Genomic DNA, 132,722 nt, shown 5'->3' with positions numbered 1-132,722 from the left:
CAGGCATGCCAGAGGAGCCTGCCTCAGGGCCCTTGAACTTGCTGTTCCCACTTTTAGGTACCATGTCTCATATGGTAGACAGAATAATGGGCCACCCACAGACGTCCATATCCTAATCCCTGGAACCTGTGACTAGTTACCTTCATGGCAAAGGGACTTTGTAGATGTGATTAAGGATCTTGAGATGGGATCTGGATGGTTGAGGTGGGCCCTGTGTCATCACAAACGTCCTTATAAGGAGAAGAAGGAGGCAGGAAAAACAAAGAGAAGGCTATGTGATGACAGAAGGAGAAGGTAGAAGAATGTGGGATCACTAACAAGGGAGGTGGGGGCTCTAGAAGCCCGAAAAGGCAAGAGGATGGATTCTCCCTGGAGCCTCCAGAAGGAACACAGCTCTGCTAACACCTTGATTTCAGCCCCGTGAGACCCATTTTGGACTCCTGACCTCAGGAATTGTAAAGTATGACATTTGTGTTGTGTAAGCCACGAGGTTTGTTAGAGCGGCAGTAGGAAATGGATACTCCTCACTTCCTTCAGGTCGGCACGGAGGGAAGCCTTCTCCAGCCAGCCAGTTTCAAATTCTCCCACTTATTTTTTTCTCCTTAGCTTATACCAACAGTGAACATACTAGGTATTTTACTTCCTTTGTCTGTTGTCTTACACCCCAATTGGAATGTGAGCACCAAGAAGAAAGGAACTTTATTGTTATTCCTGCTCCTAGTTGAATCCCCAGGGCCTAGAAGAGTGCTGGGCACATAGTAGGTGCTCAATAAATATTTATGGTATGGCTGATAGTAGGGGAAGGTGGCCTGCCCTAACAATACAGCTTAATGAATAGACATGACACCTGCCCAGATACTTTACATGAATGATGTCATTCTGTCCTCAGAGCAACCCCACAAGGTTGGTAACATTATCGTTCCCATTTTCTAGATGAGGGAATGGAGGTGCCTGGAATCGAACTCAGGCAGCCTGACTCCAGTGCCCGCCCTCTCAGCCATGTTGCTGTTTCCTCCCTTTCCACCCTGGAATTCTCATGGGGGATTCTCTGGGGGAGAAAAGATTGGGCCCAGGTGCTGGAGGCTTCACTATCCAAAGGACTAAATCACTAATGTTAAAATTATGCTCATCAATGTGGAAGACACTCCAGGGTGGAGTTGTTGCTATTTTAATCTTACTGAGGCAAGATTCACATAACATAAAATTAGCCATTTTAAAGTGTACAACTCAGTGGCATTGGTTAAATTTATGATGGGGGCGCCTGGGTGGCTCAGTCGGATGAGCATCGACTCTTGGTATGATTTCAGGGTCATGAGATTGAGCCCAGTGTCGGGCTCCAGGCTCAGTGTGGAGTCTGCTTGTCCCTCTCCCTCTCCCTCTGCCCCTCCCCCGGCTCGAGCTTATGCGTGCTCTCAAATAAATAAAATCTTTAAAAATGTTTTAATTGAAAAAATAAATTTATAATGTGCAACTACCACCTCCATCTAGTTCCAAACCATTTTTGTCACCCCAGAAGACAACCCCATTCACCCCTCCCCCAGCCCCTGGCAACCACCAGTCTGCTATCTGTCGGTAGGTACAGGTTTACCCATTCTGGATATTTCATACACATTGAACCACACAGTATGTGACCTTTTATGTCTGGCTTCCTTCACTTAGCATGAGTTTCTGAGGCTCATCCGTGTGGTAGCAAAGTGTAGCATTCATTGCTCTTTATGGCTAAATTCTATCCCGTTGTGTGCGTGTGTGTGGAGATGTAGCTGTGTGGTGTTATCAAAGGAATTTACGTCTCTGATTTTCAGAGTCCACCAAGTGGAGATGATCCTATAACCTTATAGGGCAATTATAAAAATTAGACATGCTGGGCGCCTGCGTGGCTCAGTTGGTTAAGCGTCTGCCTTCAGCTCAGGTCATGATCTCAGGGTCCTAGGATGGAGCCCCTGCATCATTGGGCTCCCTGCTCAGTGGGGAGTCTGCTTCTCCCTCTGCCCTTCCCCCCACTCGCGCACGCACATGCTCTGTCTCTCTCTCTCTCTTTCTCAAGTAAATAAATAACTTAAAAAAATTAGACATGCTGGTGGTACCTGGCTGGCTCAGTCAGTGGAGCCTACGACTCTTGATCTTGGGGTTGTGAGTTCAAACTCCACACTGGGTGTAGAGATTACTTAAAAATAAAAACCTTAAAAAAAACTTAGATGTGCTTTGTGTATATGGGGTGCCTGGAGCATAGTGGGTGGTTTTTATATGGTAGCAGTGAGACGATCACTCAACCAGATTTAACCAGAATTAACATTCTGACCTTGGAGCGCCTGGCTGGCTCAGCTGGTAGAGCACACGACTCTTGATCTCAGGGTTGTGAGTTGGAGTCCCACATTGGGCATGGAGCCTACTTTCAATAAATAAACAAAAAAGATACCACCCCCTCTTCCCCGGCAAGCATTCTGATCTCAGGTCAGCCACGATCTTAGCTTCTTCGGAAGACAAGCATGTCCTTAGCTGCTCAGTCCTGGGAAATGAAAGTTAAGGGAGGGGTTCTGAGGCTGAGTTCATGCTTGCTTTTGTACTTGCAGAGCTCTTAATAGTTCTAGTAGATTATGCTATCAGTGTTGCCCTTGCACATTTATTCAAAAGTTTTTCAAATAATGGAGGTTGAAAGCCACAGGGCAGTGAAGAGGGGAGGAGCTACCTTCAAAAAATTCTAAATAAGCACATGGTAGGAGTTCATTAGTCATCAAGCAAATGCAAATTAAGACCACAGTGTGATGCCTGAATGACTAAAACGGAAAAGACTGACCACATGAAATGTTGGGGAGGACGGGGAGGGACTGGAACTCTCATACTTCACTGATGGACATGTCAAATAGTACAACCCCGTTAGAAGACTGTTGGAGAGTGTCTTTAAAAAGTTCAACATACGTCTACTCTATGACCCAGCACTCCACTCCTAGGTGTTTACCCAAGAGAAAAGAAAATATTTGTCCGTGAAAGTCTTGCACTAAATTCTAGCTAGAGTATTCATAGCCCCCTTATTCCTAAAAGGCAAAGACTGGAAATAGCCCACATGCTCATCTTCAGTAGAATGGGTAAGCCGTAGCCTATCACACAGCAAGATACTACACACCATAAATAAATGAAACATCCAATAATAAGAATGACTCTCAAAATTATTATGTTGAATGAAAGAAGCCAAGTATACCCACAAACACACAAATACAATAAACACTGTCTGGCTCTATTCATATGGAATTCTAAAATAAACTAAAGTGTGGTGACAGAAATCAGATCAGTGGTTGTTCCCAGGAGAAGGATTGACTAGGAAGGGGCACGAGAAAAGTTTTCTGGGGTGATGGAAATGTTCTGTATTTTGATATGCAGTTGCCAAAACCGAATGCTTAAGATCAGAGCATTTCATTACATATCAATTACACCTTAATCAAACATCTTCCTGTGGGCCGGGTGCTAAGCTATGTGCTTTGTAAACATTATGTCGTTTAACTTGTCAGCAAATCCCATGAAGTAGATATTATTGTCTCTGCTTTACAAATGAGAAAACCAAGGCTCAGAAAGGTTAAGCAACTTGCCTTGGGACACACAGCTCGAAAAATTAGATTGGAACTCAAGCAGTATGATTCCAAAGCCCATGCCTCAGAGGTTCCCTATTCTGCCTCAACCCATTTTCTTCTCTAAGGTTTTCCAGATGGGGGAATTGTGTCTCAAATAGCACCAGAGACATGCTCAATGCCACCTATGCTCTTTGGAATCAGAATTGAACTAGAACCCAGATCTCTGGAGCTTTCTTACTGTATCACACATCTTCACTTGGGCAAAGAGGTCAAGCTCTTTCCTACTTCTACCCAGCTCAGGGTTGGGAGCTAAAAGTACAATTTTTAAAGAGTCGAGTATAACATTCATACCATAGGAGACCCAAACCTAGAGCATAGATAATGAGACTTCAAAATGAGAGACTGAACTTTCTGGTTTTGTACTACCAGAGTAGTTCCAGAGGTTTTCTGTGAGTCGTGGAGGTGCACCATTCATTCTCCCCGCAATTAAGCCATGCTACCCCAAAGCAGCCCCTCGACTCTCCCCCCCCCCGAAGCCACACACATACCAGACTCACCTGTTACTTCCCTCCATGTTTTCCTGGGGGCAAGATGTCCAAAGCCTCCAGCACATTCAGCAAGCTTCCCTCTAATAAGAGGAACATGCATGAGTTTCTCACCCTCTCCTTGACAAATCGGAGTTCTAGAGGGATTTACCTCAAGAACAACAAAAACAGCCCATCTAATTTGGTTTTAACTCACATCCAATCAGTTAACATTAGGAGTGGTGGTTGTCAGGTTGAGCCCATCAAGTTGTTCTTTTTTTTTTTTTTTTTAAAGATTTTATTTATTTGTCAGAGAGAGAGAGAAAGAGAGAAAAGGGGCAGGCAGAGGGAGAAGCAGGCTCTCGCTGAGCAGGAAGCCTGATGCGGGACTCAATCCCAGGACCCTGGGATCATGACCTGAGCTGAAGGCAGGTGCTAAACCAACTGAGCCACCCAGGCGTCCTACGGCAAGTTGTTCTAAAAGCAATGCAATCTTTGGTGTTCTGAGAGGGCACTACCTTGTGTTTTGGGGGAATTTGGCTTAAACCATGACAGCTGCTTTCTCCCAGAGCTTGGCTCTCTGAGAGGAAAACCATCTAATAGAAATATATACATATTTATAATACATAACTATGTAAAATATATATGTTCCCCCAGCCTGTGTCCATTAAAGAGGAACTTTGGAGAGTTCTTTGTCTCCTCTTGAAAAGTTGCAGAATGTATTTATGGTCTGCCTTTTCTCTGGAACTGTCAAATGGTGCTGTGAATGAATCACCCTGTTTCTTGGGAATGTTTTGCTCCAAGAGCTCAGGGGGGGTACAACAAGATGATAAACAGCCTCTTGAATGATCTCTCCTCCCCTCACTGCAGGGCCTGAGGCCTGTGAGCTCACAGGACTGAAGGAGGCCGAGCTTCTGGAGTCGAGGAACTCCGGCTTTCGCATTTATGGAAGGGGAGCCGCGGCGCAGGGCCCTGGCCGTCTGAGTATGATTCATCCCCACTGCTCCCGGGCCCGTGGCCTTCTTTGCTTTGAGCTTCAGCTTCCTCCTCTGGAAAATGAGGGCAGGAAGCTGATAGCCCTTTTAGTTTTCTGTCATCCGGGCCCTCCGCAGCTACATGGCTGCTTGGCGGCAGCGCTGAACCTGAAACATGGCGCCTGCCTCCTAAGCCAGAGAAGGATCAAGGCCTGTGGCCCCTCACAAGGCGCCAAGCGGTTCAGTTCAGCGGAGGATGGTTCAACAAACACACCCAAGCCCCAGCTCTCTCCAGACCCTGAGCTGGGCACCGCAGACACCAAAGTGGATCGGCCGTGGCCCCTGCCTTCGATTCGTGGGGCCAGGTGGACACACAATTACAATAGACTGTGGCAGGCCTGCTGATATCATTCCTGAGGGGCTTTGGGAATGCAGGGGGAAGGCCCTGACTCAGCCTGGAAGAGAGTGCTGGAAAGTTTGCAGGGGGAGGTAACAGAGGATTAGCATGGGGTGGCACTGATGAAAGGAGGGGATGGAATGAGACCTTGGGCAAGCCCCTTCCCCACTTGGGGCCTAAGCCTCTCTAGAATACACTCAGGGGGGATGGCTGACTCAGCGGATGGCCGCGATCTCTCCACTCTGGACTGCTCAGGTGGGGAAAGTGTCGAGGTTCGTTGTTGAGCTTGGAGGGTGCCTCGTCCAGCAGCTAGGAGACGCTTGCCTTGTCCCGGCATTCAAGGCCTGGCCCTCCTCCGCTCCTAGGCCCACAGTCCTCAGAGAGCACAGGGGCGCCTACCACCCTTTCAGCTCTGACCAAGTAAGTCCCAGTTCGTGTGGGAATAGCCAGAGCTGAGAGAGGTGGGAGTGAGTCACCCTTCCCTCCCCTGACCCCGCGCCCTGTCCTCAGGCCGCTGGAGAATTGCCTAGGGCAGGCGGGGGAGAGCTCTCAAGGCTTAGGCGCTCGGCAGGCTGGATGATATCAAACGGGAAATTATTATTCAGAAGTGTCCGTCCCTCTGGCAAATTGCTGGAGTCCCTGACCCCAGGTGGGCAGGGCATCATCCTGGGGTCCTCAGTCCCATTAGCTGCAATGTCTCACTCCTGCCAGGCTGAGCCCCTGGAAAGTGTGAGGCACACTTGCTCTCCACCCTTCCTCCCTTTCCCTCTGGTCCCCCCACTCCCCTGCCCCTGCACGCCTGCGGGCAGCTAGAGCGGCTCTGTGACTCAGTCCCCTGGGCACCCTGTGTTCCTTTCTTCACTCAATTGGCTTTCTGGCAACTTCTGACCCAGACGCCCCTTTCGGGAAGCCCAGAGCCCCTTCAGAGGCCTCTTGCTGCAACCTTTGGTTCCATGACAGCTCCTTTGGGACACTGCCGGCTTTCTTCTCATCCTGTACACAACGTCCTACCCCGAGCCTCAGTTTCCTTGTCAGCGAAACGGGCGTAACAAAAGCACCTTTTCCAAGGGGATGGTGAAGGGATCAAATGAGTTAACACGAATAAGGAGTCAGTGCCTGGTGCAGCTCAGTCGGTGTTGGCTGAAGTAGCAGTGAGTTTTCAACATCTCCATGGATACCTAAAGGGTTTCTCCAACATAATTTGGCCAAAACTGAACTCTTGACTTTTTCCCCTCAGCGGGCTCCTACCCAGGCTTCCCCATCTCAGTAAATGGCAACTCCATCCTCTCAAACTAGAAGCCTGGGGATCAGTCTCGATTTGGCCTCTCTGTGCGCCCACACTCCCAATCCAAGCGAGGACTGCGGGTGCTTCCCCCATGCGCTCGAGTCAGGCGCTTCTGGCTACCTCCCTGCCAGGGCTGAGCCCCCCCCCAGAGGCCTGCCCACCTCTCTCTGCCCCCCTCAGTCCCCCTCCATGCAGCTGCCAGCGGGATCTTCCAGAAACATATGCTGATATGTCTCCCCTCCTTGCCCTTCCCCACAGCCCAGGAGGCTGGGCTCCACCTTCCTCTCCCATTGCCCTCCTTCCCCCCACTGCTCCACCCAGACCAATTCGCATCAGTTCTCACCCCAGGGCCTTTGCCTGAACGCTCTCCCCCCAAATCTTTATATGGCCCTTCTTTTCATCCTTCCAGCTTTCTCCTCTGAGAAGCCCTCCCTGGCCTCCTGGCCTCATGCTCCCCACCCCCTCCCCACCCTGTCCACCACTGACTCCCTCTCTAGCATGTAGCACAGTTGGATTTCTGCATCAGTAGGTTTATTTTCTGGCTTATTGACCACCTCTCACTTCTCTCAAGATCTCACCCAGTGATCTTGAAGGCAGGGGCTGTGTGTATTTTATCGCCCACGGTGCAACCACCAGACAGGAAATGTTTCATCAACTCTTAAGGCCTCAGCCAGGTCTCCAGACCTGGGCTCTGTGACCTTGGGGAAGTTACTCACCCTCTCTGGGCCTTGAGTTTCGAATGCTTGGCAGGTAGAGGGGCTTGGCTGGTGATGGCGCAAGGTGCAGCAGGGAGGGCACGGCGGAGGGCATGGCGCGCAGGCTGGCCCTTTCACCTGCTGTGTATTTCCTGGGGCACGTTTCCTCCTGTTGACACAGAGAGAGCTCTGTGTTTGCGGAGTTGAATCAATATAATAGCCCTGCCCCAAGGCCCTGGAAACACCTATACCAGCATCTCTAGGAATGGGAAGGCTTCAGGGGAGCTAGTTCAAGGCCCAGGGAGCTAATTTAACTATTGGATGATTAAATATATTTAATGATTGGGAGGGAGCCGTGGTGGGAAGTTGAGCACAGACCACAAGCGGCAAGAGGCCTGGTTCAAATTTGTGTTGTGGCAAGAAGCCTCCCTGCCAACTCTGGGCCTCCCCCATCCAACCATCTGGATGGGAGAGGTCTCAGCCAGGGACTGTGGCCCCAGGGAGCTGAGGCCTGGGCCAACACGGGGGCTGGGATCCTTCCTGGCTCCTCATGAGATCCCCACCCCACTGAGCTGGCATGGGTATGGGGAGAAGGTGAGGCCACACTCAGGGTGTGACTTGGGGCAGGGTGGCTGGCTCAGTTCCTGGTCTGGAAGCCTGAGTGAATGTGCTAGCCTCAGGCAGGGGCTGAAATAGGCCTGGCACTACTCCAGCGGACCTGGACAATCCAAGCGTTAGGTTTCTGTCCCAACAAGCATGGGGCCTATTCAGGGTCAAGCCCTGGTCTGGGCATAACCCGGTCCCAACCTCTAACCCCTGGAGCTCTTGGTCTGTGGGTGGGGGTGGGGGTGGGGGTTGGGAAGTAGAAGGGTTAAAATGAGGCTTCCTTGTGAGAAGTGCGGATGGGATCTGTGAAGATTTGGCCTAGGCTGGAGGGTCAGAAGAGGGACCAAAGAATGAACAGAATTAACCAGGGAGGAGAGGCAGGGAGAAAGGATATCCCAAGTGAAGGGAAAGCAAGAGCAAAAGCCCAGAGGTGAGACAGTGGCATGGATAGGGGGCTGACCAAGATGAAGATGGCACTGGAGAGGCTGGCAGGGCCCCGTGGGGCCTCCTAAGTACGGGCTCTGGCTGGAGGCCACAGGGAGTCAGCGAAGACCAGAGCTATGGTTTGAAAAGAGGACCACGAGGGCTGTTATAGAATGAATCGGGGACAGGAGATCAGATGACAGGATGGTGGTGTCTGGATGAGCCAGGCTCCACCTGGACATAGGGGAGAGGACCTGAGAGGGGCGGTTAGGGTGGTAGAGGCAGTAGGTTTTGGGTGTGGGGGTGGGGGTGGGAGGCTGGAATGCCTGGTTTCTGGCCGAAGGGCCTGAGAGGATGAAGCAGCTATTCCTAAGTGGGGGACCCAGGAGGGGACCGGTTTCAGGGGACGGGGGATGTGTTCTGCTTAGGAAAAGAGGGATATGCTAGAGCCCAGGGTGGGCACTGGGGGACTGTCCTGGGGAAGGATCTGGGGGATGATGGGTGGATATGTGCAGAGCCCTGTGGGGAGGCGGGCAGGTGGAGATGCTAGGGCTGGGGAGGGGGACAGGGTAAAGCTGGGTGGTAGTCCCTTCCTTCTCAGATCTTCTCCCTCTGGCTCCTTGGAGGCAGGGAGCAGGCTTGGTTAGGAAGTGTGAGTGGAAACATTTCTGGGAAGCATGTGGAAACCTATCGGAGGTCTCAGAGGACTGGGGCTCCTGTTGCCTTTAGCAGTGACCTGGATAACACTTCTTCTATTGGCTTCCCTCCTTCCCCGGCTCTGCAGCTTCTCAGATCCGTCCCAAGTGAGCACTTGTCCCAGGGTCGGCTTCGGGAGGGCCTAAGAGAAAGTCTGGTTGAAGCCATGGAACTGTGGGCTCCTCTTGGGCTAGCAGGGGCTGTGTCCTTGTCCTTAAACCCAGGCCCAGGGCCCAAGAGCCCCCCTGCTGATTTCTGCCTCTGTAGAGGGTTTGTGGAAATAAACAGGGTGAGCCAAGGCTGAGGGGAAGGGGAAGAGCAGGGTCCTGGGATGTCAGGGAGAGAACTGTGCACTTCCCCTGGGAGTTTCTGTCTTCCTCATCAGATGGGGCCAGGAGCAAAATGAGCACCGGGACCCCAGGCAGATGCACCTCCAGGGGCCAGCCGAGATCGGGTAGAGAGAGAGGTCAAGTACGTGACCGGCTCACCCTTGAGGACTTTGGCTCTCAGGAGCGCTGAGCTGTGGAGCTCTGGGACCAGGCCTTGAACTGGGTGTTCAGATCAGTCGGGAAGCAAAGACTGTCATCAGGGTCACAAATAACCTATATTACTTCTTATTGCCCCAGTAACATGAGCTTACATAGAAAACTGCAAAAGAAAAGACAAGCGCAAAGGAAAAAAAATAATTCAGCTCATCTATGCTCCCCCGCCCCTGGGACAATCACTAGAAGCATGCTAGTGTTGATTTTGTCCTATGCCCACTTGTTTTTTTTAAACAGAGATGGGATCATATTATTTCTTATTATTTTTTAAAGGTTTTATTTATTTAGAGAGAGCACAAACAGGGAAGGGGAGAGGGAGAGAGAGAATCTCAGGCAGACTCCCCACTGAGCATGGAGCCTGACATGGGGCTCGATCTCATGACCCTGAGATCACGACCTGAGCCGAAATCAAGAGTTGGATGCTTAACCGACTGCGACATCCAGGCGCCCTGGGATTATATTATTAATACTGCAACATTTTAATTTACTAATATAGCATGAACTCTCTCCATGGCAAAATATATAGATCTACATTGTTAATTTTAAGGCTGCCGTTGTTATCTACTTTATTCGTGGAATCTTAGGCTGGCTGCACCAGAGATAATAGTAACAACAACAGTATATCCATTGACGGAACATCTAGAATGTGTGTGTCCTGCTAATCACTGAAGAGCCATGTGAGGTATGTGCTGTTATCTCCAGTTCACAAATGAGAGAAGTGAGGGCAAGAGGGGTCAAGTGACTGGTCAAAGGCCACAGGGCTATCGAGGCAGGATTCAAAGTGAGGTTTCTGTAGCTGCTCTTTTTTTGTTGTTTTTTAAAGATTTATTTTTATTTATTTTAGAGAGAGAAAGTGGGGGGGAGGGGAAGAGAGAGAGAACCTTTAAGCAGACTCCCCGCTGAGTGAGGAGCCCTACACGGGGCTCTGTCCCATGACCCATGAGATCACGACCTGAGCCAAAACCAAGAGTCACCCAGGCGGCCCTCCATAGCTGCTGTTAACAACGGTGTTCAGCCGCCTGGTGGGTACCCCTCCTAGGGACCCCTTATTTGTTTCTACCCAGAAGTTTGGATGAATTGGAGCCCTGTTGTATGCATTTCACCCATGTTCCATGTTCCATGTTCCACTTGGAAGGAAGCTTTATATGGGGGTTGGCAGGGTGGGGTCAGGCAGTCCTCACCATCCCTCCTGCCCGTTCTCTTAAGGCTCCCTGGGCGTGTCACTGAACCGCTTCCCTCAGCGGCTATGGAGACAAGGCTGACCAGAGAGCGGAAGGCACTCGCCTGAGGCCTCACTGTGCAGAGACTGCACTGGACTGGGGTCCTGGTTTTTGGTTCTCTCCCCTGAGGCTGGACAAAGCACATGGGATGCACAGGGACATAGGGCTTAGAGGCCCAAGCTCCAGAGGACCATCCCTGCGGCGTCGGTCCCCAACCCTGGCGCAAGACCCGCCATATAGGAGACCTGTGAATGGTTAACGAGGCCAGGACTGGGAGGGGTGTCAGTGGAAGGCTTCCAGGAGGGGCCCAGGGGCGAGGAGGGTTTGGACAAGCAGAGAGAGAGGAGACGGTGGACCGCACCACATGGACAGATGTGTGGAGGCAGAAATGGGACAAGGAGAAGACTGACCAGACAAAGGGTCTGGGAGTCTTCGAGGGACCAGAGAAGACCCAGAGGCCCCCAGGCCAGCCTTTGGGGCAATCCCCTAACCACCGCAGAGCCTGCCCGGGTAATTCCTGAACGGGAACAGAAGGAGGAAGTTGTATAAGCGACACTCAGCCGGTGAGTGGGAGGCACGGCTTGGTTTCATTTCCAGACTGAGGCCTGGAGTCGTGTGGCTCTGGTGCCCACCCCCCACCCTGGCCCATCCCCGGCTGCCTCTACCCTTGGCTCAGGCAGTGGTGAACCCCATAGCCCAGGGAGGCCAGGGAGGAGGCATCAAGGCCAGCAAACAGGGAAGTCCTGTCACATGGAAATGCCCCGAGAGAGTGGCCTGATGCCTCTTTCTCTGCCAGACCAGACAGTGAACTCTGGAGGCCTGGGCTGCTGCCTCCACTTCCTCCCTGCCTGACGAACCCTTTCTGGTCCTTCAAGACCCAACCTAAATGTCCCTCATCTGTGCGGCTCCTGGAGAAACCGCCACCCAGGCAAACTGAGAAGTGGCCACCTCTTCCGGCGCCTCCAGCCCTCAGACGGCCCTTAAAAGTCGCTGGAAAGAACCACCGTTCAGGGAGTGTGTGCAGCGCACAAGGCACCATGCTAGCTGCCTCTTGGCCTTGACACCGTATTGGGTCCTCCCTCAGCGTCACTGGTAGTTGGTACAGTCACCAGGTGCTTGACGTCGCTGGCAGCAGAGTGAGGCTTGGCGCGGTCACACGGGCCGCACACGTGGGGCTGGATCTTTTGGACGGGGAAGTTCGCGGCTCCTGGCCCTCCAGCTGGGGCTGCGTCAGCATCTGTTTCCCCTTCTGACTTGAGAGCCCCCAACGGGCAGGGTCTGTGTCCTTGGACACCTGACCCAAAGGAGATGCTGAGCCATAGACACATCTTTGAGCTTCTTTAAATCTGTCTTCACCATGATGAGGACATAGGCTGGTGCCTTGTATACGACAGGGGTTTAATACATTCTTGTGACATCAAGAAGCTTCGATCCTAGTCCAGACCGTCCTCAACTTGTGGTATGACCTTGGGCAAGTCACTTCCATTCTTCTGTCCTCAGTTTCCCCAGCGTTAGAAGGAAATGTTTAGAGACATCTCTCTTGGCTTCCTGCCTGTCCTAAAATCCTTTCCTTTGCTCTGGAACCTAACGTGGCATATACCCCACACCAGTTTCCCTTATTAGTAACATCTTACGTTCGTATAGTACATTTGTGACAGCTAATGAGACAGTACTGGTGTATGATTATTACTAATGTCCGCGCTTTACTCAGAGTTCCTTAGTTTTCCCTCTAATGTCCCTTTTCTGTTGCAGGATGCCGTCCAGGATGCCGCATTACGTTTCATCATCGTGTCTCCTTAGGCTCCTCTTGGCTGTGACAATTTCTCAGACTTTCCTTGTTTTTGATGACCTTGACAGGTTGTTTTTTTTGTTTTTGTTTTTTGGGTTTTTTTTTTTTTGGCAGAGAGGGTGAGCACGAGAGGTGGGGAGGGGCAGAGGGAGAGGGAGAAGCAGGCTCCCCGCTGAGCAGGGAGCCTGCCGTGGGGCTCCATCCCAGGCCCCTGGGATCATGACCGGAGCCGAAGGCAGACGCTTCACCGATGGAGCCACCCAGGCGCCCCGACCTTGACAGTTTTAAGAACTGGTCAGCTAATATTTGTAGTATGTCTCTCTCCTGGAATTTGTCTGATGTTTTTCTCACGATTACATTGGGATTACGGGTTCTGGGGAGGAAGACCACAGAGGCGAAGTGCTGCTCTCATCACTTCACATCAAGGGTACATGTTGTTACCATGACTTACCCTGTTGGTGTCCACCTTGACCACCTGGCCGAGCTGGCGTTTGCCATGTTTCTCGACTGCAAAATTGCCTCCCTGCCCCTGTTTCCACGCTGTTCTCCTTGGAAGGAAAGAAGTCACTAAGGAATGGGGAGTTCTGGTCCCTTCCTCGAGGGCAGAGTAGAGTACTAGCATTTTTTCTTCTTGAGTATCTACTTTTCAAAGCACTCCCACAAAACATTGCTACAGTCCGTCTTTCCCACAAGCCTGGGAACCGGTGGAGATGGAGACATTCCGGGAGGGGAAGCGGAGGCTCAGGGAGGGGCGTGGGGTGGGGCTCAGCGGTTGGGTCAGGTTCTGTGGGTCCCGCCTCTCCCTCCTGGACGTGAAATAGGTGAAGGCCCTGAAGGCCGAGGCTCAGAGAAGGTCTGGGCAGGATGGAACCGCCAGAGTATCATTCTCAGAGGGACTTGAATTCCGCCTGGTTTGAACTCGAGGTTCTACATTCCCTCACTGTGGCATGTGGCCTCCCTGAGCCTCAGTTTCCTCATCTGTACCATGGGGATAACAATAGCTCCTACCTCATAGTGCTGTGAAGAGCACACGAGATACTGCACACAGTGCCCCAGAACGGGGCTCTGCCCAGGAAGCAGTGCGCACGTGACGGTGAGCTGGTGCTATGATGATTATTTTTACAAGTATTCTTTGAAGCCCTCCTGTGGCAGGCTGTCTCCTGTCTGCTCAGCAGGTTTCTAACCCCCTCTGATCTGGGGGGTCACCGCTCTGGCTGCAGACTTCCGCCCTGCCCTCTGCCCTCCCGCCAGGCCAGGCGGATCAAGGGCCCTGGCTCCTTTCATCTCTTCTCACAAACATTCTGAGACATGGTGGAAGGAGGCCTCGGCTGGAGGGGGGCTGGCTCTGCCCGCCAGAGGAACCCCCCTGGCTCCCTGTGACCTTGGGAGAGTGTCTGTCCTCCTCTGGGCCTCTGCTGTGGCCTGGGGAGAATGGTGGGATGATGAATGGCTGAATTTCTTGGCTCTTGGCCTTCACAGGAGCCTTCACGGGGGTGCTGGGTATCTCCCTTCTCTTCACATGGGCAGGTCTTTTCTGCCCGTGACGTCCCCTATTTTGTCACCGGACCCTGGGCTGGACAGAGAAGCATTTGCACCTCAGGCTTCCCATCTGTGAATTGGTCATACATACCCAGAAGGGGAGGGGGGCTGTGAGGATTTTGATGGTTAACGTCGTGATTTCCTTGGGCTCCGGCTCTTCAAGGTGCCCACGGTCACCATCCCTTCCCTGGAAGTTGGGTGGATACTGGAGGAAACTGCTGGAGGCTGCCGTCCTGGTGGCTGGCCTCTGAGGGAGGACATGCTCACCTGCTCCTAGCTCCTTCTGACTCTCATGGGGCTCGGAATGCTTCTCTAGTGTCCTTGGGCTGGTTTGGCCTTTCTCCCTGGAGCTCCCATGTGCATACACAGCAGGGAAGCTGGGGGCTTGGCTTCAGCTGGCCCTCAGCTGTGGCTGCCATCAGCACAGAGGCCTCCAGACTGCTCCTCCCTGCCCCTCAGTCTGTCTCCCACTCAGTGATAGCACATCTCCCCAGGGCCTCCTCTGCCCTCCGTGGCTCCCCAAGGCCTCTGGGACAGAAGCTAAGCCTGGCATTCAGGGGTCCTTAGGCCTCACCCCAGCCACCCGTCCCCCTCATCTCCCCAACTCCAGCCTGCCCATCCTATTGTGCTCCATCGGCACTGCCTTGATCACAGTTCCAAACACAGTGCTGGTCTGGGCCTCCGTGTCTTTGCTCACGCTATTCCCTTTGCCTGGAACATCATGTGTGTGCTATTTTCACCTGCAGTGCTCTCCTCAGGCTTCTACACTCTCCATAGAGGACCTTCTTTTTTCACCAGCCTCCTGCTCCATCACACACGCTGGGGAGCTATTGGGGGGGCTCCTCTGGGCCCCTCCAGCCCCCAGTGCTTGCCCCAACGCCGTGCCTGGTGCACTGGTTGAACTTCTCTCTCCTCGAGGCTATGAGCACCTCCAAGGCAGAGACCAGACTTGGTTTCTTCACTGCCACATCCCTAGCCCCTAGCACAGACCCAGCACCTAGTAGATGCTCAGTAAATACTGACCGAACAGAGGAGGGAAGAGTAAGGCTTAGCCTTGCAGACAGAGGGACCAGCAGGTGCAAGGCCTCCAGGTGGAATGACCTGCTAGGATGGAGTGACTGCAGGGAGGCAGGCTTGACAAGGAGGGAAGGCGACCAGGGCCCACGTGGGAGGCCCGAGTGGTTGGTAAGGGCCAGATCAAGCCCACGCACTGAAGAACGGGGCATCTCTGTGTCAACTGTAAAGTGCAGTGCCACCGAAGGGGCCACACCCATCCACAGCCTCAAGCTAGCCCCCTCTTCCACCCTGTCCTTTCACCTTGAGCCCCGTGGCTTCGAACAGACAACTTGCAGTGAACCTTCTGGGGAATGACAGGGCTGGTCTGGAATTTCCCGCTGAGAATCTGTGATGGGTCAGCTTCCTAGCGGCTGCGTCAAGGGTGAGCTGGCCTCTGGATGGGCGTGGTCACTAGGCCACCCTTGAACCCGAGCCACCAGTGCCTTGGGTGAAGTACAGGTGGTACTTGGGACTGCTGCCAGTTGTGTGGGGCCAGGCCTCCCTGACACCTTCCACCCTGTCCTCTGTGCAGCTTTGACCCAGGTTGGGTGTCAGAGGGAAGAGGAGGTTTCCAGAGATATAACGTGTTGACATCAATAATATCTGTCATTCGCTGGGTGCTTTGGGTTGGGAGATTGTCCTTGTGGTATTCCAGGCCTGGCCCAGGGCTTTGTATACCGTTAGCAGTCCCTAAATGTTTGCTGTTCATTAACGACGATGAATACTTTGCAGGTATTAAGCAATGAGTTGCTGTTTTGCTAACGATGTTTTAAACAGAATAACGCATAGAGAGTTACTTTTCCACCAGACCCGCGACTCTTGTATCTTTTTTTTTTTTTTTCGACTCTTGTATCTTTATCATCACGGAAGCTGGTACAGTTGTTGCCCCCCCCCCACTTTACTGATGAGTAAATCGAGGCTCAGAGAGGGCAGGATCATAGCGTCAATGAATGGAAGAGTTGGAATTTGAACTTTTGTATGTGGACGTCCCTAGTCTGTGTGATCTCTCCAGCTGCCTGAGCTGTATCTGCTCTGTGCCGGGCATGGGTCAGACTGTAGTCCCTGCCCTCAGGGTGGGGACAGATTTGGAGTGGCCTCATCAGGGGTCTGTCAGGAAGCATGCCCTGGAAGAGGTGGCATTTATTCAGTACCTCGATAGGCAAGGGAGGTTGGGAAGCTAGAAATATGGGGCAAACATTACTGGCTGGCTTACAGCCTGAGCAAAGGCACGGGGGTGAGGGGTGGTTTGAAAATAATAAACACTTCCACCACTCAATAATGAAACCATCATATTGGCCACATCCTCCTGAAGGGCCGGCCTCCTGAGAACCTCAGCCTCTGAGCCAAGCCTCAAAACCAGCGGTGGTTCCAGGTGGAAGGCCAAGGCCAAGACTTGTCCCAGTCGCCCCCGCCTCCTTCAAGAGAGCATGTAGGGATATGAATCCTGAGGGCTCACACATACTAAGTGTAGATCACCTGTTTCATCTTCATGAGAGCCTTCTGAGAGAAGCACGATCTTCAGTCCATATTGCAGACTGGCACACTGAGGCTTAGGGAAAGAGCATGCTAACTGTCACATATACAAGAAGTGGCAGAGTTGGGACTTGAACCCAGGTCCGTGGATCCAAAGTCTGTGCTTTTAAAGCCCTCTGTCCTCCCAGGTCCAGAAGAAGCCCAGAACTTTCAGTTGAACTCCTAGGGATGAATGTACTGAGTTTGTAAATATTTAGCTCACTGGAAGGAGAAAAAGTCTTTTTTTTCTTATTTCCAAGGTGTAACTATTCCCACCAACTGTGGCCAATATCAAGCTACCATTGTGACATCATTGACCTTGGAGTTGGAAAGAGATGAGCGCAAGTAGCTCCTATAAGTGGTAAGAGTCAGTTCTAGCACCCACGGGGTGACTGTCGTATCCCGGCCCAGCGTGGCCAGTGAAGGTTCAGGAGTGAATAAGAGAAACTGAGAAACTTGTTCCTCCAGCCAGGGGCTCGGCCCAGAATCCCAGGAAGCGGGAGCTGCGATTAATCTTGAAGTCAGCCTTGCAAACAAGCACAGCTATTCTAGCAGCCCAGGCTGGCTTCCGGCGTTGACTCTGCAGCCGACCTGCTGTGGGACTTCAAGCGGCTGCTTCTCCCCTCTGGCCTCAGTTTACCGACCATAAGAGCTACCGTTAGTGGATACCATTAGCTGAGCCCAAACTAATGTGCTCACCCTAGTCTATTCTGACCTTCTTAGGAGTCCTATGCGGCCATGTTCACTTCTGTTTTACAGGCAAGGGGACGGGGCTGGGGAAGTTGGTGGGCTTATACACCGTGCACCAGGTGGGCAACTCGTCTAGATTTGAACGCAGATTGGTCTGGCTCTAGGCCTTCCTCATTCCTGGTCTCTTGGAGGCTCTATTGTCCTCTGAGGCCTTTGCTTCCTATATTCTAGGGTTCACCACCTAGCTCCTCTCAGGAGGAGAAGCCTAGGCCTGGTGCTGTTGGACCTGGCTGGGCCTTAGTTTCCCATCTGTGAGATGGGAGAACTTTCAGAGAAGGAGTGAGGAAGCAGGTTGGTGGTATTTAAAGCTGGATTCAGACCCACCCTTCCCTATGCCATGATTTCCAGAGGACGAGTGAAGAGCCAAAGGTGGGGTGCAGTTCCGGAGCACGGGCCAGGAGGTGGTGGGGGTAAGATTGTTGGCATAGTGTTTGGGGGAGACTTTGTGGCATAAAGCAGCATTTCCTTATTGTCCCCTTTCTCTGCTAAACTCCTTGCCCCCTGCATCCAGATGTAATTTGCCTCTTTATTTACTTGGAAGTGTGATTGCCACTAAATACTGGCTTCAGCCCCCTCATAAGCAGGAATATCCAGAACTCAGTGACTTCTGATGAGCTGCCTTAGTTACTGTTTTGTTTTTTAAATGCACATTAAAATGAACATATATCGGGGCGCCTGGTTGGCTCAGTTGGCTAAGCGGCTGCCTTCAGCCCAGGTCATGACCTCAGGGTCCTGGGGTTGAGCCCTGCATCTGGCTCCCCACTCAGTGGTGAGTCTGCTTGGCCCTCTCCCTCTGCCCCTCCCCCTCCCCTTCCTCATGCTCTCACTCTCTCAAATAAAATCTAAAAAATAAATAAATAAAATAAAATGAGCACATATCTATTAAAATAAATGTTGTTCCTCCCCAAACTCTTCCTCCTGCCTCTGTCCTTACTTTGGGAAACTCAGGTCAAGGCCAGGGTCCAAGGCCTGGTTCTTGTCAGGTGACTTCCTTCGCTGTGCCTCAGTTTCTTCATCCATAAAATGGGGATAATCATCAGTCTGCCCAGCCTAGGTGTTGTTAGGAATAGAACCTAAAGTCCACCTGAGCCATTCGCGTGGTGCCTGGCAAAGAGCGAAGGCTCCATTAGTGCTGACATTATTATTATTATTAATTATTATAATTATTATCATCCTCATCGGTAATTGCGGAAGAGATGGATTTGGGGCAAATAGGGTGGGTGGGTTGGGGGCGGTTAGGGAGGGCATTTTGGCTTGAGGGTATTTGGGGGTCCGACAGGGTGGGGCGCTATCACGGGGCGGGGTGGGGGCAGGGTTTCTGTGCCTCCACCCCCTTTCCTGCCCCTCCCGGACCCCCGGCTCCAATGGGGTGGGGGACGCGCGTGTGGGTCTCTCCTAGGTCACCGGCGGGGAATCCGTCCCCGCACGCTTCCTCGTTCCTCCTCCTCCCGGAGGCCTGCCGGGCCCCTCCTCCCTGCTCGCGCGCTCCCTCCCTCCTCTTCCCCTCCCCGGGCCGCCTCCTCCTCCTCCTCCTCCTCCCTTTCTCTCTCGATCTGTCTCTCCCGGCCCGGAATCCATTCCGGCCTGGGAGCCGGAGCGGCCAGGCCGCCGTCTGCTCGACCCCCTGGCCGTCCGGCGGTCCGCCCTCCCGTGCGTCTGTCTGCCGGTGCGCCCGCCTGCCGACCGGCCCAGGTGAGCGCCTCCCGCCCCTCCGCGGGCCCCCAGTCCCGGCCGGCATGGGGGAGCCCCCACCCGGGACCACCGTGGCGTCGGATCGCCGGGCCGCGGGGAGCTCCTGTCCACCCCTCCAACCTCCACCCCCGGGTCCGAGCCGCGATCCCGGAGCGCCGGGCGGGCGCGCGGGGACCTGCCCGGCGCGGCCTTTTGTTGTGATGCCGCGGGGGGAGGGGGTTGGGCGGGGGGCTCGGGGGTCCTGTCGGCGCGGGGACCACCCCCGGCTCCCCCTTCGCCTACGAGCCCCCCGAGAGCAGGAGCCGGGCCGAACCCCCGGGCCAGGTCTAGGCCAAATCTGAAATCTGAGCCTTTCGGCGCCGCCTCTGGCCGCGGCTGCCGGGCCTGGCGCCCCCGGCCGGGGATGGGAGGTGGAGAGGGGGCGGGCAGGGTGGGCCTGGGGGCGCCGAGCCAGGGGCGCCTGGCCGGGGCACCAGGACCTCCCTATGCTCCTGCGGCTTCCGGTAGGGCCTGGTGCCGCCGGTCTGGAAGGGACTGGGCCACACTGTTGGCCCCCGCTGCCCCCAGCCCCCAGCCTCGCCCCTGGCAGGCCCAGCCGCCTGCCTGCTCAGAAGTTGGCAAAAGTTTTGGGTTTTCTCCACCAGGCCGGGTCCATCTCCCTGCCTGGGCTTCGGCGGGGGGTGAGTTTGAGTGCCAACAGGGCTAACCACTTGCCCTGCTCTGTGTGGTCAGACGACTGCCTACCCTCTCTGATGTGGGGTCTGGCTGGGACTCCTGGGCTGGAGGAAGCATGGGGGTGAACAGAAGAGGCTAGCCTGTGGGGAATCCGTTTGGCCTCTGGGGACTTCAGGCTCAACGGACAGTGGGTGGAACAAGTGAGGCTTGTCCAGGTGGGGTCCCTGAGCTTCAGACCTCTGCAGTGCGGTCAGTGGTCCCTGTGTTACCTGAGGGGGGTCCAGGCCCAGCCACAGTGCCGCTGACATCAGATTTGGTTTCAGAAGAGGCCAGGCTGGCCCTGTTACTGACCCTCTTCTCAACCTCCTGCCTGGGCAGACAAGACACCGAGACTGCTTGTTTCCCCGGGTGACCTGGGCCAAGGGACGGCCCCTCCGAGCCCCCACATGTGGAACGGGGGAATCTCCGTGTAGGAGCTTGGAGTGTAGTAGTTGCTCAATAAATGAGCGCTTCACTGGATGAATTGCCTAAAATGGGTGGGGGCTGAGGGTGCTGGTCCTAGTGGGGCTGTGTCCAGAAGAGGATGGATTGGTGTCCGAAAAGCCACCTCATCACCCTTGAGAAAGAAACAGCTCCGACACAGTCCTGCCATCCAGCAGCTGGGCGGCCTTAAGCACCTCACTGCTTCCTCGGGCCTCAGTCTTGTTCAGTATAAAATAGACCGAATGGAGAAACTGAGGCTCAGAGAGGGGAAGTGAGTGGACTAAGTGCACACAGTTTGAAGCTGGAATTACAACCTACATTTCAGAGACCCCAGTCTGGCTGCCCTTGCACCCCTCTCCAGTGCTGCGGGAGCAGGGGTTTCCCAGTCTGAGAGCAGGATAACAACAGTGTCGGGAAAGACTGTACTGATTGATGAGTGATGGCATGGAAGCCACGAGGCCCTTTTGGTGGTGTGGTGGTGTGGTGTGCCTTGGTGATGTGGTCTTTCCACCCAGGGAAGTGATTTACAATGTGTCACCTCTCTCAGCTGACTGCCTGCCTGGGCCCTCCTGAGCAGCCCCTGGCCTTTTATCCTGAAGGTGTCCCTGCCAGCACTGCCCCCTCCTCTGTGAGCTGCTGATTTGTTCTTGCTCTTGAAAGCTTAGCTTCAGGCCCCCCTCTTCCAGGAAGGCTCCCCTGCTCTGCCTCCTCTCCCCAGCCTCTTCCTGGAGCCCGGACGGTCTCCAGCTCAGAGCACCATGCCTGCTCTGGCTTCTTCCCTGATTGTGACCTGGTGGGTGGCTGGGTGGGGGATGTCTGGCTCTCCTAAGCCCCAGGAGCCAGGGAGGAGATGGTTCAGTGACCTGCTGACAAACTACCCCTCCCCCCACTGCAACCCCCTGGTCCTCAGTTGACCCCATTTTGCCAAACCTGCCTAGATGCAAACATCCGTGGCCCTTTATGAGCATCTGCTCTGTACTAGGAGTTTCAAACTTGGGCTGAGCAGTGTGGTGCTAGGGTTAGCAGTGGGAGTGGTAGGAGGCATCAGTCAGGAGGCTTCCAGGAGGTGGTGCGGAAGGAGAGCAAGAAGCTTGCTCAACAAAGAGGGAGAGAGGGTCCTCTTTTCTTCTATTCAGACACTTCCCAGAGTCCCTGGGGTTGTGGAGTGTGGTCAGCTGGGGTAGGTTCTTGCTGCGGAATTGTGAACAGGTCCCTGGCCTCCCAGATATTTGAGTCTAGAGAGTGAGCCAAGTAGCAAACAAGTTGCCAAATAAATTAATATATAATCACAGATGCGATAAGGGCTCAGAGAGAGAGGCGTGGGGTGCAGAGGAATCTTGAAGGAAGTATGTAGGAGTTGGCCAGGCACGGAGCTAGGGGAAGGGCTTGCCAGGCAGAGGGAACTGCATGTGCAAAGGCCCTGAGGTGGGGGAGTGTGTGTTGTTATGGAGAAACAGTGGGAAAGCCTCTGAGTCTAGAGTGTGGAGGATTAAGGAAAGTGGGTGAGAGGTGAAATGGGGGGTGTCGTGGGGGGCGTTATCAGCAGGTTGGACCATGTGGGGCTGTGCGGGCCTCGGGGAGGAGTTTGACCTTCATCTTCGCACGAGGGGCTAATCGGTGTCCCCTGTGTGAACAGCCCCAGAGCTGTTCCGGGCACCTGGTAGAAATCGATCTGTGGGCTGGGCTCCCGAGGATTCTGTGGGGGCCTAGACCAGGAGTCAAGAGGAGGAGGTATTTGAGGCTGGGCTTTGAAAGTGGAGTAGGAGTTCACTGGCAGGAAGGCAGGAGAGGGTGGAGCCCGCGGTTGGGGACGTGCACGCGGGGCGCCTGGAGGCTGGGAGTGAGGTGGGGAGCCGGCAGGGGTCAGCTGGAGACCAGAGGTATGATAAGGCCTCAGGAGCCAGACAGGTCTGTGTTTGAGTCTGACCGTCTCCACTTGTTGTGTGTCATTGGGTCGTTCACTGTATCTTTCTGAGTCTCACTTTCTTTGTCTTGAAAATGGGGACAGTAAATATCTCCCCATCAGGTGACAGTTAAAGGAGGACTACGTGAGCGCAGTGCCTGGTGCCAGCAGGTGCTTAGGGACGGGGACCTGCCTTGAGTGGTGTTCCACTGGGTGGCTCAGTGGGTCCAGTGGGTCTGCCCTCATCAGCTGTGTCTCGAAGGCTTTAAATGGATGAGCTCACGGAGTCTGAAGGTGCTGGTTTAGGCAGGAATGGCCTGGGAAAGGGTGTCGGCAGCCAAGGCCTCCCCTGTGCTGGGTGATTTGAGTCCTGCTCTGCCCTTGCTGTGCGAGGAGGCTCAAGTGGGGAGAGCATGGCTGGTCTAGCTCAGCCCAGCTTCTCGAAAGCCTGCTTTAGGTGAGATCGATCCATTTTCCAGATGTAAATATTAAGACCCAGGGAGGAGAAGCCACTTCCTGCCTGGGTCGTGTGGCTTCCATACCTCTATCTCCCCTTGGGTCCCTCCAGCCCTTTACTTCCCCCCCACTGCTCTTACCCCCTTATCTCCACAGTAAACCACTCTGGTTTCCACTCAAGCCACTTTGCGGGGTTGGCGGGGGGAGGGTCCTTCCTCTGGGGCACCTCAGTTTCCTCATCTGTGAAGTGGGATAATATGAGTCATGGCTCCTAGGATGCCCCAAGAGGACTGAGTAAAGCATTTAGCGCACACTAACTAGATGCATGGGGGTGGGGAAGACCCAGACCCAACTCAAGTCCTTCCCCCTCTGGCAGCAGACACCCCCTTCCTGTGAGTCAGTTTCCGAAGCTGTGAAAAGGGCCCGGGTCTTCCCCTTAGTAAGGCCAAAGGGAGAGTGGGCTGAGACTGTACCCGCCGTTGCCTGGTGGCTGGCTGTGCATCGCAGTTCCGGGAGGGGTCGGCCCAGTACCTGCTTCCCCTGCGTTCACGCCCCGTTCCCACCGCGTGTCCAACGGAACCTCGGCCTCTGCCCACCTCCCTGTGAAGATGGAACCCGCTGCTTTCTCCCAGTGCCTTGAATCTACGGGATGCTCAGTAAATGTGACACCTTTCTCCCGCCCCGTCCCTCGGGGGGGCTCGGATAGGATGGCCCAGGCCTGCACCGCCGAGTGGAGAAGCCTTCTGAGGCCAGTCTCGGCTTCCTGGGGGTGCGTGCTGTGAGGGATTAGTAATGTCTGCCATTGGCAGAGGGTTAGAGCACGCCGTACACGCGCCGTGGGTTTGTCATTCCTGCTCTGTTCTGACCTTCTCCTTTCACAGATGGGGGAATCGAGGCCAGAAAGACCCAGGACATATTATCCAAGCTCGGAGAAAAATGCACATCTCTTGTCTTTTGGTCCAGGGCTCTCGGACTCAGCCAGCCTGCCCCTTCCCACAGGACAGCCTGGGTGGGGCCGAGCCAAGGGGTAGGTGAACGGGGAGGATCCCAGAGCCCACAGACGGAAGCAAAACCCCTGCTCCCCTGCTCCTGCTATAGGACCTTAAGCAAGTGACTCCCTTCTAACCCGGGCCTCAGTCCCTCTCCTCCCAGCAGAGCTACCCAGAGGAGTTCCGGAATAAAATGAGAAACGTCTCCTGCCCTGGTCCTCAGTTTCCTCCTCTGTGCGGTGGGGATTTTTTCCTCACTGAGGGTCTGTGGCGGGGATCTTAGCCGGGGGGGGGGGGGGTCCTCCAGGGCAGGCCTGACCGAGTCCTCTTTGAGCCCATGTGGAGCTGTTAGAGACTGTGGGAACGAGTCCTCTGGGTCCCCAGACCTGCTGGGCGGCGAGGCCGGCACAGGCCGACTCCTGGTGCCGGGGGCGAAGTTGGGGTTGGGGTGGTCTCAGGACACTCAGCCCCCCTGTCCAGGCCTGATCATCTTCTCTGCGCCCGCCCAAATTTGCCTCCCTGACTTTTACTGCATTTGATATGGATGTCTTCCTGCCGTGCCCTCTCCATCTAGGTCATAAGCAAGGTGGCCCATTCCATCCTTGGCCCCAGCGTGGGGTGGGCAGAACTTTTGTTCCCATGACACAGGAGAAGAAACTGAGGCTCAGAGGGGACAGGGGATGGGGCCCGGTCTCCCAGCACAGTGAGGTGTGAGGCCAGACCTCTGGCTTCTGGGTGATTTGTACCATCTGATTCCCTCTGAGTGTGCAGCCAGCTTGCCTGAAATCTTTCCCAAGGAACAGGGTTGGTGTGTTGCTGGGGGCAGGTGGTCCTGACTTTCTGGGCGTCTGGTGCTGGCTGATGGGTCTCCATTCAGCTCCGGAGTATTGGATCTTGCAGGAAGCCCCCAGCTCCACGGATTGGCATCTCCTAGGTGCTCAGGGGATACTCATGACCTAAGGGGGTAGACGTAACCAGGCTTTTGGAGCCAACTGGTTCTGGCTTCAAATCTTGACTCTGCCATTTGCTGTGTAGGATTGTGGGGAAACAGTTGCTTGGGGCCCTAGTTGCCGTGTCTTTGACCTGGGGACGACAGTGGCAGGGCCAGCTTTGACAAGGTGGTGTCAGATGGGCTAATGTGCGGCTGCTTTGGGGTCCGCACACAGTAAGTGCTTCATGGTTGTGAGTGCCTGCGATTTTTGCAGGCAGTTCCCTGACCAGGCGGGAATTCTGGACGGGCACTGCAGGCCAGTTGATCCGGAATCCCTGGGACTGAGACTGGATGCTCGTGCCTGTGGCAGGCTTGTCCTATGGGACGGGGCCGAGGGAAAGGTTAACTAGAAACAGACTGTTTTTGCAACTGGGTGGATTGGAAACCACCAGCGCCATCCAGCCTCCCTGAGCCCGGCTCCCGCCTCGGCCCACCTGTCACTTGCCCACCTGCGACTTGTCAGGGCCTCCCGGTGCCCTACTTGCCCGGCATCCGAGGCCTCCTCGCTGAATGGTGCATCTCTCCGAGGGTGACCACTGACGGCACCGTGGGTGCTTTGCGTCTTCGCCTGCTTGGCCTGCGAGGCCGGAGCTCATCCTGTTCGGGTGCTTTCGGTGGGGGGGGTAGTGGAGGCGCAGAGGGGGCCAAGGTGGGCCCGGGCTCCGCAGCAAGGGCTCCAGGAGGTGAGCGCTTCCTCTGCCCCGCCCCGGCCACACCCCCATTTCCCTTGTACTCAGGAGGCGCTTCAGCCTTCCAGAACCCTTGGCTGTCTCCCCGTGTGCCTTGCCCCCCCCTCCCCCCCCCCCCCGTGGGCCCACAGGCCAGCGGCCCTCCCTCTCCGTGCCTGTCAGGTGGCTAAGACGCCCCTGCCTCCGCCTGCGGGAAGCTCTTAGCGAGCGCCCCCTGTGCCCCAGCCCGCTGCGCCCCTTCTCTGCCTTCCCTCAGGGCGCTGACACGTCCTGGCCTGGATGGCAAGTCGTAGGCGGTAACCGTCGCTCCGGGTGTCGCGCTTCACAGTTTATAAAGCGCTTTCCGCAGCCCCCTCAGAGCAGAGCCCGTAATCATCTGCATTCATTTGGCAGATGAGGAAACTGAGGCCCCAAGTCAGGGTCACCCCGGCTGCCCTCTCTGCTTGCGCGGATGGGACCGAACCCCACCCACAGCCCCATGAAGGCCCCGTCTCCCGAGGCAGGAACCCCTCTCTCAGAGCCCCATGAAAGGATTTGGAGGTTCGGAGAGGTGAAGTGACTTGTCTGAGGTCACGCGGCCTGCAAGGCTGGCAGAGCTGGGAGGGTTCCTTCCAGGATCAGCGGCGCGCCCGCGTTCCCGGACCTTCTGAGTGGAGAACCAGCTGCAGCCGTGATCCTGAGGGACGGTAACCAGCCCCTGGGGTTCCTTCAGAAGTCACTGGCTCCCTCAGCACATAGTTGGGCCCCAGGTTGGTGCGGGGCAAGTGGTTGTGTCTGGTCCTCTCAGCGTTCTGCAAGGCAGCGGTCCTGGCCCCATTTCAGCTGACAAGCGACCGAGGCTCAGACAAGCAGAGAGACTGGCCCAAGGTCCCGCAGTTCTTAAATTTGGACCCAGGGCCCCGTGAACTCTACAGGCCTGTCCTGCCTCATCCAGGCTGAGCCCTCCTTTGCCTCCTGTCTGACCCCTGACCCTCCTCCAGCCCCTCCCCCGCATTCCTCTCAGGGCGGTGAGGCCAGGAGACTTCTCTGGGAAGCCACCGGCCCCCAACCCCAGGGCTTCTCCTCCACCTCCAACTGCTGTCACCCAAAAGCTGTGTGACTTTGGCGAGTGTCAGCTTCCCTATCTGAAATAATGGGCCTAAGGACAGTATCCAGGTCATGGGCTTGTTCTAGGATCAAGCGAGGTGCAGGATGCTCTCGGCAGAGCCAGCACATAGTATGTGCTGAGTAAGTGTCAGCTGCTATGTTGTGTAATTTGTATCGACTTGAAGAAGAAAGGAGTGACAATCCCATTCTCCAGATAGGAAAACTGAGACTGAGAGAAAGGAAATAGCATCTACCAGGCCACAGAGGGATGTCGCAGGTTCCTGGGGGCACATCCCACTTTCCAGATGGGGAAACTGTCCCCTCCCAGGACTCAGTTTTCTCATCTGCGCAGTGGGTTTGTGCATATTGTGGGGAGATAGTTCTGTCACATCAAACCAATGTGGTTCCTCAGTCAGCAGCCACCCTAGGGTGGGGGTTGGGGGAGGTAGGGGCTCCTGTCTACACCGGTGGGGGCTGTGCCCTGTGCCCTTGGTCCCTGAATTATGCCAAGTTCTCAAAGCTGGGCTTGCCTAGGAGGCTGAACCAGGCCTGGCCAGGCCCTCTGGGTGCCCTGTGGCTACTGGCGCCCAGGTCCCACCACATCAGCTGGTCTACCTGCCGCCTCTGCTGTGTGCCCTGGACACGCGGCTTCTCTTAATCAGCCTCAATTTCTCATCTATGAGATGGGGGCAGGCGTCTTTCTTCACTGGGCTGTTGGGAGGACTGGATAAGCTCATCTCCCCCCAGACGCCTGTCCACACCAGGCTTAGAGAAAGGCCCCAGCTGGTGGTTATGGTTATGAGGATAGGCAGGATTCTGACTGGCAAGATAAGGGGAACAGCATTCCAGGCAGAGGACCCACGTGAGCAGAGGCTCAGAGGTAGGACAGTTTAGCGAGCACCCTGTAGTTAGGTGAGGGTGAGTGGGAGTGGACCGCCACCTTCCAGGATTTGGACCGACCGTGGGGGGGGGGGGGGGCGCGCGCGCAGGTATCAGCAGTGACTGCGGTGATGTTGACCTTCCTGCCCTCCAAACTTCCGAGCCTTGGGAGCAGCCACCTGTGCTCCCCACCCCCCTCCCTGCCAGGTGTTCCCGAAGGCCCTGGAACCAGATGAGCCACAGTTCTATTTGGGGACAATTCTGCTGTTCCCGTTTCTCTCCTGTGCCCTAGTTTTAGAAACGACGTGGGTTTGGTTACCAGTTGGCCATTTGCAGAAAGCACCCCCCACCACCACTCCGCCCATACCTTAGATCTGTGGGCAGCATGGGCAAAATAGGACTCATTATTGCCTCTGGGAGTTGTTCCTGGCCTCTGTCCCTGGATTCTCTGGGTAGGGAGTTGGCAGCTGGACTCTTGATTACCTGCTGCTGGTGCCTGGGCCTTGTGCTGGGTGCTGGAGACCCCAAGGATGCCCCCTGGGACCAGCCCGCACCCTGTTGGAGGCCAACAAAGCCTGATCATTGACTTACCGCAGGGCAGGCCCCGTGGGAACTATGGCAGCCCGCTGCAAGGCCAGAAGGGCTTCCTAGAGGAGGTGATACCTGGCTCGAGTCTTAAAGGTTGAGCAGGAGCTCACGAGGAAAAAAGAATGGTGAGGGCATGCCAGGAAGAAAGGAGAGCCTGGGTGAAGATCTGGAGGTGGGAACTCACCTGGTGTATGCAGGCACAGCCTGGGGAAGTGGGGAGTGTCAGCTCACGTACAAGGTAGTTGGAAGGTGACTAGGTTGACCAGGCAAAGCCTTAATCCCTTGCCAGGCTTTGCTGAGGCCTCCTGCTGAAGGTGTGAAGGGAAGACATAGAGAAGGGTCAGACCCGGCTCTCCAGCGCTCAATTACTGTCGCCAAGTGAAGGTAGCCCAGGGAGGCTGGGGTTCTGGATAGGGATCAAGAACCCCTGTCTAGGGCCTCGGAGGGAACAGACCAGGGAGGACTTCCTGGAGGTAGCGGTACGTGACATCCCTGAAAGGATGAGATAGTTCTCTGTGAGGAGGTGGAGCTTGAACCAGGGCTTGAAGGTGTGATATGAGTAGTTCCTCTTGTTGGAGCCCCAAGGAGTGGTAGAGTTTTGACTTGAGAGGGGCTGGTGCCCATCTGTGGAGAGCTCTGAGGGCCTGCTCAGGGAGTCCACATGCTGTCCTTGGGCCTGAGGAGAGACTGCTGGGCAGGACTGATTCATTTGGCATTGTGGCTTTGGTGAAGTGGCCCTGGAGAGGAGGTGGGTGCTGGCCAGACAAATGGCAGGTCTGGGATTGATGGGGGAGCGGCAGGGTGAGGGGTGGGAGCCTCAGCCCCACTGTGCCTGCCTGTACATCCGTTCCCTGCGGGAGCCCACCTAGCAGGAAGTGGTGGAGACATGTTGGGGCCTGGCTGGCCGATTTGGAAGGGGCCTGGGACATGGACTGTGCATGGGGCAAGGGCTCTGGGTTCAGGGCCTGGCCTCCCTGCCTTGTTGGGTGAACCTTGCCAGGGCCAAGGTCTTCCCGCTTGGGTGCAGGGCTAGGCATGGCTCCAGAAGGTCCCCTCCACCCTCTTGAACCCAGAGGGTCTGTACTCTAGACAAAGTGGGTTGAGAACCATGGCTGAAGACTCTGGTGCCAGAAGGGCATGGGTTTGAAACCCAGCTTTGTTGTCTGTCGGCCTGGAGACTTTGGCCAAGTATCTTTGCTGTTCTGAGCCTCAGTTTTCCCATCTGTAAAATGGGGGTCACCCTAGAGTCTCCTAGGGTTTAATGAGATTTCAGAGGGCTGTGCCCAACACCATGCCAGCCCCTGGGGTCTGGCTTTGGAGCTGTTGGCCCAGCTGACCAGGGGTGGTGGGACCTGCTGGGCGGCTGAGGGGTGGTTTCTGGTCTGCCCCGGGCTCAGCACAGGCACCGAGGACAAAGCCCCTTTGTGGCAGGACAGATGGAGCCTGGGAGCCCCCCTCTTCAGGGACCAGAGGGCCGCCCGCCCCTCCTCCTCACCCAGTTCCCCTGGGGGAAGGAGCTTCCTCAGACAGAGAAGATGGGAAATGAAAGTCGGGTTGTGCAGGAAGAGAGGCTGGGCTGGCTGCAGCTGTGGAGGCCAGAGCCTGGCTGGTGAGCTTGGGCGGATCCGCCCCTTCTCTGGGCCACTTTCTCAGGGCCCTGGGCGTCCCTGGCAAGTCCCAAGCGCACTGTGCGTGCCCTGTTGACTTATCCATCCATCTATCCATCCATCTGTCCATCCATCTGTCTGTCCGTCCGTCCATCCATCCATCCATCCATCCATCCATCCATCCATCCATCCAGTAATTACCAGGCATCCACTCCATGCTAGTCCCTATGCTTTCGGCCAGTGTCCACTCTGGCCAGCTGGTAGCCAAGCATCCCTGCTGTTCACTGTTTCGAATGGTACACCCGCTGCAGGGCATTCAGCTGTGAGTGAGACCGGAGTGGCCCCTGTGCTCCTCAGGCGTGTGTTCTCACAGTGAGCTGTGTCATCAGAGCTGTGGGCCGTGCTAGGAAGGAGAAGTTGAAGGTCCTCGCTTGGGCTGGAGGAGGTCAAGAGAGGCCTTCTGCGAGGACGTGGCTTTTGAAATGAGACTCAAAGAGAGGGCAGAGCCGGCTGGGTGTGTTGCCATTTAAACAGGTGGCCAGGAAAGGCCCTCTGAGCCCGTGACGTCTGAGTAAAGCACTTGAAGGAAGTGAAGGAGGAGGGTATGGACGTGTCTGGGGACGTGTATGTGCTCTGGGCCGCGGGAGCAGCAGGGGCAAAGGCCTGAGTGAGTGTGTGCACTGGGTTCTCAGGGAAAGGGGAAACAGTAGACAGTGTGAGCAGATCAGAAGTGGAGGGGGTGGGGCTGTAGGGCTTGGGAGGCCCCTGTCAGGACTTTGTCCTTTGTGTTGTAGGGGCTGTGTGAAGCAGGAGCGATGGTCAAGGCTGACATTCCAGAAAGGCTCTCTGCCCCCAGTTGGCCAGCTTGGAGGAGGAGGCTAGGCCTGGACTAGGGGGGTGGCCATGATGAGAGGAAGTGGCTTCAGGATGTGCTTGGAGGTGGGACTGACGGGACTTGGCACTGGGTTCCATGGGGGCAGGAGGAATCATGTTTCCTCTCTTGGGCAGCTGGTGATGAGGAGCCGCGTCCCAGCCACAGACCACTGTGGCTTCTGGTTTATGTTCGTTCCCTCTCCCTGGTTCATCTGAAGGCACAAACTCCCAGCGCCTTCTTCACCTTGTCCTGAGGGCTGGACTGAGCCTTCCAGTTCCTGTGGCTCTAAACAGCCGGACACATCAGGTGAAACTGGCAGGATCCTACCCATTTCACAGATGAGAAAACCGAGGCTAAGAGGGGTACACCCATGGCCTGGATTACACAGTGGGACAGGGTTGAGGCTTGGCCTCTCAGGACTCAGGGGATCTATGGATTTGGGGAATATGGACCCTGCCTCCCCAGTTCCATCTAAAGATTTCTGGGTGTACCTGAGATTTCTTTCCTGCTCTGAACTGTCTTGGGGAGATGGAGATTGCTCAGTGTGACCTCAGGGGTGGGGTCAGGAGCCTGGACTCTCACTTGCCATGTGACCTGGACCTCAGTTTCCTTTGCCGGGGGTCCCTAGCTCACAGCAGTGTTGGGAGGGCCAGAGAAAGTGGTGCATGGGCATACAATAAACATGAAGTAATCAGCAGGCGCTTTTATTATTGTTGTTTCTGTGGAGAGTAAGGACAGGTGTGTAAGTCTGGCCTCTAACTATGTCCACCTACAGCGCTGGGCTTTGGGGCAGGGCTGCAGTTGGCAAGTGGTCCCTTCTAGATAACTCCGCACCGGGGGATTGAAGGTCTCTGGAATCCATGCCCAATACCACTTTCCACGTGGGGAACTGGCCACGGAGCAGCTAGCGGACAGAGCAGGGTTTTACAGCAGGTGGCCAGCTGCCTGGCCCGGCTCCTGCGCCGCTCACTTCCGGGCCTTACCTTTCCCCTTCCCTCTAGGGCTTCTAGGCTGTGGACAGGTGGAGGAGACAGGTCCTAGCGGGAAGGGATCCTGCACTCTACAGGGCCTGGAGTCTGGAAAGGAGTCCCCTTCCTGCCCGAGAAGAAACCCATGAGTGGCAGGGGCTGGAATGGTTCTATTTCTGCGGGGCTGGGATTAGTGGGAGCTCCAGGGTCCACTTAGCCTTTGCCTTCTCTGGGCTGCGGGTCCTGTCCCCAGCAGCACCCCTCCATTTCTCGGCTGGCGCCAGCCTGAGCCTGCAGGGCCCCACCCCGCCCCGGCCTCACTGGCAGAGCCGGTTTGAGGCCTGCCAGCCCCGAGCGTGTTTGCTCCACAAACACGGGACCAGACATGTTGCAGCGGCCCCGGCCCATGGATGGCCCCTGGCTCACTCTTCCCTCGCTCCTTGCTCACTCAGCAAACATCCCCTGGTCCCTGTTCTGTGCCCGGGCCTGTGCCGGGTGGGGCCTGGGGCCTGGAGTTGTCTCCGACTTGCACACTGCCCTGTGTAGGTCAGGGAGGTCAGAAACTCTGCCCCAGGGACGCGTCCCGCAGTGGCAGGAGAGGGGGGTGGTTGGGGTGTAGGCTGTGGGGCGGGACAGACCCAGGGCCGAGGCCTGTACCTCTTCATTGTCTGGGGCCCTGGGCAGGACACATTCATCCTTCCCTCCCGCCCCCCATCTCTTCCTCCCTCCGTCCCGCCATCCCTCCTTGCACTGGAGTTTGTGAAGGGTCCAGGGAGGCAGGTGGGGAAGCTTTTTTTTGGGGGGGGACAGCATGTGCCAGGTCTCGAGGCTAGAGGGTGATTACCAGTTGAAGGAAGGGCCGAGGGGTAGGGAGGAAGGAGAAAGCAGCGGGCCATCGTCCCGTGAGCAGCAGGTAGGAGCTCTAAGGCCATCTTGCCGACCACTGTCCCCAACCTGGCCCAGAGGCTCCCTCCCTCAGGTCCGGCAGAGGCATCGTTTCATGGGCGAGGTAAAGGGACGACTGGACTTCCTGAGGTCACACATCGGGGGGCCACCTGTGTTTGGGTTCGAGGTTGGGGGAGGGGTGGAGCTCAGGGCTGACTGTGCGGAGGGGCCAGGCCACCAGGTGCTCCTGCCCACCAGTGTCCCTACACGGAGTTCCTGCCTGGGTGTGGGCGGGGCGGTGGGGCACTCTGTGTTCCCGGAGCAGAGGCAGAGCTGCTGGCAGGGAGTAGCGAACGCTGTGAGCCCCTGAATGCAGTGGGCAGAAGCCGCTGGCTGGCAGTTGTCCCCCCAGGGCCCATCAGCCACCAGCCAGCAGGGGTGGGGCAGCCTGGAGCCCGGGAGAGATGACCTTGGAGAGGTCCGGAGAGAGCAAGACTTGTCACCTCAGTGGCACGGGGGTGGGGGGTGGGGGTGCGGTCGGGAGTGGTATGTGCTAAGGAACCCTTGGCATGCCAGGGCCTCTCTCCGGGTCCAGACACCGAGCCCGGGGTGGGGCGTGACTTGCCTGAGATCACACAGCGATTCTGATGGAGGCTGGTGGTACCTGGCTGGGTCCCTGAAACCTGCCCGAACTGGGCCTAGTGCTTTAAGGAGCTTCTCTTCAGTCCCCTTGCCCACACCCTCGTTCAGGGGCCAGACTCGCCTCGCCATGTGACCCGGGCCCGGGTGCCCCCTCCCCACCCCGAGCCTCAGCTCTTAGTCTCTGCAAAGGGGGGTGTCTCACGAAGGCTCTCTGACACTGGGGCCGTGACCTCCTGGCCTGCGAGCCGCCCTGCCCACCCACTGGCCGGGCTGCCTGGCCTAGGCTCTGGGGTAGAGGGCGGACTAGGGTGGGTGAAACCTCCCGAGCCCACCGACCTCACTGGCCCCAAGATGCTCCCATGGGCAGGAGGACCCGGCAGCTCCCTTCCAGGGACTGACCTCTTGGGCCTTGGTCGGGGGGATGGTGGGAAGTGGATGTGGGAAAGCTGGAGCCACCACTGTGTACCGACCGGTCTTTTTCCCCATTTTGCTGCTGGGAGACTGAGGCTGCATGACTTAACACTGACCGGCTCCCTTCCTTTCTCTGCATAACCCTGCCTTTACTTGCTGAAGCAGTCGCTTCTGCCTGGATCATACTTCCCCTCCCTCTTTTCACATACGGCTCAGCCTTTGGACCTCAGCCAAGATATCCCCGCCTCTGGGAAGTCCACCATGGTTTAGGCCCCTTCTTGCTCCTCCAGCCTGCTAGGGCTGGAGTTTACTCTGCTCTGACAGGATCGCTGTGGGCTGAAGGCTCAGTAACCTTACGCTGCCCCACCCCACACCCTCAGGGGCCTGAGAAAACCTTCATGGCCTCCCCTCTCAGTTCTTCAGGACTTTCTGATCTAAATTACTAGATGGATCCCTCTCTGGGCCTCCTTCAGACCTCTTCAGGCCTGGGCCAAACACCAGCAATGGCCCAGTCCAGACCTTTCACTCGATAACCCACTGCACATCTGACCTTCCTGCGTCAGGGCCTTTGCACATGCTGTGCTAACTTCCTAGACTGCCCTTCCCATGCATCCTTTAGGTCCAGTGGAGACAGGATGGGCTATGGGATCCCTGGGATCTGTGTTGGCATCTGGGTTTCCACTTCCTGGCTGGGTGACTTCCTGGAGACTTTAGGTCCTCACATGTGACACAAGTATGGCCATGGCTCATTTCAGGGCATTTGGAGCATTTGAAGGGGTAGTTTGAACCCTAGGTGGGAGGATGTGAGGGGGGGAAGTGTGGCCATCAGCATGCCCCAGTCCATCCCACCAGCCTGCATTGGAGCAGCCAATAGCACTGAGTTCCAGAGGGGGAGCTGAGGTGGCCCTAGACCCTACCCAGAAGAGCCCCGCCAAGGCTCCTTCCTCGGGCCCTTCCCTGTAGGGGGAAGCTCCGAGAGGGAGGGACTTGCCAGTTAGCTGCTAAGAAGTGAGATTTTAGTCCCATTATTTAATCGGTGTGTGTCAGTTTCCTCATCTGTAAATGGGGTAAAGAGAGCGGCATATAGTAGGTACTAAGTAAATACTAGCTATGTCTATTGTCATTGTTCAGATTCCCCCACTCTGGAGCCAGAGAACCTTCCATATTCCGAAACCGCTTGTAGGAGAACACCCCAGTTTGACAGGGAATTCTTCTGAGAGTGTGAAAGGAATGAAGGACTCAGGTGAAGACCCCTGCCCGTGGGGAGCTTCCTTCGAGTGTGGGAGGCTGTAGAGGAGGCAGGAAAGGGATTCAGGCCCCCTCTGTGAAAGGGGACTGCGTTGGACTGACACCCTCACCACGTTCCTCTGGCCTCCTCCGTGGACAGGGCAGTGCTGGTGGTACCTGCCCCAAGGGGCTGTTGTGAGGAGAGAGGGGGCGTCAGGTGGGGACCCAGCCTTGGAGGTTCAGAAGGGTCCCATGTTCACTCCATACATGGCCTTAGGTCAGCCACTCCCCCTGTCCTGGCCTCCATTTTCCCGTATAGACAATGGGCTGGCCGCGGAGCCCTGCTTAGCTGTGCGGATACCTGCCAGAGGCCAGCTGGGACCAGTGGCCTTGGACAGAAGGGCTGATGGCGGCCTAGGGCCCGGACAGCCGGATCCCCAGCGGACCGCTTCTGTCTTGGGTGGTGGCCAGGGCACCTGACTTGGCTTCTCTGAGCCTCCCTCTGTCCCCTCCTCTGCAAGATGGGGCTGACCGTCCCTGCGTAGCTGGGTCCTGGTGAGAACCAGGGAGCTAAGTAATAATGGGAACAATCATGTTCACAATAGTAAGGGTCCCATTTATGAGGCGTGGCCTCTGCGCTCAGGGCTCTGCATCGGTTAGCTCATTGCCTTTGCAGCTGCCTGGGGATGACCATGGCATCTCTGTGGTACCGAGGGAGGCTTTGGTCAGTTTACCCAGAGTCCTCCCATGGGCCGTGGCGGGATCCCCCAACCACGAGGCTATAGCCTACCTGGCTCAGGCAGGTGCCTGATGGGGCCTTTCCAGTCCTCTCCAGACGCAGACTGATGGCTGCCGATGGGCTGTTTCCCTCCCCGCTACCTCCTCCCTCCTCCACCCCAACACATTCCTGGTACGACCTCCACCGCCCATTCTTCCCCACCCCTGGCTGGGTCACTGTTATCAGGAGACATTCCTAGACTGGCTGAAGAGCTCCCACCTTGAGCCCTTCTGAGAGGGGTTGTGACTGCTGATACAGCAGGCCCTGTTGGTGGCTCCCCTGGGGGTGGAGCCCTGGGACATGAGGCCGCAGAGCCCAGACAGTTCAAGTCTGCTTGTGGATGCTGCCTCTTACGAGCTCTGTGACCTTAGGCAAGCACCGTGACCTCTGTATGCCTCAGTTTTCTCATCTGCAAAATGGGGCTGGCCACATTGGGCTGCAGTGGGTTCACTGGGATTCATGCATGGAGTGCATCCACCCATCAACCAGCTGTTGTTATCATCTGAGAACCAATTGTCCCTCCTTTTTGTGGGGCCCCCAGTTGAGATAGTATGTGTCCACCTTCTGAGGGGTGCACATCAGCAGGGCCCCTGTGGGCTGCTTCTTCTCTAGGCCTGTGGGACGAGGGAGAGGGTGGAGCTCTTTTCAGAAGTTGAGAACCTGCTGTGTGACCTTCGGCCTCCCCTGTCCCTCTCTGAGGCTCCTTTTCCAGGTCTGCTCTCTGAGCAGTTGGCTGTGAGGTTCTCCCCAGTCCCTGCTTATCCCCATCACTGTACTGTCTGTAATTCCTCCGTTGGCTGGTTTAGCCACTTGGCCTTTGCCTGCCATTCCCCGCACAGTGCCTGGAGTATAGCAGGTGCTCAGCTAAGCTTAGTGGGAGGAGCCAGCGAATGCACAATTGAGGGAATACCCAGGGCTTTCCTATTTCCAGGTCTTTGGGTGCGTGGCTCCCTTTGCCGGGAGCACTGCCCCCGGTCATCTCTGCTTGTGGAACTCCTCATCCTTGAAGTCCTCAAATGCTGCCTCTCCCAGCAAGCCTTGCCCAGCTTCTCCGGGTCCGAGAGGATTACTGGTGCTCCATACATTTGGTCTGAGGCTCTCTGCTGGCACCTGTTACAGTCCAACTCCATGTTCAGGGTAACCTGTTAATAAGCAACAAGGACCATGCCCTGAATGGGCACCAGCACAGCGGGGAGCCCTGGGCACAGGCTGTCCTATTTACTCCTTCACAAGAACCTTGAAGGTAGATGTTATTATTATCCCTCTCTTTGCAGAACACAGACACTCAGAGACGTGAAGTGACTTTCCCAGCTATGAGGGAGCGAGCACCAGGATTTGAGACCAGGTAAGCCTGCATTTTTTCTTGAAAGGAAAAGAAAAAATGTTAACACACACATAGTAAAAAAAAAAAAAATTCAAAGTACAAAGTACAAAGGAAGACAGGGAAAAGCCTCTCTTGGACCCAGGTCTCGTTGCCAGAGGCAACCATTGGGAAGGGTTCTGGTGTGTCCTTCCAGGGAGATGGAGGCATCTATAAGCATGTAACACACACACACGGTCACATGTGGTATACCCTCTTCTACACCTGACTGCCTTTTCTTGACAGCGTACTTTGGGGATCAGTCGGTGTCACTGCTGTCTTTTTCATGGTTGCATAATATTCATGGTGTGGCCGGAGACCGTGCTTTACTGAATTAGCGAAGAATACTTCGGCTGTTTGCAGTCTTTTGCTTCTTACAGACGGTTCTGATGGAGATCTGCAGTCGAACACAGTATTCATGTGGGAGGACTCCTCTAGGATTAATCCCAGGCTGCAGGGTCAGAGGGCATGTGCCCTTGTAATTTTGACGCACTGCGGGTTGCTCTAGGATTTCGGGGTCTTTGCCAATCTAATAGTGGAACAGCGGCCCTCTGCGGTAGTGTTTTGTCTTGTTTTTTAAATATCACAGCTTTACTGAGATATAATTCACATGCCAAACAACTCAGCCATTTAAAATGTACTATTTAATGGTTTTTGGTATAGTTGGGTAACTGTCACCACAATCAATTTTAGAACATTTGTCTCACCCCAGAGAGAGCTGTGTGCCCGTTAGTCACTCCCCGCACCCCTCCTGTGTCCCTCCGCTAGCTCCAGGCAACGACCAGTCTTTCTGTTTCTGCAGGTTTGCCTATTCCGGGCCTGTTATATAAATGGAATCCACCAGAATGTGGTCTTTTGTGTCTGGCTCCTTTCACTCAGCATCACGTTTTCAGGGTTCATCCGTGTCACGGCATGTTATCGGTCCACCATTCCTTTTTCTTGCCAAGGAATATTCCATCGTCTGGATGGAGTAACCATGTTTGATTTGTCCATTCATCGGCTGCTGGACATATGGTGGTGTCCATTTTTTGGCTATTGTGAATAAGGCCGTTATGACTATTCACATACCCAATTTTTATGGGAATGTTTTCTTTTCTCTTGGGTACATACCTGGAGCAGACCTTCTGGATTGTACGGTAACTCTGTGTTTAATCTTTTGAGGAAATGCCAGGCTGTTGTGCAAAGCAGCAACACCACTGACCATTCCCACCAGCAAGGTGTGAGGTTTCCAACAACCTGCTGTTATCTGACTGTTCAATTGTAGCCTTCCTAGTGGGGGGAAGGGGTAGCTCGCTGTGGTTTTGATTTGCGTCTCCTCAGTGACTCATGAGGTTGAGCCTCTTATGCAGTTATTGGCCATTTGTAGTTCTTCTTTGGAGAAATGTCTGTTCAAATCCTTGGCCCCGTTTTTAATTGGGTTGTTTGTCTTTTTGTTGTTGAGTTGTAAGGGTTTTTTATATATCCTACGCGCAGATCCCTTATCGTATATACGATTTGCAAATATTTTCTCCCATTCTGTGAATTCTTTTTACCTCCTTGATGGTGTCCCTTGGACACAAAGGTTTTTAATTTTGATGGCATCCAGTTTATCCATTATATTGAAGAAACCGAGGTTGTGAATTTATTCTGTATTTTCTTACAAGAATTTTTTTCAGCTTTACTTTGCATGTTTAGGTTCACGATCCATGTTGAGTTAATTTTTGGTATAGGGTTTGAGGAAGGTATCCGGCTTCCTTCTTTTGCATGTGTATATCCAGTGTTTCCTGCACCGTTTGTTGAAAAGACTGTATTTTCTCCATTGTGTGGTGTTGGCCCTCTTGTCAAAACCCAACTGACTGAAATGTGAGGGTTTATTTCTGTTCCTTAATTCTGTCCCATTGATTTATATGTCTGTCTTCATGTACCATGCTGTCATTCATTCGTTCATTCATTCATTCATTCATTCATTTAAAGTAATCTCTACCCCCAACGTGGGGCTCTAACTCACCATCCCGAGATCAAGAGTTGTGTGCTCTACCGTCTGAGCCAGCCAGGTGTCCCCATGGCGTCTTGATTACTGGAACTTTCCCCTAAGTTTTGAAATTGAGAGGAGTGAGCCCTCAAGCTTTGCTTCTCTTTTTCAAGATTGTTTTGGCTATTTTGGGTCCGTTGACCTTCCATATGAATTTTAGGATCGGTTTGTCAATTTTTGCAAAGAAGATAGCTGGCATTTTGATAGAGATTATATTGAGTCTGTAGATGAATTTGGGGAATATTGCCATCTTAACAATGTTCAGTCTTCCAATCCATGATCATGGGGTGTCTTTTCATTATTTAGATTTTCTTTAATTTCTTTCAACAATTTTTGAAGTTTCTTAGAGTGTAAATTTTACGCTTCTTTGGTTACTCTTATTCCTAAGTATTTCTTTGATACTATAAATTGGTTTCTTAATTTTATTTTCATTGCTAATGTTTAGAAATATAATTTAGTTTTTATATGTTGATCTTATACCTTGCAACCTTGCTGAACTTGTTTATTAGTTCTGATAATTTTTTAGTGGAATCCTTAGGAATTTCTGTATATAAGATCATGTCATCTGCAAACAGAGATAGCTTTACTTCTTCCTTTCTAATCTGGTTGCCTTTTATTTCATCTTCTTCTCTATTGTCCTGCCTGGAACCTCCAGTACAGTGTTAAATAGAAGTTGTAAGAGTGGACATCCCTGTGTTATTCCTGATCTTAGGGGGAAGGCATTCAGTTATTCACCTTTAAGTATGATGTTAGGTAAAAATAAAGATGCCCTTTATCAGATTGAGGAAGTTCACTTCCGGGGAATTTGTTGAGTGTTTTTATCATGCTGGATTTTGTTAAATACCTTTTTCTGCATCTGTTGAGATTTTTGTGTGTTTTTTGTCCTTTATTCTATTTGTTACGGTGTATTACATTAATCAGTTTTCAGGAAGTTAAACCAACCTTGTACTCACCTGGTCGTGATGTATAATTCTTTTTATATGTTGTTGAATCCAGTTTGCTAGTATTTTGTTGAAGATTTTTATGTCTTTTTTTTTTTTAAGATTTTATTTATTTATTTGACAGAGATAGAGACAGCCAGCGAGAGAGGGAACACAAGCAGGGGGAGTGGGAGAGGAAGAAGCAGGCTCATAGCAGAGGAGCCTGATGTGGGGCTCGATCCCATAACGCCGGGATCACACCCTGAGATGAAGGCAGACGCTTAACCGCTGTGCCACCCAGGCGCCTCGAAGATTTTTATGTCTTATATTCATAAGACATAGCAGTCTTTAGTTTTCTCCTTTTTTTTTTTTTTTAAATGATGTCTTTGTCTGGGTTTGGTATCAGGGTAATGCTGGCTTCTTAGAACAAGTTGGGTGGTGTTCCCAGTGAAGACTTGGTATTAATTCTTCTTTAAACGTTTGGTAGAATTCACCAGTAAAGCCATCTGGGCCTGGGTCTTTATTTGTAAGATGTTTTTAAAATTACTCATTCAATCTCTTTATTTGTTTTAGTTATATTCAGATTTCCTATTTCTTCTTATTTTGGTAGTTTGTGTTTTTTTAGGAGTTGGTCCATTTCATCTGACTTTTCTTTTTGTTGGAGTAGGATTGTTTATAGCGTTCCCTTACAACTTTCTTTATTTCCGTAAGGTTTGTAGTATCGTTCTCTCTTACATTCTGATTTTAGTAATTTGAGTCTTCTCTCTGATTTTCTTGTTCAGTGAAGCTAAAGGTTTGTCAATTTTGTTGATCTTTTTAAAGAACCTACTTTTGGTTTTGTTGATTTTTCTCTGTTGTTTTTTTTTAATTTTCTGGGCCATTAATTTCTGCCCTAATCTTTATTTCCCTCCTTTCACTTGCTTTAGGGCTAATTTGCTTCTTTTTTTGCTATTGTGTTAAGGTGGAAGGTTAGGTTATTGGTTTGCAATCTTTCCTCTTTTTTATTTATTTATTTTTCTTTCTTCTTTTTTAATAGAGGCATTTACAACTATAAATTAACCTTTCAGTTCTACTTTTACCGCACCCCATACATTTTGATATGTTGTGTCTTCATCTTCATTCACCTCAAAGTATTTTCTATTGTCTTGATGATTTCTTTGACTCATTGGTTATTGAAGAGTATATTAATTTTTACATATTTATAATCTCTGTTATTGATTTCTTAGTTCATTATATTGTGGTTGGAAACATACTTTTTATGATTTCATTCCTTAAATTGATTGAGGCTTGTTTTATGGCTTAGAATATGGTCTATCCCAGACAATGTTCCATGTGCCATGTGCCCTTGAGAAGAATGTGTGTTCTGTTATGGTTCGGGAAATTGTGTACTTTTAATTTGCATAATCTTATAACTGAGGTGAGCATTGTGTTGTGTGTTGAAGAGCCATTTGGTTTGCTGTAAACTATCTGTGATTATTTTTCTTATTTTGTGGGAGTTTATTATATATAAGGGGAAAACCCTTTTCTCTCATAGGAGTTACAAATATTTTTCTTAGTTTGTTGTTTTCCTTTTGAATTTGTTTATGATATTTATTTTGCCATGCAGACATTTTAGATTTTTATGTAGATAGATTTATCATTTTAAGAATGATATTTAGGTTTTGCCCTGTGTTAAGAAATGTTTTTCCCATTTTGAGATTAGAAATTTTATTCTCTGCTCCCCTTTTTAAACTTTCTGGTTTTATTTTTGTGTGTTTTAAATCTGATCGATCTGGAATTTATAGGCATATGGAGTAGGTTTGAAACCCAACTTTGCTTCCTGATGGTGGGTCATTGATCTCAGCTCTATCTTAAAAATAATCTACCTTTTTTGCCACTTTTGTTATGTGTTAAATCCCTGTATGTTTGGGGCAATTTTTGGACCCTCTCTTCTTTTACATTGATTTGCCTGTTTTTGTGCTGATATGACACAGTTTTAATTATAGTAATTTTCACTACATGGTCAGGCTATTTCCGCATCATTACTCTTCTTTTTAGGATTTTCCTGGCTACTTGTATACATTTACTTTTACTTGTAACTTTAAAATTGATATACCTAGATTGAAAAAAATCTTGTTGGGGTTTTTATTGGGATCACATTCAGTTTTTAGATTAATTTAGGAAGAATTGATATTTTCATAATGCTAAGCTTTCTTTGATTTTCTTTTCTCTCTCTCTTTTTTTTTTTAAAGATTTTTTAAATTTATTTGACAGAGAGAGAGACAGCCAGCGAGAGAGGGAACACAAGCAGGGGGAGTGGGAGAGGAAGAAGCAGGCTCATAGTGGAGGAGCCTGATGTGGGGCTTGATCCCATAACGCCGGGATCATGCCCTGAGCCGAAGGCAGACGCTTAACCGCTGTGCCACCCAGGTGCCCCTGATTTTCTTTTCTCTTTTAAGAGATTTTGTTTATTATTTATTTGAGAGCAAGAGCACGGGCGTGAGTGGGGGGAGGGGCAGTGGGAGAAGGAGAGAGAGAATCCTCAAGCGCACTCTGTGCTGAGCACGGAGCCTGATGCGATGCTGGATCTCACGAGCCTGAAATCATGACCTCAGCTGAAATCAAGAGTCAGTTGCTTAACCGACGTGAGCCACTCAGGTGCTCCTGATTGTACTTTCTGATTGCTGTTGGTATATAGATACGTTGTTGATTTTGGGGTATTAACTTTTAATTTCCTTCCACTTGACTTAATTTGCTGTTTGTTTAATGGTTTTGCGGCAGATTCTCTTGGATTTCCCAGATCTGTGCTGATAACATCTGCAGATGATGATACCTGTCTTCTCTTTTCTAATTTCATTTTATTACTTCCATTTCTTATTCTTAGCTCATTGGATTGGCAAGGATCTCAGAGCAAGGTTAACTAGTGGGCATGTTTGTCTTTTCTGGACTCTTGCCCTGTGAAGTGTGAAGTGGCTTTTCCAGGCCTGGGCTCCTCGTGAACTCTACCAGACAGTCCCTCCACGGCCATGCACTGAGCTTGGCACAAGTAGGAATCTGGGAGGCCTTTGCCTCATTGTAAGAGCGATTACAAAAGAGCACGGATCTGGGGCGCGTGGGTGGCTCAGTCGGTTAAGCGTCCGACTCTTGATTTTGGCTCAGGTCATGATCTCAGGGTTGTGAGATCAAGCCCCATCTGGGGCTCTGTGCTCAGCGTGGAGTCTGCTTGTCCTTCTCACTCTGCTCCTCCTCTCGCTCATGCACTCTCTTTCTGTCTCTCAAATAAATACATAAATCCTTTAAAAAAAAAAAGAGCAAGGATCTAAAAAAGGTCTTCCACAGTAATGATGATGATAGCTAATATTTGTTGGGCACTTCCTATCTGCGAGGCCCTCTATAAGTATTACCTCATGTTTTCTTACAAGACTAGTTATGTGGGAACGATTATGCTGATTCCCATTTTTGATAAGGGGTAGACTGAGGTCCCCTTGGGGCTACATGACTAGGAAGTGGCAAGCCGGCATCTGAACCTGGCATTCTAGCTCCAGGTCTGTATTTTTGTGATGCTTCTGTTTCTCTGGAAGGTCCAGAGTTTCGGTGGGTGATGTCAGGGGTTGCCCTCTGACCCCTGCGTTGCCTCTGTGTCTGGGAGGCAGAGATCGTGGAGTGTGGTGGATGCACCAGGAGCCGTGGGGGCTGCACAGCGGGTGGTACACCAGAGGTGCTGCCCCTCTCCTAGACCTCGAGCATCCCAGCCCTGGTGCACTCACCTGCTGTGTGGCCTCAGGCAAGGTTTGGCTTCTCTGAACCCTGGTTCCATCTGTTAAATGGGCACATTTATAGTCCCTACTTCATTGTGCTGTCAGGACAGTGGAGTATCAACTGCATGAAAGTTCTTGGCTCTGTGCTCGGCATTCAAGGCCTTGACACGTAATGCCTGCCTCCTCTTGCATTGTTCCTCTGATAATGTTATTCTGTGCCTGGCCCTTGGCCTCTCTCGTTTGATTCTCAGATGTTAGGTTTATTATTATCCCCATTTTAAAGATAAGGATGCTGAGACACAAAGTGACTTGCCCAAGAAGATTTAGCTAGTAAATAGCGGAGGCGGGATTTGAACCCAGACCTGACTGGATTCCTCACTCTCAAATCCTAATCCCCTGGTCTCCCTCTGCCCCTAGAAGAAGTGGAGGCAACGCTCTTGAGAGTAGGGGAGGAAGGGGTGGGTGTGCTGTGACCGAACAGCAGTTTATTCCCGAGACTCTTCTGGAAGTTGTGAGCGTCTGTGTGCCTGGGGAGGGGGCATGGCCAGATCAGGAGGTGAGGGAGAGTGTGGGGCCCTCCAGCAGAGGGGCCGTGGGAGAGGGCAACAGCACCAACTGTGCAGGGCCGGGTGGACCCAGAGAGGGCTTTAGGCCTCATCCAGAGGGGAGTCGCGGGAAGCTCTTCAGTGTGTGTATTTTTTTTTTTTTAAGTCTCATTAAAAAACAATTCTTGACAGGGGCGCCTGGGTGGCGCAGTCGTTAAGCGTCTGCCTTTGGCTCAGGGCGTAATCCCAGCGTTCTGGGATCAAGCCCCGCATCAGGCTCCTCCGCTGGGAGCCTGCTTCTTCCTCTCCCACTCCCCCTGCTTGTGTTCCCTCTCTCGCTGGCTGTCTCTATCTCTGTCAAATAAATAAATAAAATCTTTAAAAAAAAAAAACAATTCTTGACAAAGTAATTTCTAAATGTCAAGTGATACAGCACCTAAAGTAAAAAAGGGATTTTCCTCTCTGTCCCACACCTTTTGGATGAAACATCATGAAGAATTTGGAATCCTTCCAGAACTTTCTCTGCACCTCGACTGCACATGCACGTGCTCTCGTGGACACACATACACACGCACTTGCCAGCTTCCTTTACGGAATCATTGTAGCTCACGCGTGCTTCGCGCCGGCACCGCACCGAGCCCATGGCAAGCGCTGGCGCCTTTACTGCTCTCGCTAACCCTGTGACTTAGGTAGCATTATTGTCCCCCTTTTCCAGTTGAGGCAACTGAGGTCCCGAGAGGCCCAGGGGACATTCTGCCCTGGCCGTTCTCTCTCTTGCCCACCCGCGGATCTTCTCAGGCCGTGCTGCACTCTCCATCCGTCCAGTTAGCTGTGCGGCTGTCCACGCCGTGCACAGACCATCATGGATTTATCCAGCCCCTCTCTCACGAACGCGTAGGCCATTTCCGGTTTTCCGTGGAGAGCGCTAAGCAGAGGAGGCCCCCGTGGTCCGTGGGGTTTACAGAGATGCCGCTGGCTGCAGGGGGGAGGGCGCCGCTGGGGGCCAGACTCCCGCGTCCAGGCCCTGGGAGACACGCGCCCGGCTGAGGGAAGGGACACAGGGTTGGGGGAGGGGTGCGTTTGAGGAAGATTTGGGGAGGTGGCCGAAGCAGCGCTGACACGGTGACACGTGACGCAGGGCTGGGGCTACAGCCTCGCGGGGAGATGCCAAGTCAGTCGGGGACCCCTGGGGCATGAAGGGCTGGGGCGGGGAAGTGTCGCTGGCCTGCTTCCTGGTGCCTCTCGTGCACAAGCCGTCCGTCTGGAGACTGCGGTCAGGAGCTTGAGGTTAGGGGCGGCTCCCCAAAGGAAAGGGGCCTCCTTCCTCTGGGAACCTCAGGCACCCCCAGCTTGGAGGCCTCACCACTTCCCCTGGGCCCCCCAAGGGTCTATCTGTACCTCAGAGTGTGCAAGTGGCGGAAGAGATGTGGGATTGGTTCCTCTCAAATGGGCAACTCATGGTGACTTGGCGTTTGGGCCCCAGAACCAAAAGGCCCGGAGACACGGTGCCGCCTCAGGAAAGGAGCCTGGGGTCTGGGCGGGTGGTCTCTGCTGCGGTGGCAGCAGCCCTGCAGGGACTCGACCCCACCCTAAATGGCCTGTCTCTCCTGGAGCGCACTCTGCTTTGTCGAGGCCGGAAACCTCTGGCTTTCTCTGGCAGAGGGGCCTGGGCTGCCTTACCTGCCCACGCCCATCCGCCGAGGGCATCTGGCTGTTCCACCTGAGAGACGTCCTGAGGGCAGGAGGTAGGGCCACAAGTTCTCCCAGCAGACCCCATGAGCAGGCCCGATTCCTGCCGGCCCAGTGTGGTTCCCCGTCCCCTCTCACCCTCGCTGTGGGACCTCACACAAGTTCCTCAACCTCCCTGTGCCTCAGTTTCCTCATCGGTGAAACAGGAACACTACTAGTATCTACCTTCTAGGTTATCGTGAGAATTTGATGAGTGAGTATTTGCAAACCTTGTCAGGGCCCTGAGGCTTCTTGAATAGCCAGGAATGATACTTGATACTTGATACAAGGAGGCATGGCGTTGTAGGAACAAAGCAGGATGCAAATCGTGTCTGTGCTCATTTAGTCTTTTATCTATTCTGCAGATATTTCCAGAGCCGTTGGTAGATGCCAGGCCTGTCCTGGCTCCTGGGGAGGCAGAGGTGGGTATGACCCAGTCCTGCCTTCAGAGAGCTTGGTCAAGGGCACTAGATGGATCCCTGCTTTGTTTACAGTCATACAAACCCAGGACGCCCAGCTGCTGGTCTTCCCGGGGCAGGGCCAGCAATGTGCCGCTCCATCCTGAGCGTGCTCCATGTGCCTTCCTCACTGATTCTCCCAGCAGCCCTGTGACATGGGCAGTGCTGTTCTCCCCGACTGACAGAGGAGGAAACTGAGGCACAGGGTCCCACGCTGGGGTGGTACGGCTGGGATTCAAACACCCTAATACTCTAGCTCTTAACCTCCACATGCCTGCCTCTCCACAAACACGTGTTACTTGTATAATCAGATTTAACCACAAAGACCAACAAAACAAACAGAACAGAAACCTCACAAACCGACAAACATTGCAACCGGAGAACAGGCCACCTTACCTGGATGTACTTTTTCTGAGTGCCCTGCTGGGAGTGGTCTTGGTCAATGTAAGAGGTTGGGACCAGGAGCTGTCTTTTTCCCCTCACCCCCTCCCAAGAGGGCACATGCATTTTCTAGGTGCTGGGAGGGTACTCGAGGTCCAGGCCTGGCTCTTCCTCTTTCTCTACAGCACACCAACCAATGACTCTTTCTCTTTCCTTGATTACCTCCAGTGACAGGGTGCTCACCCTTTATCATTTAGTTCATTCTAAAGAAAGTTCAGGCTCCTAGAAAGTTCTCCATTTAAAAAATTTTGAAAACTATACTTAAAAAATATTTTTTTATAGTTTTTATTTCCTCTGAAAGTCCCACCAACAAGTGTCCTGCTAGAGCATGTGTCCTCGGACACAAGGCCTGGCCAGTTCATCTCTGTGCCCCTCTGTGGACTGGCATAACACCTGCTGCACAGTTAGTGCTGGGAATGGAGCCATTGGGTAGGGGTGCAGTGGTTGGGGCCCAGCCTCCATCAAGCCTGGGGCTGCGGGTAACTGGGTCAGTAGGACCCACGGGACACCGACTGCGTGAGTGCTGATATGACCCCAGTGGATTGGATTGCCATAGAAATTAGTCTTCTTTGTCCCCAGGCCTGTTGGCCTGTCCCTCAGGAGGCCCTGGGGATCCCTTGGGGGTGTTGAGCAGGTCTCCTCAGGGCCTCCCCAGCCCCACATCCTCTGAGCTGGGTGGTCCCCAGGGAGCATGCACGCATGCCCACATGGTGCAGCCCGTCAGCCTGAGGCCCAGGGGGTGCAGGAAGTGGCTAAGCTTCCCGTAGGGAGGAGAGCTTGCAGAGCTGGGCTTGGTGCTCAGGGCCGTTAGTCTTGCCTAAGCCCTCAACCGGTCAGGAGCACTTTTTCCCATCCGTGGGTTCCCAGAGGAGATTCTGGACTGATTCCAGGGCTTCCAGCATTCCCTGGAAAATATTCCAAACCCACCTTGCCAGTATGTCCAGAACCACACAGCTGATGTGCTAGGATGACCTGCCATGTTCCCAGCAGGAACATACTTGCCTCGTTCACTTACCAGGGACCCTGATGACCCCATCATTTCCAGATGAAGAAATAGGGCACAGAGAGGTTAAGTCATTTGCCTGAGGTCGCATAGCCGATTAGGGGTAAAGGTGTGATCTGAGTTCGGGGAGTCTGTCTCCAGAGCCCGCCCTGCACCACCGTGTCATACCCTGCCTTGCTCATGCTCATAACATGCTTTGGGAGGGTTGAAGGAAGGGAAGGTCTGAGAAGCTCTTAGCATGGGAACTTTCGGGGTCAGAGCCTGATAAATGGTGACCCAAGAGTCAGAGCCATGGCGATTTCTCTTTCTAATCATATCCATACAACAGCCCTGAGAAGTCTGCTTTATCCTTGTTTTGCAGATGAAGACGTTGAGGCCCAAAGAGGGGAAGTGAGTTGCTTAGGGTCACATAGCGGGGCGAAGTGGAGCAGGGCCTCTAGTCCAAGACCCCTGACTCCACACCTGGTGTTCGTGCTGAGACCTCAGGCTGCTTCCCAGATCCTCTGGGACAGCCCCTGCCTTCCACCAGGTGAGGCGATGACCCATCAGGGCTGCCAAGATGAGGGATTAGGGAGGGGTGGCCATGATGGGTGGGAAGACCCTGGCCAGGCTCACTGGGAGCTGGGGCCAACCAGGATCTGTGGATTGGGAGGCAGGAGGCAAGAGGGGGTGGCAGGGTGGTGGGCATCACTGGTGAGTTTTTAATTTGCTTTTTTCTGAGCCGTGTGTTATCAAGGAGAGGTACAGAAGTCAGGGGGACTTAGACCAGAAAGGATTTGGTGAACATTTCCCAAGGAGGTGGCTTTTGAGCTGAGAACTGAAGGAAGCATGAGTTATTCTGGTGAAGTTGTCAGGGAACAGCATTCAGGCAGAGGGAATAGTATGGGCAAAGACCCTGTGGCTGGGGTGAGCTCCCAGACATCTCTTCTTCTTGCAGCCTCCTGCTGTATCCCTGCCTTGGTTGCAACTTTTAGCACCTTTCACCCTGGTGTGAGACCATTTCAGTCAATCATGTATTTGCTCAGCAAACCCTCAGTGAGCCCTCTCCTATGTGTTGGGTGCCTGGGATATAGACATGACTCAGATACTGTCCCTGCCCATGATGGACAGAAACTGACTCAGGGGGAGGTGGGGGAGGTTAGGGCTTCTGATTGTGAGTCATTTCTTCTGTGTTTGGCCCTGTACCAAGGAAGCCATTTATGGGTTCCATCATTATCCCTACTTTACAGAATAAGAAACTGAGGTTCTGAAAGTCTGACTTAACCCAAAGAGGCTAGTACCCTTCTTTGGGCCTCAGTGTCCTCATCTGTAGAATGGGTGGGGGAGTGGAGAGTGTCTGAAGGGCCCTGGCCCAGCAGTCCTTCACCCCAGGGTGCTTTCTCCTCTCCAGCCAGGACCATGGGCAGCAACAAGAGCAAGCCCAAGGATGCCAGCCAACGGCGCCGCAGCCTGGAGCCCGCTGAGAACACCCACGGTGGCGGCGGGGGTGCCTTCCCCACCTCACAGACACCCAGCAAGCCAGCCTCCGCTGATGGCCACCGAGGCCCTAGTACGGCCTTCCCCTCCGCAGCTGCCGAGCCCAAGCTGTTCGGGGGCTTCAACTCGTCAGACACAGTCACCTCCCCACAGAGGGCGGGGCCGCTGGCTGGTCAGTGGGCCTTGGGAGTGTGGGTGCCTGCAGGCCGGGCTTCCCCAGGCTGCTGCTTCTCTCGCTGAAAGGGAAGAGTCTGTGGGTTTCTTGGGTTTGGGGACTGTTGGGAGTTTCCTGGAGGCTGTGGGTGGGGAAGAGCTTTATAAACTGGAAAGTGCGGTGCACATCCATTGCCTTTGAGGGTGAATCCCAAGTGGTGCATAAAAGGGTCTAGAGAGATATGGGACTGTAGTGGGGAACAGAGGCCAGAGCGTCAGGGGGCTGTTTGCTCAGGGCAGCATGGGGACCGGGTCTGAGGCTTTGCTTTTTGCTCTGGTCCGCCCAGAGATGGGTCAGGTCAGGAGGCCTTGGGTGGCAGAGGGGCCAAGGGAGGTTAGGAAGGAGTTTTCGGTCCTCAGGGGCCCGGTCCAATGCCGTGATGCGCCCCTGCGCCCTCTGCTGGTGCTGCGGGGGTATGGCAGCCCCAGGCAAGGGAAGCTTAGTGAAAGATTCGGATGTGGTCCCAGAGCCACACAAAGAACCGCACACACAGTGAACAAGTCCTAAGATACCTATGCAGACGCTTAAACAAGCTGAGCTGGAGACACCATCAGAGATACTCATAGACACGCCATGTACATAGAGACCTGCTTAGGGACCCGTGGATGGGCACAGACCCACGACTATGCAGATGTATGCAAATACAAACACACATGCACCAATAACCTCATACTCCCAGATTAAGACACACACACGGGCAATCAGAAGCCCCTCAAAGACACACACAGGGTACAGACACAGGCTCGGCTAGCAGCACCGTCACAATACCCAGAGGCTCACGGATGCACACGCGTGCAGTGAGAACACACAGAGACACAGGGACACTCGTGGACGCCTTAGACACAGACACATCCCCAAGTGAGACAAACAGACCCACAAGCACATCCATTCATTCGTGGTGCCCCTTCTGTGCGCTGGGGACACGGCTGTATGCAGAGTATGGGGGAGAAAAACAGAGCAAGGCTTGAAAAATGTGTAGGGTGTTCGAAGGTGGGGCCGCTGGGAAGGAACACAAAGGGCAGGGAGGGGCCTTGGGGGTGTGGGCGGAAGGTTGTGGTTAAAATGGGGGACAGAGGGGCCTCTTTGAGGGAACAGGTCCTGGAGCCAACATCTCCCCAGATACATCGAGGCACCCAGTCATCACACAGAGAGAAACAGGACCACCCAACCAGGCGCAGAGGCCTTCATTCACTGGTTCATTCACCCACGGTTGCTTCTTGAGCACCTGCTATGTGCCGGGCTCTGGGAACAACACACAGATGCCTGTTACTGGGGGCTCCTGGGTCCGCGGGGAAGACAGGCACCTGCCCGAAGCTGACACGCAGGATCACAGCCCAGTGGGCACATTCACATGTGAAGAGATGTACGTGCCTCCCGAGCACCCTCACGGGACTGCCCAGACACACGCACACAGGCGGGCACGCTGCGGGCCCACCCCCTGCAAAGGCGACCTCGCCTCTGGGCTGGGCTGTGAAGGTGGCGGGAAACCCTCCCATCCACCCCTCTTTGGGACTGTGGCCCTAGCCATTCTGACACATCCCACCCCTCTCTGCAGGTGGAGTGACCACCTTTGTGGCCCTCTACGACTATGAGTCTCGGACAGAGACCGACCTGTCCTTCAAGAAAGGGGAGCGGCTCCAGATTGTCAACAACACGTGAGTGACCCCCTTTCCCATCTTCCCTTGGGACCCTGGCCTCTGGACCTGGTCTTGGGCCAGAGCCACTTCTGAGCGTCCCAGAGCGAGGGGCAGTGTGATGGGCAGCAGGCATGGCTAGTGCCAAGGCTGGCTGAGGTCCAGGGAACCGTCCTGGGCCTATGGGAGATGAGACAGGTGGTGGTGGTCAGAGCTCCCAGGGTAGGGATCCGGGCTCAGTAACTCAATAGAATACGGCATCCCAGACCTCACAGAGGGTCATATGGTCAGGGCAGGACCGAGCCTAGGACCCAGGACTGCAGAAAACAGGGCCTGAAGCTGGAGGCTGTGCCCGCAGAGGTGCCCTCTTTAGGGACCTGGGGTTGGAGGGCCTGGGCAGCTGGCTGAGCTCTAGCTGCAGGGGGTGGGGCCCAAATGGGAGCGGGTGGAGGACCCATACTGGGCACTCTGTGTGAGGGGGGTTATGACTGGGCATGGGGATGAGATGGTGGGATGGGGTGTGCACATGTGGGTCACCCCCAGAGACTTCAGCCTTGGGATGGGACATCCTAGGGCCAAGCTGGCTCTGGGGCCCCTGTGGGCAGGAGAGCAGGGGCAGGGGGGAATGAACTAGTGAGGGGTGGGTAGGGCTCTAGCCATGGGGTGGGGGTCCTTCCTCTCCTGTTTTCCTCTCCTTTCCCTGTCAGGAGTGTACCGGGGTGGGGTGCAATGCCTGTCATGGGGGGTGGGTGCAGGTTTTGGGCCATATGCCCTGGGGTGAGGGGTGGGGAGCGTCACAGTGGGCCAGGGGGTTACTCCTGCAGGCACTGCCAGCAGAGGGCGGGGCAGAGCTCAGCACCTGCTGCATTCCTGCCCTTGGCGGGGCCTGCTGTACCCCCTCACCTCAGTTGGACTCCCCCCAATTCCTGGCTCCTGCTTGCTCCCTCCAGCCCCCTCTCAGCTTCTCCCTCTCTCTGCTTCTCTCTCGCTGGCCCTTAGGAGGAAGGTGGATGTCAGGTGTGTACGTACTTCACAGGTGGCGGGCTGGGGTCGGGGGGCTTCTCTGGTTAAGGGGGGGGTGGGCTGCTGTCTGCATGTGCCCCCACTGCATGTCCCTGCCTGTGGATCCTGGCTTCCTTGGCTGCCCCCCTCCAGCTTCCCCAGCAGAGGCCCTACCCCCAACCAGTGTGACTAGGTCCTGACCTTAACCCTGGGCTGAGGTTGGGGAGGGCCCTACCATCCCCCTCCTCACTCACCATGTCATGCCTCCTCCCCACCCACCTTCCTGCTAACCCGCCCACTCTCCATCCTGACTGGTCAGCCTACGCTGAGTACCAGCTGCACGCAGGGTCCGGTGCTGGCCCAGTGAGGCCTGGGTGGGGAAGGGGCCTTCACCAAGCCAGCGTGGCGGGGGCCCAGCTCCAGTCCAGACCCAGTGGCAGGCAGAGGGCAGGGCCAGGGCCTGCTCGGGCATGTGGTCCGTGCTGTGTGCTCCCCTCTGGTGGGGACTGCAGGGACTGGAAGTTTCAAGCAAGTCCTCGAAGGAAGACTGTGGCCGGTGGAAGTGGTGGAAGGCGGTGCCTCTCAGAGGGGCAGCTTGCGGGAGGGTGCAGGGCTCGAGGTGCCGGGGTGTCCTCAGGGCTGTGGAAAGGCCAGAAGGTGCTGGGGATAGAGTAGAAGTGGTCCTTGGGTGTCCTCAAAGGCCTGGCGAAGGTTGGACATCACCAGCTCCAAGTGCGTCTTGCTCGTTCATGCCTCCCTGCCCTTGCGCATGCTGTGTGTTCCCTCTGCCTGAAACACCTTTCTCCCGTCTCTGCCTGGCAAACTCCTATTCATCCCTCACGATCCAGCTCAGGACGGCCTTCACTGTGAGGCAAAAGGGAAAAGAGGTGCCAGGTGCTGTGCCAGGCGTTTCTACCCATGTCCTTGTATTTACTCCTCGATGCGATCCTGCCAGGGCTCTGGTGACGGGGGAGGGGCTGTCTCCATTTTGCAAGTGAGGAACCTGAGGCTCAGAGATGTGAAGGCCCTTGACCAAGGTCACACAGCTAGCAGGTGGCAAAGCCGGGATGGGAACTCGGGCAGCAGCTCTCTCCCCATCTTTCCGCCCCCTCCGTGTCAGAGTCCTGGGGCCCCTCAGTGCCCTGGTGGTTCCAGCGGTTTGCATCTGCCTCCCCCACACCTGGAGCTCCAGAAGGGCTGCTCTCGGGGCTGCCACCTTCGTGGGTCCCCGTATCACCTGTTAATCAGCACGGCGGGGGCTGCCTCCCAGCAAGATGAACGACTAGTAATCGGCCCCCGTTTCCTGTGCTCCACGTGCCAGCCTGGTCTCGTGGGGGCGCCCTATTTATATGGCACCAGAGCCCTGGGAGGGGGAACTCTGATTTGCTTTAGTTTGCACAGGAGGAAACTGAGGCCCCGGGAGGTGAGGTGACTTGTTCAAGGTCATACAGCTGGTGGTGGCAGAGCTGGGAGGGGTGGGCAGGCCCTCCTACCCACGGCCCTTGCAGGAGGGGCTCCACAGGGGCCCTGACGAGCCAGGGGGAGGGAAGGGCCCCTGCAGGGGAGGCTGTTTCAGGGGAATCTCTACCAGTGGTGATGGGAAGGGCACCTCAGGCCGGGCCACTGTGTGAGCAAACACCATATGGTGGGAGGGAAGGCTCTGGAAACTTTGGTTCTGCCCCTTTCACCTAGAGCCGGAGGGCTGTCCTCCCCTGTCCCCTGTCCTTTGTCCGGCCCCTCCTCTCCCCTCTTCCCGCTTTCCAAGTAGGGCTGAGGGTGTCGGGCCAGGACTGGGGCTGCAAGTGGTCGAGCCCTGTCCATGGGAAGCCCTTGGATAGCAGTGAGGCGCCATGACTGGAGAGGGGACCGGGAGCCCTTCCTCCATCACAATGCTCCGCCACCCCTTTGCCTGAGAAGTGAGGTGGTGATGGAGTTGGGGCACCAGAGGAAGGGGAGGGGTGGGGGGCTGGGGGCACTTAGTGACAGATGGGCCACCCAAATTTGAGGTGTTCAGGCCTCATAGCCACCCAGGGACTGCCCTTCATGTCCTTCTCCCGTTACTGCTCAGGGCCCATGATTTATCCCTCCCGCCCCCACCGCCAGCCCCAGCCCGGTCTGAGTGAGGGACTTTCTGAGGCCGGCTGGTGGCTGGGCTGGGTGTCAGGGACATGGAGAGCTTAAGGACTAGCCCATCTGTCGATAGGGTTTGGCCAGGGCTCACTGGGTCTGGGTCCTCACAGTAGCTGGCCTGAGACCCTGCTCCCTGAATCTTCATGCCAAACGGCCCTGGGTCCCAGAATCCCGTGTGCTGTGTGGCCTGGGTCTGAGGAGGTCCACTGGGGTCTGAGGTCCGACTGTCCCAAGCCCCTAGCCCTGGTGTCTGAGTCTCTAGGAGTCGTGGCCCTTCTGGGTCTGACTCTGGGTTGTTCCCCAAACTGCCCTTTCCTCCCACACAGATTCCAGCAACTTCTTCGGGGGAGCCATCTGGCAGGCACTGATGTCTCCCCCCTCGTTCTGGGCACTTCAGTTCCACTTCCCGTCATGGGGCAAGGGATACCTTTTTACCCTCCTCACACAACCTGCCCTGGCCTCTGCCTGCTGTCCCCCCACTAACCATGTGCCCAGGCCTCAGGGAGCCCTAGCTTGCCTGAAATCCCCAAAGTGCTTATCTGACTGGTCCCAACAACCCAAGCGAGTTAAATATAAGTGCTCAAACTGGAGTAACTTCCCAGGTTCTCAAGCTGCCAAAACCCCGATCCACATGCCAGCCTGGCCGGCTGAAGGATTAGGGTCCAAAAAGAGGATCCTAGGCTCAGAGAGGTAAGGTCAGTTGTCTGAGGTCACACAGCTAGTGAACAGCAGTTGGGATGTAAAATTGTAGCTCGAGGACTCCCAGCCCAGTGCTTTTCCTCTGGCCACATGTGGGAGGGCGAGGGGTAGGGCAGGGAATGTGTGCAATTCGCTTCCTTCCTTCCCTTCTTCACGTCCATCTGATAAGGACCAGAGCCCCGGGGAAGGTGCTAGATGTGGTAAATCTGCTCAGCCTGATTACTTCCAAGTCTGGGCTTAGGTTGGTGTCCCCGCCTGACTGGACCCATCTGGGAAGCTGTGGGGCCCCTGGTGTGGGGCCCCTCATGTGGGACCGCCCCGCCCTTGGCAGCTACCCAGGGCAGATTAGAGCCTGCTAGACCACTGACTGACCTAGGAAGATGTGGCTTGACAGCTCCATTTCGCAGGTGGGCCTAGATGACCGTCACAGTAATTATCTTCATTGACCCTACGCCCAGCTTGCTGCTGACTGATTTATACACAATGCCTGCAAGGGAGATTCTGTGAATATTACTTCCTTTTTATAGACGAGGAAATTAAAACCCAGAGAAGGTAGGGTACTTGCCCAAAGTTACACAGCAAATCCTTACTGGAGACTGGGACTGAGCTGCTTTGGTTTTTATTTGTTTACTTATTTAATTAATTTTGCTGCTTTGGTTTTTAAAAACATGTTGGAGAGTGGGGAGGGGCGCCATAGAGACACAGATTTAATTGTTTTTCTTTTTAAGCCAAATCAAGATGCTAACAGCTCGTGCACATTGAGCCCCTACTATGTGCCAGGCCCTGTGCTGGTATTTTATATCCTTGGAGGGAGGCGTGAGTATCCCCATCCTACAGGTGAGGAAACGGAGGCAGGGCCAAGGTCACGTAGCCTGCAGGTGGTGAGTGGGATGGTGCCCAGGGTGGTCTGAGTCTTGCAGCTCCAGCTCTTAGACCCCTTTCACGCTCGGGCCAGGTCAGAGTTGGATCTTGGGTCCATTGTGAGATTGTGGTGTACCTCATCCCTGCCATGTGAACTAAATAAAACCCCAAACCTGGACTTGAAACCCCAGACTCATATATGGGCTGATGTCAGGGAGCTGGAAGATCTGCTGGCTGAAGTCTGGGTAATGTCAGCAGGGCTGAACACCGCCCCCCCCCCTTAATTCTGGGGCCCTGCTTGGCTGGCCTCTGGGCACATTGCTCCTTACCGGCCTTCTACTCTGAACGCGTGGCTGGAGGCTCCCCAGAGGCCGGCTAGTTTGCAGACTCTGGCTTTGTCAATCTGTCTCGTTTTGTAGCCTCTGACCTAGACCTTGGCCCAGTCTCCTGCCCCCAGCCCTGCTGCCTCCTCCTCTAGCTTCCCCTGGCTCTCCTGAGGGTCTCTGAGCCTCTGAGTGACCTGGGGAAGCTGCAGGGGTCCAGGGGGCCTGCTGTGTCTGGCTGTGGGCACTCGGGCCCTGGTTCTTACCCTTGCCCTGCCATTGATTTGCTGTGTGGCTTTTGGCAAATCACCGCCCTCTCTGTGGCTTATTTTCCCATTGGTGAAATGAAGGCTTTGACTGGAAGATCTCAATTGTTCCCTGTGACTTGAGTTCTTGCTTTGTAGTTTTCGGTAAGTCTTTGCCCAACTCTGTGCCCCAGTTTCCCTACAAAGAAAGTACTAGGTTACTCCAGCCTGGGTGCTTGTGACTTTGGGCTGTCCCTCTGAGCCACAGTTTCCTCATCTGGGGGCTGAGGCCTGCCTTCCTCACAGGGTGGCCTTGAGGATCACATGGGACAGACAGATGTGGACACCCCTGGGTATTTGCACAACAGGGAGATGGATGGTGGTCCTGGGCTTCCAAGGGCCTTCCCTGAGGGTTGGCCTTGCCGCCTTACTCCAGAGCCTTCCCTCTCCAGCAGAGACCCCCATGGAGCCTGTACCCCTGCCTGAGCGTGCGTGCAGCAATTGCACGGCTGAGCGTTCCTCACAGCCCCAGTCACGCTCCCTTTGCTGTCCAGAAGGTACTCTATACCCTCTGCTTCAGCCTTGACCCACCCCACTGAGCCCCCAGGTCTGGGTGCTCACCTGTACTCTGACCAGTCTTTGGAGAGCTCTCCCCGTCTGTTTTCTCCTTGCTTCAACTTCGCTATCTTCAGAATGGGCTGAAGAATATGTCAGAGGCAGGTCAGAAGAACCAGGAGCCAGGGATCCGGGTTCGAGTTCAGACTGTGCAACTGTGGGCAAGGGCCTCTTTCTCCGGGCCCTGGCAGTGAGGAAGGGGGAGCATACCCTGCGTGCTCTGTGTCTTCTCAGGGTCGTGGTCGTGGTGAGGTCCAAAGGCAGCCTTGGAGCGAGAAGCTCTGCAAGCTCTCAGGCCCCACTGCACCCTGTGGAGGAAGATTCCTTCTGATCTGGGAGTCAGGATCCTGGGCCTGGCTGTGTGACCTTGAGCAGAGGCCTTTGCTTCTCTGGCCTGTCTTCCCATCTGCACGGTGGGAATGGAAGGGTCTGAGCCCTATTTCCCAGGCAGCCTTTCGCATTGGCCTCCCCTCACTCCCCCTGGACCCGTCCCTGTCCCCTTTGGTTGCTTTGGATGTGAGGCCTCTGTGGCTGCCCCGCCTTGTCCCTGGTCCCCAGCACCGCCTGCTCTCCTGCTCTCTTCCTTGCTCTTTCTGCCTCTCTCTCTCACCACCCCCATCTCTGCCTCTTCTTTCCTGTTGGGCTCTCGCTTTCTCCTCTCTCCTCTGTGTCTCTGGACCCCCGCTCCAGCCAGACCTGGTTCACATTCAGATGGCTGCAAAGGTACTTTGCCCCCTCCCCGCTCCCACCCAGGCCCAGGGGACCCGACCGTGCGGGGAGCTCCTCTGCCCCTGTCCCCATCTCCTCCTCATGGGGCAGTTAGTGTAGAAGTGCCCTGGGCATTGGGACTCTGCCACCTCAGCCCCTCTGACATGACTCTGTGTGACTCTGGGCAAGTCCCAGCCCCCTTTGGCCTCAGTTTCCCCTGTAGATGGGTAGGCTGCAGAAGGAGGCCCGTAGTTTTCAGCTGAGGAGTCCCTTAGGGATGACCAGTGGTTTGTGACAAAGGCAAGCATTGCTCTAGTTGGCAGGGTTAGTGCCTGGATTGTCACCAAGCCTCCAGAGGGCTACCCCCTACCTCCACCCAGGTCTCACCCGCTTCCAAATCTCAGGGCTTGGGGAGGCTTTGAAGATCTGACTTGACATCTATCTTAGGTAGGAATCATCTCTCCTGTTACAACTTGCTTGCTTCCCAGAGACAGGGAGCTCCCTCCCTCCTTCCTGAGACAGCTCTTGGCATCTGGAGACGGCTTGGTCTATCTGAAGGGAAGCAGGTTACTTCCCATCCCAGGACTCTGCCCCTGTGAATTTAGGTCTCAGGCTGACCCAGGTCAGTCCTGCCACAGTCCTGGACAAAGTCCGTCTGAGTCAGCTTGGGCCAAGAGGCATCTGGGCTGGGGAGAGAAAGAATCCCAGGCCAGCTTGGCCTGGCAGCACGAGGACTCAAGCTGGCCCCACAGCTCCCAGCGCCTCACTTGGCCTTGGGGACCCCCAGCACAGCACCTGTGAAGATTGCAGCATCGGGGCCCACCACTGATGGCTCCTTCTCCTTTGCTCCTTCCCTCTCCCCCTCCTTAGAGAGGGTGACTGGTGGCTGGCCCACTCGCTCAGCACGGGACAGACGGGTTACATCCCTAGCAACTATGTGGCGCCCTCCGACTCTATCCAGGCCGAGGAGTGAGTATGCCACCTGGTCTCCCCCCCACTGCTGGTTGGGAGCTTCTCTCCTGGGCTGGAGTGGGTGGTCTGGCTGCCTAGGGCCCCAGCCACATCCTAGAGAGAGGCACGGTGGGTGGGTGGAAGCCTAGATCACCAACACCACCCTCCTTCCTCCTGCCCCAGGTGGTACTTTGGCAAGATCACCAGACGGGAGTCGGAGCGGTTACTGCTCAATGCGGAGAACCCGAGAGGGACCTTCCTAGTGCGAGAAAGTGAGACCACGAAAGGTAGGAGCCCTCCCGCGGGCCAGAGGGAATGGAGTCTTTGGTGGGTTGTTTGAGCTGGGTATTGTGGAGTGAATAGGAGTTTGGTACCTGGAGTGGGGTAGGAAGAGCCCTCCAGGTGGAGAAAGTGGTAGGATCAGAGGCAGGGAGCTGCATCTGAGGAGCACTGAGCTATCTGGGGTGGCCAGAGATGCAGCAGACGATGACGCTTACCCCCTCTGGCTTCAGTTTCCTCAGAGGAGGCATGGGCACAGGCTGCTGGAAGGCCTGAGGGTCACACGGCAAAAGACTTGTTTCCAGGGTGGGTGCTGATGAAGTAGGCCCCTCTTTGTCTCCTTCTCCAGGGGCTTCTAGAGCTGGACCGGGTGCTAGGAGCCAGCTTTGCCCTTCCCCAGCAGCCCTGGTCCCTGTTCCTCTTCTGTCCCACCCCAGCCAGAGAACGCAGGTCACCCCCTTTCTCTCTAGCCCCTCTGCAAGTGGGTTGCGGTGACCCAGCAGCGTGGGAACGAAGCCGGGCCACGTCCCGTGGGCCTGGGGTTCAGCGGGAGGTGGGGAACAGAGCTTCCGTGTCATGTGTGTGCATTTATGAGCAGTTGCACGGCCGTGCAGGTGTGTGTGTGAGTCCGGGCGTGTGTGTGCACGTGGAGGGGGAGTTGTCTGGGTGTTGCTGTGTGGGAGTGTATCGTTGTGGGTTTGTCTTTGTGCCTGGGGGCCTGGGGAGTGTGTCCCTGTGTGAGCATGGGGCCACTGGGTGGGGGCATGCCCTAGTGTGCAGAGACAGATGTGGGCTGGGCCTGGCTCTCGGCTCAGGCCACAGGTGTCTACGTGTACGTGGCCTGGGCCATCTGTTAGTTGTGGTTGCCCGATGCAGGAGCTAGAGACCTGATTACAGTCCTGTGTGCCTGACTTACTGGGTGACCTGAGGCTAGCTGCTTTCCCTCTCTGGGTCTCAATTTCCCCTTCTTTACACTGGAGATTGTAACCCACACCTGAGCACTGTCCAGAGGGCCATGGGCTGTGGGGGCTCTACCCTACCTTCTGAAGTGGGCTTTCTCTGGCTGTTGAAGCCTCGACCCCAGGCCTTTCTTGGGCTCGGGTTAACAGAGGCTTGTAGCTAGGCCTGCTAGGCAGGAGGAAACTTTTCCAGCCAAAAACTTTTCCAGGCTCAAGAGAGGCAGGGAGGAGGCCACCAGGGCTGGCCCCTCTTAGCCTTGGTGGCCTGTAGGCCACACCCAGCATGTGGCCTTCTGCCCATGCTGCAGCCCCAGCTAACCACCCGCTCCAGCTTGGGCCCGGGGTCTGCAGGAAGGTGTGGGGCACAAAGAGTGCTCTTGTGAGAGGGAAAGCAGGTAAGCCAGAGGAACACAGCCAATAGGGCCATTCCTGGCTCCCGGCAAACATTTATTGAGCACCTACTATGTGCCAGCTCCTCTTACATGTGGTCTCAGATCTTCCCGGCATCCCTGGGAGTCGCCCTTTTGTGCAGAGGAGGAAACTGAGGCCCAGAGTGGGCAGGCGACTTGTCCAGGTCACACAGTTGGGATATACATTCAGGGTCGGAGGTCTTGCTAGGGCCAAGAGTGCATGGGGAGGTTCTCTGATCAGGGGCCCCTTGGCTCACTGGGCCCTGCCTTGATGGCCGCCCCCGGGCTGGGTGCTCAGAGATAGGGCAGACCGGACCTGGCTCTGCCCTGGGCTGGGGCTGCCGCACTGGCCTCCCTGTCCTCCTGTGTTGGGCAGGCACAGAACAGCACTTAGGGCTGTGGCCTGGAGGGGTGGGGGGTGACGGTGGGGGGCGTGGGGGTCACTGCCGCTCTCTGGCCCCGCCTTGCAGGTGCCTACTGCCTCTCCGTGTCTGATTTCGACAACGCCAAGGGCCTCAACGTGAAGCACTACAAGATCCGCAAGCTGGACAGCGGCGGCTTCTACATCACGTCCCGCACCCAGTTCAACAGTCTGCAGCAGCTGGTGGCCTACTACTCCAGTGAGGCCGGGGCTCTGCCCTCCTCCCCGAGTCCTTGTTTGGGGGTGGGCTTTGGGCTCACAAGGGCTGGGGCTTCTGTTATCCTGAGAGTATGGGGCTCCTTCTCCTGCCCCTCCTTTTTCTTTCTCCCTCCCCCCTCCGCTCCTCCCCCACCTCTTTCCTCCTCTTTCCTCCCCGTCCCCTCCCCCCACCATGCCCACCCTCCTCTTTTCTCCTCCTCTTCAGCTGGCTGGGGAGGAAGACACTGCTTCAACGGGAGCAGGGAAGGGAGGGGGGCTTAGGCTGGTGTCATTTGTCTCCACAGCCCTAGGACCGGTCTGAACCGGTTACTGGGAGAGGAGGGGGCTGCTAGACCAGTCTATAGCAGCGGGAGGGAGCGCAGGCAGGCGGCAGGCAGAGGGAGCCAGGGGCGGGAGCCAGGCGAGGGCGCAGGTCTCAGCGGTGGGCATGTGTTCAGGGTCTCCCTGGGGGCACTGAAGCCTCGAGCGTCTGTGTGTCCTCGTGTGGGCGGGTCTCTGTGGGTGCCCGTGTGCGTGTGGCTGTGCCCGGGCCTATCTTGAGAGCGCCAGTTACTCCCCACCTGTGCCACCTGGGCCTCCTGATGTCCCTCTACCAGCTGCCACCCCTCTCCCCCCTTGGCTATCACTGCACGGTTCATTCTGAACACTGTTCCCCGACAGCAAAACCTTCCAGAGATCACCTGGGAATCTCAGGATAAAGACCCCCCACCATGTGGCCTCTGAGGCCTTGGCTGCTGTAAGCCTGGCTGGCCTCCCTGCCTTACCTGGGGCCCCTTGCCCCCATTCACTCTCCTGCAGCCCCTCTGGTCTCCTTTCCGTTCATGCAACCCAGAGGCTTGTTCCTCTCTCAGGGCCTTTGCACGTGCATGAGACAGTGTGCCCTCTGCTTGGAGTGGTGGTCCCTAGTCAACCACTCACTCTCCTGTGGCTCCAGGCTCAGGTACCACTTCCTCCGGGAAGCCTTCCAAGACTCCATCCAGCCCATCTACTGTTGCACACACTGCTCTCCTCTGTCACAGTCGTGGACCTGGGAGGCAATGAAGGGAAGATGGGCTCCCCCTGCCCTGGGAGCTCCCTGAGGGCAGGATTCCACTGGACTTGTCCCCCTCTGTGTCCTTGGTTCTCCCTGAAGTGACCAGCCCTTTAAAGTCTGACGGATGAATGAGTGAATAACTCCGTGAGCAGATGCGTGACGCAGTGTGGGCCTGTGTGAGATGAGGGTGTGTGACACTCAAGTGTGGATGCCTGGCCTCGAGGGCAGCCCATGTGCCCCCAGAGCCTGCGTGCATACCATGCGTATGTCATACCGTGGGGCAGGGAGGCCCCAGGGCAGACGCCCTGCCTGAACTCTACCTCCCTGCCTCTGTCTTCAGAACATGCTGACGGCCTGTGCCACCGCCTCACCACTGTGTGCCCTACGTCCAAGCCCCAGACTCAGGGCCTGGCCAAGGATGCCTGGGAGATCCCTCGGGAGTCCCTGCGGCTGGAGGTCAAGCTGGGCCAAGGCTGTTTCGGAGAGGTGTGGATGGGTAAGGCCTTGCCCCTGCCCCCCAGAGGAAACCATGGCGTCCTCGGGGGGGCTTTGATGTCCCCATGGGAGAGCCAGGCAGATGTCCACCCCATGGGACGGCTCGAGGCTCCTGTGGCCCGCCCCCCGCTCCCCCACCATGAGTCTCAGTCGCCCGTGCTGACCGGTGGGCCCTATCTTAAACGTGGCGCTCCCCCACACCTCTGCGGCACCTGTTCGCCAAGAGCTGCTTGGGGCTGGGCACCCGATTCCCCGAAGACGTTGTGTGGTCTGGGCCAGGTGGCTCCGCTCTGAGTCTGGCTTCCTCAGGGTAACATGGGGGTAGGGATAAGAGCCCCCCCACCCCGGGGTGTGAGAGAGTGCTGGCCCAGCGTGCATCCACACATTAGCACTTCGCCATGGGAAGAGAAGCCTCAGCTCGCAGAGCGAGTGCTTGGAAGCCCAGGGTCTGGCATGTTCTGGGCCTGTTAACGATCTCCTGTCTAACCCTGGAGAAATGGCAAAACTGTCTTTGAAAACAAACACCATGCAGCCCTGATGAAACCCAGGCCCCCTTCTGGTGCCCAGTTCCTGCTGACGCGGAGGGAGCAGGGAGGCTGGTGTGAGGCGGCCATGACGGATGTAAGCCTGTGGCTTCTGCTCGGGAAGCTCCGTGTGTTGTCCTGTAAACCACAGCGTGCACTTGGCATCACTGTCTCCACGTTCCTCCCTTTGGGGGAGAGCAGAGAGGGCTCTCTGCAGGGACAAAGGCCTGCAGGCTGGAGGTCAGGCCAAGTCAGGAAAGGGGAGGTGCCGGCTTTGAGCTGGGGAGAGGGGTGACGGATGTTCCAGAGGCTGTGAAAACTCATTCCTGGCCTGTGTGTGTGGTACTGGCCGTGGATGCTGCAGGCAGACTCAGGAAGGGCCAGGTACAGATCCCCAGACGTCCTGTGCCGCGAGGGCCCTGGAGATAGGCCCGGGCCCCGGCCCGCAGGTGGAGGCCCAGAGACTGGGAGGAATGGGCCCCGCCACTCATCAAAGGACCTCAGGTCCAGCTGGCACAAGAACTCGGATTCAACACACTGGCCTAGCATACGGCTTCCCCCACGGCCTCACAGTTTGAAAACCCAGATAATAATCAAATGACAAGTGTAGCTATTATTTACGGAGCCCTCACAGTGGGCTGGGCCCAGTGCCTAAAATTTCACTTAATTCTCGAACAGCCCCACAGGGAGACGCTACAATGTCTGCATTTTCCAGACGAGAAAACAGCTCCAGAGGAGGGAACTGACCGCCCCACGGTCTCACTGCTGTCAGGAAGCAGAGTTGGGAGTCAAACCCTGGCCAGTCTGACCTCCAGGCCCTCGTGTGCCTGCTCCAGGCCTTACTTTTTAGAGAGCATGGCTCGAGACTGCCTTCCCTTGCGGTGGCTTCGTTCTGAGGCCAGCTCTGCTTCCCCCTCCCCAGCCCCGCTCATTAGCTAACTCCTGACTCACCTTTCGTGTGCTGTCCAGAAGGAACGTGGTCACTTGGGAGAGAGCGGTTGAGTTGGAGACATGATCTTCCATCTCTTAGGTGAATGTGCTGCTTTTGGGGACATTCCTCCTGATAATGGCAGTCCCAACAATAGCTCAGTGGCTGCTGTTTCTTGAGCGTGTACCAGAGACTCATTTAATCCTTGTAATAGCCCCCTGCAGAGTGTCCTGTCGTGGCTCAGAGAGGGTCTGGACCTTGGCTGGACTTGTCATATGGCTCGGGAGGCCAGAGCCGAAACTGGTTCCCAGGCAGGCAGATCTGGGTGCCTGTTGAGTGGGAACTGGGGGGCCTTGCCTGAGGCAGCCTGCCCTCCTGCCCACACAGGGACCTGGAATGGAACCACCAGGGTGGCCATCAAAACCCTGAAGCCAGGCACGATGTCTCCGGAGGCCTTCCTGCAGGAGGCCCAGGTCATGAAGAAACTGAGGCACGAGAAGCTGGTGCAGCTGTATGCGGTGGTGTCTGAGGAACCTATCTACATCGTCACGGAGTACATGAGCAAGGGTGAGGCCCGAGCGACTGGCACACAGATGCAAGGGGCAGCCCCTTGCTGGGCAGGAGGGGACGTGCTTCACGTCCCCCCAGATCTAGAGTGTCCTTTTATTTTATTTTTTAAAGATTTTTATTTATTCATTTGAGAGAGAGAGACAGAAAGAGCACAAGCAAGGAGAGAGACAGAGGGAGAGAGAAGCAGACTTCCCGCTGAGCTGGGAGCCCAACGTGGGGCTCGATCCCAGGACCTGGAGATCATGACCTGAGCCAAAGGCAGATGCTTAACCATCTGAGCCACCCAGGCGCCCCTAGAGTATACATTTTAAAAGGTGGAACGGAATAGAACCAGCTTGTCATGTCAGTGGAAAGTCAAACCAAGGGTTGCCTTTCTCGTTTCATTTTGTTTTTAATGATTTCCCACAATGCATCTTATCGCCCCCAGCTGGCTGGTTTTCCAACGCCACCTGCCATTCTGCGGCTGAAAGAGAAGTCCTCCAGCCCTCCAAGCTGAGCCACTTCTAGGTCAAGGCCCAGGCTTGACCTGTACTTAATTTTTAAATTAATTAAATTGTTCAAAATTTGCTTTTTGGAGGCATAATTTACAAACGATAAAATACACCATTTTAAGTGTGCAGTTCCGTGAGTTTTAACAAACGGACAGCCTGGGTAGCCCTTACCACAGTCGAGCTACGGGAGCTCTCCATCACCCCAGAAGGCCCCCTTGTCCCGTGCAGACGGTACGCTCCAGCCCTACAGCCAGGCAATAACTCATGCTCTCTGTCATCCTAGGTTTGTTTATTCTAGAACTTCACATATGCTATCTTTCACGTCAGAGTTCGTCCTTGTCACACGTATCCTCAGTCTGTCCCTTTTTTATCGCTGGGTAGTAGTAGTCGGTTGTAGGCACTGACCACAGTTTCTCTTCTCCTGGAGGGAGGCATTTGGTTGTTTCCCATCCTGCTTTGCCTTCTGAGTGACAGATGCTGAGTGAGACTCATTCAGAGATGGGTTTGCGTGAATTCTGCTGTGCCGCTGAAAGCGAGGCTGGCCTGCCCAGGTGGACAGGATCTGGGAGTCGCTGCTTCCTGGCTCCGGGACGACAGGGCGGGGGCTAGCGCTGCTTTCTCTCTGTCCAGGGAGTCTGCTGGACTTTCTCAAGGGGGAGACGGGCAAGTACCTGCGGCTGCCTCAGCTGGTGGACATGGCTGCTCAGGTGAGTCAGCCCCTCCCACCTCCCACGGCCTTGGCCCTGGAGCACGCAGGCCCACTTAGCTCAGCCGCTTCCAGCCTCTTGAGGGCCCCCTCCAGGCGGCCTGCCTTGACCGCCCCCCCCCCCCCACGCTCTCTGATCCCACCACATTTATTACTGGGCGGAGAAAAGAGCCCTTCGCCAGGTACCAGAAGTCAGTGACATGCTGTGGGACTTCAGGCCTCAGTTTTCTTCTCTGGAAAGGTTATTCAGTCACTCAACAAACATGCATTAGTACTTGGCTTGCTGTAGGTGGTGCTCAACAATCATTTCTTCATTAATCCTTATCCCAACCAGGGGAGGTAGGGATGGCTGTCCCTCAATTTGACATGAGAAAACAGGTTCAGAGAGGGGACTCGGGACAGCAGGCAGGGCCTGGGACTCGTCTGTATCTGCGGGGCCTCTGGGGCCTCTTTCTCACAATCGCCCTGCTTCCCCGGCTGGATCTTGTCTGTGTTTCCCCTCTGCCCTTGCCCTTTGTCCTGCGTTTCCTCTTTCTTCCGAGTGCTGGTCCTGCTTTTTGTGCCAACGGTGTCTGTTGTAAGCTGACTTCCCTAGCCAGAAGACTGGGAAGGGGAGGGTGACCCTGCGGGGGCTGGGGTGGTCCCTGAGCCCGGTTCCTGGGGTTCTGCCTGCAGATCGCCTCAGGCATGGCCTACGTGGAACGGATGAACTATGTCCACCGGGACCTCCGTGCTGCCAACATCCTGGTTGGAGAGAACCTCGTGTGCAAAGTGGCTGACTTTGGGCTGGCTCGGCTCATCGAAGACAATGAGTACACGGCCCGGCAAGGTGGGCAGGGTCTGGGTCAGGGCCGTCTGGCCTTCTCGGAGCCTGTTTCTACATCTGTCCGGTCGGGGATGAGAATGGTACCTCCCGGCAGCGCTGTCCTGACATTCTACTGAGGCTCCCTTGAACTTTCTCCCTCCGGCAGGTGCCAAATTCCCCATCAAGTGGACAGCTCCCGAAGCGGCCCTCTACGGCCGGTTCACCATCAAGTCAGATGTATGGTCCTTTGGGATCCTGCTGACGGAGCTCACAACAAAGGGACGGGTGCCCTACCCTGGTAAGAGGGCTGCCCCATCTTTTGATCTCTGAACCCCTTTGCCCTGGTGACCTTGGGCAAGCCACACTCCTTCCGAGGCCTCAGTTTCCCCATCTATATAATAAAGAGGTTGAGCATCTGATCTTAGGAGCTCTCTGGTCAGGGCTCTCAGCCTTGGGGAGGGGACTTACCCATGGTCACATCCCCTGATCCTGGGCGGGAGGCCCTCTGTTGTCCTCATCACCCTCCCCCCACCCAACTTTCCTCATGGAACCAGTCTCATGGCTCTCTCCTCGCACAGGGATGGTCAACCGTGAGGTGCTGGACCAGGTGGAGCGGGGCTACCGAATGCCCTGCCCGCCCGAGTGTCCCGAGTCCCTGCACGACCTCATGTGCCAGTGCTGGCGGAAGGAGCCGGAGGAGCGGCCCACCTTCGAGTACCTGCAGGCCTTCCTGGAAGACTACTTCACGTCCACCGAGCCCCAGTACCAGCCTGGAGAGAACCTATAGGGGGCAGGCTATAGGGCCAGACTGGCTTCTCGGCTTGGATCCTGGGCTGGGCGGCCCCTGATGGAGGGTCTTTCCTCCCTCCACCTGCCCGCGTTGATCCCCTCTGGGGGCTGAATTGCCAGTGATGAGGCCCCTCCCTCTTTTGTGGCACGGAAGGGCTTGGGGCCTGGGGCAGCCCCGAGGACAGGGTCCAAGGCTGGCACAGTGACTGCGTCCTGGCTCCTGCTCCAGCCACATGCGTCCTCCCAACCTTCCCTCCGGGATCTCTGTGCGGCTCAGCAGGAGGAAGCGGGAAGAAGGACGGGCTGAGGACACCCTCTCCCAGCCGCAACCTGCTCCTCGCGTTGGCTCTCTCCTGCTTCCATGTCACCCTAGGTCTGCCTCCGGAGCTGGCCGAAGAGCCTTTCCAAAGAGGAGTGACGGGGCCCCTGGCCCTCGGCCTGCCTGCCACCCTGCCCCTTGCCGTCCATTTCTGACACACCTGTTGGTGGAAGCTGCTGAGTCCAGACCCCTCTGCCATGGCTCCCAGGCTGGGCGGCTGAGGCACAGCTGGACTTCATGGTGGTGGGTAGGGTGGGCATCCCCCTCAAATCCTGTTCTTAGACCCAGGGGACCCTTAGAGATCACCAGTTCCTTGTCCTCATAGTACCCGTGGGGAAACAGTCCAGAGAGGGGATGTGACCTGCCCAAGACCACAGAGCAGTTCAGGGTTGAGGTGGATTTGGAACCCGGTGCTCCCTCTGTCTTCCTCAGGAACCACCAAGATTGTCCTTGGAGGCATCATGGACAGACGGGGGCAGCCCAGGGGACCAGGGGCCCGAGGCTGAGTTAGAGATAACAGAGAGTCCTGTGGGGCTGTTGTGCAGGGAGAGAGGGGAGGCGGTCGGAGGGCGGAGCTAGGAATGAGGGGTGACGATGCACGTGTCGGGAAGTAGATGTCAGTCAGAATGTGAGTGTTTTTTCATCCTCGGAGCTAGCCGGCCATGAGAGCGAGTGAGCTCCCGGGCTCTGGAGGCAATCAAACAGAATAGAAGGTCCAAGTGGTTGGGAGGCCCTGGCCTCAGGAGGGAACCCCTGGTCTTCCTTCCCCCAGTGTGTCCTGTGTCATTTCAATGCCTGGCGCCTGCTCTCCTCCCCAAATTGGCACCTCTGAACTCACGAGTAGGGAAAGGAGTACCTAATGCTGGGGTGGGAGAGGATGAGTGTCCACTGCCAGGCGCCGGGACTGGCTGTATGACCTCGGGTGGCCCCTGTGTCCTCTCTGGGCTGCAGTGTCTGCCTTCCTGAGTGTCTGTGGCCTCTGCGACCGCTCTGCTCCAGACCCTGTGGCCTGGCATCCCTTGGTGAGCCCAGTCTGGGGCGTCCGGAGACGCTCTGGCCCTAGCTCTGGTGTTTAGCCTTAGGGTATGTGGTGGCTCCTCCCTGGGCCTCAGTGTGCCCATCTTAAAAGGGGTGGCTGACAGTTTGTGGGCATCTTGCCAAGGGCCCCTATATGTGTGTGTATGTGTGTTGTGTGTGTGCACGTGTGTGTTCCTCCATGTGTGTCCATATTTAACATGTAAAAACGCTCCCCTGCTCTGTTCCCCAGACACGTTGTACATTTCACCCGTAGCCCCCTATCATAGCAATAACATTCCTGCTGCCAGGGGTTCTCGAGCCAGCCAGGCCCTGCCAGTGGGAAAGGAGGCCACGCGGTGCCTGCCTATGAAATTTCAACTTTTCCTTTCATACATGTTTATGACGCAAGTCTGCTGTCCGTTCCAGTCAAATCTGGGCTCGCTTACCCCGGTGCGCTCTCAAGCCCCCTTGCAGCTGCCCGGGGCCCTTTGTATAAGGTGTCCTAATACTGTTCTGTTTTTTTTTTTTTTTAAATAAACAGTGTTTTGTAGATTTCAGATGACTATGCAGAGGCCTAGGGGACCCCCAACTCTGGGCGGGGCCTGGGGGTCCCGCATTTCACGGCCCAGGCTTGGGGGGAGGGGGGATCCAGAAATGGTTGTAAATACTTTGCATATTGTCTGATTAAACACAGACCTCAATGTTTGGCCAATGGTTTATTGAGCATCTACTGTGTGCTGGAGAGTGAGAGGGGTGGGATGTGAGCACTGACTGCAATCAGAGGGGCCTTTGCTCAGGCCATGCGGGTGGCTAGAGGGCTCTGGGCCAGGGGGAGACCTGATCAGACTGGAGACAGCCGCTTTAGAACATGGCCGTGTGCACATCTGCACCTGCACTTAGGCAGAAGGCTGACTCCTGTCTGACATGCACCAGGGGAAGCCAGGACTCCCAAAGCGTGAGCAGTTCAGGACGCAGATGCCCTGGGTGGATGGTGACAGGTGACACGCTGGGGGCCGTGTGGGACCGTCAGGCCTGTGTGGGGTTGTGGACGTGTTTAAGGGGAGATGTGGCAGTGTGTGCTGTGTGTTGGGCTGGGGTGGGGCTGGAGCCACAGAAGTCTCAGGCACTCTAGAGAAAAATCCAGAGACCTTTCCTCTCCTCCCTTTTCCCCCACCACGAAGGGACACAACTGGGTAGTTCTGTGCAACAGTCTATACAAAGAAATTTCTTTTACATCAGATCACACATGTGTCTGTGTGTCACCTCTGGCCGTAAGAATGGTCTAATGAAAAACAAATTTCAAAATTAGGACGTTTCTCTCCGCAGTAGTAGTTTCACAAGCCAGATCCCCTAGTATCCAGGCCAGAATGGACACCCAGAGACTCCATGTGTGTGTGCAGCTCTTGGCAGCATAGGAGTGTGGATGTTTGCGGCTTGCGTCTTGTTTGCTCCTGGGAGTGTGCGCCTAGGATGTGTGTGCCTTCGTGTGCATGTGGGTATGTGCGTGGGCCCATTTACTCACGGGCGTCTGTGTAGGTGTGTGTGGACATGTGTGCAGGGCGTCTGTGAGTCTGGGCTCCCGGGACTGTGCGTAGCTGCGTGAACCTTTAGTTCACAGGGGTGTGTGATTGGGAGGCTGGGCATCTGTTTGCCCAGGGCTGTGTGTGTCTGTACACACGTGTCCAGGGTGTGTGCTAGCCTGCAGGCTGCTGGGGTGAGTGTGCACCTGGGAATCAACGAGGTCCGAAGCTACTGTCTGTTTTCTCCAGCTTTGTGTGTATTGCGTGAACACAGATCCAGGTAGTTGGTGCCTGAGCTCCGGCCTCCTGGGGCCTGGTCACTGATGTGTACGGTGGTTCCGTGGGCTCGGAGGGGACACACAACACTGGCCACTTCTGGCAGGGCCCACATGTGCTGGGGCAGGGCTGTGGGGGCTCTGGAACACGCGCCAGCAGGCCAGGAACAGGGACAAAGCGCTCACCCTGTCTGGCAGGTGGGGAGTGCACCTGCGCAGGGCTGGGTGGTGGTCAGGACCCCCCCCCCCGGTTCCCAAGGTGTGGGGGAAGTCTCTGAGCCCCTTTCTCCGCACCTCTCTATCTCGCTCTGCATTTCTCTGCGTGTGTCTCCCTCTGTGTCTCTCTGTCTCAGTCTGTCTCCATCTCCTGCCCCTGTCTGCCTCTCCAGCTCTCTCTGGCTCTCTGGCCCTGGCTCACTGTCTCAACACTTTTTTTTTGTTTCTTTCTATTCCCTTCCCTACCCTCCCTTCCCCCACTTCTCTGTGGTTTCCAGTGCAGCTGTGTGTGCTTTTGATTTTCTGTCTCTGTTTCTATATGTGTCTCTCCGTTTTAGGCTGTTGCTGGTTTCTGTTTGCTCTGTGCCGGGCTGCTGCCTATTTCTCCAGTTTCTCTGTGTCTCTGTCTTGCAGATTTTCTTCCTTATCAATCTCTCTAGCTTTTGGCTCTTCCTCAGGCGCTCCCACACCTGCACGCTTTTGCCCAAGCTCTTTACACTATGGAGAATGCCCTTTCTTTTCTCTCTACAATCTAGCAAACTCCTATTCATCCTTAAAAACACAGCTCAGAAGCCACAGACCACCTGCTGGAGCTTTCCCTGAGCCCCTGGAACTTGTAAGCGGTGTTGTACCAGTTCCCGAAAGCTCACCAACAAGAGCTTGAAGGACGGGAAATTCTAGCTGATGCACCCAGATCTGGCCCACATGGGTGGTGCCTGGTCAGGGAAGGGAAGCAGGAAAGCTGCTGTCTCTCCCACCCCTGGTCTCTGGCTCCTTCTCTGGTTTTGACTCCCTTACTCTGGGCCTTTGTCCAGTTTGCTTTTGCTTGACTTGCCATGAGAGAGACAGGATGGAGAGGTGAGAGGTGTGCAGTCTGCTGGGACCACTGTCTCACAGCCTCCCTGCCTGCTCCTCCTGCAGCCCTGTCCCAATTCGAGCCCACTTCAGGGGACTGGGGACCCTGGCACCCCCACGTCCTCCCCACCTTCCCTTCCTGATTTCAGTGGTTTTTCTCTCTTTTTTTAAAAAAATTCATCAGAGAGAGAGAGCTAGATTGAAAGAGGGAGTGGGAGAAAGGGCAGAGGGAAAAGCAGGCTTCAGGGAGCCTGCTGCCGGGCTCGATCCCAGGCCCCGGGCTCATGACCTGAGCCGAAGGCAGACGCTTCACTGGCTGAGCCACCCAGACACCCTCGGTGGTTTATCTCTTATTCTGCATACACTTTTTTCTTGGAGGAAAATTAGATATTTTCCCTCATGAAAAACATAATATATATTCCTTATCGCAGAGTAGGAAAGATACAGAAAAGTACACACAAAAACACCGTGATTGGCGTCCCCTCCACCAGGCCTCCGACCTCGAGAGGGTGGGGCATGTGTCTGTGTGTGTGTCCTTCGGGGTCTGTCGTCTGTTCTCTGCCCACTGGCCTCTGTGTCCCCTTCTCTCTCTGTCTCTCTCTCAGTGTGTCTGTCTGTCTGTCTGTGCTCTGGCTCACAGTCACTGGCTCTCGCTGTGGGCTGCTGGCCCGGTCAGTCAGACATTCACGAGGAAAACTCGTAGAGAAGATGTGCCCTGGGCCCGGGGTGGCGGCGGCCTGCGTGGAGGTGTGAGCCGGCTGTGTCTCTGTGGCGGGCCCTGCGTGCCGGCTGTGTCTCTCTCAGCCCCTCCCTGCCTCCGCTCTCTGGGGTTTCTCCAGCCTCCTCTCCACTGCGGCGCCTCCGGGGTGTGCGGCGTGTGCGTGTGTGGGCTGTGGGGGCACGTGCGCGCCCCTGCTCCCTGCTGCCTCCCAGGCTGTGGCTCTGTTCCTTCACCCTCTGCTCCTTTCATCTCCTCTCCCCCTCATGAAGTTCTGACCAGACCCTGGGCCGAAGGCACGCGCGCGCGCGCACACACACACACACACACACACACACACGTACACCGCCCCCCCCCAAGAGGTCCATTGTCTGCGTTTTCTCTCATCTCATCTTTTCCCATTGTTCTCTCATGGGCTCCAAAACGCTGTGGTTTACAGAGAGACAGAGACTAACAGAGACAGACAGAAACACAGAGATGGAGATGGGAACAGCCAGGGAAGGAGGTATGGGGGGAGTTGAGCTCTGTCCATCTGTCTGTCGTTCATCCAGCCCTCGCTGTCCCCACATCCCCACCTGAGGGCTTTTGCCACCCAGTGTCCAGGTCTGTGCTGCCCTCAGAGGGTGACCCATGGGATCCTGGGTCTGTGTCTCCCCCTAGCTCTGCCTGTGTGTCCATCTGTCTATCGTCTGTCTGCTTCTGCTCTCCCCATGCCTCCCCCTTGTGGTGGGCTCATTAGATGTTCATCTTTTTCTTTGTCCCACCCCCGGGGTGGGGTGTGTGTGTGTGTGTGTGTGTGTGTGGCTGGATCTCTGTACCAACCAGTCCGTCTGTCTTTCTCTACCTCCTGCCTCCATGTCTCTGCAGTTTTCCTAAAGATCCTCCTTCCCTGCTTCTCCTTCTTTCTGGTGTGTGCGTCTGTGTACATGTGTATCTGTGCACAGGCCTCTCACCTACCTCTCTCCCTTCCCCAGGACTCCTGGGACTTGGCCTCCGGAGTGATTTTTTGCTCACACCCCATCTTGGCCCCAGACTTAGCCCCATGTTCCCTCCAGCCTCAACTTCGAGGCCTCCCTCCTGGTTGGTTTCCCTGGCGACCCTTCCCCAGACACCTCATCCTTAAACGCCCCAAACTCACCTCACCTCCTGCCCTCTCCCGCCCCCTCTGCAGAGGGCCCCATGATGACTTTGTGGGCCCTCCTTAGCTTTGCCTTCATGGGCCCCTTCCTCCATAAGAAATAGTCAGAATTATATTACAGTATTGGTGTAAAGTCAAATAAATTGTTATATATTAAAACATTGTTTGAGGGGCGCCTGGTTGGCTCAGTTGGTGGAGCATGCACCTCTCGGTCTCTGGGTCACAAGTTTGAATCCCACACTGGCTGTAGGGGTAACTTAAAAAAAATTGAGCTGAAAGTTTGTCTTCTGATTTTAAGAGAAATTCAATTTTTTTTTTTTTTTTTTTTTTTTTTGTGGGCGCCTCAAAGTACCGCGGGCTGTGGATTTACCGAGCATCGCCTCTGTGCCTGGCCTGGGTAAACGCTGCTCCTGGCCGCGTGTGCCCTGCTTGCTTTCTGTCCTTTCAGGAACCCCTTCTCGCGCCCCCTGTGGTTTGCCCTTGACCTCAGTGCGAGCGCGCCCCTCTCCCCCGCCGTCTCTGTCTGGGTGTCCCGCTCTCTCTCTCGCCCTAGCAGCTTTGGTCCTTTCTCTGGGGTCCCCCCATGCGTTCATTTATCCCCCCAGCAGCATGTGGCCCTGCCAGCCGTCCCCCTCTTCTGCCCTCCCAGCTCTGCGGGCTTGTGGAGTCTCCCCGGGGCTGCGCTCCTGCGACCCCGGCCCTCACTCCTGCCGGGGGCTCCAGGGCTCTGCCACCCCAGCCTCCATCTTGTTACTCCCCGGTGCCTGCTCTCCGCTCAGACGTGGGAGCGCCCGTCCCCTCGCCCGTCCGTCCGGGGGTCTCCACGGGGCCCCTGCGGTGTGTCTGGCCCCCGGGGCTGGCGGTTCGGAGGTGGGGCGAGCGGAGGGTCGGGGGCTCCCCCGGGAGGCCGAGGGCGAGGGGCAGCGGGTGAGGGAGGGGACGACGGCCCGCAGGGGAGCCGGCAGAGCCCGCTGTGCCATCACAGCCTGTCTCGTGGGGCCGACGGGGTGTGAGAAAGCCCCCGGGGAGCCGCCAGGCGGACGGGGAGGGCGAGAGAGGCGCATGGCAGGGTCTCCGGCTTTCTGTTGGTCTCCCGTTCCTTTCCTTCCCTTTTCTCTCTGGGGCTTGTCTGAGCCGCGGCTTTTGTCTGAGCTGCCTACATCCGTCTGTGTGCGCGCACGTGTGGCATGTGTGCGGCGTGTGCGGTGCAGTGGGGGGCACGTGTAACGTGTGTGTGGCGTGTATGTAGTGTGGCATGTGTGGCACGTGTGCGGTGCGGGACGTGTGTGATACAAGTGTGGCGTGTGTGGTGTGTACAGTATGTTGTGTGTGTGACGTGTGTGGTGCCTTCTGTGTGCATGTGTTGTAGTAGGTGTGGCATGTGCGACGTGTGGTACGTGTGTGGCATGTGTGAGGGGTGGTGTGTGAGGGGTGATGTGTGGCGTGTGTGTGAGGTGGTGTGTGGTGCGTGTGAGAGGCAGTGTGTGTGTGAGAGGTGATGTGTGTGGCGTGTGGTGTGTGTGAGGGGCAGTGGCGTGTGGTGTGCGTGTGAGGTGGTGTGTGGTGCGTGTGAGAGGCGGTGTGTGTGTGAGAGAGGTGATGTGTGTGGTGTGTGGTGTGTGAGGGGCGCTGCATGTGGTGTGCGTGTGAGGTGGTGTGTGGTGCGTGTGAGAGGCGGTGTGTGTGTGAGAGAGGTGATGTGTGTGGTGTGTGGTGTGTGAGGGGCAGTGGCGTGTGGTGTGCGTGTGTGAGGTGGTGTGTGGTGCGTGTGAGAGGCAGTGTGTGTGTGAGAGGTGATGTGTGTGGCGTGTGGTGTGTGTGAGGGGCAGTGGCGTGTGGTGTGCGTGTGAGGTGGTGTGTGGTGCGTGTGAGAGGCGGTGTGTGTGTGAGAGAGGTGATGTGTGTGGTGTGTGGTGTGTGAGGGGCGCTGCATGTGGTGTGCGTGTGAGGTGGTGTGTGGTGCGTGTGAGAGGCGGTGTGTGTGTGTGAGAGGTGATGTGTGTGGTGTGTGGTGTGTGAGGGGCGCTGCGTGTGGCATCTGCTCCCTCCCGACTCCCTCGCCTGAACCCAGCACGGGTGGACCTCACACGCGTGCAGACACTTCTTTCATTCACTCGGATTTCAATCCTAATTCAGGCCGTTGCTAAGCGGCAGCCCGGGGGCTCGGGCGCCTCTCTCTCCCTCAGTTCATCTTTCTCTTCATCCTCCTTCATTCAGGCTCCACCTCGCTTTTCGCTTTCCGGGCTCCTCTCAGGGTCGTTCGGCGCTTGGTTTTAGACTTCGGTGTCCTGCTTGCATTTGCGTCCGTCTGTCACCTCCCCTCCCCCCACACTGTCTTCCTCCCTTTCTCGCTGTGTTTGCCTGTCTTTCTCTGTCTGTCTCTGCCCGTGAGCTTTAGCGTGACTCTGTGTGTCCCCGCAGCAGGTAGCTTTTCCCGCCCAGGTGTGACAGCACGTGTGTGTGCGTGTGTCTGTGTCCCCCACACGCTCCCCCCGCTCATTTCCTCAGCCCCCAGCACTTGTTCGGAGACTCTCAGCCTTGCGCTCGTGTCTGTGTGGCCCCGTCAGGGGTCCCTGAACCTGCACCCCCCGCACCCCACCTCTGCAGGCTTGTTGGGTTTCCAGGGTGGGCAGCTGCTGCTGCCCTTCAGCTCCTGGAGGGTCACGGCCGTCCCCGGGGGCGGGGGTCCTCCTCCTCGGCTCTTCCTAGAACACTCATCATGAGATGAGTGTGTGTGTGTGTGTGTGTGTGTGTGTGTGTGTGTGTGATGGATCTCCTCTCACCCTCTTGCTCTCTACTCCCCAACCCCTCTCCGGCTCCTTCTGGATTTTTCAAGACATGCTGGTATCTGTCTTTCACCCACTTGCCCAAACTCTCTTTTTCTCCTTCCACATCCATCTCTGAGGCTCTGTCCGGCATTTGCTTTCACTCTGCGGATAAGCATATGGGGATCTGTCTGTGTATCCATCCACCCGGCTGTGTGTCTGAGAGTTAGTTCTAGGCCCTTTTCCTAACCCCCCTGCCTGGGCCCCCTGTTGTCTTCCCCTGCACACTGCTGGGCCATCTGGGCCCCCACTTCAGCCTCCATCTCCCCCTGCCCTTCTGTGTGAGCTCCTGGGCCCCTCACCAATCCCCGCCCCGCCCCTGCACCCCTTGAGGCCCCTCCCAGACTCAGCATCCTCCCTGCCTCCTTGTCCCACGTGTCTGTGTCACCGTCCTGAACAGATCACCCTGGCCGGGCCATTCCACAGTGGTAGACGCTTGCTCCAGGAGCCCCCAGCCGTGGGTGCCCCCAGCTCCGGGGGCCAGTGTTGGTGATTTCCTTCCCGCCCTGTGGGACCCCCTCCTCATTCAGGTCTCTCCTGGAGTCTCTCTCTCTTTCCATGTGAGGGTCTAGACGTCAGTGTTTCTTGGTCACATTACCTTTACCTTTTTATGTCCCTTTTCATCAGGGTTTGTTCTTACTTGGGCATTGGGGTGTGTGTGCGTGTTTCCGTTCCTCTCTCCCTGTCTGACACATACCTCTTTCCTTCCCTCTCTTATCCTTTCTCTCAATAAAAACAAATAAAATAACTTACACACCATAAAATACGCAGACCTTAAGTGGACAACCTCAGTGAATTTTACACATGTCTACACCTGTGGATCCACCTTCCTGGGCAAGACCCGGACGGCTCAGTGCCCAGCAGCCTCCTTCTCCCGTGACCACCCCCACCCGCCCCAGGGAACCCCTATTCTGACTGTTCCCGTTTATTTCTCATGGTGGGGGGGGAGGGTTCTCACTATGATACGTGTGACATTCTGTCTGTCTGTCTGAGAACTTTCTTACTTGTTGCTTCCCTTCTGGGAGTTCCTCATCTTTGTTCCTTCCTTCAACCATTGTTAGTACCTCCTAAGACCCGGCTGTGTGTCTAACGCCCTCCCTCTCTCCCGCTCCCCCTGCTTCGTCTCTAAGCCATTATTGAATTCTGCTTCTATTCTGTGCGTCACTGCAGGAGTGTGTGTGTGTGTGTGTGTGTGTGTGTGTGTGTGTGTCCCCGCTCGCCCACTGCCTCCCCCTCACTCACAGCTTCCCCCCCACCTCTGCCTCTCCTCTCCCGCTCCTGGGGGCTCCATCTAGATTTTTCCAGGTGAGTCTGGCTCTATTTCTCTCTTTCTCTCCTCCTTTCTTCCCTCGCTGTCTCTGAAGGGTGGGTGAGAGTTGGCTGATGCTGTGTATGTGCGCGCGTGTCTACCCCAGCTCTGTCCTCGCCCCTGCCTGCTGCCCCTCACATCTCCCCAGCCCCCTTGCAAACCCTCTTTGCCCACAGTTGGCCTGCTGCCATCGGGTCTCTACCCGGGATCTTGGACCTAAGCCACCTGACCTGTCCACGCACCAGGTCCATCTCTCCCAGGGCAGAACCCCCTCCTCCAGGCCTCATCCTTCTCCTCCCCTTCCTGTCCCAGGGCTGTCTTCGTGTCAGCACCTCCCTCCCCCTCCCCGACCAGCTGCATTTTGTTCTCAACCCCCCAAAATGGCTCCTACCATGACCTTTCCCACCTGCCAGCAAACCCGGGGTCTGTCTCTGCAGACTCAGGGACTGTGCGTCTCTGGACTCTCCCCCCACCTCCCAAATGGTTCTTTCTCTGTGTCTTGCCCTCTTCTCCCTTCCCACCGGAGCCTGGTGACCTCACTCATTCTAGGCCTCACCTCTCCCTTTGCGGGGACCACCCCCAGGGGGCAGATCTCCCTATATATCTGCCTCCCGGACAGTCCATCGGCACCACTGCCCACTGAGCACCCAAGTCACCCCTGGGCTTGTCCTCGCTCCCCTTTCTCCTCCTTGCCCACTTCCTGTTCTCATGGTCCCCCAAACCGGCCTTGCCCCATTCCATCCTCTCCATTCCAGCACCTTGCCTTCACTTGGGCTCTGTCCCCTCTCCTGGGCTATGCTCCAGTGTCCTCACTGGCTTCACTGTCCCCTGCCACCTGTGGCAGTGCTCTGGCCTGCACTTGGCCTCCCAGAGTGACCTTCAGACATCAGGCAATTCAGTCATGCGTTCAGTCAACAAACAGTGAGTGAGCACCCACGGTGGAGCAGGCCACAGGGTCAAAGCCTCTATGTGGCCTGGTACCCTAGTGTGGAAGGGGAACCTTGAGCCGGATGGGCTGGGGGCAGCAGACCTCAGAGCGAGGGTCTTTACATCTCTGTCCACGTCAGGCATTTTGAGGTCTGCCTATGATCTGTCCCTGTGCACCAGTGCGTGTGAGCAGCTAGTCTTCCTGTCTCTCTGTGGGTCTGGATGTGTGTGTGTGTGTGTGTGTGTGTGTGTGTGTGTGTGTGTGTGTGTGTGTGTGTGTGTTGGCCAGTCCCATCCCTGTGCAGTGATGAGCCTGAGGGGATGTCTGTCTATATGTCAGGGAGGGCCCCTCCTGGCCGTGTGTCCCTATGTTGTAAGGATCACTGTGTCTCTGGTTGTGTCTCCCCGAGTGCAGGGGTCTGTCTGGCTGATTTTGTCTATGTGTCCTTCTCTTTGGGGGCTCTGGAGATGTCACGGGCTTCTTGTCTGTCCAGTTAGCCACAGATCCTGCTGCCTGGCTATCTGTCTCACGACTCTCACCCCCTCCTCTTCCTTCTCTGCTTCCCCTCTCCCTCTCCTGGGGGCTTTGTTGGGGTTGCACGTCACTGTCTGCGTCTGGCCGCCTTGCAAGCCTGCAAGCAGGCGGTGTGCGTCACACCTCGTGCCGAGCCCCCGGCTGCCACCGCTGCCACTGCTGTCCCCTTGTGCGTCATCCTGGAGCCCCTGGCTGTGTGGGGTTCTCGCCTCGCTGCTCAGCTCCCCTGGCTCCCTCCCGCCTTCTGAGCCTTTCCTGAGCTTTCTTCCCCTTCCTTCGTGTGGCAGGCCTGCATCTGTGTGCAGGCATCTGTCTGAAGTTCCCTACTCTCACCTCCTGTGGTAGGGTGGGGCTGGGGGCCTGACATGACTCCTTTAACTTTCTGCCCCCTGTCCTCACTAGGGTCCACCTCTCTCAAGGGGCATGTCTCTGTAGAAACAAATCAAAAGCACTTACCTCAACCTATGGGAAGGCCTTTTGGCTCCCCTTCTGCGGTCCCTCCTCAGCTCCCACAGCTCTAGCCTCCCTGCCCTTGTTTTTCTCTAGATGTAACACGCTGCTCCCACCTCAGGGCCTTTGCATTTGCTGTCCGTGCTACCTAGAAGGCTCTTTCTTGAGATCTGTATGCTTGCTTATGCCCTTCAGTTCTCTGCTCCACTTGGTCTAAAACAGCATCCCCATGATCTCCTACCTACCCTGTTGTGTTTTGTCTTCAGAGCACTTATCACCACTGGCTGTTATTCTGTATGGGGATATATTGGCTTATCTTCAGTCTTTGATGCTAGTGTGCTGTGTGCCTCAGGACGACAGGGAGAGTCTGTTCGGTGCCAGGTCTTCAGCTCCTAGAACACAGTCCTGCATACAGAAGGCACTCATGTTTGATGACTGAATGAACGATCTAATTTCTAAGCCCTGTCTGGCCAGGATGCAGGAAAGTGCCTCTTCCTGTTCACCCCATCTCCTAGTTCCATCCTGGTCTTCCCAATCTGCCCGCCCCTCACCTTGGCTAACTGGTTCCAGCAGCCAGCACCTGGTGGCTCAGACGCCCGCCTCCTCCCAGTCTCCCTGTCTCAGGGCTTCCCCCATTCTCCTGGCAAGGCAGCATGGATCATACACTCCCACCTCCAAGAAGTGGTCAAGCCCACCCCACCTCCTATCCAGTCTCCTGCTTCCACATCCTTCCCCCCATCAGCCATACCTCCCCCCTCACCTGCCTTCAAGCCTCTATACCTTTGTATGTGCTGGTCCTTCCACCAGGAAATCCCTTCCCCGCGAGTCTGCTTAGTGAACTCCTACTTTTTAAAAAAATTAAACACATTTTTATCAAGGTGGAATTCGTATAACAAAATTCACCATTTTAGTGAACAGCTTAATGGCGTTTAGGACATCTACCATGTTCTGCAGCCTCTGTCTAGTTCCAAAACCTTTTTTATTCCCCCCAAATAAAATCCCATAGCCGTTAAGCAGTTACTCCCTGCTTCTCCTCCCCCTTCCTGTCCCTGGCAACCATGGACCTGCTTTCTGGTCTGTGGATTATCTATTCTGGATATTTCATATAAAAGGAGTCATCAGAAATGTGATCTTCTGAGTCTGGCTTCTCTCACTTAGCATAAGTTTTTTGAGGTTCGCCCACACTGTAACACGGATCAGGACCACATTCCTTTTTTATGGGTGAAAAATAATGCATGGTACGATTTATCCACAATGGCTTTTGAGTCTCAGAGAGGCCCCCTGTCAAAGGCTGGACTCTCCCTTCTCTGGCCCTCATGTTCCTGGGATAATCTGGGCCACCCTGGGCTGGCTACATGCTGTTTCCATTTGTGGTTTCTAGAAGGAAGGGGCTTCCAGAAAATCCCCTGCCCCACGGTGTGCTGGTCCAGGCTCCTGGTCACCCATGCCCAGGATGGCGCTCCTGGCAGGCAGGTGCGGGAGGGACTCATGGGTGAGGAAAAGAAGGGGACGACAGAGGGGCCCATGTGGCCTGGCTCCGCGGCCCCGGCTCTCCCTTGTCTTCCCCTCTTGCTCTGAGAGCCTGAGGCCCCAGTGTCCTCTCACCCCATGTGAGGGTGGCTTCTGTCCGTCCAGTTGTCTGTCACATCTCCTTCTCTGGAGCCCTAGCTGACTTTTGGGCATCACATGCTTTCCCGCGTGTGTGCATCTCCCTGTGCTGCATGCACACGCTGTCCTCTTGCTCTTGGTCCATCTGTCTGTGCATCCGACTGTCCCACCACACTGCACTCTTGCTTTCTCCCTGCGCTAGCCCCGGGAGTCATTGTCATTCTCGGTGTGTGTGTGAGACACACACGCACACACATACGCCCCCAGAATGAGAGAAGGGGTGAGAGAGAGCCCCCCGCATGGCCCCTGGCTGTGGGCTTCTTGCTTCTGTGCTCAGTCTGAGTCACTGGCTTTCATCCCTCTGTTCAGTCAACACCCCTCCATGTGCTGGGCTGCACTTCGTGCGTGTGTGTGTGTGTGTGTGTGTGAGAGAGAGAGAGAGAGAGAGAGTGAGAGAGAGAGAAAGTGCACGGGGAGGGAGAGAGAGTGTCTCTTCCCCTCCCTCTGCCCTCTCACTGTCTCTAAAGCAACACTGAAATCTGCCCCCGCCAAGGTCTAAGCCTCGGCCTCCATGTGTGTGACTTCCCAGCTCTGTCTCTGACTCTCTGGGTCTATCCTTCTCTCTTCCCCAGCACTAACTTTATCCCTCGCTCCCTCTCTCCGCACTGCACCTCTCTCTGTCCCTCTGCTCCCCTGCCCTCTCCCTCTTTCTCCTTCTCTGGGCCTCCCTCTCCTTCCTCCTTGATTTTTCCAGATGTGCCCATGTCTGACTCTGTCTCACACCACGTGTCTCCCTCCCTCCCCCTCTCTCAGGCTCTGTCTTCTCCCCTTCCTCCTGGTCTCTTGGCGCACGCGTACGTGTGAGTGCGTGTGCATGTGTGTGTGTGCATGCACGCAGGCCATGAGTGTGCCTTCACATCTGGGCCTCTTCCCACCCCCCCTGCCTGCTCCCAACCTGCTGGGGCTCCCAGGGGACACTGCCTGGGGGTCTTGTCTTCCCACCTGTACAACCCGCGGCTGTCACCTCACCCCTCCTCACATCTTCATATTTGCCATGAATCTAAACTCACTCTCTCCTTCTGAGACCGGTCCCTGGAGCTTTCAAGTTGGGGACACTCATCATTCCCCCTCTGCTCCCCACACCCACAGAAAACCTTCAGTCAGATGCTGTCCCCTAAGCTGCTCTCAGCCGATTCCTCTCCCTTCCTCACCAGGACGCCCCATCTCTCCCTGAGCTGCCTTGTGGTCTCTCTGCTTCTGTTGCCATCAGGGACCAGAAACACCCCCCACCTCCAGATCTTAAACCCTCTGCAAGGAACAAAGCCAACATCTTTGCCTGTCCCTGCGGCCTCCTCCCATACTCTGGCTCTCTCATCACTCTTCTGCTCCTTGCATTCAGGCTTTGCCCTCTGCCTGGCCAGCCGGCCCACCTCTGCCCAACGCCTTCTTCCTCCCCTGTTTGGCAAATTTCCCGTCCTCCCCCAGAGCCCTAGGCTTTGATTTCTTAGGCCCTGGGACACTTTTCTGGGAGACCCCTCTCCTGCCCGGGTCTCTGGGTCAGCCCAGATGCATCACTCAGGATTGCAGTGGGCTTGAGGGGACCATCTAACCCTGGGAGCCTGCACACAGTAGGCAATCATAAATGCACAGCAAGGCCCCTCCAGGAGTTTGTTCTTCCTGTGTGAGCATGGATGTGCTTGGGGGTTTGGGGCTGAGTCTCTCAGTCTGCTCGCTTCCCCCTCCTCCCCACTGCCTCCCTGCTCCCCCTCCTCCTGTCTCCCCACAGTTTCAGGGTGTGCGTGTGCACACACACACCTATTCACCTCCCCCTGCTCCCTCTAGCTTTATCTCCATTCACTCTCCATACGATTTTTCTTTCTTTTCTCTTTTTTCAAGGCACGTGATTTTTTTTTTATCTCAAAAGTAACGCATCCATCCTCATGACAGAAAGTTGAGAAAATACAGAGAAGCACTGGACAAACAATAGAAGTCCCGTTTCTCAGGAGGGGGGGGGCTCCTGGGAGCATATTGGGGAGTGGACCCTAAGCTGGGTGGTACCCTCGCCTCGCCCCGTGTGTGTGCATGTCCCTCTCACACCCTCCACTGCCCACCCCCCTCTGATCCTGCCTGCGGCTCTCACTCCCTGGTCCGTCTCTGTGCCTCCGACTCTGGGTGCATCACCTCCGCCCTGCCCTGGGGATTCCACCCACACTCACTTTCATTCATTCGTAAAACCCATTCTGCAGACCCGGGAGTGTGTGTCTAGGGAGAGTGTGCCCCCTCCCAGGTTTCACTGAATTCTGCCCCCACTCTGTGAGCTCCTGGGGGTGCATGTTGGGAGTGTGTGTGCACCTGCCTGGCTCCCTGGAAGTCCATCTGCCTGCCTGTCTGCTTGCTACCTCCCTCTCTCTGCAGCCTTTCTGAATCGCCACCTTGCTCCTGCCCCATCCCGTGTGTGTGTGTGTGTGTGTGTGTGTGTGTGTGTGTGTGAGCACGTCCCTCCATGTGGCTCTGGCCTTGCCAGCTTCCTCTCTGGCTTCCTCACAGTTTGCTCTCCCTCCGTCTCTGTTGGTCACCCTCATACATAAGTTCTTTTGCTCATTCAAAAAACAGAACATCGCTAAAAAAAAAAAAAAGTTGTCTGCCAGGAACACAAATTGCATTATTACCTTTGTAATAAGACAACCCCATTAAAGTTATAACCACAACCACCATAAGAATAATGAGGATGTTAGATGCCCATTGTTAGCATCCACGCTGAGTCATGCCCTGGGCTAGATCTGGGTGAGTGTGCCTGTCTGTTCATCCATCTCCAGTCCTCCCTGTCTGCTTATTCTTTCTTTTCTTCTCTACCGTTTTCCTTCCTTGGAGATTTCTGGAATTTCGCTCTGACTGCTCCTGCTGTGAGTGGAAGGAATGGGTTGTGTGTGTGTCTGTGTGTGGGAGTATATGTACCTCTGTAGGTGTGTGTGAGTGTGCAAGAGCCTGTGTGTGGGCATGTGAGCAAGTGTGCACGTGTGTGAGCATGCGTATTCACTCCCTCCCCTCCCCCACCCCCCGCTGCCTCTGCAGCTCTGACAGCCTTTGTTCCCCGTCTGTGGACATTTTCTTTCTTTTAGAAATGACATTTATTGTTTTCCTTTGGTTTCAGAAGTAATACGTGTTCACTGCAGAAAAGGTGGAAAATACCAAAAAGAACGCGCAGAAGAGTATAAAATAAAAATCTCCTGTAATCCCACCTCCCAGAGAGAAAGAACCCACTGCTAATTTTGCGGGTCTTTTTACAATCTGTTCCTCCTGCCTGGGAGCCTTTTCTCTCTGAGTGTGTCTTTCTCTGCACTCTGTTTCATCGTATGCTCACTCATCCGTTCCTTCAAAAGCATTTGGGGGGCCCCCACTTGGAACACCCACACGTGTCTTTGTCACCCAGCAGAATGGTTGGAATGTCTTTGTCTGGGAAGGTCTGTCTGTCTGACCGTCTTCTACCTTTCTCCCTTCCTCCCTCTTTTTCTCTGGGGCTTTATCAAGTGAGTGTGTGTGTGTGTGTGTGAGAGAGAGAGAGAGAGAGAGAGAGGGAGGGAGGGAGGGAGGGAGGGAGATAGAGAAAGTGAGCAGAAGGAAATGGGGTGGGGGAGACAGAGAGACCCCATGTCCCCCCATGTCCCCTCCCCTCCCTTCATTGTCTCTGTCCTGCTGCTTCCCTCCGGAGGCAGGACCCACCGTACTGGGGGCCTGCCTGTGTCCTTCTGTTCCTTTTCCTGCCTGTCTCTTTGTTCTCCAGTTCCCTAGAATGAAGACCTGGAGGTTGGGGTTGGGGAGGGGATAGGATAGGATAATGCAGGTGGAGGGCTTCTTCCAGTGAGTGGAGCAGGAAACGGGGCAGCATTCCTGCAAGGGCTCCTTGTGCAGCCTGGAGATGAGGGTGACAGAGAAGCGGGGGCCTGGGCACAGAGGGCCTGCCTCTTGTGTCCCCCTTGTAAGGGCTGGGGAGGGGGACAGGGCTCCTGGGATCAGGAGTGGGGCAGTCTGGACCCTCCCAGCTTCTCCCCGAGGCCGAGGCTGCTTCCCGCTGAGAGCAAAGCTATCTCCCTCCAGGCCCCTCCAACTCACTGTTGGTCTCTCTCCACCTGCCTCTAGGGCTCTCCTCTGCATTCCTGCTCTGTCTCTGTCTCTCAGGGAACACAGTAGAGAAGTCTCTGGACTTTGGTGCCTGACACCTGGTTCCCATCTTACTATGATCCTTGGACTCGTGACCGTCCTCGGACGGAGCCCGGGTGTCGTCGCCAGCAGAATGGGGGTAATATGAGGGTTGAGGCCCCAATGTGACGGCTCCTGTAAGGGATGTCTAGCACAGAGCCGGGCCTCAGCAAGCACTCTGTACTCAATGGCTAGCTCTGGCTGCCACCAAGCAGCCCCACCCCTCTTCTCCCCATCTCAATCACAGGTCCTGTTCCCAGGCCTCTTCCTCTCTCCTCTCCTCCCCTCTCCTCCCCTCCCTTCCACACAACCTCTTTCCCAGCTCCAGGCTGGGCACAGGGCCTGGGTGAGCACACACATGTGAGAACAGCTGCTGGAGTTTCCAGCAGTCCCAGGGCGGGCTCTGCCCCAGCTCCCTCCCCAGTCCCTGCTTCAGGGAGCCCACTACTCCCCTCTGAGCAGCCATCTGGGGTCTCCCCAGGCCTGCACCAGTCACATGCTGTCAGCCCCCAGCGGGGGGCCCCTACTTGACTCTTGCCTTCCAACACCTGTTCTTGCACTGTCACGGCTTCCTGCCAGTTCTGTCCCCAGAACCTCTCCCTGAAGCGCCTCCCCTGCCTCCTCCCCTGGCTCAGCCTTGGCCTTGGCACAGGCTAGCCTGCGGTGACTTGAATGGCATCCCCAGGGGCTGGGGCGTGCTGGGAGCAGGGGGCAGAGGTGGGGCTCACAGTCTCTGAGGCTCCTCCTTAACAGGGGGGCATCTGGCAGGGGCTTAGAGTGTGGCTTCCAGAGCCTGGTGGGTGGGAGGTCACTTCTTCCTGCTGGGCCTTGCCCCCGATGCCTCAGTTTCCTCAAGTCTGAGACAGAGGCAGGAGGAGGACTGAAGAACGCAAACGGGGGCTTAGACGAGGGCCTGGCCTGTGGCCAGCACTCCGTGGACATGTGCTCTAATTGTACCGTGGTTGTTCTTGTCGCTGTCTCTCCCCTAGGGGCTTGGGGGTCCTGATCCGTGACGTAGCAGGTCCTCCCTGGCTAGCATTTGAATGAGTGACTCAGAATGACTTGGAGAGAAGGCCTGACCCAGGCAGACGGACAGACAGACAGATGGATAGAGGTGTGAATGCACATGGGAGCACGCGAGCACTAGACACACAGTAGGACTGGTCCTCGGGGCTGGAGGGACATTGAATTCAACCCAGAGAAGGCCGTGAGGATGAGAAAACAAAAGTTGGAGAGTGGGTGGGAGAAGGACCCTCAGCAGGCACCCCCGGAGCCAGACGGGCTGGCAGGGAGACTGCCCTGCCAAGGGCGTTTGGTCTGTGCAATCCCGAACGCAGAGACAGAGAGACATACACACAGAGACAGAGGCAGAGGGAAGGAGAGGCAAAGAGACAGAAAGGAAGACAGAGGAAGAGAAGGAGAGAACCAGAGGGTATCAGTGATCCAGGGAGAAACAGAGAGACATCGAGAGAGATGTAGAGATCCAAAGGCAGACAGAGAGACAGAGGGACACACAAAGAGATGAGAGAGAGAGTCAAGGAGTGGAGTCAGTGACAGAGACAGGGAGATAGGGAGATGGGGGAGAGAGCGAGCGAGCAAGACATACACACAGAAGACAGAAACAGAGGAGAGTGTGTGTTTGTGGTAAGTCTTTGGGTGGGTGGAGAGGAGGCGGGGGAGTCAGAACCGCACCAGACCCCAAAGAGGGACAGACAGTCCATCAGTCAGTCAAACGTGAGCTGAGCCTATCCTGTGCCAGGATAGGGGACCCAGAGTTGGTCCAGCCCACCCTGGTCCCAGATGTGAGAGCAACCAGGAGGAATTCTGGGTTTTGCCCTGTGGGCCATAGGGATCTAGTGAAGGTTGTGGAGCAAGGGAGTGATCCTGTCACCGTGGCGGAGTTTGGTGACATGCCTTCTGGCAGCAAGTGAACAGGAAGGATGGTGAAGGGGGTGGGAGCGGCTGGGCAACAGTTGGGAAGAGGCAAGGAGGTGGGCCCACCCAGGTGGGCTTTTCCAAGGGGTCAAATAGATAGATATTCAGGGAATGAGTGGGTGAGAGAAACCATGGGGGCCTGTGGGTAGCGGAGATGGGAGAGGGAAGGCTGGGGACACAAGCAGACTTGAGCAGCACAGGGTGGCCCCCTTGGAGGCTTTGGCTATGGCTGTCCCCTGGTGTGGGATGCAAGTTTCCTCCGTTCCCCATCCCACTTACCTGGCTCCCTCTTTCTGCTCCTTCCCCTCATTGGGCCCCTCCTGTCAGCCCCATTCTGCCTGGGGGCTCCCGAGCAAACCCCTGGTGCAACCCCATCTCTGCTGCTACCTTTTTCTTTACCACCAATCTACAGCTGACCTTTGAGTAGCTCAGGTTTGAATGGCATGGTCCACTTACATGCAGATTTTTTTGGATAAATACAGTGCAGTTTTGTAAATGTTATTTTCTCATCCTTACGATTTTCTTGATAATTTTCTCCCCTCTACCTTACTAGGTTGCAAGAATTCAGTATGTAATACATAGAGCTTCAAAATATGTGTTAATTGATGTTTATGTTATTGGTAAGGATTCTGGTCAAAAGTAAGCCATTAGTAGTTAAATTTGGAGGGGAGGAAAAAGTCATACCCGATTTTCAAATGTGCCAGGGACGGCACGCCTAATCCCTGCATTGTTCAAGGGCCAACTGTATTTCTACCATGTCTGCCTCTCCCACCAGACTGGGAGTGACACAGGTCCAGCCGGGTGCACAGTCCCTCCCTGGAGCTTTGGCCTCAGCCCTCTGCCACAGGCCGGGCACTTGGGGGATGCTGGAGAGTAGCTGGAATAATGCATAAACCTTCTGTCTCCACCTGGCTAACTTGTATACATTCTTCAAGGCCCAGCTCAAATGACGCCCCCTCGCTAAAGCCTTTCCTGTCCCCCTATTAGGAAGAGGCTCCCTCCCTGTGTTCTCTCGTAAGTGTGGCTGTCAGAACAAATCTCAAGGGGCGCCTGGGTGGCCCAGTTGGTGAAGCATCTGCCTTCAGCTCTGGTTATGATCCTGGGGTCCTGGGATCAAGCCCCACATCAGGCTTCCTGCTCAGCGGGGAGTCTGCTTCATCCTCTGCCTCCCCCTTCCCCTGCTTGTGCTCTCTCCCTCTCTCAAATAAATAAATAAAATCTTTAAAAAAACAAAACAAAACAACCCAAATCTCAAGTCACATCTCTGTTCTCTTTTTGTATGTCTGTCTCCCCAAAGGCCACAGGTGCTCAAGGGTAGAGTAAGACAGCCTATAACAATGACAGCACCTACTTTTTAAAAAAATTTTTTTAAAGATTTTATTTATTTATTTGGGAGAGAAAGCGAGATTGAGAGAATGAGTGGGGGGAGGGACAAAGGAAGATGCAGACTCTCTATGAAGCTGAGAACAGAGGGACTGGATCCCAGGCCCCTGGGATCATGACCTGAGCCGAAGGCAGACACTTTACCAACTGAGCCACCCAGGCGCCCCGACCCCTAATTTTATGTAGTACTTACTACATTCCAGGAACTATCTCACGTTCCTTATCTGTGCTTTTCATTTAATCCTTAGAAAATGATATGTTATTATCCCATTTTACAGATGGGGAAACCAAGTCTCAGAGAGATCAAGTGACTTGCTCCAGGTTACACAGCAGGTAAGCCACAGAGATGGGATTTGTCCAGGCTGTCTGGTTCCAGAGACATCCTCTAAGTGATGCAAGATGATATGTGTTAAGCATTTTTCTCTCAACGTGTAAGGGGTCCCAGAGTCTTTCTCTTCTCTGCAGCTCCTGTCATTCCCTGAGCACCTTGTGCCCTCGCTCTGTACCTTCGCCTTGGGCAGCACATACCCTCCCCACTGTGCTGGACCCCTGAGTCTCTCCCTGCAGGCCACGAGGATGGAGACACATGCCAGCACCAGCTAAGCCTTTCCACGGATGCCTCTAGCTGCCCCCCCCTCACTTTGTCTCTGTAGCCCCCGAACATGTTTTTCTCCTGTTCTCATTAGTGCCCACCGGCAGCAGCCAGGAGCCCGCAGTCGACTCTGACTCCTCCGGCTCCTGCCGCCCACAGCCATCTGTCTCTGCTTCCTGCTGACTCTCCCTCGGGGGCCCTTCCCGGCCCCCCACCTCTGCGCCCACCCCTCTACTTCTTGCTCAAACACCTGTCACCTTCCCAAGTCCTCTGGTCTGTAAACAAAGCCGCCTGCGTCACGTTCCTCATGGGGTGTCTCGAGGATTAGACGAAGTCTGAAAAGCTGTTACGGCAGGGCCAGGCTCGCAGTCCGGAGCCGCTATTAAAGATTAAATGGGTAGTTGTTATTAGAGATTTTCTGAATGAATGAATGAATGACCCAGTGGGTGCACCATTCTTCTCTTCCTGGCCCTCCTCTCAGTCCCTGCTGCGTCCTCGAGCTGCTTTGTCTGTAAGGCAGTACTTGTTAACACTGTGCAAGGACGGCTACCCTTTGAAAAAATTTTGGATCCCTCCAGCTGGCATGCAGGTCTCTCCCATCTCAGAAGAAGATACCTCCCTTGACTCTATTTCTCCCCCAACTACTCCCCCCTCTCTTCTTGGAAAAGCTTAGGGGAAGAATTGTCCCCGTTAGCCCATTCCTTCCACCTGCTGCCATCAGCACCCCCACCCAAGGTCATCTGTGTGGCCTCCAAGCCTCAGGTTTAAGAGACGTGTACATTTTCCTGGAACTCTCAGCAGCATTTTGGTGCTGTGCTCTGCTTCCAGGACACCCAGCCCCTTCTCTCTTCCTGTGCTTCCATGACTGGCTGCTGGAGAAAAGCTGGAGAGCTCCTTGTAAGTGTGGATGAAGTGTTGGTGAGCTCATGGCTGTCTCTGGATATCTCTCTATCTCTGTCTCTCCTCACTTCCTTGGGAATCTTGATTCATCCAGTCCCATGACTTGAACCCCAGCCTTATGAGGATGACTCTCAGCCAGGACCTGGATACCAGACTCCTGCGCCTAACTGCCCTCTGGGCATATCCATGTGGAAGTCTATGGGCAACTCAACTTGAACGTGCTCCCAATGACTCTTGGGCTTGCATCCACCAAGCTTGGCTCCTGCCTCACCTCCCTCACTTCAATAACTGGCACAACAACCACCTAAACCTAAGAGAAGGGCCCCACTTCCGACATGCCACTGCCCCTCATTCCCAGGCCCGTGTCCCCAGACCTCTTCATTTCTCCCTCCACCAGTTTCCCTGTCCTCTGCTTCAATGACCACTCAAATACTGATGACCTTTGAGTTTCTCCTGCCTAATCATGATTTTGAGCCCCAGATCTGTATGTTCAGCCATTTCCTAGATGCTTCTACCTGGGTATCCCTTGGCACCTGCCACTCCATGTGTCCCATAGTAGACTCAGCATCTGCCCCAACACATGTTCCTCCTGCTGGGGTCCCTGGGTTGGTCAATAAGATACCACATGCCCTGCTATAGATGGTGGTAACCTCGTATCACTCTTGACTCTGCTTTGCTCACTCCCCCACTACTTCTCATTGGTTGGTCATTTGCCAATCTCCCATTGTGCCCCCAATCACTGAGGATTGTATTTCCTGGCTCTGTCCTCTATCTATTCCCATCCCTGTTGACTTCACACCCACTGGTTCGTGCAGCTGACACCATGGTCTTGACCTCCCAAGTGCGGACAATCTTGTCCTCCACTTGACCTCAAGCATGGCCACATCTTTGACCTTGTCAACCAATAAATGCTCTGATCTGAAACCCCAATTTCAAGCCATCCCAGTCTCCAGCCATTATCTGCTGTCATCCCACCTCATTTTCTCATTTCATGGCTTTGATCTCAACAAGACCTTGGAAGTCAGCCTCCAACCGTTCTTTCTCTGACCCCTGCTAATTAACATTTCATCCCCCCCTTGCTACTGACACTGCTCTTGGCAAGGTCACCAGTGCTCTTGTCTCGTCAGATCCAATGGTCAGTTCTCCAGTCCCCACCTTCCTTGTGCCGTCAGCAATGTTGCATGGGGTCAAGCACTTCCTCAGTTTGGGAGCATTCAGTTTTCTTGGCTTTCATGATATAATGTTTTTCTGATTTTCCTTCTTGGCTCCTCAGCCGGATCCTCCCATTTCCCCCAATCTCCAAATGGCTCCCTTCTCTTCTTCATCAACACGCTCTCTTTAGGGGAGCTCATCTGGTTCAATGGTTGGACATACTCTCTATTTGCTGATGACTTGCGACCTTTTGCTCCTCCTGAACTCCTGACTGTACTGCCCATTCAGCTTCTCTACTTGGATACCCAAGAGGCCTTTCAAACTTTCTGTGTTCAAAACTGAAATTGTTCTATCTCCCCCACAAACCTGCTCCCTCCCCATATCAGTAAATGACACCACCCTAACTCCCTAAATTCATCCTGGAGTCTCTTATTGCCTTCATCACTCATACCTATCCATGCTTAATACACTGGTAGGTCCCACTGACCAAACTTCCCAAAGATCCCAAATCCATTCTGTTTTCTTCACTCTACTGCTCCATCCTAACTCAAGCCCCCGTGGCTTCTCTGGGAAACAGCCCAGCCTTCTCCCTGGGATCCCTGCTTGTACTTCTGTGTTCAATTCATTCTCCATCCACAACCAGAAGGATCTTACAGAGTGAATCAGACCACCACCTGCTTAAAACCTTCCAGTGGTTTCCCACTGTGTTGAGCAAAAAACCTAAGCATTGTGCCACACCTGCAAAGTCTGACATGTGTGGCTCTGACCACATCCAGCTACCCCTCCTGCCACCTCTCCCTCTTACTCACTCAGTTCCAGCTCCACTGGCCTCCCTGCTAGCCCTCCAACATGCCAAGCTCATTCCTACCTCAGGGCCTTAGCTTCGCAGCTCTTTCATCCTGGGAGCCCCTTCTCCAGAAATTCACAAGGCTGCCTCTTTCTTCCCTATCCCTCAGTTCTCAGCTCAGATTCACCACTTTGGGAGGCTTTACCTAATCTTCTATTCTGAAATAAAACATCCACTCCCCCAGGGCTCTGTCTCACCACCCTGTCTTATGCTCCTTCTAGTTCTCATCAGTATCAGAAATGATCTCCTTAACTTACATGGCCTTTTTTTCTGCCTTCTGTACTGGAAGGCCCGTTCTGGGAGAGCAGGGGCTGAGTCTGTTCTGTTTTCTGCTGTAACGTTCTCATTCAACAGTGTTTGGCTCATAGTAGTTGCTTTGTAAATACTCATGGCTGATATGCATGAAGCTGATTGGAGAGTCTGTTCCTTGACAGCTCTCATCTCTGCGCCCTCCGTTCCAGCCTTCTGCCACCCTGACTTTCTTTACTGCGCTTTCTTCATTCTTTCCTAGCTTCTGAGTTCTCCCTCTGAAGCTTCACAGGTGTGGTCCTCCCCTTGAGGGTGGGTCATCCTGAGTGTGTGTGTGAGCGTGAATTCACCCACACCTGCATGTGTGCAACTGTGTCTGTCTCACCAGGGGTCATATTTCTGTCTCTCTCGCTTAATGGGTTTTGATCAAATTTCTGATTTGCTTCATTCATTCATTACTTTGTCAGTTTATTACTTTATGAAGTCATTCCATCTTTAAATACCTTGTGGTAGATGCTATGTTAGATAGTGTAGGTGTGTGTTGTGTGATTCACATTTATGTGAATCACTCGTATTCTGGGCCTTTGAGGTTTTGTTCTCATCTCTAGATTGCACCATCCATCCATCCAGCCAGCCAGCCAGCCAGCCAGCCATCCATCCATCCATCCAGCCATCCAGCCATCCATCCATCATCTGACAAGTGCCAGATTCTGTCCCAGTGAGTGAGAATGTGAGTGTTTGTGCACAGTGTGCCTGTTTCTGTGTCCCTGTTGTCTGTGTGAGGGTCCCTTTCTCCCTCCTTCACTGCCTTTGGGCAAAGCCACATTTCCTTTATTTCTACAGAGGAGCCTCATTGAATTTTGACACTGAGTCTGTGAGCATTTGTGCTGTGTGTGTGTGTGTGTGTGTGTGTGTGTGTGTGTGTGTGTGTGAGAACATCTGTCAGTCTCTCACATCTTTCCCTCTGGGGCTTAGGCTCAGTCTCTGGGTCACTGTCATTCACACTTTGTCCACTTATTTGTTGATTCATTCACAAGAGGTTTATTAAACACGTTTCATGCCAAGACCTGGGCCAGTCTGTGGTGTACGTGTGTGTTGTGTAAGTGCACGGCTGTCTGCTGTCCATTGCCTGTCTCCTTCCTTCCTCTCCCTCCACCTGCCTTGACACCCTGGGGCCCCCAGTGTGTGCACTGGACCCCACTCCCCTTCTGCACATGCTTATCCTGCCCTCGGTGCTGACAGCCCTGCAGGCCACACTCCCTTTTTGTTCGTAAGTTGAAAACTCAAAGCCAATCCCCAGCTGGCCTTGGTACTTCAAACCCAGCATATGACAAGCTCGCCACATCATTTCCGCACCTTTAATGGGTTTCTCTCCCTGTTCTCATTAGTGCTGTCATTGCCTGCCTGGGTCCGCAGCCAGGAGCCCCGAGTCATCTGAGTCCTCACTCTCCTGCCGCCCACAGCCCATCTGTTCTCCTTCCTGTAGAAGCTTTCTCCAAAAGCTGCTCAGCACCCCCCACTCCCCACTGTCTTATCAGCCCCTGTCTCAGCCTGGGCCCCGAAAAATGAAGCCTGGATGACTGCATCGATCCATTGATCCATCCATCCGTCCATCCACCCATCTACTTACTTATCCATCCATCCATCCATCCATCCACCCACTCAACAAACTTGCTCTGAGCACCCACTGGGTCTCTGCTGAAGACAAAGTTCCCAAAACCATGTCCTACAGGAGCTCAGAGTCCAGGGAGAAGACAGACTAATTATCATTGGATTAGAAGATGTGTGATAGAGGGTGTTCCAAGAATTTATGTCACTGTGGTCACTACACTGTGTATGTTTGGGGGGGGTGACATCTGTCTTAATTTCTTTGGCCACTTTTTCAGACCTTCTTCCTTCCAAATCTCTTGATTTGGTGCTCCCCAGGGCTGCAGGCTGCCTTCTCTTTCCATGAGTTCTCCTGCAGCACGCTGTCCATGCCCAAAGCTCCAGAGACACCTCCATGCAGAAGCTCCCTCACGTTTATCCACTGACCCTTCCTCAGCCTCACCCAGATGCCCCAGCAACATCACAGACTTACCAAGATGGGATCCAACTCCTTGTCATCCCCACCTTCATCCTCTGTGCCACTCCTCATCTCCAAGATCAGAAATCCCGACATCATCTTCTCTTTTCCCTTGCCTTCCATCTCCAACTTAACTCCAGGTGTTTTTTTTTTTTTTTGGCCAATTCTTCCTCCAATATCTTTCTCCAGTCTTCCCCCTTGTTCCTCCCCATCTTCATGGCCAACATGGTTGTCCTGGCCATGGCTGTCTTCTCCCTTCTTTCCAGGCTCCTCTCAGCTGGATCACTTCTAACTTGTGAAGACACACTCCATCTTTCCCTGTCTCACTCTTGTCCACTCTCTTCTTCCATCTTCAGAAGAGTTGGGAAGCTTAAATCTTGGCTTGAGCTTTGATGCCCCCACTTCATCTGTACCCACCATAATGCTCAGGCAAAACCCTCTACCAAACTCCTTTTTGCTAGATCCACAGTCTCTTTTCCCTTACTTATCCCAATGAAGAGAGCCCCATGGATGTCCCTCAGGTTCCTCCTTATTGTCAGCAAGGCTGCAACGGCCTCTTTCCCTTCCTCTTCCACACCCATCTTTCAGGAATAAGGCACTGTATGCTTTTTGGTGAAGCTCCAGATGGCCCTTCTCCCTATATCCCATCACATTCCCATCATTTTGTAGGAGATCTCCTCCAGGAACAGCCAGGCATGCCTTGGTTTGGGTGCCTTTCCCCACACCAGCCTGAACCCTGCATCTGGTTTCTTCTCTTGATGTCAGCATGGGATGCAAGGGGGACAGCTAGGGGATATTTGGGTCTGGGTGGGGAGGACGGATGAACAGATGGATGGAAGGTAGATTTCCTCTTCTTCCTTGCTCTTCACCAGTGGTCCCTGTCTCCCCTTTCTGCCACTCCTCTCTCTGTTTTTAAAAATAAACATAACTTTTCAGTCTCACCAGTGATATACGAATACATTGTCTTCTTGGAAGATTAAAACATTACCTATAAAACTAAAGTCTCTTCCACTGTCTCCCTCATTCTATATCCTGGTCCCCAATTCTTTTCCCAGGTGGAAACTAGAGTTATCAAATAAGTGGGGAAAAATTAATCACACACTCATATGCGTGCATGCATACACACACACACACACACACACACACACACAATCTGAAAGAGCAGCTAAAATCACACTCAGTGGTGAAAGACTGCTTTCCCCTCAAGATCGAGAACAAGCCAAGGACATTGCTTTCACCATTCTCATTCAGCATCATACTGGAAGTCCTAGCCAGTGCAATAGGGTAGGAAAAGGAAATAAAAGAACATATAGACAGGAGAAGAAGAAAGAAAACTGCCTCTATTAGCCGAGGACATTATTGTTTACATAGATTTCTAACGAATCTTCAAAAAAGCTCCTGAAACTACTAAGGGAGTTTACAAGGTCACAAGGTACAAAATCAATACACAGAAGTCAACGAACAATTGGAAATGGAAGCATAGATACTCCTCTGAAAAATGCAGAGTATCTCTGGTTTGGTGAACAGTATTCAGAACACTGTTGCCCTTGTTTTTAAAAGAAATTGCCTCATACTGTGAGTATTATTCTCCAGTGAGTGCTTACACTCAACAGCTCTCTGAGGGCCCTGTTTTCCTTCTTAGCACATTTATTGCCATCAATTCTCTTCCTCTGCCGCACAGGGCTTCAGGGAAGGGCTGCACCGGGGTTTGCCTTGCCCTTCCTTCAAGGAGGGACATTCTGGTAGTTTCTACTTTGTCGTTATAGATAAGGCTGTACTGAACACGTGGGCATCTCCTTCTGGCTCCCTCTGCTCTGGGTTCTCGGGGCCGGCTGCCTGTCTGTGTGTTCATCTGCCTCATGGGGCCTCACGGAGCTCTCTCTCTCCTTCCCTGCCTCACTCCCTCCTTTCTGCCTCATCTTCCCCCCTTCTGTTCAGACGTAGCCCTAGCTCTGGAGTGCTCGTGTGTGTGTGTGTGTGTGTGTGTGTGTGTGTGTGTGTTGTCTGTTCCTCACTCTGAATGGGGATCCGTAAAGGTACTGTCAGGAAATCAAAACCTGAGAAAGGCTCCGGAGAGAAGACAGCTCGTCAGCCTATCCTAATTTGACTGTGACATTGATTTCACAGGTGGATGTGGCCCTAGCTCCTGAGAGCGTGTAGGGTCCCCCGTCCTCTCCTCCATCCTCGTCCTCTCAGCCACCGGGTGCCCGCCCACAAGGACACACCTGGCCTGTTCCAGGAGCAGGGCCGAGGCACGGCCTGTGTATGTTAGAGTGTGTGCCCAGGCACCTGCCCGTGTCTCCATCGGCCTACCTGTCAGTCCCTGAAGGTCCCCCCCTTCCTTCATGGTTATTTTCTGACTTTTCAAGTTACCCATCACCGTGCTCCTCTTGCTGCTGTCTTCATCTCGCTCACTCAGCCGCGCTCTTTCCCACCCTCCTGAGAAGCCTTAGTCAATTTTGCTCTGAGTCTGTGTGTCATTCCTGCGGGGGGTGTGTGTGTGTGTGTGTGCACGGCCCGCCCCTTCAGCTCCATATCTCTTTCTCAAGCTCGTAAAGCTTTCTGCGTTCTCCATGCCTTACCCTGTGTTTGCGCGCACACATGGGTCCACAGGTTTGGGTCGTGCTTCTCTCTCTGAGGCAGGGTCACCATTGGGTTCCACCCTCTCTGTCATTCTCTGTGACTCTTCATCCATCTGCCTGTCCATTTATCCAAAACATATTTGTTGAGTTGCGTACTAGGGTCCATCTGTCTGTCCCGGCCATCTTCCTTCCTTTTTTTTTTTTTTTAATGATTTTTTATTATATTATGTTAGTCACCATACAGTACATCCCCGGTTTCCGATGTAAGGCTCAATGATTCATTAGTTCTGTATAACACCCAGTGCACCATGCAATACGTGCCCTCTTTACTACCCATCACCGGTCTATCCCATTCCCCCGCCCCCCTCCCCTCTGAAGTCCTCAGATTGTTTCTCATAGTCCATAGTCTCTCATGTTTCATTCCCCCTTCTGATTACCCCCCCTTTCTTTATCCCTTTCTTCCCCTACTGATCATCCTAGTTCTTATGTTCCATAGATGAGAGAAATCATATGATAGTTGTCTTTCTCTGCTTGACTTATTTCACTTAGCATTATCTCCTCCAGTGCTGTCCATGTTGTAGCAAATGTTGAGAACTCGTTCTTTCTGATAGCTGAGTAATATTCCATCGTATATATGGACCACAACTTCTTAATCCAGTCATCTGTTGAAGGGCATCTCGGCTCCTTCCACGATTTAGCTATTGTGGACATTGCTGCTATGAACATTGGGGAGCATATGGCCCTTCTCTTCACTACGTCTGTATCTTTGGGGTAAATACCCAGTAGTGCAATGGCTGGATCATAGGGTAGCTCAATTTTTAACTTTTTAAGGGACCTCCACACTGTTTTCCAGAGTGGCTGTACCAACTTGCATTCCCACCAACAATGTAGGAGGGATCCCCTTTCTCCACATCCTCTCCAACAATTGTTGTTTCTTGCCTTGTCTATTTTTGCCATTCTAATTGGCGTAAGGTGGTATCTCAGTGTGGTTTTGATTTGAATTTCCTTGATGGCTAATGATTTTGAACATTTTTTCATGTGTCTGTTAGCCATTTGTATGTCTTCATTGGAAAAGTGTCTGTTCATATCTTCTGCCCATTTTTTGATTTGTTTATTTGTTTCTCGTGTATTGAGTTTGAGAAGTTCTTTGCAGATCTTGGATACCAGTCCTTTATCTGTAGTGTCATTTGCAAATATATTCTCCCATTCCGTGGGCTGCCTCTTAGTTTTTCTGACTGTTTCCTTGGCTGTGCAGAAACTTTTAATCTTGATGAAGTCCCATAAATTCATTTTATCTTTTGTTTCTCTTGCCTTTGGGGATGTGTCATGAAAAAGGCCGGCCATCTTCCTTCCTGACTCCTCCTGCTTCACACATTTTCCATCGTGGTGCCCCCAGTCCCCTGTCCTGGATCCTTCTCCTATTTCCCCCACTCCCTGGGTGCAATCAGAGTCCTTTACACAGACACTCCAGCGTCCCTCGGCCACCCAGACTCTATTCATTCTCTCCCCCTCCTGCCATGGACGCTGGGCCCCCACCCTCAAACCCAGCACATCCTCTTCCCAGCCCCATGTGTGTTTCTTTCCGGCTCTCATTAGTGCTTAACATCACCACCACCTGGGACTTCACAGCCAGGAGCCCCAGTCCTCTCTGACACCGTCCACCCCCTCACCTGTCAACTCTCCCTCGGAGGGGCCTCTGCCACAGCTTCGTTCTCAGCTTTGTGATGCCTGGACCATCCATCCATCCTTCCATCCATCCATCCCCCCATCTATCACTACTTATCCATCCATCCATTCATCCGTCTACCCAACAAGCTTGTCCTGAGCACCCAGTGGGTCTCCACTGAGGACAAAGGCCCCTAAACCCTAGGCCGTGTCCTGCAGGAGCTGAGTCCAGGGGGAAGATAGACCAGTTATCACGCACTGCACTACAAGATGGGTGACACGAGTGCCCCAAGACCTTAAGTCACTCTGAGCATCATGGGGTGTGTGTGTGTGTGTGTCTGTCTGTCCTAGTATTGTTTCCCAGTATTGATGCCCCCGCAGCTGCGCTCCCTCCCATTACTTCTCTCCCTCCTAGTTTTCCTGGACTTGTTGTCCTTTCCTGAGGGCTCAAAAGCCCCTTCCACAAGATGCTGCCTCACCTCAGTCCCCCCCAACCCAGGCTCTTCTGCTCAGGCCCCAGACCCTGTGTCCGCTGCCCCTCCTTGGCTCACTTGGTGGTCCCACCAGCACCACAGACTCCCCAAGTAAGAACCAAACTCTTCATCCTCTGACCAGAGCCATTCCCCATCTCAGAGCCCGAATTCTGGCCGCCCCTCCCCTCTCACTACTCCCACCTCTAATCTACCTCCTATTCTTCACGATTCTTTCCCCACAGGCTTTCCCCCACGTTCCCCTGGCTCTTCTCCATCCTCAAAGTCAGTATCATTGCCCTGGCAAAGGCTGTCCTCTCCCCTCTGTCTGGGTCCTCTTGACAGGAGGATTCACTCCCTTCCTCCCACCCGAGAAGTGAGGTTCCTAGCTTCCTCCTGTCCTCTCTCCTTCCATCCACAGACAACTGAGGAGGGAACAGTAGGCACTGGTCACTTCTCCCCCTTCCCCTGCAACACACCCTCTGCAGTCAAGGACCCTCCCCCGCCGCCCTAAGTCCCTTGTTACAGCTTGACAAGGTTCCCCCCCCTCGCTTGTTGACAAATGTGGCCAGCCCACTCCTCACTCTGTCTGTGCCCCTGGGACCCCTGTGCTGTGGACACTGAGGGCTCTTGGTTTCCTCCAACCTTTCAGGCTGAGCAACCTCTGTTTCATTGGGAGGTTTTTTTTATTTTATTTTATTTTATTTTATTTTATTTATTTTATTTTATTTATTTATTTTTTGCTGGCTTCTGTGGAGCTTCTGAGCCTCCCAGGGCCCTGTCCTGGTTTCCATCTCTCTCCCACCCCACCTCCCCCAGGCTTACCCCTGCCGCACTGTGGGGGCAGTGCAGAGGCTCCGGCCCAGGCTCAGGCCGCTCTGCATTGCATGAGGGAAGCTCCCTTGGAGTGGCTGCGAGGGGTCCCTTTACTTCCCCAACCTCCCACCCTTCACAGAGAAAAAGGCCCATTTCCTGTGTGCTCCCCAGAGAAGCCCCAGATGATCCCCTTTGAGGCCCTCTTGGCCCCAGCGAGCGCCCCCTGGGAGCACCAAGCACTGAGCATGGGTCTGCTTTCTCTTGGGGTCTGCACCAGAGGGAGGCTGGGCAGGAGGCGTCTGTGGACCTCTTCCCTGTACTCCCTTGTTTTTCTACCCTTCTTGCTTCATCTCTCCTTTTTGAAAAATAATTTTTAATCCCATGATTGATGTAAGGACTTACTGTATTTGTAAAAGAAAATTAGGGCCTTCCATATACGGCAGAGGTCTCCTTTGAGTCCTGTGCCCATCTGAGCCTCACAGGTCCCACCAGGGAAGAGATGTCTCCCTGAATGAAGGGAGTTTGAGGAGTGTATATTTGCACAGGTACTGAGGCAACCAGGAGGGGTGGCGCAGGAGCCCAGGGATAGCGGCAGTGAGCGGTCATTACCACGGGGAAAGTTTCCAGAGCCTTGTAGAGAGGGCTGCCTTGAGAGGAGAAGGACACAGCAGCCTGAGCTGCAGGGGACTAAATGCGCTGACCTCCCTCCCCCAGAGCTCCTGCTGGGGGTCCCTCCTGGCCAAGGCCAGTGGGAAGCCGGGGCGCAGCGACCTCCAGCTCAGCCTCCTGGGGGCCGAGAGCAGGGATAGAGAGAAGGGAGCTGCAGGGCCAGAGGGAGTTATCGGTACCCTGTGTCACTCCGGGGCCTTCCGTAGGCTTTGTCCTCAGCCCTTGGGTTGCCCTGTTCACCTGTCCACCGTGAATGCGTGTGAGCATCTCCCGTGAGCACCTCGAGTCTGGGAGCCAGGGCCCGCCGGCTCTGTCCGTGGGTAATTGGGTGTGCCCCTCCACCCCTGCTCCCTGCGGGCTCTGCTCTCCTTGACTTCTTACCCTTCCTTTGACATACCCGCCCCCCAACTTCATCTTCCTCAGCCACGCTTCTCACTCTCCAGGGCACCGTTATCGAATTGTACTCTGTCGTGCGGCACTCCTGCTGTGTGCTGTGTGTGGTGGGGGTGTGGCTGCTGCCTTGTCCACAGCTTTCTCTCTTGTTTCTGAGGCTTGTAGAGTTTTTCTTTCTCTGTGCCTCACTGTATGTGTGTGTGTGTGTGTGTGTGTGTAAACTTGTGTATTCAGATGGACAGGAGCTGGGTCTGTCCACAGGGTCTCTGCTTCCTTCACCTCTCCTGTGCTTTCTGCCGTTGCCGCTTCCCGCCTTTAAAAACTCATATTTGACTACATAAGTGATGAACGAACGCGTCATCTCTGTACGCAGAGCACAGTATCACATACAACGAAGGGGTTGCCCTGGACAGTCTTTCCGTCTGTTCTCAGGCCACTTCCTCAGGGGGGAAGCTGCAGTTCATGCTTTAGCAAGATGATCCCACACTAGGTAATTACCCTCTCATACACACATACAGACATGTCTCCACACACAGGGAAACGATAAGATACGTATGTATGGATATACTTTTTCCTATGGAAATATAAAGTGTTTTTAGTAAGTTTTGGTTTATAGTGTTTCCCCCATAGAAATTACATGGAGCTATGAGACCTTCTCAGGGATTGTTCACAGGGATTTTTGACTGATTTTTTGGGATCTCTTTCCATCTCAATACATAAAGATGTATGTCAGCCTTTTCACCAGCTGCATGGTGTTCCATGAGGAACCGTCATGGTTTACTTCACTTTCTTCCAGTAATAGGCGTTTAGATGATTTCTACTCTCTTGCCATTCAAACAAGATTGTCGTGGATGCCTGTGTCCCTGCTGCCCTCACGCACGCACTCTCTATTCCGCCTCCCCGGCTCTGACTCTGAACTAGTCTGTCTCTTCTTCCTTTCCTCCTTCCCTCTCAGCTTTTCATCGCCCCCTGTTCTTTCTAGATGTGGTTGTCATGCTGTGTGTGTGTGTGTGTGTGTGTGTGTGTGTGTGTGTGTGTGTGTGTGTTAGTCAGGGCCCCAACAGGAAAGAGATGGAACATTCAAATTAGGAACATTTGAAGAACGTTTCCCACAAAGGCACTACATTGCAACGTGTGGAGTGGAAAAACCCAGAGGGACTTTGCAGAAAGCTGGGGCTCATAGCGGTGAGCTTGTGACCCCTCTACTACCTAGGGGATGAGGGGTGGAAGTAATTACCAGAACCTGGAGTCGCAGAGAGGCTGTGCCGTAAGAGGAGCTGTAACTCTCAGTTGAAGGGCCATCCAGCCAAAGTGGACCCAGGGGAGTCACTCTCCTCCCCCGCCTGTCTCCTGCCAGGGCATTCCATTGGCCAAACCCAACCGGAAACCAGAGGGCAGGGAGCCTAATGATGGTAGTCTGGGCTGTCAGCCTCCTGGGGCACAGAGGTGTGGAGGGAGACCCATAGGAGCCAGTAGAAGACATCTAGAATATTCTCTGCCTTGGCCCTCTATCAGGTTTCGTTTTCATCTCTGGGTTACTTTACCCATCTATCCATCAAACCCTTTCCACACATCCATCCATCCGTCCATCCAGCAAACTGCACAAGCCTCTCCCAGGTGCCCTGTGTGGGGGTGGGCGTCTGCTGAGGGGTGTGTGCGCGCACACGTGAGCCTGAGCCTAGGTCTCTGCCTGCCTCCCACCTGTCTGCCTGTGGGTCTTGCCGCCCCTGCTTCTTTTCAACTTTCTTATTGACATATAATCCCCCTTCTCTTCCTGTATCTGACTGTGTCTTGCTCATCTCTGCTCTTTCCCTCTCTCCAGAGGAGAGTTATTGAATTTTGCTCTGAGGCTGTGCGTCATTCCTGCTGTGTATGTGCGAGTGTGCGTGCGTGCTTGGGCTGCCTGCCCTTCCCCCGTAGCTCTCTCTTTTCTGGGGGCTTGCAGAGTTTTTTTCTAAAGCCCTGAAATTCTCTTTTATTCCCCTGATCCTGGTTCCCACAGCTCTTCCCCACGGGACATCTCAGGGAGGTGACCAGCAAAGTGGTCACACATGAGCCTTTCTCTTTCTGGTTCTGCTGAGTTTATTCTTATTTCTTGAGCTCTCCATCACTCCATCCATCCATCCATCCACCCACCCTCCATCTGTCCACCATCCACAAACACACAGCAGCTCCTGGGTGCCAGGACCCGTGTCCCTTCTTTGTTCCATCTCATCGTGTGACTACGTGTGGCTCACGTCTTTTCCTCTGAGGCATGACTAGACTTGGCTCCTACCCCCTCACTCTCCTTGCCCGTTTCTCTGCCTGTTCTTCTGTATGTCCATACACTGCTTAATTAGTTCAGTGTCTGTCCTGTCTCTCCTCCTCTCCTTCCCCAACTCCCCTCTTTCTGTTTACCCCAGGGCTCCCAAGGCCCTGTCCTGGGTTCTCTGCTCACTATACCCACATTCCCTGGATGCGCTTGTCTACCGTCCTCTGTGCTGATCCCCCCACTCTGCCTCCTGTAGCCCGGACCTTCTCTCTTTCTTCCAGCCACAGACTGGAGCTTGAGGCAACCCTTACTTGGCTCCCCAGTCCTCTTGCACTGTTTCCATACCTACTGGATGTCTTTCTGTCTCCATTCTTATTGGTGCTGATATCACTGGTGTCCAGGGTTCCACAGTCAGGAGCCTGTAGTCATCTCTGACTATTCCTACTCCTGCCTCTGTGGTTCATCCATTCTCCTTCCTGCCAAGTTTCCCTCCAAGGCACAGGTCAAGACCCTCTCCAGCCCTTTAGCCCCTACCTCAGCTCAGATATAACCATCTTATGCTTGCACCAAATATATCCATCTGTCCGTCTGTCTGTCCATCTGACAAGCATGCACTGAGCACCCACCAGGTGCTATGGAGCTGAGTCCATAGGGACGTGGTTAATGAGAATATGGGGGTGAGTATATCCTATGTTTTTGTTTCCCTCTGAGCATCAGAGTGTGTATGTGAAAGAAAGAGATGCCCCTACTTCTCTAGGCTCCTCTGCTCCAGCACCGTGCATCTCACCAGGCACCCCACTGAGGAGCCAACAGCATCATAGCCTCACCAAGTCCACGGCCAGCTTAGTGTTCCCCAACACTTCCCCAAACCAGGGCTGAAAACATAGATTAGCCCCTTTCCCTCTGCCTGCCTCCCACTTCCAACCTATGGCTGATTCTTCCCCCAAAGTCCTATCTTCTCCATCCTCCCAGTCAACGTGGTTGCCTTAACAACAAGTGTCCCCTTCTTTCTCTCCGCCCCGCCCCCAGGGCTCTGTCAGCAGGTGGACATGCTCACCTGCCTCCCACCTGAAGAGTGGAGTTCTCCCTTGACTTTTTGTTCCCGTCTTCTTCCTGTCCTCTCTCTTTCCATCCACAGGACAATTGGGGAGGGACTCATCGCTGGCAGTGTCTACCCACTCCTTCCCCAATCCATCTTCTTGCGTAGCTTCCCACGGCAGCCATCCTGCACCCACCAGGGTGGCTGGACGAGGCTTCCAGACCCCACGGTGCATTTCCCTCCCTCATCTCTTATCCATCCAGGGCTTCTGATGCGGGGGGTCCATCTGGTGACTGGACTCCCTTTACTTCCTCGACTCCCATTTCTTGGGACATCGCTCTGTCTCCTTTGTGCCTATCCTCCTGCGGCTCCCTCCTCCTTTTTCCTTCTGCTCTGTCTGCTACCCTGCGTGGTCTTCCTTGAGGGCCTCATGCTGACCCCTTTTCCCCATTACAGCTCTGCTAAGCAGGGTCACGGGCGCACTCCAGGAAGCCCCCATCCTCCCAAAGAAGTCTTTGGCACTTCTCCCTGGGGGCCCCACCATACAGGGTGAGGATTCCCCATCCAGGGCACCCCACCCCCCACCAGGCTGTGGGTTCCTTGAGGGCAGGGTCCGCACCGGATTTCTCTCTACTTCTCAGTACAGGGAAATGGGTTGGGGAGCACTCTGGCTGAGGGAAGGTTGGTTGGATGGACAGACAGAACAAAGGACTAGAGACCTCTTCCTTCCCTTCCTCAGTCTCATTCTCTCTCCCTTTTCCCCTCCAATTTTTTCCCTCTCCTGATTTAAAAAAGTGTTTGAAATTATACATGTGATACATGAGGACATTCTTTTGGCAAAAACTTACAGCGCGACAGAAAAGACTCCAGCGTCTTCGCCCCTCCCCCATCCTCTTCCCACCCCCTCCCCCACACCAGGGAACCACTGTGACGGGTTCGGTGTGAACCTGTCCACACTGTCTATATATGCCTTCTCCTCTAGATAAATACAGTTGCTTTTTGGGGGAGTGGAGGGATTTATTTTAAAATGTAAATGCTGTTTACTAGGCATAGGTTTTGCCAACAGGCTTTTTTGCCCAATGCTGAGTGTTAGAGCTCTTTCCATGAGCAAGTCCACACGTGGCCATTGCCAATCACCAGCATCTCTGCCCAGCTCCGTCCAGCGAGGATGCACGGGTAGCTTGGAATTGGCCTTGGTCATAGTATTTATGCCACAAAAGTAGGCAAAAGATATAAATTGGGATTTTTTTTTCCCCTCAGAGAGCCGATTTGCCCGCACGCTGCAGGATACACCCTGTGTTAAAAATCTGCTCCAGACTATATTCTGGAACACAGCTGTGTGTCCTTCTGTGGATGCCCACGAGACTGCTTTCTCTTTTTCACCATGACAGATAAGGTTGCCTCAAACATCCGTGCCCAGGCCTCCCCTTCTTCCTTTTCTCTTCCGAATTCTGGGGAAGCCTCCAGAGTGAGTCCACAGCGCGTGGGTTCTCTTCTGTCTGTCCGTCCGTCTGTCTGAGCATTCAGAGGGCTGCCCCTCCAGGGCCCTGAGGGATGCCTGCTTCCCCTTCATCCTGCCTCATCTCCTCCCTCCTGTCTCCTTCTCCCCAGATTTGGCCCTTGCCCCCAGGGTCACAGTGGGTGTCTGCTTCTGTGCGGACAGGGGGGCAGGGGGCCAGGCTCTGGGGCTCTTAATCAGGTTTCTTCCGCGCGTGCCGCCCTCCCTGCTCCCTCAGCGCCGTGTGTGTGCGCACGCACACGTGTGTCTGCATCTCGGCAGCTGCCTGCCTCTGCCTCCCTGAGGGTCCTCCCCCTCTTTGTTTTATTTTTTAACTTTATTATTGATGTGCCCCCCCCCCCCCGGTCTTCATCTCGCTTTGCCGCACTGGCTGCCGCTCTCCAGAGGAGCTTTATTGAATTTTGCTTCGGGTCTGTGCGTCATGCCCACTGTGTGTGTATGTGTGCGCGTGTGAGTGCGCCTGTGTGCCTCCAACTTTCCGCTCCGGCTCCCTGCCTCTCTTTCTGGGGCTTGTGGAGCTCTGCTCTTTCTCTGTGTCTCTGTGTGTGTGCACGTGCACGTGTGTGCACATGCGTGTGCGTTGAGTCTCTCTGAGGCATGGCCAGGGCTGGTTCCCACCCTCTCCACCACTCTCGCCCACGTTCATCTGTCGGTTCATCCACTCCACTGTCCACAGAATGCCTGGTGGGCTCTGGACAAAGGTCTGTCTGTCCTGCCCCTCCTCCTCTCCTTCCCCGATGCCCCTCATCTTACGCTGCACCTGTCCCCTGCACAAATTTACCTACTGCCCTGAGAGGGCACCCAATCTCCTCCTGCACCCTAGAGCCACCCACTCCCATTCTCTCCCGAACCACAACTTGGAGCCAGTGTTGATCCACCCCCTCCACCGATGCCTCCGACTCACCTCATTGTCTCCACGCCCCAACAAGCCCCTTCCCTCCTCTCACTAATACAAAATGTCTCTGCCTTGTCCGCTGCGGTCCCGCACCCGGGAGCCCTCGGTGGTTTCTGACTACTCCTGCTTGGCCGCCCACAGCCCATCTGTTCCCCCTCCTTGCCAACTCTCCCTTCAAGGGGCTTTAGAGCCTCCCACCCCCTCGACCCCTGCTATGGCATCGTGTGATGGAGGAGTGGACAACTGTCCCATGCACCTGGCCATCCACCAACAGACGTCCACCGGGTACCTGGGTGCTCTGCTGAGGGTAGGAGCTCCAAAGCCCGGGCCGAGTTCTAAGGAGTCCAGGGGAAGAAAACCCAGTTATCACAGACCGGGGGGCTTCTGAAGGCTTCCGAAGCCTCTAAGTCACTCTCAGCATCACAGTGTGTGTGTGTGCATGCGACTGTGTGGTCTGTCTTGCCCACCTCTTCAGACCCTTCTGTCTCCTCCTGCTCCTCCTTCGCAGTGCTCCCCAGGACTGTGTCCTCATCCTTCTGCTCCTCTTGCTCCATGTGCTTTCCTGGACCACACTGGCCACCCCAGGGCTTCAGGGATGCCCTCCACACAAAGGCCCCCTTGTTTCTGTGCTTTCCTAAGCCCCCTGCACCTGCTGTCCCCTGCTCAGCCCCACTCAGTGGTACCACCAGCATCGTAGACTCACTGAGCTAGACCAGACGTTACCCTCTCCACTCCTCGTCTGTGCTCTCCCTGCTCCTTCTCCAGAGACGGAATCTAGCCTCACTCCCTGACTCTGGCCTTTGCGCCACTTCTTCCTCCAAAGTCTTTCATTGTCTCTTCATTCCCATGGCCAGTATGGTTGCCTTGGCAACAGCTATCCTTTTCCCTTTCTGGGGTCCATTTTCCTCCAGCATGATGAGGGGCATTCTCCTGCCACCCATTCTTTCTCCCTTTTGCTCCGTCCTCTCTCTGTCTGTCCACCAAAGAGCTGGGAAGGGAACTCTGGGCTCTGGTTGTCTTCCTTCTCTCCCCCACCCACCACGTCCTTTGCAACTGACCACAGCCACCCCGAGTCTACCATGATCTTGAGCTAGGCCTCCACTGATGCCCTGCTTGCCACATCTTATAGCCCCTTTGCCTGCTCACCCCCACTGGCCATCAGAGGCCTCACCATGGTGCCCACCGTTGCTTCCAGATACTCTCCCCTCCCTTAGTACACCAGGTGCCCCTGGCTTTTCTCCTATCCTACTTGGGCGGTTCCTCCTCCTCCCCATCCCGGTGCTGATACTCCCCAGGGCCCAGCCCTCCTCATCCCACTCTGTCTGCTACCCGAGGGTGGCTCCCTTCCCTCCAGGCCATCTGTTGCCATCATTGTCATTCTCGGGCATAGAGCTCTCTCCTGAGCTGGGAGCTGCACATCCATATACCAGAGCAGGGGAGGAGGGGTTGGGGGCTCTTGTCTGTCCCTGCCACGGTGGTTTTCTCTACCACCCACCGCCCACAGCCCAGCTCCTCACACCTGGTGTAGGTGGACCAAGTTACAGGCATCTTCTTGACTCTTCCCGGCCACACCCCGTCCCATCCAGGGCTGTCGGGTCCCCTCCAGGACACCTGAGGACCCTCCTCTGCCTCAGCAGACCACCATCATCTTATCTGGATGCCAGTCCCTGTCTTGCCCCCTCCCGTCCACATGGTGAAGCTGCCCAAGCCACCCATCCAAGTCTCCCATCTGGCCACTGGCTCTGCTCAGCCAGCACCCCACCGCCCTCCTGGTAAAGTCACTATTTCATATTCCCTCGAGATTGATCCTCACACCATGTCAGTGTTATGTCTGTGTGTCCCATCACCTGTGGGTTCCTCTTTCTCTTTTTTCTCATCCTAATTCACACCTTCTGGGTGCTTCTACACACCCGCTCTCCCTCCCAACCACCCCCCTACCGCGGACACTGAGCATCTCCCTGGTGTCAGAGCTGGGGTGGCTCGCATGTGTGGGTCCATGTACGTGCCCCTCCCCCTGTGCTGTATCAGTGTCTCTGTCCATCTGGCTGTCTGTCCCTCTGAGCCCCCTTCCCCTCCTCCCTTCCTCTTGTTTTCTCTCTCTTCGTCTCACCAGCCATGCTTCTTCCCGCTCTCCAGAGGAGCCCTATTGAATATGCTGTTTGTGTCTCATTCCTGCTGCGTGTGTGTGCCCGCGCGTGCATGGACATGCCTACTGACCTTCCCTTCGCTCCTTTTCTCTTTCTGGGGCTTGTGGACTTTTCTCTCACCCTCTCTGTGCCTTCTAGTGTGTGTCTGGGTGTGTACTCACCTGTGTACATGCAGGTGAGCCGTGTCTCTCCGAGGCTCCCACTTTCTCTGTCACTCTCGCTCTCAAGAACTCTACAACTGTCTGTCCATCCATCCATCTGTCCACAGCATGCTGAGTTAGCTCTGGGCAGTGTCTATCTGTCTGTCCTGTCTCCCTTTCTTTCCCTCCTCTTCTCTCACTGCCTACACACTCCCCAGACAAACTCGCCGCCTGCCCTCTGTGCTCACATCCCCCAACTGCTTCTGAGCCAAGACCTTGTGTCTTGTTTCCTTTCCCTCAAGCCATAGACCTGGAGCCAGCATTGGCTGGATCCGTCCACAGGTGCCTCAAACCCACTGCATTGTCCTCATAGCCTGAAATGCTTTTCTATTCCGTCTACCCCTGAGCACCACTGCGTGCCTGGGGCTGTGGCCCGGGACCCCAGGCATCCCTGACTCCTCCTGCCCCGTTGCCCATGGGCCATCTGTCCCTACTTCCTGCCCAGTCTGCCTCCCAGGGGCTGCTCTGAGACCCCTCTAATCCCAATCCCTTCAGCCTGGGCCTCTGACCAGGGCCCAGCATCGTGTCTGGTTCACTGCAGAGACCTCCCCCAATCCTCTGACCACCTTGTTTCATCCTCCATTAATTTCCAGGGGGATCACGATTCTCCTTTGCTCAAATCTTCCCATGGCTCCTGCGTCATTCAGAGTAAAGGCTAATACCTCGCCACGGCCCACAGGACTTCCATAGTCTATTTCCCTATTACCTCTCCACCTTCCTGCTCCTTCCCCTGGCTTGTGTTGCTCTGGCCTCTTTGGTGTTCCTTGAACAGCCCGCATAAGGGCTGGCACCCATGGTTGCTTTGTACGCACCCTGCCTGAGGGCGCCCCATTGAGGGTGTGAGCAGAGGTCAAAATCCAGCCCTTATTCTGTTCTCTTAGGCATGAGCTCTGGTCTGGGATTACTTTTGCTTAGAAAAAGATTGCCTTTTTCTTTTAAATACACAGATACAAAAGCCCTTTAACATTCTTGCCTTCTTCGTATACCATCTCTGTTGTTTTTGGATCTGTTTCTGCTTACTAAGTTTTCTTCTAGTGGTGGGTCATATTTTTCTGTCTCTTGGCCTGCCTAGAAATTTTTTGCTGGGTGCTGGATATTGTGAATGTTATATTATTGTTGGTCTGGGTTTTGTGTTGTCTTCCTTTAAGAAGTGACATGCAAGTAAATTACTTGCTAATTACTTCGATATTTTCAAGGCTCATTTTTTTTAAAGATCTTATTTATTTACTTGACAGAAAGAGAGACAGTCAGTGAGAGAGGGAACACAAGCAGGAGGAGTGGGAGAGGAAGAAGCAGGCTCCCAGCGGAGGAGCCTGATATGGGGCTCGATCCCAGCACTCCGGGATCATGCCCTGAGCTGAAGGCAGATGCATAATGACTGAGCCACCCCGGTGCCCCTCAATTTTTTTCTTATAAAGATTTACTTACTTATTTTGGAGAGAGAAGGTGTATGCAAGTGGGGGAGGGACAGAGGGAGAGGGAGAGAGAATTTCAAGCAGGCTCCACACCGAGCCCAGAGACTGACATGGGGCTTGATCTCATGACCTTGAGATCATGACCTGAGATGAAATCAAGAGGCAGACACTCAACCGACTGAGCCGCCCAGGTGCCTTCTGAGGCTCATTTTTAAAGCTCTCTTAGGGTGGGTTCACAGCGGCCTTCACTCACTGGATAGTTTATCCCTTCTGCTAAGAGATGATTGCATGACCCAGATTATCCTCAAGGACTAGGCTTTAGCTAGTCAACACTTGTAGCATCCTCACCCTGTGTGAGTTCTGGAAATTGTTCAACTTAAAACTCCGTAATCTTTCTTTGCCCAGCCTTGTGGGGGTTCACCCCCCACACGCACAACTTTGCATTTACTAATGACTCAAGGGAACTTACCTCCAGATGTCTGCAACTATTTTTTCTGCATCGCTTTTTTCAATCAGGTTCTCTGCCCCTCAACTCACAGCCCCTTCAGCCCACCCAAACGTTGATTTTTGTCTCAAAGATCAGTTCACCTCAGGGCCTTTGCCTTGGCTGCTCCCTCTACCAGGAACACTGTTTTCCCTGCTATCCACGTGGCTAACTTGCGTATTTCCTACATGTTTGCTCAAATGTTACCTTCTCAGTGAATTCTAAGTAAGTGGCTCCCTACTTAGAATCACAACCACCCCAACTTATAATCCTCATAACCCTGTGCATTTCTCTCCATGATTTATTTATTTTTAAATTTTGTTCATTACCTGTCTCTTTCCACTAACATGGGAACTCGATAAGGGCAGGAAAGTTTGTCTGCTTGTTCACTGCTGCATGCCCAGTGGCGGTAGGCCAGCACAACTATGGGGCTCATGGGGGATTTAAGTTGAGCTGGGTTTTTGGTAAGTGTCCAGCACGTCCTGGAGCAACAGCTGGGGCTGGTCAAGGCGAGGGTGGGAAGGGGTGGGAAGGCCGATCAGGCTCTAAGCATCTCACTGTCCATCCACACTTGTGCTAACAATCTCATTTTCCATCTGTACCCAGTGCCCCTGACACCTGGCAACATCTGCCCTCCTTGGCTTAGCACATGCTGTTTCCTCTGGCCAGAGTGTGGTTCCCTGACTCAGCCACCTGGCACAGAGACCCAGCTCCAGAGTCTCTGCCTCTGTCTAATGTTCTCTGGACCCCGTGACTTCCAATCCCTTCTCCACTCTGGGACCAAGAGACTTCTTCCTAAGTTCAGCCCTTTCTTTAACACCTTCCAGAACTCCTCAATGAGCTTAGCAGAAATTCCAAACTTCTTAATTTGATGTCATATCTTTTACTACATAACAAATTACCTCCAAACTAAGCAGCATAAAACAACAAGTATTTATTCTCTCAGTTTCTGAGGGTCAGAAATCCAGGAGAATTATGGTTGAATGGTTCTGGCTCAGGTTCTCTCAGAAGGTGTGGTCAGGCTAACGGCTGGGACTCTGGTGAGCTGAAAGTTTGGCTAGGGCTGGAGGATCTGTTTCCAACATGGCGCACTGACATGGCTTTTGGCAGGAGGTCCCAGTTCCTCACCATGTGGACTCTCCAGAGGGCTCCTGAAGTGTCTCGGGAAACAGCAGCTGGTTTCCCCCAGAGGAAGTGATGAGGGAGAAGGAGAAAGGGAGAGAGGGAGAGAAAGAGAGAGAGAGAGGAGAGAGAGAGAGAGAGAGAGAGAGAGAGAGAGAGAGAAGAGCTGCAGTGCCTTTTATGACTTAGTCCTCAAAATCTATTGTAAGAAGCAAGTCACTAAGTCCAGTTCACACTCAGGAGAGGGGAATAGGCTCTGCCTCTTGAAGGGAAGAGTGTAAAAGAATTTATAGATATATCTTAAAACCACTACACTTGGCATTCAAGACCTTCTGGTATTTGGCTCTGACTAGCCCTCCAGGGCTGGATCAAGGTCTTCAGAGGGAGGTTCCAAGATTACAGCTCTTCTACCTCAAATATAAAAAAAAACAATTGATAAACTGTAAAGTAAGTATAAGGGAAGTCCATAAAGTTCTAGTTTTTCTCATGATGACAATTTTAATAATATTTTAAAATTATCATGGTGTAACTTACATATAGTGAAATCCACCCATTCTAAGTGTACATTATGATGAGTTTTGACAAACTCCACAGCAATGTAACCACCACTACAATCAAGATGTAGAATGTTCCATTCCCCCAGAAACTTCCCTCAATGTCTCTTTACAAGCAGTCTCCCACCATTCCCTACCTGAAGTAAGATTACGTGAAGTAATTGCTTTTCCATCATCATGGATTAGATTTGCATTTTCCTGAGTTTCATATAGATGAAATCATGTTGTACACATTGTTTCGCTTCTGGCTAGTTTTGCTCAGTATCACATTTTTGAGATTTTATCCATGTTGTTGCATGAATCAGTAGTTTATTCTTTTTTTTTTTTATCGCTGAGTACTATTCCATTGTGTAAATATATAAAAACTTATTTACCCTTTTGCATGTTGGTGAACATTTGATTTTCTCCCCCATTTTTAGGCAATTGCAAATAAAGCTGCTATGATGTTTGAGAGCTGCTCTTTGTGGGAACATATGTTTTCATTTATTCAGGGTGAATATAGAGGAGTACAACAGCTGGACTGAATGGTTAGTGCATGTTTAACTTTATAAGAAACTCCCAACATGTTTTCCAAAGTGGTTGTACCATTATATACTCCCACTAGTAACGTATGAGCATTCCAGTTGCTCTACATTATTGCCAACATTTGCTATTGTCAGTTTTTAAAACTTTAGCCATTCTAGTGTGTGTACAGTGGTAGCTCATTGTGGTTTCAATTTGCATCTCCTAAATAATGAATGATGTTGAGCATCTTTCCATATGTTTATCTGCCATTCCTATATTTTCTATGGTGAAGTATCTGTTCATATATTTCCCAATTAAAAAAATCAGGTTGAGTATTGAACCCAGTATTTACCCCTTCTTTATATATTCTGGATACAGTTGATGTCAGTAAGAGTTGAGGTTCACTTTTTTTCCTATGGGTTTCCAATTGTTCCAGCACCATTTGTGGAAAATTATCTTTTTTCCGTTGAATTGCTTCAGCACCCTTGTTAAAAATCAATTGACCATATATGTGTGGTTCTATTTCCGGACTCCATATCATGTTCCATTTCTCCACAGGCCAATACCACATTGTCTTGCTTACTGTAGGTTTTAGCAAGTCTTGAAATTAGATAGTACAAGTCCTCCTACTTTGTTCTTCTTTCTCAAAATTGTTTTGGCTGTTCTAGTTCTTTACATTTCTTTATCCATTTTAGAGTCAGTTAGTCAATTTCTACAAAAAGCCTACTAGGATTTTGCAACTGTGTTGAATCTCTACATCAATTTGGGGAGAATTGACATTTTTACAATGCCGTGTGACCCTGAACCAGTCATGTGCCATCTCTGAGCCTCCATTTCCTCCTGGTCCCTCTTGGAGAGGTTTTAGTGAGCAGGTGAGCTGAGCAATTCTGGAAACACAAGGCGGTAGGGCTCTATAAGTATTTGGGTTGGGGGGTAGGGGGCTGCCATAATGCTCTTCACTGTGTGCTGGCAAATTTTGCAGGATCACTGGGGGCTCCCCAAGCAGAAAGTCCGGTTGCCACTTACTTGTTGCAACACCTGGGCATGTGGTCTCCCCTCCCTAGGCCTCAGTTTCCTCATCTGTAAGTCAGAGGAGGCCAGCTTTGCTGGGCAGACTAAACGAGATGGTAGATGAGCAGGAGCTCAGAAAACCATCTGTTTTCTCCATTCTGCCTCTGGGCCGCCAAGTGCAGCAGGCAAAAATCACATCACCATGCTGATTGGCGCCAACACAGATTAGTTTTCTTCAACCTCAGCTGGGTCTTAAATGCAGCTCAGCACCCCCTCAAGTGGTCCCCAAACTCTTTCCCATTCCATCCTGCAGCAGCTGTTCTGCCTGAGCCCCCCTGTGCCCCCTGTTCCCCTGAACCAGGCAGGCGACCTGGGCCCCGCTCAATAGAGAAAACAGAGGCCTTTGTGGGGTGCTGGCTTCTGCCACTGCCCCCCTCCCGGCTCGGGAGTGATCTGCCAGCACCTTCTCACGTCAAAGGCCAGCTGTCCCTTGCCTGTCTCCTCGTGGGCCTCACCCCCCTTCTTCTCCTTCCTCTGATTTCTCCCTCTCCGCTGGCTCTTTTTCCTCTGCCCGTATCAAGTCTCAACAGCTCCCAACCCACCATCTCTGCCTCCACCTCCCTCTCCTCTCCTCCCTGAGCCAGCTTCTCCATCAAGCGATCTCCATGCCTGCCCCCATACTCACTTTCCACCCCCCAAGCTGGCTTCCAAAAGGCTCCCAGAGTCTCACTTGCCCCCTCGCCCTCTTGGGGGCTTACAACATTGGCCATAGTTCAGTGGAAAACTACTGGGGACCCTGGCGGGAATGTTGGGGACCCCATGAGGTTCACCCAGGACACGGGGATAAAGTTACGAGCTGAGGACTTAATTAATTCACCTCAGGCAGCTCAGCCCAACACTGCGGTATTGTTTAAATCTAACCCTTCCACTCCGCCTGGATCCTGTCAACATGGGCCCCCCCACCCAGCCCGTTTCTTCCTTCTTAAAATACCCTCTTTCTCCTCCGCCCCCTCCGCCCACAGTCCTCCTCCTTCCCAGGTCTGTATCTGGCTGCCCCTCCTGGTCTTGCTCCAGGCCCTCTGGGCAACTGCAGCCTCCCTGGCCAAAGACATCAGGGTGTTCCGTGGGTCACTGCCAGGAGCTCTGGCTTGGCAGAGTCAGGGATTGCTGACCACCTTTCTTCCTCAAATATGTTTCTCCGGGTTCCTTCCCTGTCTCTGGGCACCTTCTCCTCAACTTTGGTGGCTCCTCTTCCCTGGGCCCTAAGCCTCTCAGACTTCCCCTCCCACCTCCTCCCTCTTCTCTTTACTCACACTTCCGCGGCCCCTCTCCTGGGCTCCAGACCTGTTACCCATCACCCCCTCAGAGTCATCAGGCCCCAAACCCAACTCTATCTTTCCTACTGAACCAGCTCTTCTTCTTGAGTGTCCCGTCTCAGTGGCTTCTGTGACTCTTTCAGTCAACAAGGATTTACGGGACATCTGCTAGGTTCCAGGCACTGTTTTAGGAGCAGTAAGACGCGCTGGTGGTGGATAATGTGGATGCTCTGTCTACGTGCTTTCAGCTCCCTTTTGACCAGTTTTCTCTGCTCCCTCAACCCCATTTTTTTTGTTTAATTTCTTACAACTAGCACCTGAAGTTGTTTTATGGAGGACTCTGCTTAGGCTCCAGGACCTTCTTTCCCCACAGGTTTTGCGAGCCAGAAGTGCATGGGGATTTATATCATCCCCCTCCAACCCCACGATGTGCCCCTAGATCCCTTCGCCGATGCTGACTGGTGCAGGAGTGTGCAAGCCCAGCTTCCTTGCTTCCAGGAGGGACAACTCAGAGGGGCCTGACCCTCTAGAGCTCCCTGTGGGATCAGGCTGGGGCTATCCTCTGTGGGACCACCTCCTCCCTCTTTCCTGTCCTGCTTCCCCATTCCCTTACCTCTTTGTCTTGGGATCACTTCTTTAATAAACCAACCACTTGTACCTCAATTCTGCATGGACTGCCCCTGTGGACCCTGACCTAAGTCAGCAGTGAACCCAACGGCCAAAGACTACCAGTTCCTCCTGAACGCCTTTGAAACCCTCTTCAGATGCTCTCACTCTGCATCCTCTGGGCCACCCCTGACGTGGCCTTGTCACAATGCATCGAGTTCCTCTCAGATCCCAGGGTACAGGCTTGTCCACACTGGTACTGACCGCCCCCGCCAGCTCAAACACACATCTGACTGTGCCCTTTCTCCACTCAAAACCCTTCTAGTCAACCTGATAAAATAAGGGCTTAATACCTGAACCACTGCATACTCACGAGAGTGGCTAAAATACAAACGAAACAAAACGCTATGAAGTGCTGTCAGGGGCGAGGAGCTACTGGAACGCTCATCTGTTGCTGGTGGGAATGCCTAATAGCAGAGCCTTTAAAACCGTTGGGCAGTTTCTTGTAGAGTTAAACTGAAGAACATGCGATCCCCTCTTGGGCATTTAACTGGAGAAACAAAAACTTTCGTCCATACAAACATCTCCACATGGACGTTTAGAGCAGTTTTATCCACAGTTGCCCCAAACTGGAAACAATTCAAATATCCTTCAACTAATGGAAATTAAAAGCAACAACCCAAAAAGGTGGCACGTCCGCACGGCGGAGAAGCTCTCAGCAATAAAAAGGAACGGATACTGAGACACATAGCAGCACAGGTGAATCTCAAATGCATGATGATAAGTGAAAGAAGCCAGACCCCAAACACTCTGTGATTCCACTTATATGACATTCTGGAAAAGGCAGAAACGTGGGGACAGGAAACAGACCAGCGGTGGTCAGTGGTGCCCGAGGGAAAGTTCTGCAGTGATAGAAATGTTTTCTACCTCAATTATGGAGAAGGCTATGCTACGATATGCATTTGTTGAAACTCCACACACCAAAAACAGTGAATGGGGCACCTGGGGGGCTCAGTCGGTTAAGCATCTGCGTTCAGGTCATGATCCCAGGGTCCCGGGATGGAGTACCACATCGGGCTCCCTGCTCAGCGGGGAGTCTGCTTCTCCCTCTCATTCTCCCTCTGGGCTCTCCCTCTCTCTCCCTCCCTCCCTCTCTGTCTCTCAAATAAATAAATAAAATCTTAAAAAAAAAACAGTGAATGTCATCCTATGTAAATCATATGTCAATAAACACTACTTTAAGAAAACCTACCTTGTTGGGTATAAATGGGTACAATCACTTTGGAAAACTATTTGGCACTATTTATAAAAGCGAATTATACGCCTGCCCTCTGACCCAGACGGTCTGCTACTAGGACCACCCCAGTGGGAAGTCATGTGTTGGTCCACCTTCCGATGTGCACGGAACATTCACAGCATCTCTCTCTGTCATCACGGAAAACCAGAAACAACTCAAATGTCCATCAACAGGAGAAAGGGCACATAGATCCATTGGCGGCATGTTCACATAAAGGAACATTCCACGGCAATGAAAAGGAACAAAGTCACTCTACCTGCACCAGCGTGGGTGAATCTCATAGACTTATGTTTAGTGGAAGAAGGCAGGTGCAAGGAAGGCACCGGTTCCGTTCACGTGAAGTTCAAGAACAATAAAACCACTCGTGGCTGATGCACATCGGGGTAGTAATCGTTTCTGGAGGCTGGGTGCAAACTGGGAGGGGGTGCCACGGAGCCTTCCAGGGGGACGAGCCTGCTGTGTATCTTGGTCTGGGGGGCAGTGACATGGGTGTATTGAGCTGCACACTTCAGATCTGCACGCTGTGCTGCTTGCATACGAGGCTTTAATGCAAAACTAAATATATTCAGCACTTGTCAGTTTCACTCACCATTGCAAGTGGCCTGGGGGAGAGAAGATGAGCAAGGACCCCATCCCAGCCTAGAGGCAAGACGGAACTTGTGCCCACGTGGATCACTGTCACCGTGGAGGGGAACACAGGGAGATCAGGTTACCCAGGAAAGGTAGGCAGTTTAACTACGCCCCGTTTAGCCTAACATGTGCTGTCTGCACCCTTGGCCCCATCCGGTCACTAGTTGTCACACCCATCCTTGCTCCATGTCCCTGCTGCATCCCCTCGGGACACTAACACTGCCAGATCTGACGCTGGAGACTGAGTCCCACTGGCCCTGCCTCACTCCCCTGTCTCCTTCCCCTCCCCTCTCAGGTGGTTTGCCAGCTGCTGGGCACTGCTCTTGTGGGGGGCGCCAACAGCTTTCCAGTCCCCAAGCCCAGGGGCCCAGTGTCTCATCTCCATTCTAACCTTCCTGCTCACAGCCCACAGGGGACTGCTCCCGCCTTCTGGACACCCCCACTCCTTCGCCTGACAGCCTGTCCTCTCCTGTTCTCAGGCTTTCTCGTGAGTCTCCTCCTCGGTCCTCAGAGCCTGTCCTTTCTCCCACAGCACTCTCGCTCACTCCTCCTCACTTCTCAGGTTCAGGTGACCCCCGCATCCACACTTGCTCTGTGCCAATTACTCTCTGCGAGGCAGCCAGAAGGAACTTTACAGACAGAAGTCCTAGTCCTATCTCGGACTCTCCATGCTCCCCCCCACCCCCCGCACGTGGAATAAACTTCACCAAGGCCGTGTGTGCGAGGTGCCTCCCTGTCCCACCCCCGTCGCACCGCTCCCTGCCCCCCACTCTCTCTTGCAGCCACACTGGCCTCTTTGCTGCTCTGGGAACACAGCAATCTTGCTCTTACTGCCAGGCCTTCCCTCTAGAAGCTCTCCGTTATGGCTTGTGCTCCCCCAAATTCGTATATTGAAGTCTTCACCCCAGTAGCTCTGAATGTGGCCTTCCTTGGAAACGGTCACTGCAGATGTAATTCGTTTCGTTAGAGATGGGGTCATATTGGAGCAGGGCGAGCCCCTAACCCTATAAAACCGGTGTCCTTATAAGAAGGAGAAATTTGGACACACACTCAGGGAAGATGAAGGTGAAGGTCAGGGGATTGCGTCCACGGGCCAAGGGATGCCAAAGATTGCCAGCAAACCCCCAGAAGCTAGGAGACAGGCCTGGGACAGATTCTCCCAACTGCCCTCAGGAAGAACCGACCCTGCTGGTGACTTGATCTTGGACTTCTGGCCTCCGGAGCCGTGAGCCAATGAATTTCCATTGTTTACACTGGTGGTACTTGTTCCAGCAGCCCTAGCAAACCAATCCCCTCCCTCTGCCTGGCAGGCCTCCTTCCCCCGTCCTCACTTGAGTCTCTCCCTCGAGTCACTTAGGTCTCTGATAGAATGCCACCTCCTCAGAGGTCTTCTCTGACTGTCCTATCTAAAGAGCCTGGCCTGCCCTCATCCCACGGCAAGGACAGGCTCTGGTCACCCTTGAGCCTTGTGCCCTTGCCCGGCATTCCTGTCATCACACTTATGAGCCCTGAAGGCCGAGGATGGAATGATCTGTGAACCTGATTGCTGTCTGTCTCCTCTACCTGCTTCTTAGCTCCACACAGGCAAGAGATTTCGGCATCGTCCCTGAATCCCCAGCACCTGGTGCACGGTTCTGTCAGTTAATAGCTCTGCTGGGATACTTTTAGCCAATCAACAAATACTCAGTGAGAATCCTTGCTGGGAACAGAACAGCCACAGTCCCTACCCTCATGGAGCATACCAACCGCAGGTGAAAGACCCATATCAACAAGCAATCTCACAAAAGAAATAAAGCTACAAGGGAGACAGATCCGGTGTTTGCTATGAGAGTGTGTTGGTCTTCAAGGAAGACAGCTCTGAGGAGTGATGTTTGGGTTAAGACCAAACTGTAGTAGGCATTAGCTAGCTGAAGCAGAAGGAGGCATGTGCAAGTGGGAAGTATGTTCAAACAGCAGAGACTGCACGTGCAAAGGCCCTGAGGCAGGAAGAAGAGGATAATGTGTGAGGGACGGTGGGACTTTTGTGAATGGAGTGTCATGAGCGGAGGACAGAGTGGTAGGTGATGAGGTTAGAAAAGAGGGCAGAGGTCAGAATAATGCAGTATGGATTTTATTCTGACGGCTGTGGGGAGCCACTGATTGTTCTAAGCAGTGGAGATTGTTTTAAGCAAGAGTGGACCTGGGCAGAAGAGGTAAGAGGTTATCACAGTCACAGGCAAAGTAAGAATAGCACCCGGAACTGGGAGGCAGTGGAGATGGAAATGAGGGGGTGGGTCTGAGAAATATCAGCAAGACTGAACACTTGGGACCTGGTTCTGATTGCTGGGAGAGGAGAGAGAGAACGACCTCCACATTTTAGCTCGAGCAAGGTGGTGAGCTGCCGGGTGAGCATTGTTACGCGGGTGTGGAACCCAGCACTGGGCTGGACTTTTGGGGATCAGAGGCAGCAGCGTACGGATGGTACTTGCAGTGATGGGTGGAGAGGATGTGAGTAAGCAGAGGCAAGGGCTTTGGGGACACTGCGAGGGATTTCAGCATGTAGGGGCTGGGGAGAAATCCGGTAAGGGACATGGAGAGGGAGCAGCCAAGAACGGTCTCGAGGTCCCAGGTGGAGTGGATCTGGCTTGCAGGGTGGGGAGCAAAAGGGAAATTCGCCACGATGTTGAGAGAGGCAGGAGCTGGAGAGGCATGGGGTCCAGGGAGCATGGCCTCAAGCAGGTTTGGGTGGGCTTAGGGTCTTTTACCAAGGACGTGAGGGCTTGGAGATCCAGGAGGGAGGGGTGAGCTCAGGGAAGGCTGGTGGGAGGTGGATCTGGAGTCTCGGGAAATTCAGGCCTGCTGATATTGGGCGGAGGGGCAATTCCTGCTTTATAGGGGATGGGGTCGGAGGCAAGGTTGTGCCCACCCTGGAGCAGGGGTAGGACCGTGTGGTGGGAAGGGGGCCAGGTGGAGAGGGGGCCAGTGTTCTCCGGAAAGTGGAGAATGTATGGAATAGTTGCTGGGACCATGCAGGGGAAGCTTCTAGAGAGACAGGGAAGGTTGAAGTTGCCTTTGTACCTGGTGAGACATCCCTGGCCAGTCCGCTGTGCCAGGCAACTTCCTCCTGGACCTTTGGGCCTCCCAAAGCCCAAAGTGTCCTAAACCCAAGGAGTTGTCTCCCACTGAGAATGTTCTTTACAGATTGCTCCCGTGGGAACACAGCAAACACTCACCAGCTCTCCCAGGCAGAGGCCTGGGCACAAGCACCCCATTGCTCCCCGTCCTGCCACCCCCACATCCGACGGGTAGATTCTCATGTGCACACCTGGTCCCTCACCTCCACCCAGCCCAGATATGGCCTCGAGGATTCATAACAGCCAGGTGACAGGTGGCCTCTAGGGGGGAGACTGGAGCACTCACCCCATATCTGTAGTTATTTTTAATTAAAAATGTACATAAACAGTGTTAGGGCCTCAGAGCAGTTTCCCGGGTGCTCATTCTCCGGCGTCATAGCACTTCACAAGGCTGTCGAAGGCCACTTTCCAAAGCAGGAGAGACGAGGGACCAGGCATCGTGAGGGTGGCAGCGACGGCACTGGCCTGAGCTCGCCCTGCCGGTGAAGCCGTGTACCTCCTACTTGTGACCTGTGACCTGGTGACCTCCATCTGGCTGCCCCAGGAGGTACCACCCGAGGCTCAGGGGGACCCTAGGGCCCAGCCCCCATTCCTCCACCTTACCAGAAGCTTGTCTTCAGGTGTGCCACTGACCTCAGGAGCCCCCCAGCTCCGGATCCACCACGGTGGTGTGTGCCGGGCAGCGGGGTGGACGGCGAATGGGGTCTTGGTGGCTGCAGGGGCATCGCTACCAACAGGGAAGGTAGGCCATAGATCCTCAGAGTCCACCATGGTCAAGGCCCAACATGATGGAAGCAAGGATGGGTAGTCCCGTGCAAGCTTTCCCCGAAACCACTCGTCCATTTCTACAACCAAAGGGACCCAGGCCCATAGAGGAGGGCCATCTGCCTCGAGCCACAGAAGGAGTCGGGGCAAAGGCCCTGGGGAATGCGGTGACCCCCTGGCCGAGGGCCGGGCCCATAACCCCTTGGGCTTCCTCCTCAGCCCAGCCCCTGACTCCTCGCAGAGACTGAGGCAAGGGGGGGCGAGCTCCCCTTACCAATCGTGAGGGGGGCCCCAGTGGCCCTGGGAATCATGGCCCTGCTGTGGGCAGCTTCTCTTCCCTGGGCTGCAGGCCCCCGGCACGCAGGGGCCCTTCCCCCTGTCACCCTTCCCTCAGCCCTAGAGGCTCCGTTCAAGTCTCTTTGACACTCCAGTTGGTTTCAATAATTAAAAAAAAAAAAAAGAAAGAAAAAGCTGGAGCTGCCTCTCAGACATTTCATTTCATGTCAGGAGACGCTCCTTCAGCAGCCACCGGGATTGATGTGGTTGCCAGGGGCCGGGGGTGTCAAAGGCCACTGGGTCCCGCTGTGGGGCAGGACAGAGTCCCCAGCATGCGAGCTGCCACTGGGGCCCGGCGGCCGAGGGTGCCCCGAACACCAACCTCGCCGTACTTGGGGCTTGGTAGCAGGAGGACGATATAATTTTGTTCCATGCAATGAAACACGGGTTCTTGTCGAAAACTAATGTCCCACCACCACTCGGGACACCCGCGCCTCCAGCTTGTGAGTCCTGTTCCATCGCTGGCTCCGTGAGGCGTTCTTCCCCAAAGAGCTTCAGTGTCCTGACATTTATTTTCTGTGTATTTACAGAAATTAGAGTCCCACACTGTGAACTTGGATGTTCTGTCTCTGGGAGGATACGGTGGTTGCCTTCGAGAAGGGAACCTAGGGGACGGGGCGGGAGGCAGGAGGGAGACTCTGCACTGGACATTCTTTTGTAGGTTTTGAATTTTGCCATGGGAATGCATTCTCTAATTAAAATTTCTTAATTAAAAAGACAGTTTCCATTTAAAAATAGTACCTTTCTGGACCCTGTTCTCCCCCCTAGCGCTCCTCCTCCCTTCTTCCTTCATAGCCAGACCCTTGACTGCCTCCTTTGTTGGGGTTCCTATCTCTTCCCCTGAGACTCCTCTGGCAAAGATTCTCAGAGGTGTCCATGGCCCAGTCACCCCCCTGACCCCTCAGGACAAGGCGTGCTATCGGCCACCTCCTGGAGTGACAGCTCTCCCCACATCTGCCCTCTGGCCCTGTCTTTCCCATTTCCCTGGTTGGCCTGCTGAATGCTGGAGTGGTCTGGGCCTTCGCCTGGACCCTCTCCCACGCTATCACTTGTCGGTGAAGCTTCAACCCCATCCTAGACCCAGTGACCCCCAGCATGTACCCCCCGCTGGCTTGAGTCACCCTGCGTGGTGACTGCTCTTACACCTCCAGCCAGGACCTCCCCGCCAAGCCCTGGAGCCTGGGTCCACCTGCCCCCTGACATCCTCATTGGTTTATCTCGGGGACCTCACACCAACATGCCTGGTTTGCCTGGCTTCAAATCTGTACTCCGCTCTTTCCTTGCCATGAGCAAGTTTCTCTTTGTTTCTTTATGTGTATATGGCGGTAAATGTGGTAGTAGCCACCTTATGGGGTAATTATAAGTATGAATGAATTAATAGTAGTAAAGTTCTTAGAATATTGAGCACAGCGTCAAAGCAAAAATACGTTTGTTAGATAAAAACGTCCCAAACAGAACTCCTTGTCTTCCTCTTGCAAGCCCGATCCTTCCTCAGCATTCCCCATGGTCATCCAGTCCTTTCTGGACACCAGAAAAGCTGGGGGTCTTGCTTAACACTGTCCTCGTCCTCCGCCTCTTCCTCCTCCTCCTCCAATACGCACCCCATCACCAACTCTGGTCCATTTTACCTCCTAAATCTCTCTCCATCTTCACCCCCTTGCTGGTCCACAAGCTCCTGAAATTGCTCTTGTTAAGCTCATCAATGTTCTACTAATTGCCAAATCAAAAGAAAATTTTCAGCCTTCATCAGTTTGGAATTTTCTGCTACATTTGGTCCTGCTGATCCCTCTCTCCTAGAAACGCTTCACTAGCTCAGTTTCCATGACAACCTGCTCTTGGCTCTGCTCACGTGGCCACGTGGCACTGACATTTCCTTCTCTCTGCCGCTTTTGTAGGCGCCCCAGGCTCTGCCGGCCCCTGAAATGGTGGGTTGGAGGTCCTTAGACTTTGGCGGGGCTCTCCCTATCTCTCAGTCTTCCCAAGCCATGGCTGTCGACATGGAGACCACCCCAGCTCTATGTCTCCAGGAGAGATGTCTTCCTGAGGACCAGAGTCGTTCCTGGCCCTGACTCCCTGCCGATCATCATTCGTAGGTGCCTGCAGGCCCTTCAAAGTCAACTCCCAACTGCAGCAATGATCCCTCCCTGGTCCACCTGCTTCTCCAGGTCCCAGAGAGATCTCCATATACAAAACTCTGTCCATGGCACCTGACTGCTCAAAAGTTTTCCATGGCTCCCCATCACCAACAAGGTTAAGTTCAGTCTCTTTAACACAACACAGGCTGACTTTTCCAGTCTGTTTCGCACCAGTCCCTATCTCACCCCAAATTCCAGGAACACCCAGCTGCCTCTAAGCACACACCTCACATCCTATCTCCTGTCCTCCATGACTTTGTTCACGCTGCTCCCTCTGCCTGGCAATCTCTGCGGTCTCTTCTACCCTGGTGCCCACTCCTCGAGACGTCAACTGAGGTATCACCACCTCGGGGTGTCCACCCTTTCCTGAGCACCCCCCCGACCAATTCTGAGTCCCCAAGGTGAGGTTACAAACCCCTTCTTGTGTTCCAATAACGCTTTAGGCAGTATCTCTACGCTAGCCCAGAACATTTCTGGTCTTAAGCAACAGAAATCACGTTTGAAACAACTTAGGCAAAAGGAAGGGCAGGGGTTCATCTGGGCTCCTGGGAAACTGAATGCAGAGATGAGAGCTGGGGGACAGTCCCTGATACCCAGTTGCACCAATATAATTCCTGTTTTGTTATTTATTTATTTATTTATTTATTTAACAGCTTTATTGAAGTGTAATTGACATACAAATAAACTGCACAAATATTAAGTGCAATGTGGTGGGTTTTGACATATGTATATGCCCACAAAAGCATCGCCACATACCCATTACCTCCAAAGATTTCTTGTGTCCTTTCGTCATCTCCTCTTCCCTTCCCCTTCCACCTATCCGTCTCCCTCCATTTCCCAGGCAGCCGCCAATCTGCTTTCTGTCACTCTACATTAATGTGTAATCCCTAGAATTTTATACAAATGGAGCCATCCAGTTTTGTCCGGCTTTTTCCATTCAGCATAATTATTTTGCGATTCATCCATGTTGTGTTCTGATCGTTTATTCCTTTTGAAAGCTGAGTAGTACTCCATCGTACGGGCGAATCGTAGTGTATTTATCCATTCACCTCTGGGTGGACATTTGGGCTGTTTCCAGTTTGTGGCTATTGCAAATGAAGCTGACTTTGTATGAACACATGCATTCCTTTCTTTTAGGTAAATATGTAGAAGAGGAACGACAGGTGTATGTGTAACTTTTTCAGAAATTGCCAAATTATTTTCTGAAGTGTTTGTACCATTTTATATTCCCATCCGTGACGTATCCCTCCACATCCTCATCAACATTTGGTCTGATTGGTCTTTTTACCATTTATTTACCTATTTGAGAGAGAGAGCAAGCGAGCGGGGTGGAGGAGCAGAGGGAGCGGATCCTCAAGCAGACTCCCTGCTGATCGCAGAGCCTGATGTAGGCTCTGTTCCGGGACCCTGAGCTCTTGACTTGAGCTGAAATCAAGAGTCCGACGCTTAACTGACTGAGCCACCCATGCACCCCCGATTGGTCTTTTTAATTTGAAACATTCTAACAGGTACATAATGGTATCCCATTGCAATTTTAACTTGCATTTCCCCAAATGACTGGTGATGTTGAGCATCTTGTCACGTGCTTATTTGCCATTTGTAGATCTGTTTTGGTGAAGTGTGCATTCAAAACCTTTGCTCGTTTTTTATTGGGTTGTTTTTTATTATTGAGTTTTGACACTTCTTCATATATTCTAGGTACAAGTCTTTTGTCAGACATATGACTTGCAAATATCTTCTCCCAGTCTGTGGCTGGTCTTTCCAATCACTCATCAGTGTCTTTCAAAAACCAATTTTTTAAAATTTGATGAAATCCAACTTAGCAATTTATTCTTTTATGGACCCCGCTTTTGTTGTTGCAGCTAGGAAATCTTTCCCGAAACCAAGATCACAGAGGTTTTCTCATATGTTTTATTCTAGAAGTTTTATATTTTACCCTTTAAATTTTTTACTTTTATTTTTTTTAAAGATTTACGTATTTATTTGAGGGAGAGAGTGCGCGAGCGTGTACAAGTGGGAGAGAGAGAATCTCAAGCAGACTCCACACACTGAGTGCAGAGCCTGACATGGGGCTCGATCTCACAGCCCCGAGATCCTGACCTGAGCCGAAACCAGAAGTTGGATGCTTAACCAACTGTGCCACCCAGGTACCTGTTTTTACTTTTATTTTTGTGCCTGAGTTAGTCTGAACTGGGTTTTTGGTACTGCAAAGACAGCCCCTGCTGATATTGTAATCTATCTAGCAGGAAAGCTTCGAAGTTTTCAGTGCTCCTCACTGACCTTGGAATAAAATCCTGACCTCCCTGGCATGGCTCAAAGGGCCTGTGTGAGCTGCCCACCTGGATTTTCCACCCATCCTTCTTCGTTCTTTGCTCTGTGTGTACTGAGCAAATGGCAGTTTCTTTCTTTTTTTTTTTTTTAAGATTTAATTTATTTATTTGACAGAGACAGCCAGCGAGAGAGGGAACACAGGCAGGGGGAGTGGGAGAGGAAGAAGCAGGCTCCTAGCGGAGGAGCCTGATGTGGGGCTTGATCCCAGAATGCTGGGATCACGCCCTGAGCCGAAGGCAGACGCTTAACGACTGCACCACCCAGGCGCCCCTAAACAGCAGTTTCTTGAGCTTGATACCCAAGGCAATTCTTTCTTCGAGCTTTAGGCAGGCTGAACCTCTCCCTCCCCCTCTCCTCCAGCTATGAAGTTCTTGGAATTTGAGGTGATCCAGGACCCCACCTGGCATCTTCTAAGGACTTGACCATTTATTTCCCGGTCCTCATCAAAGATTATTTGTCCTGAACCCCGCCCCTACCCTTAGGTTCAGGGTCCCAGCACATATCCTTTCATTTAAAAAAAAAAATTCTTGTTTGTTTCCATAGCTGAGATCATATCCAGCACACCATTGCACCCTGGTTTCTCACTTGCATTCCCATTTTGATATCGTAAGGATTTTTCAGAGCTTTTTCTAAAAAATCACAATTACTTGATGAATAATAGTCTATTTGAGTGGATATAAAATAATTTAACATTTTCCCAACAATTAGTTATTTTGGCTGTTTCAATTTTTCTGTTGTTGATGTTATAAGCAAGGCCACACCGCATCTCTTTGTACAGAAATCTTTGTCAATTTGAGATTATTTCCTTTGACGCAGTGCCATAAGTGTAATTACTGGGTCAAAGGCTGTAGTAATTTACATTCCCATCAGTAGTATTGTCTGTTTCATCACACCCTAACCAGCATGGGGTATTCTCATTAAAATTTTTTTCTTTGCTCTGTACTGGGCAAAAGTGTTATCTCATTGCTGTTTTAATTTACTTTTTAAAAATAATTAGATATTGGAAAATAGGTTCAACCTATGAGCCATAAAAAATTAATCTTCTGTTAATTGAGTGTTCCTATCCCTTCACATTGATCCAGCAGTGATTTGAATTTTTAAAACTCAGTTTGTACGGATTCTTAAACACCAAGGATATTAACCCTCTGCGTGACATCCTCAAAGTTGTTTTCAATTTTCAAATAAAGTCTAAAATTTTAGATCTTTTTTTATTTATCTTTTCTTTCTGAATGCTTCCCTTGCTTTTAAGCTGAGAAGGTAACACTCATACAGAGTTTCAAGTGGATATTCACTTCTACTTTATTCAAGTGTGATTTTTAATTTAAATCTTTAATCCATCTGAACTCGATGTTGATGTAGGACATGAAGTGAAGAATGAAGTGGATTTGCTTTTCCAAACAGCTTAGTGATCAGTCCAGCACCTTTGACTGACTAATCCCTTCTTCCCTTACTGCTTCAGCGTGCCCCCTTTTTAACCGTGTGGGGTACAGTGATATTTTTCTCTTATGCTGTGTGCAGGTGGAATCCCCTCTACCTCGCTCCCCACCCCACTACCCAAGCTTCCTGGGTGCCCTGCTCTTGGGGGGAACGCCATTATATAGAGGCCCTGGCTTGGCCTTCAGCTCCTGTGTGGGCTTCTGTAAATCGATAGCAGACAATGATGCAGACTTTCGGTCACAAGGGAGCTTACAGGATGAGAGCCATTGCCTTGCAGGGCAAGAGTCGGGGCTTGAGAAAGGAGAGATTCTGGATGCCACAAAGCTTGGAGTCAAAGTTAATGGAAGGGGCAAAGAGTTTACACCAGGACAGTAGATTGAAAGCACAATTCACAATGCTGTCCGATCTTGAAGGGGCTAAACGTTCAACCTGTGAGTAGGAGAGAAATCCAAGCGCATGGACTAGAACTTTGGCGTTGCCTGGGGCCCCAGCAGAATATCATGCCCCAGCCGCTAAGCTGAGTCCCAAGGAGGAATATGATGGGGTCCCAGACAAATTTGCGGGATCTCAGAACAGAAGTCTTGAGTCCAGCCTGGTGCTTACATGAAAGAAGACACAGGCTAACACCCAGGAGAGCCCTCGTGGGGGTCGGGGAGTATCCGAGGGTGCCTGGGAGCCCAGCGAGGCCTGCCTGGGGCTGAGTGAGCTGCAGGCCCAGGGGAGCTAGGGAAAGCTGAGGAGGGTGTAGAGCTGGTAGGAATAGTGGCTGTGGCTGTTGGCATGTGAGGATATGTCCAGAAGAGGCAAGGTTCCGCCCAGGAGAGCTGAGCAACACGTGCATCCGGCCTGTGACCACGTGCCGGTCTGAGTCCTGGGGCCTGAACCCATACCTGGCCACTGTGGCCTCATTTTGAGTAATACATATATATACATATATATATATGTATATATGTATATATATTTTTTAAACGGTTTTATTTATTTGAGAGAGAGAGACAGAGAACGAGAGTGAGAGTGAGAGCACACAAGCAGGGTGAGGGACGGAGAGAGTAGCAGACTCCCCGCTGAGCAAAGAGCCTGACGCGGGGCTCGATCCCAGGACCCCGATGCAGGGCTCGATCCCAGGACCCCAGGATCATGACCTGAGCTTAAGGCAGACGCTTAACTGACTGAGCCACCCAGGCGCCCCTTGAGCTATATTTTGATGTCCAGGAGGGTTGGAAAGACCTCGAGCTCCGGGAAGCCCTCTGATGAATGTCTTGTTTGGAAGACCCACACACTGCTTTCGTCTTTCATAACTTTTCCTTCTGATTCTGGCCTTGGTTTCCTGCAGCTGTCAACTTTGGAACAGGAGCTTCTGGGGGGCTCATCTGGGGGCGCAGAGGGGCTGGGGCGTTGGAGCCAGAGGTAGGAGAGCGGGCCATTAACACACATGGGCTCAGCTTCCTCTTCTGCTTGTCAGGAAATGGGCTGCCCACCCCTACCTGCCTCAAGGGGTTTGTAATGACCACACGAGACAATGGCTATGACCCCACTGTGTAAACTATAAAGCCCCGAGCCCATGCTGGGGTGCGTTGTCCTGGTTCTGTGTCAAGGGCAGACTTCCTTTCCCCATATCCCTTCAGCCCTGCGTGGCTAGGATGCTGACCACCTAACCCCCCTCCCGCAACCCCCCCAGCTCTCGTGACCCCCATTCATTCTCCCCTGCAGGATGTAGCGCGCACACACACAATGCCTTTGTCTGATTGTTCTCTTGATCACAAACTCGTTTTGGCTACGAATTTTGACCTTCCATTTCTGACATTTTATTTTAAGCCACAGAATATATTTATTCAGTTCCTGGTTGGCTGCCCCAGGCTGGGGATGACTTCAAAATGAATAAGCCAAAGTCCACGGGTAGGATGAAATTCCTGCTACAGTGAAACTCGGTTAAGTCACAAAGGTCACAGACAAATTCCCTGAAAGAAAGTTACTCGGACAGGGTTTACTTGGTAAAAGGCCTAGCACTGAATTCTGTCTCGGGAGGCTGGATGCACGTTATTGCCCAAGATGGATCCCTCTCGCCCACATGGCCTCATTCCCTCCGAGGCCTCATTTAGCTAATTGCCCTTGTTCTGCAATGGCTCATATCCCACAGGTGCCTTCCACTGGGAAAATTAATATGTGCATATTGCTCTTTTACTAAAACGAAAACCAAATGAAAAATTCTGCACCCTTTATGTACTCTCCTCCCTTCATAGGTAGGCAGGCCCTGGATCACCCTCACTCCTGACCTACACCCTGCAAAAAACTGGCAAAGGGCCCCGAAGACCAAGTCCAGGGAAGCTGATCAGCCCTCACCTCCCTGAACCCTTGAACCCCTTGAACCCCTTGAACCCCTGGTCCCTGGCCTGCCAGGGATCACTCTGTCCTTTTGGAAACTCTTCTCCCTGGGCTTCTGGGGAATGCCCCTCTTGCCTTCCCCCCTCTGGACCTTCCTTCTCAGCCTCTGTTCCCTATATTCCCCAGCCCCCTAAATACAGGACCCGCCGTCCTCTGCTCATCCCTTCCATACTCTATCCCTTAATACCGCCCACCCCCAGCTGCTTCAAGACGCACACCCCCTTAAGTGTTGCCTGTGCCTGAAGCTGCCCTCGCGCCCATCTCCAGCTGGAGCTCTCCTCTGGGCTCTGGAACCCAGGAGTCCAAAGACATCTCATACTCAACACATTCAGCACACAACTCTTCTAGTCCAAAATCCAGTCCCTCACTAGAGTCCCACATGTCTTGGAAAGACACCAGCCAAACGCCCGGGCTCTTGCCCCTCAGCTCACTTGCACTAACCCCATCCACAGTCCAGCCTCCAGCCTTGGAGACTTGACCTCCCAGTGGCTCCTGGGTCCTTCCAGTTGTCTTCAACTCCACCATCGACAGCCTAGCCCAAGCCACCACCAACTCTGGTCTGAACGACCATCTCCCGGCAGCCCCCCAGCAGCCCTCTGGCATGCCTCCAATCCTTGCCTCACTGGCAGCCAGAGAGACACCTTCAACACGCACGTGTGAACAAGCCATTGCCTCCAAAGACTCCCCCTATCATTCTCGGAAGACAGCCCCACAGCTTCCCAGCCTGCCCAACTCTTCAGCTCATTTCCAACCCAGCTTCCCCTTCATCCACAGGTCCCAGGCTCCCTGGCCTTCTTTCCCTCTTTCCAGAACAGGCCCTGCCCTGCCCATGCCCACGGCAGGGCCCCGGGGGCCTGGGCCGCTCCCTCTGCTCACAAGGCTTGATGCTCACTCATCTTTCAGATCTCCTCTGGGAAATATTAACAGATCCTCTCCTCCCCGACTCCCGTCCCCTGGCTGCTCTCAGCCCCACACACCTCCCCTTGGTGACTGTCATTGTTAATTACCCAGGTACTCGTGTGATTTTGCTTCACGTCTGCCTCCGCACTGAGACCCTCAGGCCCGTGCAGCAGGGGTGTTCCTGTCTTGTTCTCACCAGCTCCCCAGCGGTCAGCGGGCACATAGGATGTGCTCAAAAATATCTTGAACTGAGTTAAAAACTTTCTCTTGACTTCACAGCACTTCACTCTCTAGCTTCCAGACAATCCTCGAAACTTTTCTAATTATCTAAACTTAATTATCCAAACTTCTGTAAAAGAGGCGTCTTTGCTGACTATCTCTCACCCTCAGGCCCTGCAGTTGGGGTTCTGCTCTGTCTCACCCCAGAAACCGCTCTCGCCAAGGGCTTCGATAGCCTCCTAATTACCAACGGCAGTGGGTGTTTCTCCATCCCTGGTTTATTGGAATTCTCCGCAGGGTTGATACTGTTTATCACTCTCGCCTTCTTGAAACGCTCGGCTCTCTTGGTTTCCATGACAACACCCTCTCCTTGTTTTTAACTCGTCTCTATGACGACTTTGCCTTCCCAGTCTCATTAATCAGAGGCTCTGACTCAACCACCCTTGAAATGTTAGGGTCCTGAAGACTCGATATTGTTGAAGATGTCAATTCTCTCCAAATTAATGGACAAATTCAATGCCTTCCAAATCAAAATCCTACCGGGATTTTTAAGTGGAACTTAATAAGCTGATTCTAAAGGTCACATGGAAGAGGAGATGGGCAAGAACAGCCAAGATAATTTTGAGAAAGAAAAACAAGCAGTGGGAGCATAGTAGGAGTCAAAGGACTGGATTCGCCCTACTCGGTAGCATCTGACGAAGCAACAGTGATTCAATAGCATGGTCAGGAATGGACACACTGACCTACCCAACTCAGAGTTCAGGGTCAAATCCACGCGCTGCCATATTCTAGGAAGGGCATTTCAAATGAAGAGCATCGGTCGCCAGGTGCACGAAGGGCCCCATATCTCGGCCCTTTGAAAGGTTGGACCATTTTCTTTCCCTGCCAGCCCATCCCTCCACCCCACCTTCAAAACTTGCCCAAGGCAGGTACCAATCCCTTCAGACCTGCCTCTTTTTTTTCTTTCTTCTTGCTTTTTCTACTATGAAAGTACTCCGTGATCTTGGATGGCGAGGATATTGTGTATTGCATTCATTATTCCTGTTCTCTTGTGTTCTTTTGAAATATGTTCCCATAACACAGAGATACCTGAACATTACAGAAACTTTGGAGCGTAACTAAAGCACGAGGAACAGGAAAGTCTTGACAAGAATCCCAGCACCCACAGCCATGCTATGTGAAAATGCATGTGACGAGCGCATTTCTCCGTAGTCTTTTTTTAATGCATTTGTTTATAGTGAATAGTTGTATTATATATATAATTTTGTGCCACCCCTTCACACTGATTACATGCTACGCATTTCCCCGTGTTAGTCAACACTCTGTAATTATTACATTTAATGGCTGTCTAATAATCCGCCTAATGAATGAAACATAATTTGGTGAACCATTCTCCTGGGGCT

The 132,722-nt window shown here is 53.8% G+C and overlaps 1 protein-coding gene across 4 annotated transcripts; it reads left to right on the top strand.

The window, feature by feature from the left end:
• The first annotated feature begins 19,068 nt into the window (after positions 1–19,068).
• On the top strand, positions 19,069–69,121 carry SRC (SRC proto-oncogene, non-receptor tyrosine kinase). 4 transcript variants are annotated; one of them, XM_045804585.2, is made up of 15 exons: positions 19,069–19,263; positions 36,669–36,739; positions 46,061–46,117; positions 47,959–48,126; positions 48,988–49,245; positions 50,843–50,942; positions 58,375–58,473; positions 58,639–58,742; positions 60,574–60,723; positions 62,117–62,272; positions 64,111–64,290; positions 65,415–65,491; positions 66,166–66,319; positions 66,462–66,593; positions 66,874–69,121. In XM_045804585.2, the coding sequence occupies exons 5-15, from the start codon at positions 48,996–48,998 to the stop codon at positions 67,080–67,082; spliced, it is 1,611 nt and encodes a 536-aa protein (XP_045660541.1). In that variant the 5' UTR covers positions 19,069–19,263; positions 36,669–36,739; positions 46,061–46,117; positions 47,959–48,126; positions 48,988–48,995; the 3' UTR covers positions 67,083–69,121. The 4 variants fall into 4 exon arrangements, with proteins under 4 accessions (XP_045660541.1, XP_045660540.1, XP_045660542.1 ...); XM_045804584.2 differs by lacking the exon at positions 46,061–46,117; XM_045804586.2 differs by lacking the exons at positions 19,069–19,263; positions 46,061–46,117 and adding an exon at positions 23,535–23,807.
• The last annotated feature ends 63,601 nt before the right edge of the window (positions 69,122–132,722 follow it).

Source organism: Ursus americanus, chromosome 22, assembly GCF_024610735.1.
Source record: "Ursus americanus isolate L20-20 chromosome 22, mUrsAme1.1.p, whole genome shotgun sequence".
In the NCBI taxonomy this organism is placed as follows: domain Eukaryota; kingdom Metazoa; phylum Chordata; class Mammalia; order Carnivora; family Ursidae; genus Ursus; species Ursus americanus.
This window is presented reverse-complemented; position numbering and strand designations above follow the sequence as displayed.

What these genes read in the sequence shown, in the direction of transcription:
- SRC (XM_045804584.2), top strand. Translation starts at nt 48,996, where the DNA reads ATGGGCAGCAACAAGAGCAAGCCCAAGGATGCCAGCCAACGGCGCCGC. An exon ending in AGAAAGTGAGACCACGAAAG is followed by an intron (nt 58,743 to 60,573) that starts GTAGGAGCCCTC and finishes CCCGCCTTGCAG; the next exon opens with GTGCCTACTGCCTCTCCGTG. An exon ending in CACGGAGTACATGAGCAAGG is followed by an intron (nt 64,291 to 65,414) that starts GTGAGGCCCGAG and finishes CTCTCTGTCCAG; the next exon opens with GGAGTCTGCTGGACTTTCTC.